At 40.2% G+C, this 144,179-nt stretch overlaps 5 protein-coding genes across 6 annotated transcripts in view; 1 reads left to right on the plus strand and 4 right to left on the minus strand.

Annotated features, from left to right (window-relative positions):
- Positions 1-972: 972 nt before the first annotated feature.
- Positions 973-19,368, minus strand: LOC124155403. Its single transcript, XM_046529190.1, has 4 exons — positions 19,094-19,368; positions 11,056-11,462; positions 9,750-9,885; positions 973-2,537 (listed from the first exon to the last, which is right to left on the minus strand). The coding sequence occupies exons 1-4, from the start codon at positions 19,098-19,100 to the stop codon at positions 2,284-2,286; spliced, it is 804 nt and encodes a 267-aa protein (XP_046385146.1). The 5' UTR covers positions 19,101-19,368; the 3' UTR covers positions 973-2,283.
- Positions 19,369-23,494: 4,126 nt separating this feature from the next.
- On the minus strand, positions 23,495-88,336 carry LOC124154909 (hemocyte protein-glutamine gamma-glutamyltransferase-like). The gene is made up of 15 exons (XM_046528682.1): positions 88,183-88,336; positions 79,659-79,871; positions 76,930-77,187; positions 56,313-56,449; positions 52,408-52,627; positions 50,219-50,448; positions 48,426-48,603; positions 45,878-46,126; positions 45,034-45,202; positions 42,122-42,219; positions 40,743-40,912; positions 37,190-37,313; positions 34,036-34,199; positions 27,078-27,217; positions 23,495-25,403 (listed from the first exon to the last, which is right to left on the minus strand). The coding sequence occupies exons 2-15, from the start codon at positions 79,855-79,857 to the stop codon at positions 25,262-25,264; spliced, it is 2,478 nt and encodes an 825-aa protein (XP_046384638.1). The 5' UTR covers positions 79,858-79,871; positions 88,183-88,336; the 3' UTR covers positions 23,495-25,261.
- Positions 59,945-73,752, plus strand: LOC124155404. Of its 2 annotated transcripts, none has more exons than XM_046529192.1 (3): positions 59,945-60,084; positions 60,368-60,474; positions 66,608-73,752. In XM_046529192.1, the coding sequence occupies exon 3, from the start codon at positions 66,618-66,620 to the stop codon at positions 72,231-72,233; it is 5,616 nt and encodes a 1,871-aa protein (XP_046385148.1). In that variant the 5' UTR covers positions 59,945-60,084; positions 60,368-60,474; positions 66,608-66,617; the 3' UTR covers positions 72,234-73,752. The 2 variants fall into 2 exon arrangements, with proteins under 2 accessions (XP_046385148.1, XP_046385147.1); XM_046529191.1 differs by having other exon boundaries at positions 60,368-60,470.
- Positions 88,337-100,645: 12,309 nt separating the features above from the next.
- LOC124155405 (cell division control protein 6 homolog) lies at positions 100,646-123,343 on the minus strand. Its single transcript, XM_046529193.1, has 9 exons — positions 122,814-123,343; positions 122,526-122,705; positions 122,202-122,431; positions 121,796-121,962; positions 117,429-117,690; positions 112,801-112,996; positions 109,424-109,656; positions 108,082-108,222; positions 100,646-101,410 (listed from the first exon to the last, which is right to left on the minus strand). Exons 1-9 carry the CDS (start codon positions 123,082-123,084, stop codon positions 101,312-101,314), a joined length of 1,779 nt encoding a protein of 592 aa, XP_046385149.1. The 5' UTR covers positions 123,085-123,343; the 3' UTR covers positions 100,646-101,311.
- A 20,355-nt stretch (positions 123,344-143,698) lies between these two features.
- The window catches only part of LOC124155406 (elongation of very long chain fatty acids protein AAEL008004-like), a 9,580-nt gene continuing 9,099 nt past the window's right edge, over positions 143,699-144,179 (minus strand). Inside the window, exon 7 of the mRNA XM_046529194.1 lies at positions 143,699-144,179. This exon is cut by the window's right edge and continues 1,305 nt beyond it. The gene's annotated coding sequence lies outside the window, so the exon portion shown is untranslated.

Here is a 144,179-nt window from a genome sequence, read left to right on the forward strand (position 1 = left end):
AAGTCGTGGAAATTGTGAAGTTGAAACATCAAACAATATTACCTTTTGAAAATTTAGAATAAGTCCTTGGTGTGCAAATTTAACTACATCTGGATAATATACGAAATGCATCATATCCCGCCCAAGAAGAGAGTCCACAAAAGTAGATTTACCTGCATTATATTCGCCCCAAAGACGTAATTGTTTATTTTTGTGACTTTTATCAACAATGTATGTATTGAACCAAACAGCGCACTCCATCGACCAACCGAAGTACGACTTGTCTATCCTTCGGAATGGCGAAGGATTTCCATGCCGATTCCTGTACTCAGTGTGGTAGCTTTGAAGGAGCTTATAAATATTTTTTGTGCTCCACAACAAACGGATCGCAAAAACTAAATTTGTCTGAATGCTCTGCCCACTTAGCAACACGGTAGTAACCGGAAAAATAAAAAAAACGGGGTGCAAAGTAAAGGGTTTTTAACTAATTTAAACACTTTTCATAATGGAAAAACTTCATTTTTCAAAGAAATATTTTTGGTAAATTCATGATTTTTCAGTATTTATTTCTCTTTTAAGGAGCAAATTAATTGTGTTTTCTATTGCGAGGGGGGGGGGGGTCCGGACCCCGGAAACTCCCTCCCCATCGCTACGCAAACATCCGAGACAGTCTTAAGGAGCAACTGCATTCAATCCATAAATAAAGGCATCAATACGATTATAATACGAAAAAGTGTTGCATTACAGTGATCGTCCCTACATATCCCCACCAATCAATAAGGAAAAAAAAGCGAAACTGGGATATCGATAATTGTACTTGACACTGAATTAAATGGGAGCTAAAAATTATAAATTAAGTAAAATTTAAGATTGAATGAAAGTGCGTAAAAACTATTAATGAAATAAAGTTAGAAATCAAACGAAAATAATTTTATTCTCTGTGACTCTAATAAATTAATATTGGCTGGTATTATTAACTAAAAAGAATGCCAATTGGCTCAACAAATTTTATTTTTAGAATCAAATTCGCACTTACATCCATCTATGTCACTAAACCACACATATAATCACTCGTGGGTATTTACAACATTGTTTGTCAATAGAGTAGCACAGGTAATTTTATTGAAAACCACACAAACATTAAGAGAATGATAACGCCTCTTGAACATTTAAAGTATGTCTTAATCCTTCAAGAAAAAGAGATCCGATGACCTAACATTTACTCTTCAGAGAAATGCACTGACTTTGACGGATCAAAAACATTCATACAGCAATTGCACACCATTCATGTATCACAGAATCAAAAGGTGGAGTAGTTCACAATGTATTTAAAGGGGAATACGCCTTGCGAACGTGACCAAATGACATTGTTTGTTTTCACTGCCAATATGCTCACACATTCAAAACATTTTAACGGAATGGGAAAGGTTTCATCCACCTTTATGTTTCCTATCGAATTGATTTTTTTTTACGACAGGTATTTTTTTCCCTCAAAATGCGCCATTCTTTTAATCGCACTTTAATCATTTTCGGAGTTAAAATAAAAGCAGGAGGTATTTGAAGGGTCCGGACGGGCCTCAGCATGGCTTCAACTGCTCCCTTGGTGCACTGCGACCAACATTCCTTTGTTTTCAGTCCAGTGGGTTGTAAAAACTTTGGAGTCGAAAAAATTACCCTCGGAAGCCAACTTGGGCGTATTTTTCTGAAATGAAATCAATCAATTGAATTAAAAACTACTGTATGCTCGTCGCAGCGCAAGGGAACAGTTGAAGCCAACTTAAGTCCTTCGGATCTTCCAAACATGGCCGACTTGTCCTTTGAATGAGAAAATGCGCAGTATTCAAGTGTGAAATGCACTTACAATTAGAAGTGGAATATCTATCTCAGGGGACCAACTAATCAATCACTTCTCATCCAAATGGAAAGATATGAGATAAAAATTTCAAAACTGCAGCACTTTCAAAATATTTTAAGACAAAGCGCAATTATAGAGGTCCTTCTCAAGATGGCCACATGCGCAATTTCTCGGCTTCACTGCGGGAAGATATATGTTCGGAGCTCAGTTCTGCAAGTGAAAACTTGACCACGCAATTCGTGGAGCTATAAAATTCGTCACAACTTCACCGAAGTATCGAATCGCAATCGACCAGCTCCTCTATCCATTGTTTTACACCTCTACAGTCACAGCTCTCCTAAAAACAACTGATGGCGCATTTGCGTACGTCCTTCCCAAGATGGTCGGATGCGCAATTTATTGTCTTCACTTGGGTGAGCGGGGGGGCTGTCGGCATCACTCCATTGTTTTTAGAGTTGGATGCGTGAATGAATGCGATCCGTCGTTCGTGCCCTCGTCGATAGCGATCTCTGCAATCCCCGAGACCCTTGCTCCACCCATCTCCAAAGCACCTCGACCAAGTAGTCCTTGATGCAGTGCCGCAGTCCACCGCGCCACGCCCAGCCCCTGACCTTCAGCCACCAGCGAGCGGCCGCGTACTGCAGACGGCGCCACCACACCGTTCCTCTCTGCACCCGAAGCACCGCACCACCACCTGCACCACCTAGGTTCCGATAAAGAGAAAGAATTCAAAAGATGGACATTTCAAGCGGTGAATTTACTCTAATTCTTCTTTTGCTCCATAAATAACCATTAGACACAGTATTAGTGTAAATGACGATCTTATTAATCTCAAATTATACAAGTCATTGTTGCATCTTTGACCGTTTATCTTATCCTGTAACTAATCAACAACTCTTGGTCCTTGACAACCCTTTTATTTATTTATTTTAATTTAAATTATCAACTGATTAATTCGTTAACTTCAACATTTTCAAGCCAAACAGTTTCCCACGTTTGAAAATTAAAAAAAATACGCAATTGTCAAAACGATCAAACGCTCCACAAAGTAACGCCCCAAACCTTTAATTTAATCGAATAATTATTAACCTTAATTTGAATTGACTCATGGAAACTGAACTTCACAAATATCGCATGTTTTATGACAGGAGAGAGTGAGGCAGGTTGCCAGGTGGGGAGGGGGTGGGGTTTTGTTTGCTTCGCACCCCCACCCCCTTTACAAAATAATTCCCCTTTTGTGGCGACTGCCCGCCACACATCCCTTTCGAAGAGTACGGCGACACCCATCGTCGAAAAGTACGGAAAATTGTGGACCAAAGCCTAATATCACGCCATCATTTTTTTACGTCCCTTCCACGAGAGATCTCTTCAGCGATCGCTCCAATGATGGCCAAAAAATGATTGCTTCACGCAATTTTCCACGTCTCCAGGGATGGGAATCCCATCCCTTTTTCCAATACTCGGCTCGTCCCTTTTGGCGTCGCTTAAACCATTGTTGGTACCGTCTTTCAGCCAATCAGAACGCACGGCAGCTAACAGCGATTGTGACGCCACGCTTGGCATTTAACGGGGAATTCCACTGAAAAATGATGATTATGCGATAAAAAAATATCCTTCGTTCTGAAAATTAGAGTGAAAGCAGTTCTTCTCTTATCTGCTTATTATTCGTAATATTCCACCATGAAATTTGTATAGTGATCTTGCGCTCTAAATGTTGGCTCCATGTTGGCTGAGCGTGACGTCAGAGTTCAGTAAACAATACGTTTACGTGATGCCAATAGAGATTAGACTAATTGTCCCAGTTCTAGAAAAACCTATGTATCTCTCTGTACAATTTAGTTTTTATATATCAATTTCATCATCAGTCATGTGAAATATTTATCCTGAATAATTGAAATGTTTAAAGAATGTATGCATACTGGAATATGCAGCACATTGTTGAAAAATAGCGCTTATTACTTTTTCATCATCCTTATCTACGGCGATTTCGACAGCATTAGAAAATTACTAAATTAATCTACCTTCAGGATGTTTCCAAAATGCGTCTTTTCGAAGTCGGAGTCAACTATTGCGCAATACAAGCACCGTAAAACTATTAAACAATTCACAACTGTCTCCAAACACCCGTTAAGTAATGAGTCAGTTTCATCGTAGATGTTTTTTATCGTCGTTACTGTTTTGTTATTGCCATGGAGCGAGTCTGCTTACTCGCATTCTGACGTCACAGGGCGTTCTCGTAGCGCGAAAGAGTTAAGTAATTTTTGCGAGCTTTAAAGCTCTCTAGCAATAAGAGTATTGAGAATTATGAAGTCATATTTCGCATACGTTAATAAATTTAATCTACTTATCTAGACATGTAAAAAAATTACCTTTTTAATTTTAGGCTGTTATATATACGTAAGTAGTAGAGTAAGTCCGTTTCAGACGGGAGTGAGGGTCCCTATATGGATACAGGGAAAGGAAATACACTAATGTGCAGGAGTGCAAGTGATACAGACGTAATAGAGACGTTAACATTAGGTGTTGAACAAATAGGGGAGTTCTACAGCGATGTAAATACGCCGAGGTGCAACACATCGGCGGGAAATGTTACCATCCCCAATACTTCACAGCACCAAGGTAAATCTTAAAAATTCTTCAGGTTAACTGCCGCAGCATAAGAAACAAAATTATTGAATTTCAGTCACTAAATGAATTGTGTAATCCTGACTGTGTAGTAGGCACTGAGTCGTGGCTTAAAGAAGATATCAACTCGAAAGAAATATTTCCAGATGAGTTCAATGTATACAGGAGGGACAGGACTGACAGGGGAGGGGAGGTATTCATTTGCGTCAAGTCAAACTTATTGAGTAGCCTAGAATGTGTAAGGGCAGATTTTGAAATGCTGAGTGTAAATATATATATACGCAGGAAAAAGGAACAACCTTAAATTTAATTGGACTTTACAGAAAACCGGATGAGGCTATGAGTATACTAGAGGCTTTGGCGGATCGTGCGCCGAAAAACCGAACAAACAAATCCTCATAGCAGGTGATCTTAATCTGCCAAATGCCAACTGGGATGGAAATGCTAAACGCAATGGCAAGGTTCAAAAACTTGTAAATAGACTAGTTTATGAAGAGGGATTCGAGCAGCTTGTTAAGGGACCAACGAGAGGAAGTAAAATATTAGATGTGTTCCATATAAAGACATTTAAGGGTGTTCAAAGCTTTGAGATAATACCGGGTTTAAGTGATCACTCGGCGGTTTCTATTGAGCTAGAATTGTCACCCTCTATGTCAAAGAAAAAAGTTGAAAAATTCATCTGGAACTTTAAGAAAGGAAATGTGACGGGTTTTAAAAACACGCTAAGAGAATATTTTCCAAAATGGGCGGGTCATGGTGCTACTTTGGATGAAATTTGGGATTCTTTTAAGAATATTTTGCTCGAGTGTATAGAAAAATTCGTTCCTAGGAGAATGCTTAAACACAACAGCGATCCAGAGTACATATTATAATGTAAAAATAAGAAGACTGAAAAGGAAGGCAAGGTGTGCGTATAAACAAAGAAATTTAAGCCCTAAAAACCTTGAAACTTATAAAAATATAATTAAAAGATTTAATATTGAAAAAAGGGAAGCCCGGGAGAGCTATCTGTTGAATATGCTAAGCCAGAAGAATACTAATAAATTTTTCAAATATATTAGAAGGAAAAAAGATATTAATAACGACATATCTATGATCGTGAGTGAAGGTGGGAAAGTTATTTTAAGTGATAAAGACAAAGCAAACGAACTAAATAAGTGGTACGCCAAGAGCTATAAGGATGGGGATGGTAATTTTGCTTTAAACTCTAACACCGAACATTGCGAACCCTCATTATTATTATCAAGCCGTGGACAAAATAAATTTGGCTATATTAGCGTGACAGATAATGAAATATTAAAACTAATACGGAAACAGCAGAGAAATAAATCAATGGGTCCTGATAATGTGTCCATGGATGCATTGAAACTAGGGGATGAACCAATAGTTCCTTACATTAGAAGACTTGTTTTAGTCACACTAAATAATGGGGACTTACCTTCCGAATGAAAAATGGCAACCGTCATACCCATCCTTAAGGGGGGTGATAAAACTAAAGTAGATAATTATAGACCTGTAAGCCTAACATCAGTAGTGTGTAAATTAATTGAAAAAGTTATCGCTAGGTACTTGCGCGAATTTTTTGCCACAAACGATTGGTTATTCAAGTATCAGCACGGGTTTAGGAAGGGCTTTTCTTGTGAGACCCAGTTACTTGGGTTATCGCAAGACATTGCTGAAGTCCTGGATCAAGGGAGTGAAATTGATGCGGTGGTCATTGACTTCAAAAAAGCTTTTGATACAGTGCCACACGTTCAAGTGATAGAGAAAATTAGTAGGCTACAGATAGATGATAGGGTTAAAGTATGGATTAAGGAATTTTTGAAAGGTAGATCTCAGAGGGTAAGAGTAGGTGAAGGATATTCTATGGAGATAGCGGTAACATCAGGGGTCCCGCAAGGAAGCGTATTAGGTCCGCTATTGTTTCTAATTTATACTAATGACATCCATGTGGGAGTTGACTCCAAAATACGACTTTTCGCAGATGATTGCATAATCTACCGAAGGATCAAAGGCAGGGAAGACCCGGGTATCCTTCAAAATGACATGAATAAAATATCTTCATGGAAAATCTTCAACAAAATGGATGTGAATACGGGAAAATGCAAGCAAATTACATTCACGAGAAGGAGAAAAACGGAGAATTGGTCATACAGCTTGCTCGGGGAAAATATTTCCAAAGTTAGTGACTTAAAATACTTGGGGGTTAATTTCACATCTAATCTTGATTGGGGAGTGCATATTGATCAGGTGGTAGGGAGATCATTTAAAACCCTGCATTGGGTCATGCGGAATATAAGAGAGAGCAAAAAAGAAACTAAAGTAATGGCCTACATGACCATGGTTCGACCTGTACTTGAATATGCAACTTCTGTGTGGGATCCCTACTATAAAAATGAATCTTCTAAGCTTGAAAGGGTTCAGCGAAAGGCAGCCAGGTACACTCTAGGGAAACATGGAAGAGGGGAAAGTGTATCAGCTATGCTAGGGAGCTTAGAATGGAAACGTCTAAAAGTGAGAAGAACCATAAATAGGCTATGCGGGGTATACAAAGCATTTACAAATGAGCGGGGTTGGAAAGAATTAGGTCTGAAGCTGGACTCACCCTGCTACATAGGAAGGAAAGACCATACATTTAAAATCAAGTTAAAAAAACAGAAAACAGACATTTTGAGAAAATCCTTCTTACATAGAGGAATAAAGGAGTGGAATGACTTACCTGAAGTGATTTTTAAGATCTTCCCTTCAAATGCCAAAAGTTTTATGAAGAAGTGTGAATCACGTACCTATTGATTAATTACATAGTGGTTTAAAAAGAGTGTGAAGTTGGGTCAATGCTCGTTTTTTAGTTGTATTATATTAGAATTAATGTGTTTAATGGATTGTTTTATTGGGAAATTGTTAAATTCTTAGTTGTATGAGATTAAAATTTGTGTATTATTTTTACCATGGATATCTATTTGTTTCTGCTTCTTTGTGTTATGTACTTCCTCATTTTATGTTACCACCCGACATTATGGTCGACTTGTAACAATTTATGCAAATATAATAATAATATACGAGAAGTGACGGAATAAGCGATAGACAGAGGGATTATAGGAATGACCGAGTGATTAAGAAAATGATGGTTCATCGAGCGATCTCTCTTTTAACCTATCGCTGGAGCTGTCACTCAATAGGGACGGAAACAATGATCGTGTGTTTGAGGTTTTAGATGAGAATGTTTTAGATCCGAAATGTATTCTAAGTAAAATGCTATTAACTACTCCCGCCAAAGCTCTAGAGTTATAAGAATCAAACTGCAAAAAAATTGAAACACGACGATTATGAGAGCGTCGAAAATAAAGTGAAACCACTGAAACTCGCTGATGGAGTAATTGGATATTACTTTTGTTCACAAACAGTCCATTTCTATTAATTTTCTATTGGAAAATTGAAAGTAAATAAACGCCAATGGTTTAACACAGTCCGCCATTACAGAAGTGGCAAACAATGCTTGGCACTGACGACTCCCCCACTAGGTAGTTACTATGAGCATGGGCTTATCCAGCGAGGGGCAGGGGGGTGGGGGGCAGCTGCCCCCCCTTAGATGCAAAAATCGGAAAAGTCTTTAAGAAATATCAGTACTGAAATGAAACGAAAATGTTCAACAAAGGGTCCAGCCGGTTCAGATCGTGAAAAGTTCCCCCCGAGGTTTTGAAAAATAAAAAATATGCACTTAAAGTGCATCAAAAATTATGTGATTCCCCAAAGTTTCTGACCTTAACAATGGATATCACTGCAATAGACAACTCTCGTCAACTTGATACCATCTTCCTTGACTTCTCCAAAGCTTTCGACACACTCCATCATCAACTCCTCCTTCATAAACTAAACCAGCAATTTGGCATAAATGGTAAGTTCCTTTGCCTTCTCACAAGCTTTCTTTCCCACAGAACCCAGCGTGTAATACTCGCTGGTGGATCTTCTTCTTGGTCTCCTGTGACGTCAGGAGTTCCTCAGGGCAGTGTCCTATGACCATATCTTTTCAATTTATATATTAATGATTTTCCTTCCCACCTTCTGTCCTCCCGAACACAAACTCTTTTATATGCGGACGATTGCAAGATCTACAAGGAGATAAAAAACACCTCTGACTGCAGAGATCTCCAAATTGCCCTAAATACAGCTTCCCTGTGGTGTGACACTTGGAAATTAAAGCTCGACCCTAAAAAATGCAGCATCATGACTATTGCGTTAAAAACACAGCCCATCACTTTCAACTACACCATAAATTCATCTCCCTTGACCAGAGTTACGACGATGAAAGATTTGGGCGTTATAACCGACCCCAAACTAAACTATGTACTCCGACCACATTCAGACTGTAAAAAAGAAAGCCATGTCTCTGTTAGGCCTTCTTTACCGCTTCACGGAAATTAAGGACCCCATTGCACTTCACTCCTATTTCTCAACGATTGTCCTTCCCATAGTTTTGTGTTGCTCTCCAATTTGGTCCATGTCAGCCCCGGCTAACCTAAAATACCTCGATTGCATCCCCCACTTCTTTGCCAAAATAGTTAGGCATAGAATCCCTCACTTACGCAATATGTCCTCTGATGCTGTATTGTCTTCTCTTTCCTTGTCTAATCTTCAGAATCTCAGACTTAAAACGGACTTCAACTTTCTACACAGCATATTGAACTCGACTTTAGACTGCACTGAACTCCTCTCTCTGTTGAATTTTAGAATACCGTCTCGTTCCACCCGCTCGCTCTCTCCCTACTCCATCTGCCTGTTATTCCCAGAATCTCCCTGACCAAGCGCTCACCTTTATATCGCCTCTCCTCCCTCCTAAATTCGCATCCCTCCTTCCATAGATCCTTTTTACCTGTCACGCAAAAAATTCACCGCACAAGCTTTGACCCATATGTCTGCTAATTGAATGTTATACTTCCCTACTGGTTAATTCTTTGTTTGTTTTTATATTGTTATTGTATTGTGCCTAATTCATGTATGTCATTGTTAAAAGTTTCACTGTAAATTGGCGTCACGGCTGTATGTGAAATTTACTTAAATAAATAAAATAAAAATAAATAATAACCCATTTGTAAAATTTTAATTTAGATTTTAAAATGTAAATACAATTTTACCAACTCACTCAACCGCAGTCGGAAATTGATTGAAACCAAGCTCATTCAAGACAATTTTTTTTTTTTTGGCCGTCGCGTCGAGATCGAAACGTTGGATTGCTCTCAAAGATGCCTTGCCTTGAATTGACTTATGAACCCTTAACTCTAAATTAACTTACCGTGGAGAGGCACCAACGTCCAGCGTCTGCTCTCTGGCGGTACTGCAGATGCTCCAGTGAATTGCCGGCGAACGCGTAGCCAATGCCAGGGGTCTTGAGGGGGGCGCGGAGACCCCGTGACGGACACTATGACGGCCTGCCGAGAGAATTGCTTGGATGAGATTACTCCTCACCTTCAATGCTGACACCAATCGGTAACATAGGAGCTCTTAGGTGGATAAGAGAAATGAATACGAGAACGGAATGGTTAAAAAATCTAGTCTTCCCGATGATGCGAGACCCTGAAAGATTTTGTCGCTCAGCGCAAAAATTGTTCCTTCCTTTGAGTGTTTATTAAATTGCTTAAAAATATATTACTTGATTTCGGTGAATTATGTACCCAATCAAAATCATGGAGAAAATATCTAGGATTCAAGAGAGTTCTGAGTGTCTCAATTTTGCGATCGAAGAGGTTTTCGTGAATCTCAATGAAAACCTCCAAAGTTAGAGAACAGATTTCAAAACGAAGGCGTTATCTAAATGCTTCCAAGAAGCTAGGGAATATCCTTCGTTCGTAATGAATGGGTTCTGGCTAGATTTTCTTAATGCTATGGAGAGGTTCTCTGCAGTTTTTGTAAAGGTTTCGATTCAGGGAGGATTTCGTTGAGGCTCCCTAAAAACCACACAAGGAATTTCTCTCGTCAATCCCATTGCTTCTCGATGTAAACATTGCTGCGTAGTTTCCGATTGTTGTGCAAATTCTTTTTTGTCTCCCTCATTATGTTGAAATTTTGATCAAATATTCTCTAATCCTCTTGAAATCCTAGCCAAAGTATCTCCGTGATTTTAGCAAGGGTAGAACTCTATGTAGCGTAGCAATGTAGTATTCTAGCATGTCCATATTCTGCGATGAATGAAGTTTACTTATTCCCCATTAAAGCAAATACATTCAACGATTTCTGCTCAAACAATGTAAATGAAAATATACCTGTCTCATAAATCTTTGTAATAAAAAGCATATTATGTGGAAGTAAAGTTACACAAATTGTAAGTTAATTAATGAGAACATACAGTAATAATCAGTGGGAAGAGAGTAATCAGACAAAAATTTCTCTTTCCTGGCAGAGTACGTAATATACGCCATAACTGTAGGTATTACGATGTTTTGAGTTTAATTTTCGAATCAAGGAGGCATAAACACATGAAAACCTCCAACTTTCGCGAGGGAAGTTTTTTTTTCTTTCACCGTAGCACGGAGGTGAGCCAGTTCGTTAAATACAGATGAATCATGTGAGGTCATCGTTACCCAAGGTGCACCTTCACCCACCTCCACGGCCGCTTGCCAAGCCTCTGCTACGCTGGGCCCGTCTTCTCTCGCCTTCCTGCGCCTCACCGGGGCCGGGAAGGTCCCGGGGAAGAGGCTGCCGAGGGCCCCGAGCAGGAACGAGGAGTCCTCGTCGGTGGCCCCGGGGGCAGAGAGGGCCTCCAGGAGGAGGAGTGGGACGGCGGGGGGGCCCTCGAGGCGGGCCTCGGCGTGGGGCCCCTCGCCGAGGTGGTTGAGCGCGCAGGTGAGCAGGTGTATCTCGGGTGCGAAGGCATGCATGGTGTGGCGGGTCCATTTCAGCGTGGACCGGATGAAGGGGACGGCGTGCTCCAGGGCCATCGCGTGCACGGGGATCGAAGCCGAGACTCCGGAGACGGCCCAGAGGAAGAGGGCGACGGCGAAAGTGGGACCTGTGGGCAGAGAGAATTCGCATATTTCAAATGGATTAATGCTCTCATTTTGTGCACCATTACGAACATTTTGAATTTGGAACAATTTCAACATTTTGAACGAATCCCTTCCATCATTGTCCCCTGTTTTACAAATATTTTGGAGTTTTAGGCGATTTTACTCATTTTAAGTGAATCTATATCCTTTAAAAATCCCATAATTTCCGCCTCCTTCCCACAAAAAATATCAAAATGGCGGAAATTCCGATTTTTTTTGTACCCACATTCCGCCTCTTGAATGACATTAGTTCAAAAAATGTTATGCTCAATTAGAATTTTATAAACTCTTTGAATACTATATAAATCTAAAGGTCATCCTATGTGCCACATATTTCTCTCTACCCGACAACCGTTCTGCGAAAAACCCTTCTCTATTAAAATGGCGAACCAAACTTTTCCGGAGATTTCAACGTGTGAATGAGTCAGCCTAGTGAACGCACCCCGCAACACAACATTTCTCAAAAAAATTGTTGACTGCTTCTAAGTGAAGTCGAGGCTTGTAATTGGATGCAATAATAGCCAATAGAAGGCCCTGTACGCTACATTCTTGAAAACCGGAATTTCCCGCCAATTTCCCCTGGAAAATATTTAAACTCTTAAAGTCGTTTTACACGATGATTGATCATTTGCATGATCACTCAAATGATCACGCAAATGAAATTCATGCGCATGATCGCTTAAAACGTCTTCTTTACTCGGCGAACGAATTAGGTGACTATTACTTGGCTCAGGAACGATACGCAGTGATGCGACATTGTACATTGATATTCATAGGCGGATCTGGGGGGGGGTCGTGGGGGGACGGGGGACTTTTAAGGTCCTGGGGGGACGACCCCCCCAGGACCTTAAAAATATGGAAGATTTTAATGAAGTCCCATTATCATTGCGTTCGTTTTGTATTAAGAGGTATCCTTGTGCCCCCCCCCCAGAACAAAAACCTGGACACGGCCGTGCTTGTGCTCTCCCCCCCCAGAAAAAAAATCCTGGATCCGCCCCTGTTGACATTTCCGATCACCATTGTTGACCACCTGACCATTGTTTTGAAAGTCGTAGACGACGGTATACTTCGTTAACATTTGAGTTTGTGTATAATTTTACATTGGTTTGACCAATTTGGTAGGACTTAATATACAAAGATATGGGAGAGATAAAAAAAATTAAGAGAGAGTAAAAGGATTCCTATTCATTTCAAGTAATCAGAAAGCAAGTAAAAACAAAATTAACTAACTCTACCCAGAGCCTCACACAGAAAAATCTTACTTCCCAGGAGGCGAAATTTTTAAGTCCCGGCCGAGGTGTCAGTCGACGACAGGGGCGCAGCGAAAAATTAAGCATAGGGGGGGGGGGGGTTTAGGCGCAACCAATACTTGGTGGTGTGGGGGTATTGCATACCCGCCAAGGTAAGCGGGAGTTGCGGGGGCCCTCCTCCAGAAACATTTTAAGAATAATGGATCAAAATGGCGAGTTTTACGGCTTTCTGAGGGATATTGGATTAATCTTAACACTATGCTAGTAAGGGTGTTTATCCCCCAAAAACCCCCCTCGCTGCGCCACTAGTCGACGAGTCAAACAGTAAAAGCGGAAAATAAAAAGCGCTGATAATAATTGAAGAGCGTTGCAAGGGCAAAGGGTGGTCGATAAGGAGTTTTTAAGTTTGGGTGCCGTCGGGTACTCAGCCTCCACAAAACAGTCGAACAACTGTCATTCCTGTGCAAGAGAAGAAAGGTACTGGGAAGGGAAGATAGGAAGGGCCCTGCTCTATTGCCGAATGAGTGGGCTGCGGCATTCTGATTCTCTTCTCCAATGCTATCTCAAAGCTTGCTGCTTCCTAATTTCCACTAGCGAAAATAAGTCCGCGGGGCTACGAATGTTCTCAATATATACTCAGACAAAAGTCAGCGAAACCGTTTCCCCCCTAATCCGCGAAATTACGTTGAACGCACGGAACGAGTGAGTGTAGGTCCACGAGGTTATTCACCGATACGACAAAATCCAATCGATTCACAGACTTTGCTATAAAACTTCGGAGTTTTGACTGAGCCCATGGGAGAGCAAGCCATGGGAACGTGAATAACACACATTGACTTGAAGAATTCCTTTCCCTAGCCCACCTCTCAATTCAAATATTTCTGCGCAGAGTTTTCAAAGGCAATCTACAAATGCATAATGGGTTAATGCATATTCGGAGGAGGCGACCGACAGCTGAGGCCATTTGCGCCATGAGGGAAGGGTAGGTGAGAAACCCGGCGTCGGCATTAGCTTGTTCTTAACGAAAGGCGCCAAGGGGACCACGGCTTAACGTCCCATCCGACGGACGGAGTGTTACGCTTGAAGTGTCCTCCACACAACACTCAAGCAGAGATCGGGCACTCTCTGAAAAATTCTCTGCCACCACCGGGATTTGAACCCGATCCCACTGGGTGGGGAGCCAACAATCTAGCCACCACACCAACCTGATCCCCAAATGCATAATCACCGATAAAACTTTGGCCCTTTGAAAATAAATTAATCTGAGAAGGAAATGAGTTAGAAATAGCTTCGCCTAATACTACTCTTTGCACGATGTACCGTGGCTCTAGATCGTATAAAATTTAAAAATGTAATGTCCTTTCATTTGAAACGTACATTTCATTTCCATCGTAATTACTATCCGTGCCTCACGCATTTGTAAGAACCGACTGACATGCACAAAGTCATCGATTTCCCATTAAGTTGGTTTCGTTGAAAAACTTCCTTCGTTTGGACCCAAAATTCGGGCTGATTTTCCTCAGATTAGTGTTGCGATATAGACAAAGGTTCACCCCGCTCTCCGCTAATGCGTTGCTTCTCATATAACGATCGACTCCCATGCGTCGTATTCATTAGGAACTTCCTCGCTCTTCTAAATTAACCAATTTGACGGTTTAAAGCAAAGCCTTTTCACTTTGGGAATCCCTTTCTTCACTTACATGCACTTAAAATCGCATTAAACGAATTTCAAATACCATTACGTGATTACTCACCAATCGCATTTTGACCGTGTTCCGGTCGAAAGATATTATCAATCGAGGAGACATTCCGTGTGCCGATTACTCGTTTGTCGCAATGGCGAAGTGAATCTCGATCGCATTAATCGCGAGAGCTAGACGACCACCGAATGCGTAGAACGGAGGGGAGGGGGAAAGAGAGGTAATGGCGGACAGAGTGGTGTAGGCAAGGAGGTTGCAAATACACTGAAAGGGGGCGTTAACTGGTTCCGAGCGTTGAGCGCAGTGTGGCAAGAATGGGGGTGCTTGGGTAGTTAAACCACGCCATCTTTGACCAAAACATTGATAATAAACGTATAAGAGTCAATGCTAACTATTCGGTGAAATATTCGGTCATGATCGTTGTTACGTTAAAATAAACAATCGCAAACGAACAAAGTAAACATTATTTTCTATCAATATGGGAAGGCTTCGTGAAAATATGCCTCGAATATTTTTCCCCAAGAAAAAATCATTGTCAATCACCACGGTTCCGCTGTTCCAACTAGCTTAGCCGAAAATAACATTATACAAGTGTAAAATTCCATTCCCCTGCACTTCTACCGGTAGTTAATAATAATGCAGCCAATGGAAATCATACGATAGCGTACTGGTCGCAATAATAGCTCGAAACGACGATATATTATCACCACGATATGACTACATGTACAGTTTAATACACACAGTAGTATGACGAACGATCGATAAACTGCGACGAAAATCAAGGAGTAATTGTTGCATTTTCATTCTATAAATCAGAGGCGATATAAAAGAATAGAATACTTGATTATGTACGTACACTGTTTGAGACTTCGTCCAAAAATTGTCAAACCAAGATGGCGGAATTCTGACCACGCTTAAAACTCGAATACCGCGACTCCATATGCAATTTAAAACCTCCTTGGATGTAGGGCGTCAATAGAAACAAAATAGAAGCGATAAGTTATATTATGCCCCGTTTACACTCCGAACGTACCGACGTTGATCGCGACTACTGCACGTTTACAGGTCTAAAAGTTACCATCGTAACTCAGTGCTGCCCTCGTTGTGGAATAGGGTGGTTTCCTATTATTTTTTTATTGCCTAAATCGAAAGATTATTACTCCTGGAGTACGTATTTCACGCTTTTAGATTTTTAAATGACGATATATATTTTTCGCGATTAAATGAAAAGTGAAAATTTTCAAGCGCGCGAAAACGCGACGCGTAAGTAGGAATGATGGGAAAAAGTCCGTGCGACGCATTTCTGGTTCCCCCTCCCACCTTGTAAGGTCACCTTGATCGAGGCTCTGAGCGCTGATAGGACGCAGGATGCTAGCGGGTAGCTGAGTACCTTGCTGGCTGGTAGCAATTGACTTACATAAGGATTATTAATACCATATCAAACGAAGGGAACTTTCCGACCTTAGCCAGTTTTAATAAGTGGTTATTAAAACATGTTTTCCTGAGTTCTGTGCCTCATTCATGCATTGGTAATCTCAGACGATGTATCACTCCTATCCTCTCGTATAGAAACTATGTCTCTGTGACGTCACGTGGAGTGGAATCGCTTGGGCGCCAATCTGGCCTTTTTCAAATGAGGATAAAATTTGACCCTTGCCATTCGTCTAAACCGGTATTTCAAAAACCAAATAATTTCTGTATTATGAATACACTAATGGTGGGTAACGAATCGCAATCAATGCCTTTCGTTTTCTGTGATGAAGGAAACTACCCTATTGTGTCAGATAACAACTGACGACGATACTGCGTGAGAAAATTGAAATCTTGAAAATTAAGAAGCAAAATAATATTCATGTTTTCGTGTGCTATAACTAAAGGTAGACCGAACTGTTGGTAAGACTTTAAAGAATGTAGGATTCATTATGTGAATATGGCAAATTTTAACAATATTCATGCGGTAAAGACAGTAGATATATCGCTTTGCTACGTTCCAAATTGAAATATATTGTTAACTGGTCACTTTATTATAATATCGACTCAATCCGGCTTGAACGTGTCCAAAATAAATTTCTCAAATTAAATAATTACGATTTAGGAATCTCACTGTGTGATTAAAACACTTCATATGTTCTTTCCCTAGTCAATTTGAAAACTCTTGCACGACAAAGGATCCTCTAACAAAGGCCTATTCCTCTACAAAATTATCAATTAATATTTAGATCTCCTTTATTAGCAAATTATAATGGATCCCGTCATAGCTATACAAATCCTCACCTGCTAGTTTTTAATTACCATATAGCAAATTATGTCTTCAACTCCCAGCTATCCAGTATGATTAGGTAAAACTAAAACTAGTCATAACAGTCCGTGAAGCCTTTAAGAATCTAGATTCTTCGAGAGAATATGTCAAAACATTCAAGAATATTCACGCATTAAAGACAGTACATATTGCTGTTATTATTTAACTAGAAAAGGCTTAGATTTCGGCTTGATTCGGCACAAGTATTGATTTCTCCATGTCCTCATCTAAATGTTACAGTTATTTCTGGCGAATTTTATCGTGAAATCCTGTATATAATGATTTAATTAGCTAACATTTTGTGCATGTTTGTTATTTTCCATCATCTGTGAAGTATAATGTAAGGATACATGGTTATGGGTTAACCTGTAAATAAAGAAATGTATAAAACTGGTATAGTATAGAATATCCGATATCATTTGGTAAATAGAACATCAGAAAAAACTTTCTTCTCACGTCCTTCCATTATATGCTCAATAATGTCTTCAATCCTTGCCATATATCTTAGATATATTAGAGTTATTTATGAAATATCGATTATTGTATCAAGATTGCAACGGCGCGAAAGAATCGTGTATACATCGATCTTCATTTCCTAACTCTTTTTTCTTGGCACACTAGCGCTAACCATCGTAAGTTCGGCAGTGTTAGGTACTAAGGCCTACGATGGTAACTCTGCGCGTTTACACGACGTTTTGAGGTTACGCGCGTACGGATCAACGTCGCGACGATCGTTGTGTAAACGGGGCATTACGCGCTACACGGAAAATTAGCTTCACGGCTCTTGGTCGCTCATAAAATAAATTAAGACGTATTGGACGCCATCTCTGATTCTTTTCCAAGAACTAACAGCAAACTGACGCTCACATTGCATTGAAATAGACTTGTAACTCACACTCGGATATTTCCTCGATAACCAACCAGCGCGAATTCGACCACACGACCGTGGTTGCCCAGTTCTGCCCTCGCGTGCCGAATTTTAGAAAGAAAGAAAGAAAAATCCACCACACTGCAAATAGCTTCACGTACCGTTCTTGAAAATCATGGTTCATGTGTCAATCCTCGCTGAAGCTTCTTGCCCATGGGCGTACCCAGCTTTGCTTCTAGGGGGGGCAGCTGCCCCCCCTTGAAGCAAAAATTGCAAAAGTCTTTAAGAAAAATTGGTACTGAATTAAAACGAAAGTATTCAACAAATTTTCTTCAAACCCACGAAAAATGATATGTATTAGAATAAGATATGTAACTAAAATGAAACTATTTTTTCAGGGAAATAATCTCATAAACTAAAAAAGCGCTGTTATATGCATATGCCGAAATTACCTAAACCGAATATAAAAATTATTATTACATGCAAGGGCATTAGATAATAGTTAAAATGCAGGTATGCATGTCAGCGTTCCCCGCTTGAGAAAATATTAGCAGTGATTGCATCTTGTACAGGAGCTAAATTAAAAGTAATTTTTATCGTAATTAAATGTTGATTACTATTCATAGAGTAATTGGTTATGGTAATTAATTAAAAATTTGGGAGTGTAATATTGATTTATCCCGATTCCATTTTTTTCAATCCTTTTCCCAACTCCCAGTCCCCAAGGAATATTTGCGGCATAGCCATGAAGAAATTAGGATTCGTCAAGCATATTATGGGAAGGTTTTCGGATGAGAAAGTAAAAGAAAGGTGCTATTTCACACTCTTCCGACCGCACCTCGAACATGCAGCGTGCGGTTGGGATCCGGTGCAGAAAGACTTCATCCGCGAACTGAATAAAATACAAAGGAAGGCTGCGCGAATCGTCAAAAACTGCTGCGGGTTTCCAAAATGCCCGCAGCGCGGCATTGATTGCAGGGCGATTCACTTTTTCCTCCAATGTTTTTAAAGAATAGTAATTTCGATGGCAAGAAATAGCACTGAAGTGTTACTGAATTCGTCAGATCAAATGGACAGGGATATAAATTTCGGTTAAAAAGCTATAACATGTCTTATTTCTCTGTGAAATTCGGTTCGTCCTGCCGTCAGCGACGCGAGTAGCGGCTCTAGTAAGCTCTTTTGAACGCGCGAGGGGGCTGGCTCGGTGACCGGGGAATCCTCTGCTGAAATATTCGTGCAGACGGCAGTGAGAGAGAAGTTGTTTGAAACTGAAGGAAGGTGTAAGGTTTTCACGCTTTCCCGGCGAACAACATGCATAAACTCTTCTCGGGATTCTTGCAGCCGTGAGAGTGGGTAGCGAGTCGGTACCCGAAACGTCGGCGCTCTTGCATAATCTCACCCGCGCGGTATCCCGAGAAGAGTTTGTGCATGAAGGAAGGTGTGTAACAAGGGACGCGGGTTGTATTGTAGCACGCACCTGCCATGCGATCCCCCAAGTCAGCTGACTGCGGGCGGTGAGTGGCTTCGTGGAGCGCCTTCGCCTCCGCCGTCCATGGCAGCCGAGTGCCAAGTGTCGCCCTTTCTCCGATTCCGCCCTCGCCCCAGGGCCTCGCAAATCGGGCAACGGTTCTTCGCTGAAATAAACGCACCCCCTGCCCCAACTCAACGCTCACTTACCGAGGACGACACCGCTCACTCCCATTTCATTCACTCAGCGCTCAAATTTTAAGTTCATTCGTGCGCTAAAGTATTGTCGAGCGCGTTGTATTTCCGTGAAATCATTGCATCTTTTGTTTGTTTTCTTTTAAATAGTGGTTTCAATAGGTCCTTGATGAAAGAAAATAAATTCCCCAAGGCCGTAATCTTGCTGGGCAAAGGTAGGTGGTGGGAAGTAACAAGGCTGACAGTGAGGTAGTGCACGAAAATTAAGCTAAACACTATGAAACAAAACAATCGCGCAGCTCACTCACTCACCTAGCAGATTTGTTCTAAGGAACAAATGTCCTCGAAGGTCTCAATCGCGCACGCATTCTGCTTTGCGAAGCTTCCGCCTACGCCAGTGACCCAGTCACCCAATTTAAATATTAGGTCCATATTAGATTTACTAGGTCAGTTTTTAGCTTCACGTTGTGATTCAACTGCAAGGTTATTTTGGAGACTGAGGGAGGGTAGAGCTCACCCCGCACTTGGTCATGGGCGTGTGAATATCAGGGTGGGGCAGCTCCTAGTCCTGGGTCGCTATCCGACCATTTTGCTTGGGACTGCCCCAAGTGTTGAACGTGGGACTAGAACCCGGGACCCCTCATGCAGCACCCTCTTGGCCGACACGCTCCTCTACACTCATTTGCATCGAAACTTTTCATTTTCATTGTTTTCGCATCGTCAAGTTCTTTCTATCGTGACGTCAAATTGGTCTGGGCATCCTCGTCATCGTCAGACATCTTTTTCTGTAAGTAGATAAAATACTGCACTTAAAGTTTCGCATGGTCTTCGTAGCAGTGGAAATGCGATGATGATGAAGATGGCATATCCCTCCAGGCGGCACTCATCCACATCTTCTCGACTGGAAGGAATTCATTGGCACGCATACGAAAGCCTTCCCGGAGCAGAAATAATCGAGAGCAGCGCTTCCCAAACTTCTTTTCCTCCCGCGCCCCTCTATATGTTCATAACTAATGTTGTACCCCTGAAAAAGTAACGTTCACATTTTATTACTTAATTTCACTATGGGTAGGTGACGCTTTTAGTTATAAATACTTGTATAAATGGTAACTTTGATTTAAATACCCCATATATTAAGTATACATATTGTTAGAACGTAGGTTTCCGCGGCGATGGTTTGATCTCTGCATTTCTTCCGGGTTTCCAGTAAACCCGGAAGAAATGCAGAGATGAGTATACATATTTCCTGTCTAAGAGATACATAGCTCTTCGCGTCCGCCATTACCGATTATTTTCTATAACTACCACTGCTTTAGAGACAAGAACCTGCGGAAACCAAAACTACTACCTCCAAGTTTCCTTGTCTATGACTTTCTTTAAAGAAATACTTTCCAACACAATAAATAATTATTCAAACTAGCTATTCCTTGACTACAAGAAGGTTTACATAGTCTTAATTAACAAATCTTTGAGAATTCCAAAGAAATCGAAATTTCTGGTAACCAAAGAACTAAAGTAAACAAAAGTTGACAATGGGCAAACTTAGAGTTACTGGTGCGAGCTGACGTCTCATCTTGGTAAAATACACGGAGGCTGTGCGTTAGGCTGCAATTGTAATTTTGTAGATTTGATATGGACCTAAGAGTTGCAATTTACTAATGAACGAAACTAAACCTAGGCCTCGTATTATCGTTTCCCTCTGGGTGGACTCGAAACATTTTCGTTTCGTTTTACTTGCCATCCATGATGGACGGTGGACGGCATTAAAGGATGTACAGCAGGGAGAAGAGGAAGATTTGTTGGTGACTGGTGGGGAGGTGGAGCGGAATAAGAAGCAGCACTTGCATCTTAGGCGGTTGCAAGGTGAGGAGGAAGAAGGGGGCAGAGCGGGGGAGAGGGGGGCGGGTGGATCGGAATATGTTGCGCAGGTTGGCTGCCTTCCTCTCCGTATGTGATATAAAAGGGAGGAGACTGGATGTCGTGTGGTTTGTGCTGATTATGGGGAAGAGTTCCATCAGGATTTTCTTCCTTATTTTTTGGGTGTGTGTTGTCCACTATTCAGTCTACTATTTTCGAACAAAATTCACTAAATCACGATTAACTTTTTGGTATTCCATTATAAGTTTTCTTGGATATATATCACTATTACTTAAACAACTTCTTTTTTACAGATCACGATCCGGATTTCGATGAATTATAACCATCTTCAGGCTCAAATTATGATTTCTTTACCTTATTATTGTTACCTAGTAACTCGATGTATTTTAAAAACGGACGCTCCAGAATAAAATCATCAAGTAACTAGGTAATAATAATACTATAAACAAATCATAATTTGCGCCTGAAGATTATGATAATTCATCGAAACCCGGGTCGTGCTCTGTAAAAAAGAAGTTGAATAAGGAATAGAGTTATATATCCAAGAAAATCTACTATTTTCGACTGACGATGGCTGGAATGGGAGAGGCGCCGAACCGTTCAGTATTTTTTCCTTTTAGTGTCCTTTTGTTAGTGTGTCATTGTTTATGCAGTCTTTTCAGCTGCTACCGTGTGTTATAAGAATACATTGCATATACTTATATTGAGTAAGAAACAAAATGAATGAACCTAAGCTAAAGGGATAGAAAAGATCATTATCGACCTTTGTATTATAGATGTGCATTGTCTTTTCAATCTTAAATAATGTTTTGCGAAACCGCTTGAATGTTGGACAATATAGCTATGCTCAGTATTTTGGTTTCCTTATTGATGAAAACAACATCTGAAAGATTCATTTGGAAAGAATATAAATTTTGCGCTGCGGAGAATGTATCACCCCAGGAAAATATCAGACTTACCTGTTCTAAAAAGTATGTGCAATGCTCTGATGAAATCCAAAGTCCAGTTTGGCAGTTGCTGTTGGCGTGGAACATTTATGTCCAATAATAATTCATTTATTGTAGCGCAGAAAAAATCATTGGATCAATAATGGGAGTAAATAGAAAGGTGACCAAGCTCCCTATATTAAAAAAAGACTGCTCCAAAACCAAATAATGAAGATTTCAAGAGATCTGAATGCTGTGCCCCAATGATCTATAGCCAATTGTTTCCCCAAATTGCATCACCCAAGTCCTGTAGGTAGTTTATTCAAGATGCTTAAATTTTGTCGTTTACAATAAGCAACATTAACGATTATTTGCATTCTGCTGTCATAAGTCAACGTAATACATGGTCTTACTGTCTTTCTGCTGCTGCAATTGCTTCTTTGTGCTATTTTCTCATCATTCCATCATCATCAATGGTCAGCAATGGTCATAGGATTGGTTTAACCAAGCTCTCCACTCAGTTCACCTATCAGCTTATCTTCTTTTCACAATTACGTTTTTCTTCTCTTTCACATCCTTCTTTACATGTTCCATATATTATGTTCGAGGTATTTCTTTTCCGTTCCTGCAATCCTCTTGTCCCTCGACGATTGTCTTCATCAAGCCATCATGTCTCGAGATGTGGCCTATAAGTTTGTTCCGTCTTCTTGTTAAGGTTTCATAATCACAAATTTCAAAATTTTTACTGCAAAAAATATTTAATTAATTGCTCCTTTACTGTGTCACAAGTGAACGTAATACGTGGTCTTACTGTATTTCAGCTGCTGCTATTGTTTCTGTGTGCTATTGTCCCATACTCCCAAATTTCAAAAATTTGATTGCACAAAAAAATGTAATTGATTTCTCCTTCACAGTATCACGAGGTATATATGCTCCGAAAATCACCATTGGATATATATTTTATGACGTTTACATTAGAAATACACTGCTCTTGTAATTCGTCAATTTTTCCTTTGGGGTTATCCGCGTTAAGATAATAATTAAATCAATCTATCATATATTAAATATATTAAAATATTATATATCTAATATATATTAAATCATCTATAAATTAATCAAGTTATAAGCCATTACAAGTGGCCAACATTGGCCGCGAAAGATTTCGTAATTTGCTCTTGTAACTGTTCGCTGTCACCAGCCAGTTAAATTTTGTAAGTTGGCAATTCTCTCCACAGGATTGTTTTATCCCTCAAGGATGCAAATATTACTATTTTGATTTATTGTTTTTATACAAATGTAACTTTGTGAAAGTGGAATTAAAACAATACTAATAATTTAAAAGCTAACGTAAGTGGCGTAGGTTCAAATGTGGATCAAATGGATACACAAATAAAAGGATTAAAAAACAGGAGTAGGAGATTTTATCATTTATTTTCCTAAATGAAAAAAATATTTGTACATCTATTAAAACAAGTTAACATACAGACTCAAATAGTTTGACAAAAAATAATTTGAAAATTAACCGATGATCGGACCTGACTGTGAAGCAGAAATATAGCATCAGATAAAAACAATAAAAGAAGCAGTTCCACTAAAAACATATATTCGCAGCGAATATTAATGCATAACAACTACACACTCTAGGAATTATGTGAAAAACATCATTTGTAGCATAAAAAATTCTCAGTGATAAAAATTTGAAAAACTCTTTTACGGTGAATGATAATCTGTTGTAGTGTAATCCTTTAAAATTGCAGTCAAACTAATTGGAAAAAATGAAAGCCAGCCATCTGTGAACAGCTAACAAATCAATTCATTGAGTTTAGTTCGAACAACATTACTTGAGTGAGCACAATATCCAGACTAATCTAATCGAGGTAAATCTAAAAATGCAGTAATGGGCTCAGACATAAACGAGGAGGGGTAACGGAGGAGCAGTGCAAAAGCTGGTGACGTCATCAACTTGTCTGCTAAAGGGTAATCTGGTAAAGTCCATCGATTTTCCGCCTAAAAATCCTCAAAAAATAAGCAAGAGATCAAAGAACGGAAAAATAAGTGTCTCTTTGTTTTTTAACACCCCATTACATTAACTAAAATAAAATAGAATCATGGAACAAGGCCATTCCTAGTCACTAACTGACATTGCCAACAATGTCCTCAGCTAGGTCAGCCGCCTAATACAAATTAGAGATGGGTACTTTACTAGAACATCGTGTTTAGTAACTCTACGGCGGGAAAATATTAACTGTTATCCCTCCTAGATAACAAAGCGAAGCGTTCCACATTCTATGCCAGAAAAAAATATTAAATCATTCCTCATTGCGATCACGTGTCACACTTAACTGCATCGGAGAAACGTCACGAATTTAATTCTTAGTGCGCGAAACAATTGCTACGGATAAATCGCAAGAGCCATAGGTTGAGTCGACATATGGTTATAGTTGCTTCTATTGATTACTCATTGGAAACCTTGGATTTAGATTTTAACTTTCGCCAAAAGAAGAGGATATTAAAATATTTATCTTTTCGCCACACTCATTTCTTTTGTTATTCAACCTCTTACATCACATAGTACATTGACACTAAAGCCCTGTTCACACGACATCGGTAACAATTAAAGTGCATTCACACTACCCGGGTAACCCAGTGATGTCATCGTGCATCGAATTATTACAACGCGTCGGAATTTAAATTACCGGTTGAAAAAAATTCCGTAATACTGCAATGACTTCACTTATGCTTCTTGAAAACAACCTCCACTTCTCTGAAGTACTTCCACCCCGAAGCATTATCGCTCTCTTCGTCCCGAAATGATCACGTCGGTCTTCTCTTCGTATTTCCGATTTCGGCCACGCCAGCAGCGCCAACCACGGAAAAGTTAGAGCTTTACGATCTACTGATATCTCGGTAACAAAAGCGCACGCAGACGATTGTTAAGAACCGACGTTGTTTGAACGGGGCATCATGGGAGACTTGTGTGTAGATACGTAATAGCAGTGAGATAATGATACAGGAGACAGCTTGGACGAGTGAATTTGGTTTTGGAGTGATTTTAATAATTATGATGTTCCTTCCGCGGTGGAGACATTTCTGAAGAAGAGGACCCTCAGCCACTCTGGTCTCCTGGCTTGGCGGCGCTCCGTCCAAAGGCCGCCGCGGCTGCCCAGTAATCCTACCCCTCAGTCGGCCACGGTGACGACTGCCGATCCGGTGATCTCAGCCAGCTCCTGGGAGTCGAACGTGGCCACGATGCGCCGCTGTCCGCTCTTGCGCGGAAAGAATCTCTCCGTCAGCGTCACCAACTCGCCCGGCTTCACATCCCTGTGCGAAAGAGACCAAACAAACGCCGATCACATTCCGGACCCCAATGAGAGACCTGAAAAAATAGCTTCGGCCACAATGGTTCGGCTGCTGAGGAGTGATTTACCCAAGAGGACTGCATTCAGAGTGCCAGATTCCATCCCACAGAATTATGTTCTCGCCAATTCCGTCGTATTTCAATCGAGCAAAACACGGAATAAAATCCCGTGAAACAATTGACTTTGATTCAACGCGTTCCAAAAATTTCGCTTAATACAAAAGGACCAAAACCCCCGCTAACTTTTGTGTAAATTTAATCAGATCAGAGCAGCTAATTTTATCTACGACCGCCAATGGCTATTGGCTATATGGCTATTGGAATCTCTCGCAAAGTACGCGCCACGATAACATAAACGCTAATTTATCTGCTAAGCTACAGAAAAGAATGCTTGGAAAGGTAGGCGACCGTTTGCGCCATGAGGGAAGGGCATGGAAGGAAGGGTGGAGAGAAACCCGGCGTCAGCATCAACCTCCTCTTAACGAAATGCGCCGAGTGGACCACGGCAGAACGTCCCTTCATGAGTGACTTGAGGTACCCTTCACACCACGATCGACGCAGGAATAGGGAAATTTCTGAAAAATATCTGTTTTTCCGGGATTTGAACCCAATCCCACGAGGTGCGAAGCCATCACTACAGCTACCAAACCAACGCAAACAGATGAAGTGAATAAGGTAAGTAAAGAAAATTCATTCTTCGATTGAATTAAAGGTAACCTGAAGTTCCCCTCACAAATGATCAACAAATAGATTTGGAATGTCGCTTTTTCCGCGATTGATAAGAGAATATAATAGTGGCGTTAGAATTTAGAAATAGGGTACATATTTGGCTAGTAGTGTAGCTTACTAACTTATATATTCCTTGAATGCAAGTTTCTGAATTTTCCTATTATTTCTGAGTCCATGTTTTATATGTTTTATCTTCATAGGCAGATTGTCTTCTAAAGTAGAATATAGATTAAGCAAGAGCTTATGCTCACTAAGTATATAGCGCATACGTTGCGTAGTGCATGTCAGTGAATGTAAATGTGAATCCTCTGGTGCATCTTGGTGATGGCTCATCCCCTGCCAAACACCTCTGTTGGCGGCTTTCAGGTTAATATGTAAATTTAGATGAAAGGAGTGACGCCACATATACTTGTGGACGATTTTTTTTATTTCCTCTACTGATTGATGATTTTGCAATTGCTTTCTGATCGAAATTCAAACACCGCAATGCCATACGTGCTAAAAAAAAGGTCACTGATGTCCAAAGCCTCGGGAAATGAAAGTAAGACAAATTCTAATGAAATATGAAAAACTGCTCTCTCAGTTCCCCATAATTTATATGAAAAGAAAAGAAACCTATCCCTGAGTAATAAGCCATAAGTGAACTGAATGAGAAGGCAGTTCGAAGGCATAAAACATGCTTCATTTTACGCCAGTTTTGGTTAGTAGATTAATTGAATTCAATAAAAATATCGTTATAAATTCATTCAAGCGCGATGCTACGTTAAAATTCCGCCGTTCACATGAGATATAGAAATGTGTGACTGGAGATGTGGGGATAAATTTTCGATGATGGCGTTGAGGTGCCATTCCACATTATGATTGAATTGTCTTCCAGAACGGAAAGCGGGTGTTGCGATGGTGCTGACCTCTGCCGGGAGATCCTTGGTCTCTGCAGTCCGGGGCCTTCGACGCTCAGCGTGCAGTTGGTTAGCGGCATTTCGGTGAGCGGGTTCTGGAACGACAGCACCACGGTGCACTCGGCACCCACGCGCGGCGTCCCCGTCACCTGCAAGACAACACGAACACACCTCACCACTCTTTGCTTGGCTGGAAATTTACTTCCACGTCTCAACTGCTTTTTACTCGAAAAACTTTACCTGCTCAACTTTCCTCATACTTTCCACATTATATACATATCCAGTTTGAACACTCTCGTGCCATTTCTAAGGAGCGTTTCTACGCGTCACTGACTGACCGTTACACCCTGTTTTTGTTCATGTATTTCCCCTTTGACTTAATACAAATCAATTTAGGAACTTTCTGGAGGATTACACCAAAAACAAGTTAGTGAAAGCATACACTGGCTATGGTACCACCCTGTGACCCCAGTAGAACCGGAGATTTTAAACCTCAAAGTCGTCGTCACTGACTGACAAAAATGAAACTCCGTTTTGTGACGTTGTCACATTTCTTCGCATTGCTCTGAAATTATGCAAGATAAAGAAAATCCACGAAATACGCAAAATAGTTCTAAGTGTTGCCCAAACGTATGCAAAATCGTGACTTTGTGTAAGTAATGGTTTCCTCTCTTTAGCCATAAAAATGGAGCGTCACTGACTGACGGGAATTGTCACTGACTGACACATGTGATTTGATGCGTGTTAACTTATCTTTTTCATGGAATGAGCATTGCAAAATATATGTATATTGAACACTGAAATTTATTTAAAAGAAACAATACAGTTGCATAGCCATGGGTATGTCCAGGGGGTCCGGACCCCCCCACCCCGAAATTATTTTCACAAAAGAAAAACACAATTATTTTCCTTCAGAAAAAAGTGTTAAAATTAGTTTAGAATCATTTGCTCTTGTGATACGAGAGCTCAATTCCGCGGCGTTTTCGTAAAAAATGGTTGGAGTATGGGGAGAAACAGGTACGGATTATTGAAATTTGGAATATTTACACCATGTCAGGACTTTGAACGGTCCATTTACCTCAAATTGAATTTTTGAACCCTAGTATGACAGTTACGTAGAAACGCTCTAAGAGGAAATACATTATCACAGATGATAAAAAATAATTCCTCTTGATAATGACACGGAAGTGATGGAACCAGTCGAGGTTGTACCATATGAAGCTGAGTGGAATAGACAAAGTTATCAATTATGTATTTTTCCGTATTGCACTACGAAGGGTCAATCTTGTGATTTCAACAATACAACTGCTTTTTCAGCAATAAAAAGCTTTCGGCTTGGCAGCCAAAATTCACAAAAGATACTTTTTTTACCGATTTTGAACATTATTTTTCTATGAAAATTGCTGATATTTACAAAGTTTTCTAAAAGGTTTGAAATGTAACGCCCATTAATGTATCTGTTTTCGAGAAAATTATTGATGACATTTTTACAAAAATGAAAAACCTGTTTGCGGCAGTCGTAAACGAGGGAGGTGCACGTGCCTCCACACTTTGCGAAATTTTACACAGGGGCTCATTTAAAAAATGATTGAGTAAAGGATCAAATAAAAAAATGGAGAATTGGTACAACAGATATATTAAACGATGCTTCAGCAGAAAGCCTTATTTAAATTATCATTAAAAGTGCGTATTAAAACCTTTCTTCCTATAAGAACATTTTGCGCAAAAGAAAATTAATAAAAAAAATATTTTCAATATCATTAAAAATGAAATTTAAAATATTACTTAGTAGCCTACACCCAACCATTGATATATTATGAACCACAGTCAAGATTATGATCGTCAAGCATTCATATGATTAATTATTACTTCGAAGGGAAGTATGATTGTAAAATAATTAAAAAAAAATTGATACAACTATCTGGATTCAAAATATTCGTTGTTTAAGATTTCACATTTTTTCAGCACAAGCATGGCAGTTAAACTTAATATTTTAAAGACCCCAGATAAATACAAGCCGTTCGCAATGGAACAGGATGTTATGAATATTAAATTACTTTGAATTATGCTTTGCTTTGAATAGAATCATAGAATAACAAAAGTTTTTGCAGAATTTTCCCTTTAAATAGATCAACAGTTGGGAGGAAGATCATGTGAGGATGACTTTTAGCCAAATATGACGGTCTGGTGGCGTAATGAGTGCCACGATGCCTTCAATTTCAATCTCCTTTCACGACGCGAGCCATTCGCATGCGATGAGCACGCTGCCGAAGACATTCGACCTCTCCTGACCGACGCGACGCTCCACCAGAGATTTGAACGTCCGGCAACTGAGACCTCAACGCCTGACGCCGTGTCCATAATTGTCGCCCGCCAAACTAATCAGAGGCATTAATGAACCACTGACGATTGTAATTAGACGAGGTCCCACTTTGAGAATAATGGTCCCTATTCGCGGCGACTGATGACGCAATCTGGCAATTAAACTGTCTAACGATTTCATCGTTGGATCCTTCTTCCTCATAGAATGGTCCTCCACGATCGTTAGAACATTAATTGCGTATGCTTGCATAATAGTAGGAACAGCCCGCCTCTGTGACGGTGCGGGAGTCCACGTCCCTTCCCTTCCTTCTCTATTACCTCCCAGGAGGTGTCGTCGGGCTCCTGACGCGGCGGCGCCTCCTTCCTTGTTCCTTCCCGTCCTTCCCCTTCTGGGTGCAGAGGAAAAAGGCTCGCGCTTAGAATCTCTGCCCCAGGAGTGTAACCGGTGAGCCCGCCCTGGAGTCTCGTTTCCACAGGCAATTAACCTGACGGGTAGCAAGTGCCGTTTCGTCATTGTCGACTGGAGCGAGGATAGATCTTAGAATGCTTAAGCACATGCGCCCATCTCTTGCAAGTCCCTTGAATACATCTTTGTCAGATCAGTGATGAAACACCTAGACACGCAAAAGTTGTTAATGGGAATTCAACGCGGATTCGGGACTTTGCGAAACTCAGTTAGCGCTTTTCGCCCGTGATATTTTAGCCTCACAATGCGCAATTTTTCTTGATTTCAAAAAAGCATTTGATTAAGCACCCACAGAAAGTTATTAATAAAACTGAAATCATACGGCATAGATGTTTAAGGCACAGAAAATTTCGACATAGATGCTAACGGCATGTTTTTTCCTGCATCAGAGAACATTTGAATGGTAAAATTTCAAAGAATAGTATTAGGCGGCACAGTTACCAAAGGGGTTAGAGTCACTTCCGGCGTTCCACAGGGTAGTGCCATAGACCTACTCCGCTTCCTTCCCTGTATCAACGATATTGATGAAATAGTCTAATAGAGTAAACTTCGATTATTTGCAGGCGACGCTCTATTTCACAGGAAAATCCGTAACAGTTAAGATAAGGATGAAAAAACTAACGACCTTAAAGCAATTCAATCATGTGCAATGCGTAGCAGCGAAAGTCAAATTTTAAAAAATGGTTAGTAACGAAATTCTGGTAACAAATAACTCCCAACGATATAGCTCTTTCATTCAGCGTACCAAATTAGTGAATGTAGAAACCATAAAATATCTAGGAGTAAGACTCAATTATGACCTATAGTAGAATAAATATATTCAGGAAATAAAAGGTCTAGCTAATCGGAAAACGGGTTTTTTAAAAAGAATATTAGAAACGTGCGAGGATAAAGTGATAAAAATTAGCTAGTTCTTCGTTTACCCCATTTGGAATATGCATACAGTATTTGGGATTCTCATGAAATAGGAATAAAAACATCGTTAGAACGCGCGCAGAGAAGAGCAGCTAGATACCTGGAAACTTGTTACGCGAATCTTTCTAGTGTAAATGACCTCATGGAACATATTGGATGGGAATATCTGTCAGACCGTAGACTTAAAAATAGACTAAACCAAATAGGTAAATTCAAGAGTATTATTTTCCGGCAAAGGTATCCATATCTTACGAACGCCATATTACGACATTGGTAGATCAGATAATATAAATTAAATAAGAGAGATATACACATAGATTCAGAATGTCATTTTTTCTACGATCAATTAGAGAATATTATTATTATTGCATAAGTTACAATTTGGCAACTGGCCAGGTGGTAACATGTATATACAAAAGAAAAAACACAACATCCCCACAAAATCACATATCAACTCGACAGTTGTACAAATTTTAAAATTTAATTAAAATTTCTAAAAAATTAAAAACTTTTTCAGCTTTTTCTTAAATATTTTTACATTACTGGGAAAGGGCTCAAATAACTCTGCAGGCAATCTGTTCCAATCTTCAATTGTTTTATTCAGGTATGAAAATTTCTTAACATTGGTCCTCTGCGCCCGGCATTTGATTTTGAACTGATGATCGTTCCTACCAATGAAATTAGGTTTTCCCACTTCATTGCTGAATTCCCTCCATGCCTTATCCCCTTTGTATATTTTATACATACCGCAGAGTCGGTTTCTTTTTCTCCTACTTTCCAAAGATTCCCACCCCAGTATTTTTAACATGCCTGATACGCTCTCTATCCTCCGATGCCTACCCAAAACGTATCGAGCCGCTTTTCTTTGAACTCTCTCCAAGGCCTTTATATGTCCCACCTCATAGGGATCCCACACCATTGAGGCACACTCTAGGATAGGCCTAACCAGTGTCTCATGCGCCATTTCCCTCGTGCGAAACCTGCTTCCCTTTAGATTTCTCATCACCCAGTGCAGTTTCTTGAAGGCTTTCTTAGCAGTATATTGAACGTTCAGCCCCCAATTCAAATCTTTAGACAGGTGGACGACTAAGTATTTACAGTTGTCACACCTAGGAATAGGGTTACCTAAGAACTGATAGTCCCTTTTGGTAGAATTTATCTTGTTGCCGAAGGATATAAGGTTACATTTACTAACGTTTATATCCATCCCGTTCTGAGTCACCCAATCTACCATTTTATTAATGTCCACTTGCAGAGTTTCATGATCGCTCTCTCCTCCTATCTGTTTATAAATAATGCAATCGTCGGCAAAAAGTCTAACATGCGAGTTAATTTTGTTCGGGAGGTCATTTATATAAATTAAAAACAAGATTGGCTCAAGAACACTACCTTGAGGCACCCCCGATGTAACCATTGTTTCATCGGAACTCATATCCCCAACTTGTACTCTTTGAGTTCGATCTTTCAGAAAGTCCTCAACCCACAGGATCGCCCGTTTGTCTATTTGCTGGGGTAATTGTCTCATCTTTAGTATGAGTCGATTGTGTTCGACTTTATTGAAGGCTTTAGACAGGTCTCACACACCCACTCAATTCCTTCGTTTATGTAGTCTTTTTTCTTGTAATGCACGTCCCTTCTACGGATAATGCCACTAATGACAATCTTAGCCCCTTTGAATTTATTTTTCGCCGTGGTGCACAAATCCCATATGAAGCCAATAATATGGTCATTAGTCATTGCACCTTTGACGTCGTTAGTCCCAACATGAATTATCACCACACTTTCATCACCTTCACTGGTCATACTGCCGATTTTCCAATCCAGTTGCTCCGTTCTTATACCCGGAAAACAGTGCACGTTCATCCAGTCACTAGGACATCTGCCCCCGATAAACCTTATCATTGAATCACCAATAACTTTAACTTTAGGTGCATCCCCTCTCCCTCCCTTCCTCTGCCCTCCGTTTTCTCACTCTCTCCTCTCTCTTGCCTCCTATTACTCAATGTCATCCTTCTATCTCCTCTCCTCATTGGCTCCCCCATTTGATAGATGCACTCTCTTGCTGTATCACCCGTATCGCCCCCATCTCTGCGCCTACAGTCCATTTCCTCCTCAGGCTCCCTGGTACAGTCTGATCTTCTTTCCCTCCGCTTGCTGTCATAGCAGGTGTCCTCCTCGCATTGACGTTCCACCAACAGCCTCATTTCCGTTAATGCCGTTTCCAGCTCACCATTATTTGCGGAAAGCTCAGATATTTTACTCCTGGCCTCCCATAGCTCCGCGCGCAATTTTATAATCATCTCCTCTTTTTCCTCCAGCTTACTCCGGCTCTTCTGATTCTCACATCCACTGCATCTCCATTCATCTCTAACGCAGTCCTCCAACTTGCTCTTAGTGCATTTAAAGTGAAACCAGGTGCAACATACACTGCACTGAACACCGTTTCTCAGCTATTTATGGCAAATAATGCACTTCACTTCCACCACTTCCGCGCCTTTCCCCATTTCGACCTTAACGACAGCGTTACAACTAACTAATAGGTTAGTTGACTTATAGCCCAGTTCACTAAATTATTAATTTCTTAATTCATGTTTGTTAATTTTCTTAGTATTTCTAACATCTTGCCTTTTTAGTTCAAGGTTTATTTGCAGATTGCCTTCATGAGCAGTTGGCAAGTACTACCTTGTATGAAATATGAAAGAATAATTTGTTCGTATGCGCACATTTTCATAACCGTGTGGTGTGAATATGGAAATCATCTAGCATACTGTATGCTGGTGATTGATCACCCCCTGCTAAACACCCTAGAGGTGGCTCTCAGGGTATAATGTAGATGCAGATGAAGATAGAGCAGAATAAATTGACGTCACACCATTTACATTTTCATCGGAAGAGCCCTTTCAGCTTTTGTACATGAGTTGCGTGAATCACATTGCGGACGACGTCAGTGCAGAGCAAACTCCTCAAATTTCAAAGTTAAGAAAAACCAAAAATCGAACGAGAATCTTAGAATGCAGCATCCTCATTTCCCAACCCAACATAAATTCGGCGATTAAATACACTGCTCTAACAGCAGGTAGAAGAGGTGACAGTGAAATGCTTTGTTTAATATTTTGATGTCTAACGTAATCAATATGAAGAGTTTCTACCTCATCGTGCCACTATTCACGTATTCTATACGGTGACTTATACCTAAGAGCCCACGACGCGTTAAATTCGGACGTCTTTGGTGCAGTAGCTACAGTTTGATGTGGACGTTGTTACCTGTACGTTGAACCTTGGCTTTCGGAGGCAGAAGTCGTCCTCTTCACTCCACGACTGTTTGGTCTGCGCCACGTGCGCGATGGCGTTCATCTTGAGGAGGCAGTGGTCGCGGTCCACGCGCTGCAGATACTCCTTGGGCGACACGCGAAGAACCATCGTCTCGTCTGGAAATAATCGCACACGAATCAACAACACATAAAAACCAACCAAGTTTCACAACTCGTTTACCTCATCGCCTTCCCTGATTTCCACTGCAATTATTTCCAAGTTCCCTGACTTAATATCAACGGCAAAGCGGTCGAGTTTCGTGATTTAACTGAGAAATGCAATTACTGCCAGTAAAAACATGCTGAACTACCGAGTACGAGGACCTTTTACGTTCAAGCGAATCCGTCCATTTCAGTGCAATAAAGCGTGCATTATACAGCATGAAACAATGTCAATCAATTTTAAAGTATACCGGGACTAGCCGCGGTGATACGGGAGTCACCCGCAATGCACAATCGTGCGAAAGATCCACAGAGAAAAAATCATTCGCATTGACCGGGATCCACAGGGAAGAATGACGCCTCGAAAGCTTAACTGGCTAAAGCACTCGACCGGAAATCGGGGGATCCCGGTCAAGGCGAATGATTTTTTCTCTGTGGATCTTTCGCACATGTCAATCAATTTTTAAATGAGCCGACAATTTTTTATTATTATTGGAACGAAAAATACGTTGATGCGGAGCACTAAAACTTGAACAACGTGATAAAAAGTGCAAAAAAGGAGTACCGCTTTGATAAAAAATAAGTACAAGAAGTACAACGGGGCAGAGCGATTTTTAAGATTACATGCGATCCAACTAAGGAAGAAAGGGTAATATTTCTAACCCTGCCGCGTGAACGGCGATGAAATATACAAGAATGGCCATGAGAAAAACTTTACCTGGACCGGAAATGGAACCACGGACCTTTGGCTTTCCGGGCCACTGCGCAGACCACCACGCTATCCAGGTATATTAGGGATAGCGTAGTAGTCAGCGCAGAGGCCCGAAAAGAAAAAAAATCCGTGGTTCGATTCCCAGTTCAGGGATATTTTCTCCTCATGGCATATTCTTGTATAGGAAAGAAAGGGTCTCTCTTTCTTATGCTTTTTCGGTCGCATTGAAGTTGGTTGATTAGTTTGGACGACAAGGATCCTCAAACTCCGTTGTCGTTGTAACAAAAATATGAAAGGGTCCCACTTTCATGTTTTTGTTACTTCTCTGGAGTTTTTCCCTTACCATTATCAAATTTATTAACATTCCCCTGATTTCCAGCCCCTAATATCATTTTCCTGACTATTCCCTGACTTTCAGTCACGAATTTTATTTCCCTGCCTTTCAGCCACAAATTTTATTTCCCTGACTTCTACTTCACTTCCCTGACCGGTAAGAAGTCAATTACTAGTCTTCCATTATACCCACTTGAGGTAAAATAAGGTGCTCAGCGGTGGACTCAGAATCAGAATTTGAATTTGATAGTTTGGAAACAAGAAAAAATACAATCATATTTCAATTATTGAATCCACTGCGAAGGTACGTGGCTGGTAATGAGGGAGAAGGCTTTTTTATAACCTACATTTTTGTTCATTGCACTTTTTTGTTACCTCTGGTAGATACCCGCGAAAAACCGTATGGTAAACTGTTTTTTTCACAAAAATTCTAAATTTTATTCGTGAAATACTAAAAAGTATTTATTTATCGGAAAGCTTTTTAAAATATTTTTTGCTTACAAATTTTATTTGCATTGAATTCCGGGGTTATTTTTGGGATAAAAATTTCCATCCCCGAGCAGGTGTTGAAAGCACCCCCAGGGGCAAAGAGCCAATCGGAGCTATGTCATTAACGATTGCTTATAAATTCTATATTTATGTGAAAACATTTCAAGTGAACTGCTTAATTTGAGTGTGGCCATGCATGGGTGTACGCAGCGAGCGACAGAGGGGTGGGTAGCTGCCCCCTCCTTAAAGCAAAATCGCAAAAGTCTTTAAGAAAAATCAGTACTGAATTGAAACGAAAGCATTCATATCTTATTTACACCCACGAAAAATGATATGTATTAGTATAAAATATGTAACTAAAATAAAACTATTTTTTCTAGGATATAATCTCATAAACTAATGTCACAACTTGGTTTGCCCCCTCCCCTACACCATGGCTTGCCCCCCCTATTTATGATCCTGGGTACGCCCTTGTAGCCATGGGATCAACTAGTGAATCCCTCTGCCTTATCAGTAATATTTGCTAAAACTCTGATCTGGAGTTGAAATCTCCGATTTAAAATGCACGGTTGCATGAGTACAAGTATACATAGTCTAACGACTAACATCTCAGACTAATAAAAACAATATAATTCAATATTAGGGTAACTGTGATTTTGTTTCACGAGAGTCTAGGTAATTTGTACCATGAGGGAAGGGTATGAAAGGAAGGGTGGAGAGAAACCCGGCGTCGACATTGGCTTGCTCTTAACGAATGGCGCCAAGATGATCACGGCTTAACGTCCCATCCGACGGACGGAGTGTTGCGCTTCAATTGTCATCCACACAAAACTCACGCAGGGTTCGGATAACCTTTGAAAATTCTCTGCCGCCGCCGGGATTAGAACCCGGTTCCACGCAGCGTGACGCCAACACTCTAGCCATCACACCAGCCCGGTCCGCTCAGTTGCAGGAATCTACGGGATTTGCAGGATCATAATTGGATGCATTGAGGAAATGGCTGGTTGATACCTTGAAATATATAATGCCGTGTGGAGTCATGTTAAGATGGGTGCAGTCAGGCACAGAAATTTGCATTTTGGAATTGCTTGGGTGGTAGCGAGCTGCTCATGCTGATAATTTGCTCTCAATTAGCACACAACGGAAAGTCATACATTTCATTGAATTAGCTCCACTAAGCCACAGTTGCTTTCAACCGAAACAGCCGGACTTTCTACGGAAGGTTTGGTGCTTGAAAAATCCTAGATTATTGAGAACCTTGCTCTGGGAAATTTCTTGAGAAAGGATTTTTTCCGGTAGTTACCGCATTCAAGCGCCTCTGAGCTTCGCTTTAAATGTATGCCATCACTACGCAACCAGTCCCGTTAATATGGGTGTGAAGGGGGCAATCGGATTGGCTGTTGATGCTCACCCGAGAGCGGTTGCATTTCGAATTCGACGCTGGAGGTCTTGATGCGGTGCGCGAGGGCGCCCGTGTAGCGGACGGAGTGGACGGACAACACGGCCGAGATGGTCCTCTTCTCCCCGGACTTGTTCTGAAAGAGAAGAAAAGAAAGCAATCACGGAACATGGAGGTCAGCTAGCAGGTATATACGGCGAAAATTATCATATATATAGCGCATATTTTGAAATTCGGGATTTTTTTCGCTTTTTAAACTCAAAAGTAAGCGGGTTATCACAATTGAAATTCGGCTCCGTATTTTATTTTTGCGAGTTCTAACTTCAGTGCAAAATCGGTCGATTAAAAACCGCCTGAACTCTTTAAACCACGAATGTTTCTCTAGAGGACTGTGCAATGTGTGAACTCACCAAGGAGATTGTAAATATCGTGGAGGAGTTGTATTCGAAGTTTAAGCGTGGTCAGAAATCCGCCATCTTGGTTTGATAATTTTCGGACTTAGTCTCAAACAGTGTGCGTGTATAATCAAGTATTCTATTCCTTATATCGCATCTTATTTATTAAATGAAAATGCAACAATAACTTCTTGATTGTCGTCGGAATTCTCCGATCGTTCGTCATACTACTGCGTATTTTAAATTATCCATATAGTCATATCTTGGTGATATAATATATCGTCGTGAACATACTTTCGAACTATTATTGCGACCGCTCCTCTATTTTAATGTTTTATATCGCTGTACTCTTATTTAATTGCCAGTAGAAGCGTAGGGGAAATGATATTTTACACTTTTAAAATGTTATTTTCGGCTAAACTCAGCGGAACCGTGGTGATTGACGATAAGTTTTCCTTGGAAGAAGATATTCGAGGCATATTTTCACGAAGACTTCCCATAATGATAGAGACAAAGGTTTACTCTGCTCGTTTGCGATTGTTTATTTTAACGTAACAACGATCATGACCGAATATTTCACCAAATATGTAGCATTGGCCCTCATAGGATTATTATCAATGTTTTGGTGTCAAAGTGGGCGTGGCTATCCTACCCCAGCACCCAGCACCATTCCTGCCACACTGCGCTCAACGCTCGGAACCAGTCAACGCCCCCTCCAGTGTATTTACAACGTCCTTTGTTCTCAACCACGGCCCATAAAAATAGGTTCGCAAAAGTTGCCGCTCGCGGCGCTGACGAGCATAGCTATCCGAATTTCATAAAGAAATAAGCTATAATTAGGGCGGCTGACCAAATTTAATTTTCGTGATGGGATGATCGATCAAATTCATAACTTAAAATTGCTATTCATATCGATTACAAATAGTCTACAACAATTATTGTGGATAAATCGATTGATTTGTACCCATCGTCGCGCTGCGAATATTTTTTGGATTCCGATTAAAATGCATCCAAAGTGATGACGTAAATCAAGATAGATGATTTGACTTGGTGGAGATAGACTGGACACTACTCTATAAACTCCTCTTGCTTTAAACAGCGAATGAGTTGCTAGACCATACAATTGGTCCCATCGTCAATGCTTTTTCGTTCACAGTTGCATTCTTTCATGTAAAAATGAAAGCCTCCGAACTAAACGTGAGGCGGGAAGTTCTTCAACAGCAGCTGTTTACAAAAACGATCAGAAGGGCGCGCATCGGAGTATTTTAAATCCTAGTCCCCCCTGTGATTTATATAAGTGTTTATTTTTTGGAGGAAAAACAAATTATATTACTTATTCGTTCAACAAAATTCTATCGTCGGATCTAGAAAAGTTGTCAGCCCTAAAGATCCCCGTGTCGCTCAGAAATATATCCGGTCATATTGTCTCCAAAAGTTCAAACGCGTTTCCTACAAAACCATTGCGGCTACCAACCAAATAGAGTGGTTACCCAATTATTTCTAGTAGCCTTTTAAATGACGATATCTATTTACTTATAACTATTTTAAACTTCTCGTTTTGAATCAAATTTAAGACATATAAAGGATAATAAACGATTTAAGTTATTCCTGGTGAATACTTCTGACAAATATTTCTCGGGTTTGCATCCAGGTTAAAGCTTTTATGCAAAAAAGCTTTAACCTGGATGCAAACCCGAGAAATATTTGTCATATATAAAGGATAATTTCATTGGTATCACCGAAAAATGAATTCCATTTATTAAATAAATCAGCGATTGAAATATGATTTAGTCTGCAGATAATAAATATTGTGACATCATAAGATTCTTTGCGCACAGCAGAAAAAAATACACGCTGTATAGTTGTTTGGGTATGCAAACTTGTAGCGTTCGAAAACTCATTACGAACTGGTAGTCTGTATGTGGTGCTGCCACGAAATTAACTTCTGTTAGACATGAAACGAACGACCGTTTCGGCTCCTCTCGACACGATGTAACCCGTCTGTTAAGGTCAGGAATGTCACGATTCCGCCGCCTCAGCAAAGAAAAGATCAAGGGCCCCCGCTCAACATTTAAGACGGAAAAGGGCATTTGTCGTCGAAGGGATTCAAACTTTTGAATGCAGCATTTATAAAGAAGGAATAACAGGAAAAAGAGGCGCTATTAAAAAATTAGGGAGGCGATGTGATGAGCTGAATTACCTCTTTTCACATCTGGTGTAGGATGAGAGGAAAATTTTCTTGTATTGTCAATCTTTCCTTAAATTGTCCCACTCATTACTCGCAAAAAGGTAATTGATGAAGGAAGACGGCTTATTCGCGCGGCAGGTTGCAAAATTACATTCGGCGCGAATGGAAGCATTTGGGTCGTTCTGCGGCCGTGACGAGCCAACCGTGCCGTGCCGGCCGTTTGTAATGGGCTTTGTGCTTTATATTGCCTTAAGCGCTGATTGAAAATTTTAATATATCCCCAAACTCGTCGGATTCTTCAAACAAATAAAAATGTGATTGTTCGGGTAATGGTACCAATATAGAGATCTCTGAAGAAGGCGTAGGTATTTGAACGTGAAGCCTGTAATAAAGAAAAGGAGATTTTGAAGAGGGACGCTGTCTCCAGCATTCAGCAACTCATTGTGACAAGATTGAATTCCAAATAACAACATCCAGACATCTCAACTCCCCCCACCTTCCTCCGACTACTTACATAGATAACGAATAAATATGGATTAAAAAATCCTCCTAAAAACCCGTATCACCTCAAAATAAAGCGACCAGCATCGATCGCGAAACGTTAGGGAAACTCAAACCGTGACATATCCTAAAAATTTTTAACTAAAATGAACAGAAGCCTTTTACATGAAGCCTGTAGAAGTTACATGAAGGTGATGAATGCTTGGGAAAAGTAATCTCTTAAAAAAGAAGTTACACCTCTTACGGGATCCCACTATTTAATGCCGAGTTCGTAAAATACTCAGTGGTCACCATTAATAGAGATCTCTCTTAGGATGAACACATTCGCGAAGTATGCGGGAAAGCCAACCGTAATCTGCGATCTGTAAAAAGAATTCTCGGTAAATTCCAAATAAATGTGAAAGAGACATACAAGCTAGAAGGCCTCGCTTGGAGTAAGCCACTAGGATGGATGTTATTGAGGCACATGAAGTTTCCTCACCTGTATCTTGACTTTGACGCTGAAGCTTTCGCCATAGGGGACACTGTCCAGTTCCTCGAGGGAGAAGCACACGTCTTCCGGGAGGGCGTCCTCCGGGAAGCCGAAGTAACCACGGGCCGAGCCAGCGGTCTTGAGCGCGCTGAAAGTCGCCAACCTCTCCCCCATGCTCCCTGCGGCACAAGTAAGTACAATACGCTAGAATACATTGTAATACGCTAGAATACACTGCATGCACTTAACAAGTGACTGTGAATGTCACGTGCGAGGAAGCGAGTATATCCCTAAGAATAAGGATTGGCCTTCGCGAAACACGTACACCCATCACACATGACGTGAGAAATTTAATCATCGATGATCCAGGTAGAAAATATCAGGTAAAATGAAATATAGTTTGCTAATTTTTTTAGAATTCACTTATGATAGTTTACTAATCTTCCCATGAAAGATTTTTCATATTAGCCAAGCGCACTGTAATGATGCACCATTTCGCTGATCGAGCGCAACTCTACTCTAAGATATTAGAAGTCAGGGCGAATTCAGCCAAGTAATAATAATAATAATAATAAATTATCATCAATTGCGTTGTCCAATCACATTAAAACAACCGAAGTGGTATGTAATTGATAACACTTTTACATAATCTACGCGATAGGTAGGTTGAAGTTGATAAAAATTTGATATCTTTTTGATAAAAAAATGGACATATGATGCTGATTAGGATGAGTAAAACGATAAATACTTAGGAAACAAATATACAAATGGATATACATTCGCAAAGGAGTGACATTTTTCGCACACAAAATATGCACATTTCGTAGATAAAGCCGGCCCCAGTGATGACCTTTTAGTCCACATTAACATATTAAGCTTGCCAGCCGTTCTGAAGGTCGTGGGTTCGTCTCCCACCTGGGAAATTCGCCCCATCCAGGGCAAGGGTACGTTTAAATGTAAACTTGTTATACAACCTCAGATCTATAGGTCAATGTTGAGCGGCTTTGTTGGCATGGGATTGAATTTTGAATTGCATTCCTATCAAGAAAATCAGGGACTAAAAATTTGTAAGTCGAAAAAGTATTGATTACGAATTTATGAATATTTATACATCAGATGATTTTATGTGTCAGAGTCACTTTGTTGTATATATTTATCCCAATGGACTATTTCTCTCGACTTGCCACTTTCGTTCAAAATAAGTACCCAAAATTATTTTATTTTCCTTTTAAAGGTAATTATGCTCAGGTGGTTTTCTGATGATATCTGACAGGCGTCAACTTTGATAGAATATATGGCTATATCACAAAACGCTACATGTAAACCGTTCTTAACCGGTAAAATACTTTAACAATAGTAAAAATGATATGTAGTTAATAAATTCTCACCCTCAGGATTCTTGTATTGATCAGTAATGTCCTCCAAGTCATTGTCGCCGAAATCGTCGTCAAATTTCGGATTCTTCGTCACGATCCTCCGCCCGACACTGTTTTGGGACGGAATTGTTTTAGTAGGATGCACATAAAGTATATTCGATCAACACTACAAAAGTAAAATGAATTAAAAATATTAAATACAGTGGAATCCTGCTGATTCTAACTCATTGGGACCTCCGATAGATCGTAAATATACGAACTCTTAGGGGTCTAGTGAAAACAGGAGTAAATAAGACCTTGTAACACGAGGTCGCGGAGATGCATCATTATTCCATCGTCTAATCAAATTATTTACTTATAATTAAATTAAACAACTCGTTTTCTAACCCATTTCTCTGAAATTTCTTGAATTAATGAATGATTACCAATACAGCATCATTGTACATGGAATAGTTCGTAATTTATCGTGGAGAACTTGCAAATGGATGTTATGTCTACAAGGAATGATAGAGGTCATTTTGACCCCTGACTGGTCTTCGACTACAGCCTCTCATTTAGGTCAGGTTTTCTCTTTATTTTCTTCTCTTGCACACCCGCGATATTTATTTACGGATAAAATAATAATAAATAAAACAAATTGAACAATATTTGAAGCCTTTTCATTCCATTTTAATGTTGTTAATTGATATGTGGGTTTGGACTGATTTGCGGGTTGCCAATATGACAATAATTATAACTTTTCTTGAGTTCAACTAAATATTTCATTCATCTTAGTAAAATAATTGTTGCCAAGTTATTTTACTTCTACCATGGACTCATTTACTCTAAGTTACGAAATTGTTCCACGGGATTGAACAAATTAATGGCGGAAGTGAGCATGAATCAAAAAAAAACTAAATGGGAATAAATGACCCATGTCTGTCACTCTTGGTAGTGCGAATCCACCGTACTTTTAGTGTTACCTCCACACTTAGATGCAGGTGCAGGAGAAAGTGGACAAGATGGAATGGAAACAACGGAGTATAGAGTGAAAGGAGAGACTAGACTATATTCTGAATAAGTAAAATTCCTCATTCCGAATTGCTGATAAGTAGCACAATGAAATTGCTTTGGATTCCCACGGAAAGATTCAAAATTGTAATGAAAACATTTTCATGGAAACCAAACGCAGCCTTTTAACCTTCTGTCGAGTGCAGTGGTTCTGACAGGCTCAGCGCAAGTGTTTTTTTTCACTTCTGCGTGCCAATAGGTGGCATAGACACTTTAAACTCATAGCAAGCTGTTTGTTTTGGCACGCTATATGCAGCCTTTTGCTTTCCGCGTTTATGCCGACAGATCTGTGGTGGATTATTCATAATTAAGCAAAGAAGTTGTAAAATAAAGCGAAGTAAAAGAATTGTAATTATTCATAATTATAATAATTTTAATATTGGATATATAAAATAGCAAAATAAAAAACCCTAATCATATAGAATTCACATGCTAAAATACATTAAATATAGTAATACTTAATAGCGTAAAGAGTAGATTAAAACGCATCTTGCTGGATCGGTCTGGGGCCCGGTTTTAGGGGTACATACATAACAAATGAGAAATCACTTGTGTTAGACTATACTAATAATGGTTCTTCAAAGTTTAATGGTGTACCACTGAGCCTTTCTTAGAGTTAAATATGCTATTTTACATCAGTGCCTGTTTGGCAGATTGTGCCTGAACTAAGCAATTCCAATATTACGCCTGACAAAAGTTTAAAACAAAACACATCCGCCTAGTCAATTAATATGGTAGATGTAATTGTGAATATACGTAATAAATAGTGGTTAAATATGACCAACACCCATCTTATAAGTGCACACCAGTATTTTGTAGTCGTAATGTATTCAAACGCTATCCCAACGACTTTTTCTTATTAAATGCGTTCTATAGTGTGGATGAATTCACTGAAGGATGCAAATATTACTCCGCTCTTTTGTCTTTCAGTTTTTCATCTTTTATAAATCTCCATTTAATAGTGTTATACTATGTTTGGTATCCCATGCATTTTAGTGTGTGTAATTTTTTTCTCTCTTTTTAAAGCGAATATCACAAAAACATTTCGCGGAGTTTCCCACTTCTTTGTATGAAATTCTCATGAAAATATTTCTCCAGCGCAATGATTCCCACCCAACTCACACCACCACAAACCAACCTCACCCATTTCAACCACCACTCATTCACTCCCTCATGCACCCACATTCATTGGATGGATTCCTTTTCATTTGAGACCTTATAAACATGCAGTCGCCGAAACAGGTCGTAGAATTATGCGATAAAGCAATGAAAAACACAAAGTTGCGCTCTTATTTTAATATGGAAAGATTCCACACAGTCAGACCTAGGTCAAACGATTTTACATACAATGAAAAATCAGTAAATTTATTTTTTTAATTAATAAATAAACGCAAAAACATATAAACCAACAAAAAATACTGTTCACAACAATAACCAGAGAAAAACACGACTAAATTTCAGGAGAATACTGGATATTAATCTGAGCAAGGTATGTGATTACTTGTAGAAAATTGGATGTTATTTTCTCTTTTTTCTTAAAGTGCAATTATTTTATTACATGCAATGTAATCATGGAAAACATTGGAAAACTATATTTTGAACTGATTCCATAAATCAAAAAAATGTAAAAGCGACCACAGTTCACATCAATGAGATAAAAATGCGACTATTGTGGTTGAGAAGAAATATAAATATTTTAACTATTTCATAAAAACATTCCGGAAACTCATATTCCATTTTCAAATCATTCTTGTATTCGTTTAGTTGCAAATGAGCATACCGTCAAAAGTCCCCATTTAAATGTAAGCAATAGGGCAAGAACAAAAGAAATAGACGGGTTAATTTGAGTGATAGGGGGAGCAAGGGGACTCAACTGGTATTGGTCCACTTTGAGTCTGGAGAATCCCCAGGGAGAGTCCGGGTCCTCTTGGAAGTGGACCACGTCTGCATTGACCTCGGCGAACACGAAGGCCGTGTCGAAGGCGAAGCCCACCTGGCCGCTGCGAACGGCCGCCAGAGGCGCTGGACCGCACTGCATCATCTCTGACGTAGGCGGAACAAAACACTAGTTCAAAATGGTGCTCTCATTAGAGCAACAATTGATGGAGGGCGGTTGGACAGCATCCATCCTCTAGCGCGGGCCAACCATGCGTATCACGTGACGTGGGGAATTTATTAAAACTTATAAAAGCTAAAATCGCACCGTTGGATAACAGAACATCTCGACCAATGAAAAATTCATGATACATTTTGATGAGAAGAAAGCTTAAAACACGTATAATTAATCGGTTATTATTGAAAAATCAATGGGCCCGGGAAAAATAATTAGGAACATATTAAAATATAAAACAGTATATTAAAATATATTTGACTTTTATCACTCATGACAGGTCAGTATGCTTTCCTTGAATGATTTTTTCACCGTCCGAGAATATTGTACCTCAAATTCTACGTCCGTTGGAGATATCGTTGCTTCATTATAAAACATTAAAATATAAGAAATTGGCTTAAAAACGACTTCCATTATTTTAAATATGTGACGTCAGCTTACAAAGGTAACAAGGAGATATGTAATTTTTTCCAAAGCCGTTATTCAGTGGACAAACCCTTAAGATAAAACAATTGAAGGCCTGATTGCAAGAACAAGACAATAATGGCCAATTTTTGCAAAAAGAGATTTTCACGAACACGTGAACTCGTGAGTTTGTAGCCACTTACTTTCGCTCTGTTCCTGCGGCGTGGCGTCGATGGCCTGCCACCCGCCGTAGCCTGGTGGCAGGTCGGGTCGCGACATCCAGGCGTCGTTCCACGTGTGGAAGTTCCAGAGCGAGTCCCCGCTGCACTCGTGGTCCAGCATCTCGCAGCCAGACTGGTCGAAGTACCGCTCCACGCACAGCGTCTGGTTGCCGTCGTGTGCGGACACGAAGTTGGTGACGGAGCGGCAGGGGATGCCCAAGGCACGGCAAACTACGCGGCGAAGAGAGAATGCACGCATCATCCAGAACACGAGGAATGTGTGCCAAGCGGCGGATATTGCGGCGGTTCGGCGAAATTTGAAAAGTTGTTCCATTTTCTAATTACATTTTTGACGCGAAAATGTTGGCCGCCGTTAAAGGATGCCTTCATAGTTGGGCGTTTCGTTGACGCCGCGGCTAGCGAGCCAATCAGAGCCAGTCTTTGAGAATCGATGACGTCACATCTCCAGCTCGCTGCGTCGTCGCAGAAAAATTGAACCTGTCGCATCTTCTCTGCATGAAGGCGGCAGTACGCCGAAGATTTCGAATTGGTGTTTGTTTATGTGAAGTTTAGGTATACGAATATGCTAGATTAGCTCTAATGAGAGAGACAAATGCTATTTATTTCATTATTTACTATTATTTTGGAGTGCTAATCATAGATATTTCGTATATTCCCTAAACACGGGATAAATGTTAACCCTAAATTAGTTAACAGTCACTGAGGTGCATAAATTAGCGTAACACATACCCGTCAATGGTATCACAAGCTAAATACAGCGTGAGAGCTCCTTGTTGGTGACTACGGTCGTTTAAATTCCAATTGACATCCAATAATTGTGCCCTAATGATCTACACAGTTGAAGCTATGTAGATAACATGACTAGGACAATCTGATTGAACAAAATTTATCATAAATACATATTCCTGATAACATTTCACGTTAGGTACTCATGTTCACTGAGTGTCTGTAATTAGCTATTTTTCGAATATTCTGAGTTAAGAAATAAAATTTAAAGATCAAAATAATGCATTGGCAAGGGCCATCATTACATGCAGGATTATCGACATTATGGTCGCCATATCAACTTAAAATGCTATTTATAGTCAGGAAGAATTATTTAAGAAATGAAATTGCGTAAGAATGCACAAAAAAAACATATGCATTGTGCGTTTGGCTCGAAATCATAAGAGGATAAGCTCCCAGGCCGATTTTTAGGAGCCAACGCTTTTTGCCTTTCATTTGTTTTCGCAACTCAGAGCTGTGAAGGGCAAAACTTGCTGGCGGAGCGGGAGCTCTCGTGGCGTCGACGGACGCAGCGCTGAGCTGTGAAGGCACCCTCAACATATGGCCCGTAACATAAGGTGACGGAGGGGGGAGAAGTGTGGATTTGAGGGGGAGGACGGTGGCGGGGGGAGGGGGAAGAAGGGAAGGGCAGTGTGGGATAGAGTCTGCGGGCGGACGGATTTAGAAGGAAGTCTGGAGAATAAAAATTGTGAAAATACAAAAGTGTTTCGTGGTGTCATCCCTAACACACTTATTAACGATATTTATTAATTTTTAAAACATCAAACAATAATATCAATAAAACTTCTTGATAGCAAACATAAGGTGTGTCATTTCAACTACCGCGTCTCAAGAAAACATCTTGTGGAGGTGTTATAATTAAGTGGTGGGGGAAGGGGAAGGGGGGGGTCAGGAAATTCGATCTTCGCCCCCCCTCCCCCCTTCAAGACAAAGCTCCTAGCTTCGGCTCTGCATTATACTCACTCACTAAGTGAATCAACCGGAAAGTTGATTTGGATAGGTGAACGCAGAGTTCGACCAGGACTAAACCACAGGTGTGTGAAACTTTATGCAAACCAGGTTTTTCATCAAAATTTGCCAATCCTGCCAGTTTGGCTAGTAATTTTTTTCAAATGGTGTTTTGTGATTGTCTTCTTGTAGGGAACCAATGATAAAGAAATCAGGATAATTAAATATGTCGAGCAAAAATTTTACTCATATTGCGCGATTTTAAATGGAATGACCCGTCAGGGATTTGCGTTGGATTTATGTTCTCCAAGGTAATTTAATGTGACCTTCCCATTTACTTTTACTCATTCACTAATTATGGATTTCAATTGGATTACAACTGTGTTATTTTTCAACCCCGTCCTTCATTAGGAAGAAATAGAATTAACCTTTTCTTAATGCAGTGTGTGGAGGGTTGCGTGAATTCATTCTCATTCGCCCGTTAAAGTCTCCGGAAAATTTCATTCAAAACTTCAAATTTGCGTGTTTTTATAGAATAGTCGTATAGCATTGAGAAATGAGAGACAGTCCGTATGATTCTCTCATCTACCTAATAACATATTATTGACAGAATTTGAAGTAACTCCATGATTTGTGGAACTATAGCAATTCACGTGCCGCAATGTATTTTTAAAAATCGGAATTTGTTCCCTTTTACAGGATAGAGGTTATGGAGATGGTTCTGAACCACATAGTTCAATAAAGTGATGGTTCCTCTTAAATAAGGGGAACTTACGCGTGACTGTTAGCGCTGAGAACACCCAGCACTGTCCGTATCTCACTGATTGGCCGCCGCTGCGAAGGTACTCCTCCAAGATGGCCACGCTTCCGGTCCACGCGGTAGGGGCGTGGCCGTCCTTGTAATCTCCATGCCAACGCCCCACCAGCAGGCCATCGTCATCCACCGAGTTGACCTGAAAATAAAAGCCATTACTCGAGAAGCCACGAGACAGCAGAAGTACTCCTCATTGCAAGAAAACGATTACGTAAGCGAATTGCTACATGTACAAAGCATCAAATAACCACTGACTTCCGAAATATTTCCCGCCATCTTGAATCTTCAGACGCAGTTTTGCGAAGGTATACTTTAAAATATTGCATAAGTAAACCCATCTTAACAGCATAGTCCAGTTTACAAGAACTTAACTTTGCGTAAGTTTGCCTAATAATATCGAGATCAATAAGTGAAATGTTTCACCAATCACAGCTGAAACAATTATTTGACAACGAAACAGAATTAAGAGAACTTTTGACAGTTAATATGCATGTCAATAAGCAATGGTGCTTGTACCTTTTTTTTTAACTCGTCCAATCCTCAAATAATGGCTTTTCCAAGTCGATTTCAGCCGCTTTTATGTTGAGTATTGGTAAACCTTCCGTGTGATTTTGAAAATTTAGTTGCGGTTTCTTTTGATGAATTGCATTTTACTGCAAAAATAAATACAGAGCGTTGTTTCATGTTAAACAAAAAGAAGAGAAATTATGAAAGGAAAGCTTCCCACAGTTTTATTTCATCAGAGTATCAGTCGATTTGGAATATGTTCCAGCTATTTACCAATCAGTTGCAGAGTTTTCAAAACCTTTTCATGGATTGTAAAAACCATCGCGTAAGAAATAATTCACGAAAAATGTTGGAAATTTGCCTCGTACTCAACAAGAAAGAAAATAAATTTAAGGAGAGTGATGCTTCCCACGTATTGTTTTCATGACATTACGTTGATTATAATCTATGGACGATCTCTGCAGGTTTTCAACTTCATAGTAACACTATTAGAGTGGTCAAATTTTTTCTGAAAGTAGAAGTGCGAGTGAATATTTCGGTGTAGTTTTAGTAAAAAGCAAACATAATCCTCTTCATGAAATAATATTTTACCTTTTTTTAAGGGTTTTTATAAATTTTGGATGTATTTTATAGAAAATTTAGCATTTCTCACGGGCGACCTGCGTGCTGATATCGTTTATGGCGGTTTTCACCAACAAAAACTACTTTAGGTGTTAATATATTACTTTTACTGTGACAATCTTAAATTTTACTGGGTGAACAACTGTTAATTAGACTTTAACCTAAACCTCACCTAAACGGAAATATTCCCTTGATACAGAAAAGTTAACCGACTGAGTCACAATTAGCCACTACTGTCATTCTCGTCCATATGTGCATATAGTGCATGAGTTATCGCAGAATAAAACCTCTAATAAGATAAATACCCTCCAAAGTGGTGAAATATTATTCTCCCTTGCGTGTTGATCCTTCATGGACCGTGCCTTTAGGCCTTTAGTGCCATTAGCCTCGGTACAATTGCCACGGGAATTCAGGGACTAGCGTGGTGGTCTGCGCAGTTTCCCGGAAACGCAAAAATCCGTGGTTCGGCTCTCGATCCAGGAGAATTCTTTCCCGTGGCAATTCGTGCCGATGTTATTGAGCGTGATGATATGATTGGACTTGCAGGCTTTGTGGGACAACCCCTCAGGATGCGATAGCATAATGATCGGCTGGCGCCCGCAGCGGAGTTCGAGAAGTGCACTTACGACAGCGGAGACGGCCCTGGATACCCTGACCGGGTCCCCTCGCTCCTCGTGTCTGAGTCGGGACAGCTCCAGCAGGCACATAGTGGCCGGGAGGACGACGTCCTCGAACTGTCCGAAGACCCATCGCCTGCCCACCGGCTGACGGAAGGATCCGCCCACCCACACCTTCCCACTGTCGCTCTCCACGTACTCCTTCCTCTGCCACTCCTCCTCCATGTACACGCCATCCTCTGCAAGCAAACAAAGTATAAACACGCACGGTTTAAACCCTCAATGGTTATTCAAAGAAGAGTTCATATGAAATAGTCTCAGAGAGCATAGTTACCTAATTATTGCGGAAGAAACGATCGTATGGACAAGATTATATAAATAGAGAGCGGAACCAATATATATTTAAAATGTCATTATTGCGGAATGGTTTCCGCGGTGATTGGATTGATGATTATTTTTCGGCTAATTCCGCGTCGACCAATTTTTTTCACTCGAAAGTTTCGGGCGCGTTCCAGCTCCCTTTTAAGGTCTTCGCCCTTCGTCTTTTCATATTCTTTCCCTCTTCTTTATTTGGACCCGAAAACGTGAGCTGGAACGCGCACGAAACCGTCGTCCGCAAAAAAATGAGTCGTCGCGGAATTAACCGGAAAAATAATCATCTATTTTATACCAAGCCTTTTTTTATTGCGTACGGTAAGTAATATAAGCTATCATAGTTACAATTTTTCGAATGGGCATTGAAGCAACGAAAAGGTTCTCTGACGTCACTCTGCTTGGTTTCCAGAGGTTATTTTCATGTTCGACTCTGCAAATTGACACTGCGCGAAGTACAAGAAAAATATTCCGTCGCCACGGCTAAGTTTTCCTCGTTGCTACATGGCGTAATGTCAATTTGCATTACCCGTTTCAGGCCTCGTCTTAATTTGATATACTAGTCACTCTAGGCTTTCAATAATGTACTACATAACACGATTTAAAACTTGCTGTTCAATTCATCATTTATCGTTGCTAAAATACAAAGCAAATGTTAAAAAAAAAGCTTGCAGTTGCCTTAGACTGCAATTCTGAATGGAATCTGGACCGCGCTCTTCGCCAAGATTACGGGAAATGTCGTCCATTTCATTACTATTATGACTTAGTCGGTATTCTATATTTAAACGGAGTAATCAAGGATGCAATTCCGCAGGAAGTCGTAATTCTCAAGTTTATTTTTAAAGCAATTGCCATTCGATATTTTGGATTGTCGTCGGACAATAACTTGGGACGCAATTAATTGCCCTTTCTCTAAACCGGGCAACCTGTATTGCAACCCGTAGTATCGTGCGCATAGCGACGGTCAAATGTCTTTCAAGGCTTTAATTAACCAAATCACATGCATGACAAAGAAAAAATTCGCGTTTGGGGGAAACCCCCCCCGCAGAGCTCAGAGAAATTTTTAAGTTTAATCCATTTTACTTAATTGGATTGATATTACAAATAGAATAGTGTAAGGATTAATAAAATATCCCTCAGAAAGCCGTAAAAACTCGCCATTTTGAACCATTTATTTTGAAAATTCTGTAATTTATTAATCTCGCACCTACCGCTTATCCTGGTGGGTATTCCATACCCCCACACATTGATATTAGTTGCACCTAAACCCATCCCGCAGCCTTAATTCCTAGCAGCGATGTCACTACTCTGCGAATGGATTGTCTCAGATTGGTCCATTTCTCACCAATCCGGTTCGAGTTCGATATCGAGATCGGTCTCCACGTTCGCCGAAGTGGAATCCGGTGTCTTTCGACGACTCTTTGGGTGCTTTACAGTCATCATTTTTATTTTAACGACACACTGATGATTGACCATAAGATCGTCAACGATTAAAACCGAAAATATTGGCGTCGTCTTCGTTTCCAAGGCTAACCATCACTTCAAAACAAACGTAAACAAATCTTTCACCATACTCCACACGCAATTTTTCAATTTCGACTTTCGTCTGTTTCACTTTTCGCGATCAATTGTTGGTATGAGAATTACAGTAGCTGTGATTTCCTCTCGGCAAAGTTCCCATCAGCCAACCGGCGGTAGGATTAGCTTTATAAAACTCCAACTCTCGTTAAACCCCAGACATTATAAAACCGTCCCTCATTCGTCGTAGAAGTCAACTCAACAGACCCGGGGAGTCGCCAAGGCGATGCACGTGACAATGGACTGACCTTTGCACCACGGGTTGAAGAGGATGTAGATGTCCACGTCGCACCTGTGCTCCCGCCTGGCCAGCTGCGGGGGCGGTCCCTGGTTCGACTCCCCCTCGTCCCCCTCGGCCCCCCTCCGCCTCCCAGCCCCCCTCCCCCCGCCCACGAAGCGAGACATCCCACGCTCGCACTCCACGCTGCACCGCCAAATGCCCACGGGCGCCGTGCTCGGGATGCGAACCTAGGACCAACACATTGACAGGAGGGAGAGAGAGAGAGCAGCATTCAATCATTCGACACTCATTCAATAGCTACCATTCTTATTCTTATTTACATCGTCATGGTTACCACCATTATTATCATTTATATTGTCTAAATGCACTTATTGTTGGTAAATTTTGTTACATTTATTATTATTGGAAATTGTTAATTAATACACATCAATGTAATTATAAGTGGTATTGTTGGAAGCTTTATACTGGAAATATTGTGTATTTCGGGTTTGCTGATGTAATTATTGTTACAATTGTTGTTAATGATAGTTATGGTAAATTTTGTTTTTTCACTTTTCTAATATTTCCCACTGATATTCTTAAAAATCATTTTTCCGCAGAGAGCAACAATGTTAACCTTGTACAGGTAAACATAAGCGACGAGATCTTTTCTCTCGATAATAAATCCTTTTCGTACTTGCAAAATAATCAAGAGGCAAAACCCTCCCAAACCATCGTACAGATGCTGCTTTCTACTCGTAGGGGCCTTTCCTTACAAGATATTGAGCATCAGTGAAGCCGTGAACGGGCCCAGTCGTAAAATTGGTCCGTTAGACTTAAAAATATTTTTTATCGTTTTAATAACACAAGTAGCGAACAACTGAATGCATATAATATTTACTTTATTAACTGCTTCATAAAACCACAATGTCCAACAATTCTTAAGTGCAAACGTCTAAAAATTAGAAAATTCATTTTTAAAAAATATCAGCGTTAAACGTGCCTATGTATAGATATTTCAAAAGAAAATGACTTTCTTAAAAGCAATTTTCATACTTATTTCTATAGCTTTATTGAATTTATTTCCTTATTTTATGATAATAAGTCAAATATGATTAAAAACTGTACAGACGCTATTGATTTTTAAATGGTGTAACTTAACTGTTCATTGATTGTTGGGCGTTACAAAGTTCGCCGTGTCAACTAGTATATTAAATAATACATACGTTATAACATATACAATAGTACATTACATAATACATACATGTAAGCATTCTCAGACACTCTATTTAGCATTACGTACACATTTATTCACGATCTTTAAGTTGTACTTAGTTAGTTGTTTATTTATCAATGTCTAAAGTACAGATGAGACCATCATAAAAATGTTTATTGACATTATTATATTTTAAAATAAAGCAACGGCTATATCACGTTTCCATGGAACACCACACGGTCCGTACACCTCATGAGTGATGCAATCTTTCTACATCTACATAATACCTCGCAAGCCGCCTAAAAGGCGTGTGGCAGGGGGTTTTAGGACACCAGCCGTTTACAGCTAAAAAATGAAGTGGTCTGGCGAAGTTGGGACTAGCGTTTATTAAAGTCCTTTGTGGTTCGGGGGAAAAACTAATCCACATATCTATCCGTTCGGCAAAAAATCTCTCTTAATGTATCGCTTCTTTCGGACCTGGAAATATAGTGTGGCTCTAATATTATGTTCTCCGTGTTGCTCTTAAAGATATCCATTCTCAATTGTTCAAGCAATCTAAGCCTAGCGCTCAGCCTCCGAGTCTCAAGCGGCTCCCAGCCTAATTAGCTTAACATCTGAGTAACGTTTTCTGTACACGGGTAGCGGTTTTTGACGAAACACGCAGCCTTCCTTTGCATTTTGTTCAGTTCGCGGATTAAGTCTTTCTGCACCGGATCCCATATGCTCGCAGCAATTTCAAAGTGCGGTCGGACGAGTGTGAAACAGCACATTTCTTTTACTTTCGCGGACCATTGATAAAGGAATCACATCTTTTTTTGGTTGGATTGATTACTCCTTTTGTCATCACTTAAATTAACCCTTAATTACTTCGAGAAATAAAGACTTTAATATAAGGAACAGACTATTGACATAAAACGCAATGAGGATATCTAGAATATTACTACATTCTCACTCAACACCTCAAATTACATTTACTGAGTGAGTTACTCGGAGACATATTATATGTTCTAAAAGTATTTTTCAGCGCTTTCTAGTCTCCAGACCGTAAAATCGTATCTTCGCGCAAAGGGTTAGTTATTAACACGAGGCATCCATGAAGACTCTATCCTGAACATAGCATGGCTCTCTCTCTCTCTCGCCATTAGTTTGGGCTGTGCGTGGATAAGTGAGTCAGTCTGTAAGTCAGTCACGACACCTTGTGTAAACTATTATCGGCATACCGCGTGGGTAAGATTATATGAGAGCGCCGACGTTTCGGGAACAGACTGGTTACCCATTCTCACGGCTACTGACAGAATATTTGAAGTGACCGTTGAAGGTCAGCATTTGGAGGGTTGGGATTGGTCGAGTTCCGATTGTTGTCGCGTGGACCAGCGTAGACTTAATCATATGCAATCATAATTCTTTTAAGAGTTCCATTCCAAGAGCTGCTGATCGAATATCCGGAGTCTCTGTTGACGTTTTTATTCTTAAGTCTTATTTCAATTGCCTCTTTCGTTAAACGATCCCAAAATTGATTTGAAAGCCATAAAACTCTGGTGTCATCCCACCTTATTTTATGGTCCTCATCTAAGCTATAGGATCGTTATGTAAGAGTTTAAAGAAAAGGTGAGTGAAGAGTTTGATCTGGCGTGTAGCTCTCTACGGTGCGGAAACGTGGACACTGAGGAAAGACGACGAGAGAAGATTGGAGGCATTCGAGATGTGGGTATGGAGAAGAATGGAGAGGGTGAAATGGACGGAGAGGAAAAGGAACGACGAAGTGCTGGACATGGTGGGTGAGGAGAGGCAGCTTTTAGATGAGATACGGATGAGACGGAAGGTATGGATGGATCGAGTTCTTAGCGGGCAGGGGATTTTGAAAATGGTGTTAGAGGGTAGAATGTTAGGGAAACGAGGGAGGGGAAGGAAAAGAATAGGATTTTGAGATAGATTGAAAAGGATTAGGCATTACAGTGAATTGAAGAAGGCAGTGCTGGAAGGAAAGGGAGGCTCCCGGATCACTTCTTTAGGGCTCCATGGAAACCTACCTTAATCGGTAGAATACTATTATTATAATCCAGATTATGCTCGAATATGGCTGATTTTTATGGTTGACCAAGTCGGAAATGCCTTTAATGCTCTTTGAGACGAGTAGATATTGTTCGCCCAGTCTCCCCACGTAGACATCATCACATTCACAAGGGATTTTATAAACTCCAGCAGTCATAAGGCCAATCGGATCTTTTACACAAGCGAGGCGGTCTCTTAAACTTGGCATAGGTCGATGGATGGTTACGATGTTATACTTCCTCAAAACCCTAGAAATTTTGCCCGATATCGTAGAAATATAGGACCGTGGGCAAATGACGGAACGAAAGCAAAGGTACTCACTTAGGACTTAGGACAGAACCTTGCGCCACCCCTCTCTCTATATTCTACCAATTTGATTGTTTCCAGTCCAATAAACGAGTTGCTAGTGTTCGCACACTGAAGTACACTGAACGAACATTTGATAAAGCTTTCCTATGGTACGTAACTTTTTCGATTCTTCAATATACGTGCAAAATTAAAAGCTTTTGAGAAGTCAAAAAGGAGGAGAATAGTAAGTTGCACGCGATCTATTTCTTGACGTACATCTTCCGTCATTGTACCGATTCATAATCACTTAGTTACGAAAATTTTCTTTCGTTGAGGACCACTATCCAAGCGGATTACCACAAATGATAATCTCCTACCTCGAGTATCAGTGTCTTTCCTTCCTTGCGCTGTACGCTCGCCTCCCAGGAGTCCTTCTTCGATCCCCCGTTGGCCCGCGGCTCCAACGGAACGGGCAATACGGCACGGGTCCCCTTGGTGGACTGTGGATTAGGACCTGCACACGAAAGCAAAAGAAAAAGAAAAGAATCAAGAATGGAATCATTCGAAATGTGGTGTATACAGAAGAATGATGAAGATGAAAACGGATCGCCCGAAGAAGCAATGAGGACACACAATGAATAGTGGGATAAAGGAGGTACTTCGAAAGGCCTTATGATGAAGACGGGACGACTTATTTAGCCACATTATTAGGCATGATGCCCTGATTAAAACAATCGTAGAAGGACAGGTGGAAGGGAAGAAGGGCAAGGGAAGGCCCCGAATGAGTTACATAGGACAATGAGGTATAAAGGATGTAAAAGAGAAGAATGTACATAAATACGATGAGGTAAGTAGACTGTAGATATGTTTGGAGAGCTGCAACAAACCAATCTAAGGACAGTGGGCAAATGATGGAACGAAAGCAAAGATACTCACTCAGTTGAGAGCTAATTATCATCCGCAATTCAATTTTTAATGGCGTATTTCACCACTTTCATTTCAATCCTTTGTGTCGCGATTACCAAACACTCGGATTAAGTCTTACAGTAGTTTCAAGTCTGGTTGGCAGAGAAATAATTGCCATGGATATAAATTAGAATAAACAAAAAAATAGCTCCACAGCTTCATAGAAAAATATTTGCATGTACTATACATCACCTATAACCTACATCTACATAATAGCGGTGCAAAGAATAGCTGCCAGGTACGTGAAAGGTTGTTACGATAGTCTTGTTAATGTAACTGACCTCTTACATAAACTCGGGTGGGAATCTCTGTGAGACCGTAGATTGAAAAATAGACTAAATCTTTTAGATAAATTCAAAAGCAGTGTCTTTTCTGACGAAGTTAACCATATCATACGGACGCCATAATACTACGGAATATCAGATCATATAAATATAAAATAAGAGAGATAGATTGTAGAACAGACAGAATCAGAATGTCATTTTTTCCATTACCGACAAAGGACTATAACGACGGCGTTAGAACTTACTAATGGCTTGGTTAACTCGTAGTTTAGCCTACTAACTTATTCATTCCTCAATGCATGTTTCGTAATTTTATTATTATTTCTAGCAGCATATGGTAGTACAATTTGTTATTACGCGTGACTTTTTTTGACCGTGTGGTGTGCATGTGGGAGTCCAATTGCATGCTGCATTCTGGTGATTGATCACCCCCTGCCAAACACCTTAGTGGTTGCTCGCAGGGTATATTGTAGATGTAGATTAATACCCTGCAAACCACCTCTAGGGTTTTTGGCAGGGACAAAAATTTCATTCTTCCCCAGACCTTTTAGCTTTCGACCTTAAAATCATCAGTAATTTTGTTCCTACTGCCATCAGCTATCAGGGTTAAAATTTTGTGGCACATTTTTCTCCTTGCTGTACAGAGCGGTTACCGCGTGACCTCACTCTCGATCAAAGGCCTGAAATATCGGCTCATCCGGCTCAGTTGCGCATAGCGATTTTTCTTTGTCATCTGCTGAGCACGCTGGCAGTGTCTTGAGCTTGACATGATGTTTTTCTCTAACATAGAGCTTAGATGATGAAGGAGGCTTAGATTATAAATCCAATCATTTTCAATGTCGTGTTAAGCAACATGAGATCCCACCAATGGCCACTGCCTTGAATTTGTCGAGCGTTTCTATCCTACTCTGCAACATCGAAAACGATTACAATTCTTCTATTTAGAGATTAAGATAGAGGTTGACCCCCCCCCCCCCAAAAAAAAGCCAAATGATCTCTGCCAGAGCTCCCTATACATTATATCGTAATGTAAGTGTATACATAATATGTACTTACTAATATACTTGCTCTATGATTCGATTTACTATAAGCCGATATCGTTTAAAAATTTGCCTCTAACAGTGTTAGACGATGATGATAAAACATTTATGCTATCGTGTCTATAATCCTCTCTAATATTCAGATACTTGATCAGCTATATTTGTTAAAGAGAGGAACTTCGAATCGTAAGCACATTTTGAAGCAAGGCAATCACTAGGACGGCAAAGTAAATCCATCCAAGGTTAGAAAAATGGGAAAATCAATACATGCATTGACTTGCAATAGGAAAGAATGACATTTTAAATTTGAAATGACATTTCCCTGTTTTGTAATCTATTTGCTCTTTGTTTTTCTCGAGCTATGAGTCGTCCTAGCAACTGACGCCATTTATTTTATTTACCTGGAGACCGTTGATTTCCCCAAAGTAAGTAGAGGTATGTTTTGGGGGGGATTAGGCCGGTTAGTGGGGGCTTCCCCCCCCCCAGGAAACGGGGGGAGTTCAGGAAAAGTTTTTTTAAAATAACATAACTAAAAATGCATTTAACATCATTTTGGCACCAAAAAAATTTACTTTAAGCATAGGCAGTTATTATGTATCAAGTCAAGACAAGATTTTAAAATATTTTTTTGATTTCTCTGAGACTTTGTGGGGGGGGACATCACCTCATCCCCCCAAGATTTCCGCCACTGATACGATCTTAATATTTGGTCAAAAGCCTTAAGATTGGTTTGACGCAGCTCTCCAATCAACTCTCCTGTCAGCTAATCTTATCACGCCCTCTTATCTCTTTTTCTATTTCACAACCTCCTTTACCTGTTCCATACCTTTTATTCAAGATCTTCTCATGTGAATTCACGCCAGAGGCGGCTGGTAGTTACATATCCAGGGTGCGTTATAAAACATATACGATGTTGAGAAAGGGCATAAAGTTCTAATGAATGCTGATTAATGGCACTGAATGCATTGACGGATTAGGATACTGAGCGCAGGTAGTGTAGGTGCCAGTTACACCGCTACACTACCCGCGCGTTGCTCACCAAATATGCGCGTGCGCACTCGCGTCGTGTTGAGTCTGCACCCATCACCCATTTGAACATAACACACTTACCTTTTTCCGCCCGAACACTCTCAAGCGATCGCATAGACCGCGAATATGCGATGCCACGGGATCGCACACTTGTAGAGCGGCGAATTCGCCAAGGAGATAGCTGTAGCGTTCGGAGCTCCATATCCCATCTTTTTGTGGACAGGATATTCATCCTTCTCTTTGCAAAGGTATATATAGTTTCCTTTTATAAATCATTCATCTTGGGGTGTGCAGTTGCTAACGTGCGCATATGCACGCGCCACCAATGATTCACACTATCTACTAGTCCTCCCACGGTTGTCCTTCAGAGGTCATCAAATCTCTAGATTTCTGACGATTAGATTGGAAAGTCCGATGCCTCTTAGATGTTATCAATTTCTTATCTCACGCAAATAATTTAAGTGCCCCGAAAATTTCCACAGATTAGAATATACAGCGACATTTAGCGATTAAATCGGGCGGCTTACGCTACGTGGGCCTACGTACATCTCGAAGCAAATTTCCAAGGTCGCAGCCGAACTTATCTCATGATGTGCACTGATTAGTAATTCCCCACACCCACTGGGCAGGATAAAAAGAAGAGCGCCGTGCGTCCTCCTTCATTGACTATACAGAAGCGAATTCCGCACGGACCGAGTGAACTTAAACACGGACCAGCGCTTACTAACATAAGCACAATTACCTCGGTCGACGGACTTCCCAGCAGTGTCTAGCAAGAGAGACGAAGAATTTCTCCGGGATAGAGGGGAGTTATTTCTACCCGCTCTGAGGTAACAATGACAAATGTGGACAGTACCCCCCCCCCCCCCCCCCCCAAAAAAGTATCTCACCATATCACTGTTCGTATGTACTAAATGATGATTTTAGATTATGTAAACCACTTTTCACAAAAACAATATGTACCTATTTTTTTTTTGTCACCTTTCTTATATCAAATGTGAACATGGTCCAGTCTTTGATTTATTAAGGAGAGTATTTGATTAATCCAGCAAACAATATGTTTACGATTTACGTTATCCTGAATACATGGATGGCATTGCTACTCCTCAACAGGTTGACTGTGACCTTCGTGGCCCTGCGATGGCCTTTGACCCTGTTTCAGCGTCCTTGGCGACCTGCTGCTGCTACTGACCACACTCAAAACGTGCTGCCAAGCGTAAGTAGGTACAGCCTCCGTAATCCGGGTTTTCGGCAATCTAACAATGACTAACGATACTCTGCCGTTTTAAACGCATCACTTTCCAATTTGAAGTAAGACCTTTCTTTGCTAGATGTACTCTGATCTATCCTTCGCTCTGTTTTGTTATCTTGACCCACCCTAGCGGGAGATGAGATAGGGTAAATCGGGAAGAGACGCCGCATACGGGATAGAGTACTCACTCCCCTTAGTTTCGGGTTTTTCCGGACAGATTGTGGGCAGATGCGCAATGGAGATGCGCAGTAGATGCCAGGGAATGAGTGAGGATGTCCCGTTTGTCACTCATTAGTGTTACTGATATCAAAGCGCAAATACTGAAATAATTCTGGTATTATGCCTTCAAAATTAGAATCGGACGTTGAACAATACCCTTTTCCCCAACTGATGGCGCGTGACCTTGAACGCCCTCGAGACCCACCCTCTATTCTAGCCAATCAGAAAAGAGTGGCAGCGTATGTGAACCACAAAAAATCACAAACGGTTGATTGAGCGAACAAATTTGACGGCCTAGAATGAAAACGTGGATGACTCAAACTAGGTAAATCAGGATCTTATAGTTGGTACTCTGCATGAATTCAGTTCTTTTATCTGTGTGACAAACGAAGACGAAGTCACCAACTATTTATCCGAATATTTAAAGTCCTTGGACATACCTGGCTTAGCACTGCACGATTTACAGTAAAGTTAGGCCCTGTGTTCATGACCTTTCGAAATCGAAACCAAGCGAAACTATCCTACGGAACGCGTTTGGTGATAAAAAAAACTAATAATGAATGTGATTCAAGCGACTGTACTCAAAGGAAAATTCAAAGATGAGGAAGTTCTCATTCCGAAGATTCCATGATCCCAAAGTTTATGCCCTTTTGAGCCTAAACGAATTCCAGTTCGTGTTGCATTTGTGATGATGATTAACAAATCACAAGGTCAATCCGGCAGTTTTTGTGCTCATATGCTCATGAAAAACCCAAGATTTCATATGTAGTATTTTCACGAGTAGGTAAACCATCCGCTTAATCTTTTTCTTCGCTTCGCTATATTTATTTCGATTAATCCGCTTTATCTTGCGCCTGATAAAAAAATAAAAACCGTCATATATCAGAAAGTGCTTGACTCATGAGATTAAACCCGAAATATATTTTCTTTGTTCAAACTAAAAGAAAATATATTTCTATCAAGTCATTGTTATACTTATATTTTTTTAATTTTGTTATTGTTTTATTTCCGTAATCTAAATATTATTAAAATCACTACAGTTCTCTCTTGATTAATGAATGGTGTGACTAAACTGTTCAGTGATAATAAGAGGTACGAAGTTCGCCGCGTAAGCTAGTAATGACATAAACATAGCTGTAGTTTTAAAACCTGCATTACAGTTGCATTAATACCGCAGACATGCACTATTAATTCTAAAAATGTTAGAAAAATATATCGAAAGTAATTTCATTTACTATTTTCCTCAAAACTACAATTGCGCGACAATTTTTCTCATGTAATAGAGCTGCAGAGTACAGAAATCAGTTTTAGTCGGTTTAAATGATATGCGGCGTGTCACCTGCAACATACAGGATAGATGCCGCGAGGTAATGTTTTACAAAAATAACTCTTACGGCTAGGAGAAGAATGATATAAGTATATGTTTTTGTGTGTATGGCATAAATATGATTAGTCACCACATTTACCACTTGTTAGTTTAATTCAAAAAGCAAAATAGGACGATATACAGTTATTTTACAGTTTTTTACATTTTTCAGTTAGTTACAAAATGTGAGGCATGTCTCCCAGAACTACCCCGAATCATCACATCAGATGCTTTTGTATATTCTTGGGTAACCGGACTTCACTATATTTTATTTAATACTCTGGATATTATAAGGGCATTAAATGATTAATGTTGGACGAAAATGAGTAATTATGGCTATCCGAATTGATTAATCTCAAAATCGGAGAGAAAGGGCAATTGTTGATACTTACTAAAGAAATCTATCGTTTAATTAAGCTCAAAGATGGTTTAAATCTATGACAACGCAAACAAAATATTTGCGTTGTTAACCTTGTTTGGTATATTTTTGGTATGGTATAAGTAGGAGCGTCCGACAGCTGAGGTGATCGCCACCTTTAAGGCAATTTAAGAAGTTAAGTTATGTGGAGAGAAACCCGGCGTCGCACAGTGGGCGGGTCTCGAAGAAAAGCAGGACAAACCCAATTTTTTAACACTTTGTATTGATCCAGAAATTGCATTAAATGTTGTTCTGGAAGTCCTAGATACCCAAAAATGTTAACTCATTTTTATTTATTTATATTCATTACGTGTATTTATACTTATATAATCCTTTTTAAAGTGGCAAAAAATCATGAAAGTCAAAAACTATATTTTTTGCAAAATATCTCGATGCATGTTGCCCTGGTGAGCGGAAAAAAACGAAAATATTGCTCTTTTGCCAAATAGAAGACGCTAGTATGTATTAATTGAATATTTTATGCTAATATTGTTGGAAAATATCACTTTCCAATTGACCACTATAAATAAACAAATATTTACTGTTTTTCGCTTAAATTTTAACTAAATCAGAGATAAACTTATTTATCTCCGCGGAGATATTTTCATCAACAGTTTGAATGATGTATATTCTATGCAACAGAACAATAAAATCCTGCGCAAATTTGCCACTCTCCGATGTTTTCGTGATAAAGCAATCTGATGTGGGGCGGTTCTCGCGCCCAGTGACCCGCAGTACAAGGGGCAGGCACTCGGGAACCTTGGTTTATATGCGTAGCAGTCCGTTTGAGAGACTGGATTCTCCCTAAATCTTGAGTGCATTACACTCACCTAATTATCATTTGAGGCGTCTTTATGGTATACACCCCATATTGACGCTTTTACCATTTATAGTCTTTGCGCGAAAGCAATGGTCGGACGGCAATAAACTTAACGGTTCGCGCCCTCCTCGCGGGCGGGGTCAATGAATCAGAGAAAATCATCCGTGTTAGAGTATTTGCACAAAAAACTATTTTTGTAAGGAGACGATAAATTAAAAACTTTGCTTGTACCCTCATTAAAAATGTTTTTCATCAATGTATTCGAAACTGAGATGAGTTCTCCAGAGTGTATAGTAGATTTCTTAATTTGAATAAAATTCGGTTAAAAAGTCGTTAATGCTTCCTGTTAAAATATCTTCGTGTTGTTAAAATTATTAATCGAAAATCCTAAAATAGTGCAATGTTAACTCCTTATCTAGGAATTTCGGACGACCTAAATATTTACTTCTCAGTAATTTTGAGAATTGTATCGGCTGGACTTCTAGTAAATGGTACGATCTTCTCAGCTTACTATCTTAAAACAGCTAAACTGTACGAAAAACTTTATCCATGGCATCACTCGCCACCGGATATTCACAAAATTTTAATACATTGAGCGGGAATAGTGTATGCATTATGACATTCTTTCTCTAGAGAACATGCATTGGAAGCCCGACTCAAAGATATTAGAAGATATAGTGAAAATCGTGCCATAAGAGTGTCCAGAATTTCTACAAACAATGACCTTTTCCAAACAATGACCTTTTGCATCTGATTCTAATATTTCCTGTTCTGTGGAGGTCCGCCGCAGAGTAAATATTAACAGAGGACTTGAAAAATCTTCTGGTGACAGAAGATAATACTCTGAAAGAATAGGAGTCTTCATCCATTGACTCAGAATAAGAGTTTAAGCCATAAAATTAAGCCATTACATACCCTTTTCGCAGCTATTTGATAGCTTTTCTTATCATTATGTTTCCCGTATCACTTATAATTTTTTTTCATCGACCTCCTAAACAATATTGTGGAATCAATCATCCTAAATAAGTTTTTTTGCATTTATTAATTACACGATATGCAATTTCTCATTAATCTAGCATTAATTAAGGCTGCAGCTATGTTTTCCGCATCACTAAACCTTTTTTTTTTTCATCGACCTCCTAAACAATATTGAGGAAAAAATCATTCTAAATAAGTTTCTTTGCATCAAAAATTACACGACATGCAAATTCTCATTGATCTAGCTATAATTAGGGCTACAGCTGTGTTTCCCGCATCACTTAATTTTATTATTTTTTTTCATCGACCTCCTAAACAATAACGGTTTAACGTCCCATCCTACGGGCCATGTCCTTTATATCCAGTTTCTTCTCCACAAAACACCATAGCATGGATCGCGCAGTTTACGATAAATTTCTGCCGGGATTTGAACTCTGGCCCCCGTAGTGGGAAAACAACACTTTAGCCATCTAAAAAATTCCATCTCCTATTTCATGTGCAATCGAATTCATAAGTATGGTAACAAATGAAGCGGCGCCAATTTCACTGCAGTTCGGAAATGGATTTACGATATTTTCAGTAGTACTATTAGGAGAGAAATCATAATAACTACGGGAGGGTAATTACATTCCCTTCTCGCTCAGTATTTTTATTACTGCATCATTAATTTTAAGGGAAGTTTATCTGGCGTATGTTAAATGCTCAATGTTGCATGAATTGGGCAGCTCGTGCAAGATAATAAATCCACCACCAGAACCTCAGTTTCCTTCATCTCGTAAGTTGGCCGATCCTTCGAGGTATATTTTCTTACTATTAACGAAGTTGTCTTAAATGCTGAGCCAAAGAGAACGTAAAATATACCCGGTAACTACCGCAATATCACTTCAAATCATTCCACCGTATGTAAAAATTCAGTTTGATTTTGTGACGATAGATGGCTCGATGGTTCGTTCCCGTGTAATGACGCAAGGGCGTACTCAGAATCAAAACTAGGGTTGGGGGGCAAGCCAATGGTTGTTCAAGTTGTACGTAAGATTTAAGCATGGAAAGGTGAATGAAATCAACATTTTAAGGAAATTGTAACAGCTCTTATTTATGTTTGTAAATTATTTGCTTGAAAAAAATATTATTTTCCTCAAAAAAATTTGCGATTTTTGCGTCTAGGGGGGGGGGGGGAAGAAGCTGCCCCCTGCTGCCCCTCGCTGGGCACGCCCATGCTTTAGCGTAAGAAAATTCTTAATGAGGCTCTAGAGAGGGTGAGTTGGCGTCTTGGTAATGCAGCGTGATATCCACCGTGAATATGCGGAAGTGGATTTTCGAACGTTTTTTCGATGAGAAACATATTTTTAGAGTCTCATAAAGGGCAACAAATAATACTTGTCTTATCCATTTCAATCTATACTCCACTGCTTTCGTTACAAAATTTTTTTGGCGTAAATTTATTTTGCTTACCGCAAAAATCGTTATTTATTGGTCTGGGGTTCTCGTTGGGTGACATTTGTATATGTAATTAAATAAATGACAATTTGTGCGATGTCATAATCCTATCGGAAAATCTTAATTCCGATTAAAGGGGCACTGAACGTATATTTTCTTAAAGTACCTATTCCCATGCTTAATTACGTAATTAAACACATGGCTAACGCAAAAAATCCAAATTAAAAGAACCCGTGCTGCCATAAGGACATCCATGGATAGATACTTACAGCACAGGCTCTCCTAATTGGCTCCCTAAAGCTACTCATATTGGAAAGATAAATGATTATTGTATTCTGAGATGTATTACATGTTAACATAATCTTGTTACATGACATTTCATCGCTACATCACATATCATCGCTAATATCACCTCATTTTCTGTGCTTAAAAATAGTCTAAAATTCTTCTGACCAGTAACTGTTATTACAAAGTTTTAGAATATACAGAGGATATTAATTATTATCACTACCAATCCACATTGCAGTGGACAACGCGTACGTGTAAATTCTGCAGCCTATTTAATTTAGAATACCTTTAATTTATCGTATTGTAAGTGCGGAAAATTGAGAGCTCTGATGTTCCTCTCCTCATATTATTTGGTAGAGGGTTGAAAATATTTTATGTACCTTGTTTTTATCCATGCAAGTGAATGTATTGCCTAAGTTGAAATAAATTCATCGTATTTAATACCCCGTGGAAATAATTTTTTACGTTACAACTCCCTAAGTGCCGGGGCAATAATTCCGCTCTTTAACTAAGGCAAAAACATCAGTCATTTTCGCGGTGATGAGTTAAAATTATATTTCCTTCCGAACTTTCAGCGACCCGGGAATGGATTTGGCGCGGTTGGAGGAGCACCTTGGGGTGAAGTTCTCGTCCTGCAGCGAGGGGCTGCCATCAAACAGTAGGCAGTGGCTGGAGGAGCAAACGGATTCTGAAGGGACCACGTTGCTGATGAGGGCGGCGCAAGAGGGCGCCGCTGACTGTGTCGAGCACCTCCTCAGGTGTGGCGTCGATGTAAACGAAAGTCGAAGTATCGACGGTGAAGAGCAGCGGGCGCTGGACTTCGCCATTAAGAGAGATCACCCAAGGGTGGTAGAAATTCTTCTCAAATGGGACTCAATTTTTTCAGACTCCTCTTCAAAAGAGCTTAGAGCCAAATTGAGATCAATGCGTGAAAAATATGCAGGCATTAAGGAATTCTTCGAGGAAAGAGACCAGTTTCATGAGCTAGTTCGAAAAGGAGATATCACTAAGGTCGAGGAAAAACTGAACATCATGGACGGTGGGAACACTTCAGGCCCCAAGTACTGGGTCGATAGTGACGGGCAGTCATCTTTGTACACGGCGGCAAAGGGAGGCAAACACGATGTGTGGGTCTTTCTGCTTTCCAGGAAGTTTGAGTCCTTAGGGACGGAGGAATTTGAAATTGAATTCCTAAAGGATGAGAATTTCGACCGAGCGATGGGGAAATATCTCGCTGAATTTGAAGATGTTCATTTGTTCAAGTTGCTTTCGAGAAGCAAAGTTCGCGGGGGCAGTGGCGAGACACGATTGAGAATCGAGGATATTTACCTTGAAGCAAACAAGGTAGCGGAAGCCAAACTGCTTATGCAATGCCTTGAAAACGATTCTCATTTGGAAATTGTATTTGAATTAGATCGGCCAGATATTAAAAATGTATATTCAAAGTCAACTGATAAGGTCCTAGGTGTCATGGATCCACGTTTACATCGCGTTTACGTGTCTGCGGGCCAAGAGTCTCATTCACGAGTTGTCAGCACTTTAATTCACGAATTTTGTCATCGCGTGATGTGCATTGTCTTCACGAACAATGGGTTGCCCTACAGAGCAAATGATCTTGAAATGATGAATGCTTACAATAAGATTTTCTCCAAAATTATGTCACCGGAAAACATTAAAAAATGCGATCCAATAATCCAACTGGTTGGTGGATATGAGAAAAATGTACAACAACATGAATTAATTGTTCGAATTCCAGAAATAATAACGAAGCGAACAATAGATAATGAAGGTGGAGGAATGTGGGAGAACGAATTTGAACAAGAACTCAATGATTTCTACCACAACCATGTGGAAAAGAGAATCTATGAATTTGTCGCTTCAAATAAGGAAAAGGCTTGTATTCCAGCTGTAGACCTTTCATTACATCCCGCGTTGCTTTCAAATCACAAGAAAGATCACGCAGAGGTTGGCGTAATGGAGCAACCGAAGATGTCTTTGCACCATGGAGTAAAGTATGTAACGGTAACCGATTTGTCCCTCGGGGTTAGCCACATGGAGAAATCACTAAAGGGCGCCGTGACTGTAGACTTGAGTTTTTTTGAGAGATCCAGAACACACTTTGACACCCACCTAAGAAGAGGATACTTGCGAAACTTGGTTGTCGTTTGGAACAAGGAAACTGACTTTTGTCATAAAACTCGTTCGTGTTCCTGCCCGGCAAGTTTTTTTCGACACCACAAAGAATGCGTCACTTTAATTATTCCGAAGGATTTGAAGTCATCCGACGAGGAAGAATGTGTTGAATACACGTGGAAAAACTTGTCAGAGGGAACGAAGGATTGGATACTAAACCAGAATGTCAGATTTCAGAGCAACGACGTGAGACTGAAAGATCTAATGGAGGGTTTAATGTCCAACAACGATGCAGAATCTACACTCAGCACCATCATTATCCCCAAGGTTATATCAATGATTATCCAGAAAGGGACGTATTTCCTTGGTAATGATGTGAAATCTGATTTGGCAAAGAAGACAGGGGAGCTGCTGGGCGGCCTTATCCAATCCTTCGTTCCCCGCCGAACAAGAATCAGACATGTCGATTTTAACGAGCAATTAATGACACAGCGCACAATGGACGCCGTATTCTTTCTCAATACCACCAAGTACGCACTTAACCAAGCGAAAGTCAGCAAATCGCGTCCGTGGGAAGGAGAAATGACGCAAGTTGATAATGTAAGACACTTTTTCTTGGAGGGAAATATTGAGGCGGATAAACGACTCGATTGCATCCACAAGATATGCGCGGAACTTCGAGGTTGGCCCAAATCAGGTGCTTGGATATATGCGCACTTCTTTCAACAAGAACAGAAAGATTTCATCCACATTCATTCTGAGCTCATCAACGCCCAACGCTGTCAATTGCTGGCCGATGAGCCTGGCACAGGTAAATCTGTGTTTGTTCATTCAGAAGCCAGGGAAGAGAAACTAAGACATAGGGATAAGTGGATAGAAGTTGTCCAGCTAACAGAGTGTGAGGAAGTCATTAAAAAATGGAACGACATGAGCAGAAGAACGGATGGAGAGAACAGCACTGTGCTAAATGGAACGGTTGAAGATTTCCTATACCAGCTTATGAACAAGGGAAAAGTCAAAGATGTAGATCTCTCTCTCGATAAGGCAATTTTCTCACTATTTTGCCGAGCCAAGGAGAGGGTGAAGGTGTTCTTCGATGGTTTCGATGAAATATGCCCTAAGTATAAGAATATTCTCTCTTCCTTCCTGGGGGACATGTTGGAAAATACGAGGGTGTCATTTGTCGTGACCACAAGAACAAATGAGAGGGTGGACCTAGAGAAACGCCTCTCCACCTTCGCTCTCTCCTTTGTCCCGTTCGATAAGGAGGAACAAGTGCATTTCTTAAACCACCAGTGGAATTGCATGCTCAATTTAATGCCGAAGGAGTCACGTGAGGAGAAAATTAGATTCATCACTGCAAAGTACAAAGCCCAAGGTTATCACGAAAATGAAATAATTACATTGAAAAATGTAGGCGAGGGCTCAAATCAGAATGCTGATGCTCTATATCACTATAATTTTGAGAGGGCGGCGCAAGATCTGATAGAGAAAGGAAAGCCCCTTTTAAAGGACGAAGGCTATTTTTCTGAAATACCTCTACACGCACACATGATGGCCACCGTGTCCTTTGCGAATGATTTCTTTACAGATGATTCATTGAATCTTTTTTGTCTGTACAAGAACTTTGTCGATACAAAAATCGAATTATACTTTAAGGATAGAGTAAAAATTCCTAGATCTGAGGCAACTAGGCGTATACGGAAAAGATTTGCAGCGTCCACGATAGAGAGTTTGAAGAAATTCTCAGTCAAGTTTTTCCTCGAGGAATCCACCTACAAGCTAACCGACGAAGATATAGAAGACATGCTAGAAATAGGAATTTTAGTGAAGAAAGAACCATCGATCGAGTTTATCCATCGAACGTTTGGAGAGTACTTCTTTGGCTGTCTACTCCTCGAGGAAGAAGGCGCAAACCTAAGGGATGTGCTTTTTCAGCGGGTGTTACTGGAGGACGGATTCTACAAGGTGAGGGACTTTTGTGATGCAATAATGTTATCGGAGAGAAGCAACGAGAATACAGAATGTAGGGAAGGAACAAGAGCAATTGCTATACGTCAATCCTTGCTGCATGAGGGAAAGGAGTGTGAGATGACTTTGATTCGTAATCTGTTTCACAGAGCAATTTCAGAGTGCCGTGAGGGAATACTTCAATATCTTACGGAAATGTTCAAAGAAGATCTTCCTACTGTTATGTTTATGGATTCAAATGTCAATTCAAGCACATTAAAGAATGAAAGAGGTATCGAATGCATGAGTGCCTTCGACTTGTGCCTTGCGCTATACAGAGATTCAAGAAACCTCAAACATATGCGAATCCTCCGGACTCTTCTATTACAAGCAGAAGCAAATAATCTCATCGGAGACCTGGGGAAATATATTTCGGCAAGAGGACTCTGGTGGACTGGTGCGTATGTGGTTGATGTTTGGAGGAATAAAGACTGTTTGGAAGAGCTGCGTACGATAATTAAATTCTTCTTAAAGCACAAGGAAGGACTCAAAATACCATTGAAACAATGTTTGATGAAAATTGGAAGCAGCGATTTCTTTCGTTACGCCTCACTCTATGATTTCGATTTAATGAAGTCCCTATTGGAGGAGATATTCGAGGAGAAGGATTTTCAGCAATGCCTTGTTTTAAATTGTGAAATGTGCCAAAATATTATCATCGCATGGGCTAGTGTTGTGATTGGAGGATGTGTTGAAGACGTAGAACGTGTTTGGAAGTATTTGGAAAGCAAGCTGACAGCGGGGGAGGCGAGAGAGAAATTTCTTCGGATGAGAGATGGGAGGGGTTGGAATATTCTTTTTGCGGCATGTACCAACTCAAAGGACACGGAAATCATCCATTATGTGTGGGACATTTTGACGAGGGAGTTGAGGGAAGAAGTCTTGAATGATTACTTATTCGAGAGCTTCACATTTGTAACTGCACCCCCTAAGTTTGCTAATGGCTATTTCATGGATTGGCTTGAGAGTTCCGTCGAAAATAAATGTCTGCGGATTGATGATGCATTGCGCCTACTGCTAAATAGAGATAAAGACGGTAGACGGTACATGTTGGATTTCTCCTACATCTCCTCCCACCACCCCTGGCTCAAATTGCAGACGATATTATCCCACGCTGGAGAGACTACAAATCCACAGGTTAAAAAAAGCATTAAAAGAATCCTAAAGAATGTAGTATTCCGTAATAATGATGATGGTATTAAAGGAATAATGGATTGGGGCCGATTTATTCATGCCGAAACGCATATGCCCCTGGAGTACAGATTTTACTATGATATGTTTAAGACACCAGAGCCACTCATGAGAGAATTTTATCAAATTTGGCGTCAATTGATACCCTTTGGTTTAGTACGTGATATTACACTGGACCAGCAATTTCACATATGCGGCTTGAAGTTACCTCTTATTAATCGAGGTATCTCTGCTCGTCTTCTGGTGGAACGTTTAGTAATTCTAAGGAGACAACTGGAGCTAGAACATAAACATTTCTCGAAAAGTGAGTTGAAAGAGAGAATAAAATATTGTTGGTTTTTACCACGTTTATTTTACATTAGGGTTACACTCGATTCAGGAGTCCAGATAAAGACATTGGCATTGCCTTTCCTCATTCCCTTTTTCTTCTCTGCACTTTTGCACTTCCTCCCTCTTGATGATGTGTTGGACGTTCTAATTTACCTCCTCCACTCTATGGCAGTCTATATGAGAGGGGCTCAGGTCTATTTCGACTACTTGCTCTTCATGGAGTTTTATAACGTAGTCAACCGCACGCCCCTGGGAGCATACACGCAGAATTCATTCAAGAGGTTGCGATCGTATCCAATAGGTCTGCCGCGCGCAATAATTATAAGATTGAAGCGTGGGTATACGCTTAGTGATGCCTTCAATAGTCAATACGAGGAAATTAAGAAACGGGCGGCATCTGAATGCCCAGATTTGATCAATAGTGAAGGACAATTGATGTCCATTTGTGATATCCTCGACTTGAGCGCCGTTGAGACCATCGGTCTGCTTCCGTTTCACTCGCTGGAATCTTATTTAAATATTATTTGCACGGAATAGGGACCTCGAAAATCAGGTGTGAACTCCTTTCGCTCCATTCTTTCCGAGAATCTTGCCGTTACTAGAAGGAAGACTCAAGAGAGATAGAAGCCATGGTCCACTAATGCCGATTCATCTGTGGGACGAATTTAGGGTTTAAAAAAAGGCATTAAAGCAAACGAAACACGTCACGGACCATCTCCTTGACCCTAAGATTCATTTCTGATAGACGCACCATACGCTAACGGGTGTACTAGGCCCTATGCGGATGTAAACGATAACGCCTGGAGTAACCATGTCTTCGAAATCGTTGCAATGATGTAATGGAAAATAAATTCAGGATGGAAACACAACTCTGAGCCACGCCTGGGAGCTGTAAGGATCTTCGCACTCATACGAGCTCTCCGAAGTCACTTAAATCAGGCCCAACTGTGCATTTTCCTTTGTAAGGCAGCAGTCGTTCAGCCGCTGTGGAGGCTGCGTCAGTCGAGCACAAAAGCTGTTTTTTCAATCAGGTAAACATGGACTAAGGTAAACAAAGACCCCTAGAAAAATGATAAATCCGTACGCATGCATAAAATAGTATGTTTAAATGTTAAATCCTTCGCTCAATCACGCACGCACCTATTTCCTAATTCATGAAAAAGTGGGGAATGTTACCTGATTCATCCCAATACCGCAGGTCTTTTGATAATTTTTTTCTGAAGGACACCACATTATCAATCAGCAAGACGATTGGACTACATCCTAAAGACCTAAATATTAGATAACTAGTTTCCCCAAGATTCTTGATATTCTTAATCAGAACAGAACCTAGGCATATACTCGAGGGTAGTTTTTCCGTATCACAACGTCCTATAACTGGTTGGATTTGATGTTTTCTGGGATTCAAACATCCGCAAACGTTCGCAGATTGGGATGTTTTATGCTACAGAAATGCCTATCAGTAATTTAAAATTTAAATCGTGTATTTACACCCAGAACCTGGCAATATTAAAAAATACTTTCCTGTATTACCTTGGAGCTGGGCAATACTTATCAGAAAGTGAAAAGTTAGCCAGCCACGACTGATAACTAATAAAAACGCCATGAGATGAGAAAATGAGATACCTTCCCCAAGGAAGGAGACTTTAGGAGCTAAGACAAACCGTTTTCTTCCATTGATCGCATCCTATCAGTCGTCTGCTTTGGCGGATATAGTTCCTCCTTTACTCTTCAGGTGGAATCTTGGACACAACAGATTACGTGCTATTTTCCGCAAGTGACCATTCTGATTCCGTAGGTGCCTATTCTGTGCCATGTGCTAGTGACTGCAAGAACTAGAAGAAAATGAGAGTGTTGGATGAACATATTTCCAGTGAACACTTTGCTCTTTCCCATGTTGTTCTTGTCCTCGTCAACGCCCTTAACCGTATTTCATGATATGTCTCTTATTTTTTTGTATTGCTTGCCGCTCAGAGTGTAATTATATTTAATGTATTGTTACTTATATGTCAACAAAATGTAATACTATTTATATAAAGAACTGTTGTTATTTTTATGTCACTGTGTTTTTCTCTATAAAATTATGCAATTTAAATTTACTCTCCACCGATACATTCTAGTTCTATGAGTACTACAGACTTCAAGTAAGTTTAACTTTTATTTTTTCGCGTTTCACATTTCCTGTGTCAAGTTAAAGATTCACTCGCGCTCGTTCGTTGGGGGGGGGGGGACTATGATCCCTCAGAAACTCTCGCAAAAGGACTGCAGAGTTTTATTTACGATTATTGCACACCGCTTGTTCCTTCAGGACAGTTTTATTCAAATGGCGAAATTATAAATAAGCAATAGCTCCACCTTCACTGGTAAAAAGAATGAAGAGTACCTAGATGTTAGTATAAATTTTCATAAAAAAACAAGGTTTTTCTAAATAACTAAAATAATTATATTAGCCTGACAGAGACTAATTTATTTGCTTCTTATACATCGAAAAACATTGGGCCGATTATGTTCCACTATAGCACTCAACATTATAATACTAAATTAATACCAAACATAAAAAATGGAACAGCCGGCTGTGGCGCTGTGCGCACGATTTGGACTGCTTGTGGCATCATATGCTCTGCAGTCCAGCAACATCTTGTCCGGCATTGTCCAAAAATATCCACATGGAAGAATGACGCCTCGGTAGCTTAACTGGATAAAGCACTCGACCGGAAATCGAGGGATCCGGGTTCGAATCCCGGTCAAGGCGAATGATTTTTTCTCTGTGGATCTTTCGCACGATTTTGCATTGCGGGTGACTCCCGTAAAAGTTATCACCGCGGCTAGTCCCGGTATACTTTAAACTATATAATAGTTTTCATAAATGAATTAGAGACTCTGTCAGGCTCATGGAAAAATTACTTGATCATTTACTGAGGATATTTTAACAGACGAATGGAGGCGAGGGCAGGCGAGTATTCGGGAGAAGATCTGTTTGGTTTCAGAAAAGGGAAGTCAACTCGTGATGCAATAGCAATAATGAGGTCCCTGGTGGAGAAGAACTTAGAATATAACCAGGACGCGTATGCCTGCTTCGTGGATTTTGTATAAGCATTTGATATAGTGAACTGGTAAGTAAATGAATATTCTCAAAAGAATAGGTGTAGATTGGAGGGATAGATGACTGATTCGTAATCTCTATATGGCCCAGACTGCACAAGTGAGGGTAGCGGACGGAGAATCTGGGTGGGCAAGCATTGGCCGAGGTGTGAGGCAAGGCTGTCCTCTATCGCCGCTGCTTTTTAACGTATACGCTGAGGAGATGGTAAGAGAAGCATGGGACGAGTTGGAAGCTGGAGTGAAAGTGGGAGGAATGATGTTGAAATCGGTAAGTTTCGCGGATGATCAGGCGCTGATTAGCCAGTCAGCGAGGGGGCTTCAGGCTCTAGTGGATGCGTTATACGACCGTTGCAAGGAATATGGGATGAGAATTAATCACATGAAAACTAAGGTTATGCGGTTTTGTAAAGCATCACGATCGAGGAATGTGAGACTTAAGATAAAAGTGGGCGGTGAAAAACTTGAGCATTTCAACTATTTAGGCAGTACGTTAGAGGAAAACGGATATAGTAGTAAGGACATCAGGAAGAGAATTGCATTAGCAAAGGAGGCGTCCATGAACAGGAAAGAGCTTCTGATAAGTTCGCTATGTAAGTGTTTCAAGAAATGGTTAGCGAAGAGTTTGATCTGGAGTGTAGCTCTCGACGGTGCGGAAACGTGGACACTGAGGAAAGAAGACGAGAGAAGATTGGAGGCATTCGAGATGTGGTTATGGAGAAGAATGGGGAAGGTGAAGTGGACGGAGAGGAGGAGGAACGACGAAGTGCTGGACATGGTGGGTGAGGAGAGGCAGCTTTTAGATGATATAATAATAATAATAAGCGTCTTTATTGGGCGAGATCCATCTAACCCCTCGTCAAACATGAAATATATGCAGATGTAATCGATCGACTATTGGGAGTTCGTCGGAGACGCATCAAGGGAACGGGATGATGAATTAAGGAGTCAGTAGTACATTCTAAGACATGCTTTATTCCGCTCTACAAACCGACTGACGCCTCCTCCACGCGCCTACCCGATCGTTCAACCATCGTCGCCTCGTGCATGCCGACACATGACCCCCACAGGTGAGCGGTCGCTCATATCGTGGGATTTCGAGCGAGCGACGAACGGAAGTCGGCGAGAGGTGGGGAAAATGCAGAGCAGTCATTACAGCAGTTAAATACAATATATAGCAGGGAGGGAATATTTGTCCTGTGGGGATGGGTGGGGGGATATTTTTTGCTTTGATCGAATTCACTAATCGTTTAGCGAAATCTATCATACGGACTGTCGTTCCTGTTTCATTGTCAATACATAATTGCAGTTGACGAAAGTGGTAATTTGTATACAACTCACCGTATTAGTATCATTAAAGAAATGTTGTTTCTATTGATATGTTGGAGGAATGAATTTGGTAGCGGGATGAAATGCGTCCACAAAGAGCTTAAATTTTGATGAAATATATTACATTGGATACATTATTAATGTATTAGAAAACGAAAAAACTTAAATACATCAGGCTCAATTGTTTCCGGCCCAACTTTGTGGAAGTTGAATTTCACAAATGACAAAACGACTTCATTTTCATTTTTAAATAACTTGCAAAATTATCCGTTGGGCGCGAACCTTTATAGATGCACGAAATTCAACTGGAAACATCAGATGACCCGTCCATAATTTTGGAAGCCCACGTACACACCTTCCAGGTAAGCATAAGAGTCGAAAAGAAGGAGATGAGTTCATTATATGAGGCTTTTAAACAGAAGTTCATTATTTTTAAGGAACCATTTTAACCTGATAGCGTAACTTAATATTTTATGGACAAGTAATACGGTCACAACAAAAATAAGCCTATGATTCTACTGTTACGGCCCTATAAACATGAGGTCTACTCAAATAATCACTTCGTCTATAGATAACTGCTTTCGAGGGTACTAATTCGGTGTCCGCATGGTGGACGATACAATTTATGGACGAGGGCCTTCAAATTTCGTGTAGTAGTGGTAAACAAGAAAGTACTGTGCTGAAAATGATTTTCAACACGAAGGTGCAGCTTAAGATAATAGATTAACATTTTGAAGTCGTAATAATGTTATGATTCGCTTGGCGCGTATTCGCCGTAGCTGTATGCCGGGTGTAATTGGCTCACCGAAGGAGAAGATGAGTCGGATGGCGTCCGTCTTGTATTCTGGCGCTCTGTCGAACCTCACGGCGAAGAAAAAGTCCTGCCCCCTGCGGAGGACGGGCGAGCCCCTGAGGGACCCGCCCTGCTGCCCCTGGCCGCTCGTCTCCCCCCCTGCCGGACACATGGACGTCAACTCGTAAGCCTCCGTGTGGTGGGAGGCAGCGTTCTGGCGAACGTAGAATTCCGTCACCTCCACCGACAGCGGCTGCAGATCCTGAGGCACTGCAAGGAAAAAGACGCAATTACAAACATCGCATCTCTCGCGGCCAGGGGCGCAGCGCAGGGAATGAAGGCTTGGGGGGGTGCAACTCATACTGCTGTGAGTATGGAATACACACCAGGATAAGCGGTAGGTGCGAGATTAATAAATTGCGGAATTTTAAAGATAAATGGTTCAAAATGGTGAGTTTTTACGGCTTTCTGAGGGATATTTTATTTATCCTTACCCTATTCTATTAGTAATATCAATTAAGTGAAATGGATTAAACTTAAAAATTTCGCTGAGCTCTGGGGAAGAGGGGTGTTTATCCCCCAAAATCTCCACCCCCCCCTCCCTGCGCCATTTCTCGCGGCTACGCTTACAATTAGTAAAAGCCATCCAAGGCGTCCGTCGAGTGTGTGACTGTCAAGAGAGTAGCGGATACAGAAAACACTCAAGGGGGGGGGGCAAAAGATATTACGAGCCACCTACACTTTCGTCGTAATGTAAAATAATCAAGTTGCATGCAAAGTTTAAGAAAGTCTTATTTAAACTGATTACACACGCATGCTAGGCATTGCCATCTTATGACATTAAAGAGTTACAATTGTGTTTCTTGATTGAAGCTTTCGCGGCTCGTGTTGATTAAAAATAAGTCACTTACGGGTGTATGCCGCGTGTCGTACTGGAGATTGCCCGACGCGACGTTTCGCGACCGACTGCTGGTCACTTTCATTTCCCTTGAAAAAGTTAAATTATTCCGGAGGTAAACTAGTCCCCCCCCTCGGTCACTAAAGTAAATAAAATTGAACAATCACAAAAAGTAAACGTAACATACCTTCATATCGAAATGGCCCAATGAGAAGTTACCAAAGTTTCTTTCGAGTTTATTAAAGCGTAAATGGATGAAGCTGAATTAATTTATTAAGCTCAGAAAAAGACTATTTTAAAGCTTAATATTATTATTTGTGTATACCGTAGGCATAAGGTTCTTGTATTAATTCATAAACATTACAATTGCTTAATTAATATTTATTACTGCCACGTATTTAATTAGAATTTAGTAATGAACGTGGCGTTGTGTACAATAAGAGGATTGTTTTCAGCTTATGTTTTGCTTTACCGCCCTTTGTATTTTGGCGATCAGTCATTTTTTTTACATCATGGAGCTAATCCATTGAAAAGAAAAATATTAATATTACTAAACCCCTAAAACATATCCTTGGTCGTATCTACGATAATAACTACTTATGTTTACTCGGATCCAGATCTTCTGTCTTCAAATCAACTATTCATCCAGACACGTCAATGCGGAGGTATCCTATTATTTTTTATTGCTCAAATTGGAAGATTATTACTCCTGGATCACGCTTTTATATTTTTTAATGACGATATCTATTTTTCGCGATTAAATGAAAAGTGAAAATTTCAAGCGCGAGAAACCGCAACGCCTAAGTATGAATGCTGGGAAAACACCGTGTGACGTCATTCTAGTTCCCGCAGTCGCCGTGTGAGGTGACCCTGGGGCGAGGCTTTGACCGCTGATACGATGCAGGCTGCTAGCAGGTAGCAGAGTACCCTTCCAGCAGGTAGCGCTTTGCTTAAATTAAGTTTATTACTCCCCTATCAAACGAAGAAAACTTTCCGACCTTAGGCATTCTTAATAGGTGATTATTAAGGCATATTTCCCTGAGCTCTGTGCTTCGTGCATGCATTGGTAATCTCAGACGATGTAAAACTAATCTACTCGTATAGAAACTAGGTCCCTGTGACTTCAAGTGGAGCGGCATCGCATGGGTGCTGCATGCATGGGTGCTAATCTGGCCTTTTTCAAAAGAGGTTAAAAAGTGACCTTTAAAATTCCTCTAAACTGATATTTCTAAAACCAAACAATTTTTATATTTTGAATACACTAATGGTGGGTAACGAATCGCAATCAACGCCTTCCGTTTTCTTTGATGAAGGAAACTACCCTACTGGTAAAATAGGCTCTTTTTCAGAAGAGTCATATGATCAACTACAGAACCCTGATACTCGAATCTCGACATGTGGACACTCCGGGGAAAATCGACAAGCCTAACACATTTTTTCCTCACACCCACAACGAATTTTTGAGGGGGCTCGGTCCCCCTCAGGCTCCATGGAGTGGGCGCCACTGTAACTTATTATATATGTGAATACTGATTATCTGCATTAATTTATGGCATGGTATAACTCATGCATGAATCTCTTAACACGTCAACTTTTCGTTTTTCCATTACTCAATATTAGTTTTATTTGCATGGCAGAATGTTCGTGGACTTAACACTCTCCTAGTTTTTGGTCTGATAGGGTGTCGTTATCCTGAGTTATAGGGTTGTGTCCAGCGAACGTTTCTGATTTATAGGCTGGGATGAGTGCAGAATATGCTTGGTGTAGAATCAGACCATTTGGCAGCGTGGTCACGGAACGTCGCCCCAAGTTGCGTGACACTTCTCCACGCAAAAGTTCTCACCAGGATTCCTGTCGGGGTTGGCCTCCGATTCGAGCAGTCTCCTCAGCTTAAGCTCCCTCGAGAATCGGCTCATCATGTCCCGCACGTAGTTGTAGTACCGCGGGCTCGTCCAGATAGGGTCGCGGTCGGTTCTCGGCGCGTCGCGACGGAAGCCGCTCGGCAGCCCCATGGACGCTGAGTGCGGATGTGACGTCATCATTCAATCGACGAGTCCTGAAATTGGAAAAAATAGAGAAACGAAAATAAAGATGAAGTGAAGTGAAAAAAATGGAGATGACGATAATTCGGGGTACCCAATTAGAGACTGTTGAATCCGTGAAATATCTAGGGGTTAGAGTCAATTATGATCTATCACGGAATAAACATATTGGAGAAATCACCGGTCAAGCTAATCGTAAAATGGATTTTGTTAAAAGAATATTAGGAAAGTGCGACGATATAGTGAGAGAAATTAGCTACTTTTCCCTCGTTAGACCACATTTGGAATACGCGGCCAGTGTTTGGGACCCTGATGAAAAAGGCTTAATAACAGTGCTAGAACGCGTGCAAAGAAGAGCTTCCAGGTATGTGAAGGGTCGTTACGATAGTCTTGTTAGGGTAACTGACCTCTTACATAAACTCGGGTGGGAATCTCTGTCAGACCGTAGATTGAAAAATAGACTAAACCTTTTAGATAAATTCAAAAGCACTGTCTTTTCTGACGAAGGTAACCATATCATACGGACGCCAACATATTACGGACGATCAGATCATATAAATATAAAATAAGAGAGATAGATTGTAGAACAGACAGAATCAGAATGTCATTTTTTCCATCACCGACAAGGGACTATAACGACGGCGTTAGAACTTACTAATGGCTTGGTTAACTCGTAGTTTAGCCTACTAACTTATTCATTCCTTAATGCATGTTTCTTAATTTTATTATTATTTCTAACAGCATATGGTAGTACAATTTGTTATTATGCGTGACTTTTTTTGACCGTGTGGTGTGCATGTGGGAGTCCAATTGCATGCTGCATGCTGGTGATTGATCACCCCCTACCAAACACCCTAGAGGTCGCTCGCAGGGAATTATGTAGATGTAGACGCACCGATTAATTTAAATCCGGGAGGGTGGAATAAGCGTTGCGCATTTAATGAACTTGGGCACAAATTCGGGTGACGTCACAGACTCAGCCGAAAGGGTGCCTTCACAGCTCTGCGCCGCGTCGACGCCACGAGAATTCCCGCCGCGCCAGCAAAGTTGGTCATTCACAGATCTGCGTCGCGAAAACAAATGAAAGGCGAAAAGTGTCGGCTCATAAAATCGGCCCGAGAGCATAATATCTTATGATTTCGAGCCAAACGCTCTATACATATGTTGTTTGAGCATTTTCACTCAATTTCATTTCTTAAAATATTCTTCTTAACTAGTAACTTTTTAACTAAACTAAAACTAAATTTTTCTAACTACCTTTAACTAAAATATTCTGCTTAACTAGTTCTTAGTAACATTGGAAGTTAATATGACAACCGTAGACCGTATATGTCATTTGCCAATGCATTATTATGACTTTTAAGTTTTATTTCCTGACTCGGAATATACGAAAAATAACAAATTACATACACTCAGAGAACATGAGTAACGTGAAAAGTTATCTGGAACATTTATTTATGATAACTGTTTTTCAAACAGATTTCCCCAGCGATGTTACCCAAATGGCTTCAACTGAGCAGATTATGAGGGCACAATTTTAAAATATAAATTGGAATTTAAACGACTGTAGTCACCACCAAGAAGCTCTCACGCTGTGATACCATTGACGTGTAGGTATATGTTATGATTGTCTATGCTTCTCAGTGATTGTAATCTAGTCTAGGGTTAATATTTGTCTTGTTTGTAGGAAAGATACGCAATATCTAGATATGTTGAAGTTTTAAGCATAGCTATGCTTAAAACATCAACATAATGGTGAACAATAAAATTAAAGCATTCGTCACTCCCATTGGGGTCCCTCCTGCATGTTTGTATTCCTAAGCTTCCCATAAACAAACACAAATTCGAAATCGGTGGAGTACTGCCGCCTTCACGCAGAGAAAATCCGACACGATCTGATTTTTCTGCGACGACGCAGCGAGCTGGAGATATGACGTCATCAATTCTCAAAGACGGGCACTGATTGGCTCGCGTCAACGCAACGCCGAACTGCGAAGGCACTCTGAGGGCGTTGTTTGGAAGTTCATTGAGTGACAGGCGCGCGAGCAATTGAACTTATCTCTCTGGAAAGTCTCAATTCCACAAAAACTAAATTACTTCCGTCGAGTTGACGTTGTTGACATTGAATGCCTCGTTGAACCAATAGCTCTTCGAATGTGGTAATTTTTATCAATGAAAAAAAAACAAAATAATTCCCCTCAGAGTTAGAGGGTGGTCGCGTAAGTTTTGAGTGAGAAATATGAAAACTAAAAAATACGAAATACTACCAGGGGTGTGGGACAGTGGCGCAGCGAGGGCGGGTTTTGGGGGATTAACCACCACCCCACCCCAAGAGCTCAGAGAATTTTTTATGAAAATATTTTAATGTGACAAATTTTGTAACTAATGTTAGGGGCACGGACAACTCACAAACAAAACATCAAAGTATTCACACAGCCGAAACACTCACCATTTTGAACTATCTTTCTGAAAAGTTTTCTGGGGGAGGGCCCCCGCCTATCTACCGCCGACCCTAGCGGGTATTCCATAGTTGCACCTAAATCCCTCCCCCCTTTCCTAGCCTTAATTCCCCTGGGGTGGGAGGTATTGGCCGCCGGCCTCTTATAGAAGATCGTTCAATGTCCGCCGCCACAGCACTTGGGTAATCGCAGGCAAAGAAGCTGCGTGCTTCTGCTTCAAGTGGAGGGCCGAAATAGACCCTGCCGATGGAAGTGCACGCGTGCACGCACGTCGGCACGCGCCCTGAGTCACGCTCCAGCCCATCGGAAAGAGGCGAGAGCGAGCAGAAAAGAAAAGGAAATGGCCGACGGGAAGTAGTGTGATTAGAGGAATGCATGTAAGGGATATAATGGGGGAGCGGTGGAGGGTTTGCTTGCGTTACGAGGCGAATCCCATTCCATTATAGACGTTATTCGCCGGAAGAAAACCTCTCCCCTACGATACAACAATTGAAGACCTGAGCGCAAGAACCACATAATAATGACCTATTGATTATTTTAATTATTAATTTAGACTTACACAAACATAAGAAGCATTAAGTCTCTCTCAATGAGAATGGAGGGTCATAGCACTGAAACGTTTGGCAAAACATTCTGTGAGTAGTGAGAGGTAGTGGTAGTAGATGATGATGCCGAGCCAGTAAAATTTTTAATGGCAAAGAAACGGGATCGATTTTCTTCGCGGATAATTTAAGGTGGAAATATGGAAGAAAAGAGACCGTTTTTACCATTGATAGTTTGGGGTATTAGGGTTTTTAGACTTCAAAAAGGCATTCGATAAGGTTCCGCGTTTAAAGGTGATTCATAAGTTGGAAGCATATGGTATAGATACACACATAATTGGTTGGATCAAAGATATCCTAAACGATCGCGAACAGGGGGGTGTTTTGGATGGAGTTAGCTCGCATACAATTCAAGTTGCGTCGGGTATACCCCAAGGAAGTATTCTAGGTCCTCTTTTGTTACTTCTTTGCATTAATGAGACCACCGTGGTCACGAGAAGAATCCGCCTCTTCTCAGATGATGTAATTGTATACAGAGAAATTTATTGCCATTACAATAGATTAGCGTTAGAAAAGGACCTCGCTGTCATAAATAAATGGTGCAGTACTTGGGAGTAAGAATTAAATCTTGAATAGTATATGGTGATGAATTTGTGGAAAAAGGATACATCTTCAAGAAGGAGCTACACCGCCAGCGGGATTCCATCATCAAAACGCGAATTCGTAAAACGGGTCTTACTTAGGGGTCACCATTACCCGGGATCTTTCGTGGGATAAACACGTACGCGAAGTATGCGGGAAAGCTAACCATAAACTGGAATTTGCAAAAAGAATTCTCGGTAAATGCCCAAAAAATGTTAAAGAGATAAGCTACCTAACTCAAGTGAGGCTTCACTTAGAATATACTGCTGGCTTATGGGACCCTTATGAAGTAGAAATGATGGATGAAATCAATCGAGTACAGCGGAGGGCGGCCAGATATGCGATGAGTTGTTACAACAAAAAGTGCAGCGTGTTTCCTTCGTATTACCATTAGTGTTGTTCTTTATTTCTTTTGTTTTTGGCCATGATGGAGGCGAATACATTTATTGAAGCGTTGGCATAGTTCCGAAGTAAAGAATTATTATTAGAAGTGACCAGCAATCCAGAGAGGTAGGCACACAACCGACCACAAATAAGAACGCGCGTTCGCTCGGAAGCCCCGCACATACACAGAGTAATTCGCGACTGCGACGAATCCGGAAAGCTGCCAAAAGACTGCTAGTTACATTTTAATTTAATTAATCTCTCATCAAACCTAAAAGCAGTCTCGAAGATCTTTTACATCGGATTTACAAGCATAGGGTTAATAGGGTTGGGGTTAGAGATAAAGTGCAATAAATGAAACAACATCACTCATTGAATTAACGCAGATATCAGGTATTATTTATCAAATGTAACCGCCTCATCGACTCTTTTTGAAATTCAGGGAGGGGGCTGAAGAAGACGAAGAGGGATTTGGAAAGGAACTGTCTTCTGATGGCGGTCGAATAATATTATGGAATGAATGATGTTACATATCAATAGAGGGAGTTGGATGGAATTGTAGGTAATGGGATAGCCAGTCGGTGAGGGTCGGATCTCTGAGTCACGGAGGGAAACTGTGGCGAGGGGGATGGAAGATGGACGAGTTCCGTGTTTTACGTGAAGGGAGGGTTTTACGATAATTGGGAAAATGTCATGTTAGACCTAAAGTGGACATTTGTTATTTGGTGGAAAAATCCCGCACAATAGAGAGCGTAGCAAAAGAGGAAAGGGGTGACAAATGTGAGGATCACCGAACCATGGGTGTAGTAGTATATGGAACCATATAGTAGTATCACATGCCACCAAAATCCAAACTCGGATAGTAGGAATACGGATCGAAGAAAACTAATCGAGTCAGGAAGAATGGAGGGAGGCAATATTTTAGGAAGGGAGAAGAGAGGGAGAAAGTACAAATAGTATTCCAGACACTTCTCACTGACAAAATGATCCACGCAGGCAAGAGGCTTTAGATGGCCATTTTGGACTAGGAAAAGGCTTTCGATAATGCAGAATGGAATAAGATGTTCAATGCGATGGAGAAACTAGACTACAACGAAAAAGAGTCATCCACCAGTTCCACCAGGGACTAAGTGGCCAACACAAGCACGTGAGTAGAAAGAATAGTTGGGGTTAAAATCGACAAAGGTGCCCGGCAAGGATGCAACCTATCACTAACGCTTTTTGATTTGCTCACGGATTAAGCGATGAAAGACAAAGAAGAACAAGAAATCAACGGGATCAAGGTGAACGGAGAAGAAACAAACGCGCCACGAATCGCAGACGATATCGAAATAATCGCACAACATGGAAATATGAAATAATTAAAAAAATCATTGAGGAGACAGATAGCGTGCCATGCTAAAATGAAAAGATTCAGCACTGATTTATCCGCTAATGAACGCGATTCAATATAATAATATAAGAAAATAAGTTGTTTAAGGTCGCCACGAAGGAAGCGTTCAGGAGTGAATTCACGAATTTTAAAAGAAAAACACTTGCAGATCAGTTACGGGATAACCCAAAAGCATTTTGGTCTTATGTTAGGGAAGTTCAAGGTAAAAGATCTATTATATGTTCGCTGAGAGATGATAATGGCGGTGTGTTAACAAACAGATCCGATAAAGCTAATTTATTAAATTTCTACAACGAGAGCGTGTTCACCGAGCATTCTGAGAACTCTTTCGAGACAATTGACTATCTCTGCATACGAAATATGCCGCCTCTTGACATTACTCCACACGGAATATAAAATTGATGGAAATGGCTCAGTCTAAATAAACCACCTGATCCAGACGAAATCCCTTCTCGCGTATATGGAGAACTAGCCTCAGAAATTGCCCCCTTCTTGCGGTTAATATGCGCTAAATCCATCAAATGACACGAAGTACCTAATGACTGGAATATTGCCAATGTAACGCCAATATTCAAAATGGGAGGTAAGTAACATCCATCTAATTACAGACCTATATCCACAACGTCCATCTCATGCAAATTCCACTCCTATTCCTTCTTTATATAAACGACATTGGCGAAGTAGTACACAGTAAGTTACGATTATTTGCAGACGACGATGTAGTTTTCAGAGAAATCCGTTCCAACAAAGATAGGGATGAACTATCAAAAGACCTTGCTGCTATCTAAGCGTGGTGTGATGCATGGCACTTAGAATTAAATTTGACAAAAAATGCGTTGTAATGAATTTCTGGAAGAAGAATAACTCACCACAGCATAGCTGTATCATTCAGGGCACCCAATTAAAGGCAGTTGAATCCGTGAAATATCTAGGAGTTAGACTCAATAATGATCTATCGTGGAATAAACATATTCGAGAAATAACCGGTCAAGCTAATCGTAATATGGGTTATGTTAATAGAATATTAGGAAAGTGAATGAATAACGTGGATAATAATTACAAATTAAATGGCAGGATTCTGAATAAGGCTGAGAGTGCAAACTTTGAAGTTAGGAAGAAAGTTATTAGGACTTAGATTGGGAGTATTCTTCTTTATGGTAGGGACAACGACGAAAGGGATTCGAGGTGTTTCCGAAATGCGGTGTTACAGAAGAACGACGGAAATCAAATGGATAGATAGTATGAGCAATGCGGGATTTCCAAGAAGAGTAGGAGAGAAGTCTTTTGAAAACCTTAGAGGTCGGGTCAATTTGATCGGTTACATCTTGACGCATGATGGAATAATGGACATCATGGATGCTGTCAGGATTCATAACGGGGAATTCCACTGAAAATTGAAACTGATTGTGCGATAAAAAAACATCCTTCGTTCTGAAAATTACAGTGAAAGCAGTTCTTCTCTAACCTCCGCATTATTCGTAAAATTCCAATTTGAAAATTGTATATTCATCTTGCGCTCTAAACGACCCATCGCCATGTTGGTTGAGAGTGACGTCAGAGTCCAGTTTAAAAAAAACGTTTACGTGGTGCCAGCCCCTATGAAAAAATTGTGTAAACCTGTATAAAATTTGTATGCATTCTAATACATATGTATAAGAAGTCTTAAGTATATATATGTATACATATGTATAAGAAGTTAATACAATTTTTTCATAGGGGAGTAGACTATTTGTCCCAGTTTTAGAAAAACCTATGGATCTCTGTGTACAATTGATTTTTTTTCGTAGCATTATATGTTTATTTCATTATCATTCATGTGAAATAATTATCCTGAATAATTGATAGGTTTAAAGAATGTATGCGTACGTACTGGAAGATGCAGCACAGCCTCGGCAAATAGCACTTATATTTTTTTCATCCTTCTCATCTACGGCTATTTCCACAGTATAAGATTATTGTTCGAACTTAATGTTCTGGTGTCACCTTAGCCCCAGCAGTGCAAACGCTCAAAATTATAAACAATTGAACCTAACAAACTGCTGAAACACCGTATGTCTCTCTTCCAGACCTTAGGAATGCTAGGTAAATCGGCGTAAAATATGATCCGTTGTGTTTCTGCAAAACGTTAACTTCACATATTCCAATATTGCACCAAGTACACATTAAAAGCAATGAGCAAATGACAGTAGTTTAATGAGAGACAAACCAAGCTTTAGATTTACTAGCGAACGAGATTGTTGATTTAATTTATGTTAAATTTCAATTTCGCGGTTTCTCAACTCCGCGCCAAGAAATCTTCATAACTGGAGAAAAAATAAGCGACCATGAATTAATCTACCTTCAGAATGTTCCCAGAATGCATCTTAACGAAGTTGCAGTCAACCAACAGCGCAACACTCACCGTAAAAACTTTTGAACTATTCACAACTGTTTTTGACATACCCTTCAACTAATGAATCAGTACCGTCGCAGACGTTTGTTATCGTCGTTAGTGTTTTGTTATTGCCTTTGGAGCGAATCTGCTTACTCGCATTCTGACGTCACAGGGCGTTCTTGTAGCGCGAAAGAATTTAGTAATTTTTGCGAACTTTGAAGGTCTGTAGCAACAAGAATATTGAGAATTATGGAGTCATATTTTGCATACGTTGCCTAATAACTTTAACTTACTTATTTAGGCATGTAAAAAACTACCTTTTTAATTTTATGAGATCACACCAGTGGGTTAATGATGATGATTGAAGATGAATTATGAACTCGTAGCAAGAAGCGAAGATTAAAAAAAAAACGGAAAAATCTTCTCATGCGAAAACGTGGGCGTGTAAACAAACCTTGACCATATTTGGCTAGACGCATGTCTTTATATGTATAACAACAACTAGGTAGGTGTTATGGAATTAGAACTCACGTTCAACTGCGACGAGGAAATCTGTTGGCCAAAGTGTCGTATTCTTCGAAAGGATGTGATTCCTCGCGTTGGCTCTCTTCGTGAGGCTCGATAGACGCCGGCGCTCGAGGGAGAGATAGAGGCGCCAGAGCACTGAGATGATGGGTCCACGCTGAGCCCTTATATACGAGGCGGGGAACGCGAGAGAGGAGTGTGCGCGACTCGCGATGCTTTTGTTTTTTTTCTTTGCGCTCCCCTCCTTCCCCTCTCGCGTCCACACACGCAATTGCGAATCTTCCCCACACCCCTCCACCAAAAAAAAACCAACTGTTCAACAACACTCGCTTCCGTCACGGAGAAGAGGGCGCTGAGAAGAGTACAACCCCCACCAGAGAAAAGTTACCTGCGCTCTCACCACCATCAAACCCTGAACAGCAATCGTCAACGCAGACAGTCCAGACAGCCAGAACGTAAGTAGCGTCAGTAGTCAACTACCCTATCGGATGCGATGAAATCAAAGGGAAGGGTTAAGCTAGTTAAGATGGTGAAGAGAGCCCCCAGATATTTAAAAAAAAATGAAAAATATACACTTAAAGTGCATCCAAAATTATGTTTCCCTAAAATTTCAGGCCTTAACAATGGAAGATAACCCCCAAAAAATTGAAACACGGTTACCAGATCTCCTTTTTTTATTTTTGTAAAATCGTTTTCTTTATTTTAAAGTGCATATACTTTTACGTTCTACCATCATGATTTTTTTTTTCAAAATTTTTTTGACCGAAAATTAAACTTTTACATAAGTTTGAAATTTTCAAAATTAAATTATAAATTTTAGGAAACAATAGACACCCCGAGAAAATATGTTGTTACCCCTACCTTAAAGTAAGTATAATCTTATTTTCTTTTTTATTTTTCAAATTGGTGGGACACGGTCAAAAACACGAATAACTGCTTTGCGCCATTTGCATATATGTATTCCAGGAGGATTTTTTATTTGATTGTTGAGAGCAACGATTGTTGATCAGTTTCTGATATTATTGATTAAGAATAAACATTAACATAAAAAATACCTATCACAGTTAATCGTAATTATTGTTTAAAACCATAATGTTAAGCTTTAATTTCCTAATTACAGCACGGATATGACAGAAGCGGTGATAATTGGTATATCGTCTTTTCGAATTGGTATATCGACCTTTCATCACGATGCGGGGGTGGAGATTATTTCAGGAAATTTAAACCCTCTGATGCAAGTAGCAAAGAAAACTTCTAATGGTCGAAAACACACTATTTTGTAACGTTTTTCTAAACTCGCTTTTTTGTTCATCATCTGGTCCGGGTCATATCTTGCAACTCAATTTTAACCCACTTCCCGATTAGCTATTAAGCTGAAATTTTCAGGATAACTCAAAGTCAGGTGAAAATACAGTATTCAAACACTTTTAGTGTGATTTTCACGGTATCTCGATTGTTGTTTAGAATTTAAAATTAAATATCGGGATTATTTTTACAAATGGCCACCGAAATCCGATGGTGGCGCTGCGATCATTTAAAGGAACGAGGATAATAGAGTCATAACAATAAAATGGTTTACATCAAAGTTCATTGAAAATTGATGGTTAAAAAAATTAATACCGGAGAAGGAAGAAGGGGATAATACAAAAATAATTCACAATTCTTCATATTTCGCGTTAAAAACTTTGCTTACTATGAAATAATTTTATTTTGCATTAATATTTAAACCACAGTAACTTTGAGCCAAGCCCTCCAATTGACCGCGATTCTTCACCGTTAACGGTTGCTCAGTACATGACAAATGCAGAGAAATTACTCGAAGTCGTGCGTTGTGCAGCGTACCCTTCAATAGGGCAAACTCGCGGCCAATCGGAGCGCTCGGCTCAAAGTTACGGTATTTTTAAAAATCCCGCGCTTTAAACCGAAATGTCGTCAGTGATTTTCGTTCCCACTGGCAACAGTAATTCAAGGTTTAAATTTCTTGAAATACTTTTTCTCCACGATGCAGGAAGCGGATTGCACTAGCAAAGGAGGCGTTCATGAACAGGAAGGAGCTTCTGAGTGGATCGTTATGTAAGAGTTTAAAGAAAAGGTTAGTGAAGAGTTTGATTTGGAGTGTAGCTCTCTACGGTGCGGAAACGTGGACACTGAGGAAAGAAGACGAGAGAAGATTGGAGGCATTCGAGATGTGGGTATAGAGAAGAATGGAGAGGGTGAAATGGACGGAGAGGAAAAGGAACGACGAAGTGCTGGATATGGTGGGTGAGGAGAGGCAACTTATAAATGAGATACGGAGGAGACAGAAGGTATGGATGGAGTTAGTGCTTAGCGGGGAGGGGATGTTGAAAACGGTGTTAGAGGATAGAATGTTAATTAAACGAGGGAGGGGAAGGACTCTTAGATAGAATGAAAGGGAGTAGGCCTTATTGAGACTTCAAGAGGGAAATGCATAGCACACTCCAGCGGGTAGCAATCGCACCGCCCAGAATAGTGCGGATGGATCTCGTGAGCGTATTAAGTGTGGAGGGAATCATCATAGCGGAAGCCGCTTCATCGCTCACCGTTATTCCGCACTTCCGAATTTAGACTCGGATTCGGATGACGTCACAGATTTGGCCAAACACGGACATTGTTTAGGAGTTAAACCAGTGACCGCCGGACGGCGCTGGAGTAACGGCTCATTTAAACGACTCAGTTCCGCGGGAACGGCTCACTTCAAACCAAGGAGGATTTAAATATCTGGAGTCGCTGTATTCGAGTTTTAATCGTGGTCAGAATTCCGCCATCTTGGTTTGACAATTTTCGGACTTAGTCTCAAACAGCGTACGTATACAATCAAGTATTATATTCCTTATATTGCATCTGATTTAAAAAAAATGAGATTGCTATAATTACTTCTTGATCGTCGTCGGAGTTCTCCGATCGTTCGTCATACTACTGCGTATATTAAACTGTCCATATAGTCACATCGCAAAAAAACACTTTAGTTGCCTCCCACTTTTCTTGAGTTGGTGACGTCACTATGGATGATACAGGTTAATCAACGGGTTCAAGAAGGTCCCCTCGTTTAAGGAAGGAATCGCTCACAAGGTTTGGAAACAGTAACGAAATACTGAGCTGCAAAGAGAGAACCCGCTCGGTTAGAGTGCGTGACGTTATCTAAATTTCCTGCAAACTATTTAAGAATGTCGATTCTTCGATGCTGCGAATAGGTCGATAATCAGGCGACGAATCGAGAATCGGGAAAATACGGATCCCTTCATTTCTTCAAACTCTTTCGCGGTCGAAAATAAAGAAAAAAGCGGGAGAGAAATCCATTTTAACGCGTACCCCCTCGTACTTATTGGCAGACACCCAATTCGCGCAAATGCTTACGACACTGCACGGTAAGGAGTAAGCGAGAGCAGCCAGCACTGACACTTGAAGGTCCAAATAGCCCGAGTGAACGGCCTTTTCGCCATCAACATACCTCTCATTAAAGGGATTGAGTTGAGTTTTCCCGGACATTACTGGATAGCCGAAGGGCATGCGCGCCGGCCATTTGTCAACGTAACCATGGAGTTTTGACTGCACGGTCGTGAAAATCCATCGTGCGCATCTATATACAACAAATCACCCTTAAAATAGCATTTGTGACCGAGGAAGCGGAACGCACAAAATGGCTAAATCAGTCAATTACGAACGGTCAGCGACGGATGGCCAACCAGGGATTAACCGGGACGATAAGTCACACTTTGTCGATTAACGTGATCTTAGCGATTTCCAGGATCGATTTTCTTCGACTTTTAACAATAGTCCTCCATCTTTAATCCCTCCACAGACAATCGCCTCCTTAGGAATTTTATTTCGTTGTTGATTTATTCATTTAAGTATTCTACCGTTTATGGTAGGTTTCCATAGAGTAGTAAAGAAGTATTCTGGGAGCCTCCCATCATGCATTTCCCTCTTCAATTCACAATGTGGCCTACTACATTTCATTCTTTTTAAAAATCCTATTCTTTTCCTTCCCCTCCCTCGTTTACCTGAAATTCTACCCTTTAAAACCGTTTTCAACATCCCATCCCCGCTAAGTACTCGCTTCATCCATACCTTCTGTCTCCTCCGTATCTCATCTAAAAGCTACCTCTCCTCACCCACCATGTCCAGCACTTCGTCTTTCCTCCTCCTCTCTGTCCACTTCAACTTCTTATCCATTCCCACATCTCGAGCGCCTTCAGACTTCCTAAGTGTTCATGTTTCCGCACCCTAAAGCACTACACTCTAGATCAGACTCTTCACAAACCTTTTCTTTAAACTCCTTGATAGCGATTCCCTCATCAGATCTTACGTATTCATGAACATCGTCTCCTTTGCTCCCGAAATTCTCTTCTTGGTGTCCTTCCTGCTGTATCGGTTTCGCTCCCTAAAAAGAAAAAAAGTCCCCTATTTTTCTAATATCTATCCGTCACCTTTAACCCTCTCCCAGGTAAGTTGATGACGTCAAAAATTCAAACCAAGTGGATCACGACCTTCAAAAACTCCTCGACCTGTTCCTTATAATGTGTGGTTCGCTGTTGTTTACCCTTTTGTTAGCGGTTCCTTCTACCGATGAACGATTCTCCCAGAATGAATAAATGAACCGGATCTTTAATGACGTCACCAAATCTTGAAAAGTGGGATACTACATTCAATATTTTTTAATTTTTTTTAAAGTTGTTACATGTAAGGGATATGTCCTCTGCGACCTTGAATACGAAATAGAATGTGGGAATGGCTCAAAAGCCGTGACGTAGCTATTAAAAAAAATCGGTCTCCATTTTGCACCAACCCGGGTTGACTGATTGCGGCGTTGGACCAATTTAAGGGTGCGGAGGCGTAAAGTCCTTCCAGCCACGCAAGAGATCGTGGGTTCGGATCCAATCCCTAACTCGCTCTATATGGCATGGACTTCCAGTTAATTCAAATATTTACAATTCCACATAACGTAAATTTGTTAGCCATAATTGTTAATTTTTTCACTCTACTTCTAAAGGAATACAATTCTCTATTCAATCAGAAATTGACGAATTCTTTTTTTCTACTTTTTAAACAGGAAAAAAATAAAAATACGAGAGAATGTTTTTGACCAAGAACTACCTGAAGTTTAATATTATCCATTGATAAGTGCATCATTTGGCATTTTTTCATTACGCACGAGGGAACACGGTAGTACGTGCGACACCATGCATGACGTGACGAATAGTCCCGCCTCTTTGAGCGTAAGCACGTTCACTCGGCGTGTAGTAAGTTCAGCAAGTCCTTTCCGCCATGATCCATGATGATCCGCCATGATGACGAGAGTCGTCGCTTTCGCAACATGGCAACCGAGTCGTGCTTGGCGACACAAAGTAAACAACTTTCTGGTGGTACTCGTGGAAGGGTGATTGCTGATTACGATTCAATTTTTCATTGAGTCCCGTCAAATGTTTCATAAATGAATAGTACCCGATATATAAGTAAGAGTTATTTTTAATATTATTAAAAAATATCGGTACACGTGATGTAGAATTTTAGTTTTTAGCTTTAGTTTAATTCCCATGGGTAGATTCCATGGGAGTAACACAAAATGGAGGCTAGTGGCGTAACTATGGCGGGATAGGGGGACAGTTCCCCCCCCCCCCCAAAGCCTCGGAGAAATTAAAATTACATTAAACTATTACCTAGTTTTGACAAATAATAACTACATCTGCTTAAAGTTAAATTTTAGCGCCAAAATCATGTAAAATCTAGGCATGCCATTTTTCAAAAAATTTTCGGGACCCCCGTTGTCTTTGGGGGGAGGAGGGTCGCCAACACAAGCCGTGCCATATGGCCGTGATATCACTCCCCCCAAAACATATTCCTAGTTACGCCGCTAATGGAGGCATTACATTTCTTTCTTTCTTGACCTCTTGTTCATATTAAAATATTAACTCTTGAAGTTTACGTCGTCAATAAAAAATATCCCTGAGAGCACACGAAAAATTGTATACGCATAAAAATGGTCTATTTCAAGTCTACAGGTAACTTTAGCGATGGAAGGTCGATGTAGACCATGAATATGCGCCATGTGTACTACGATTGCAAAATTGTATACGTTGCAGGATACCGTTCACATGGAAACCTTGTTTGGTTGTTAGGGATTGCTATTATTTACAATGTTTTTGTGATAGCAGTTGCACGATATAAGTCATGTGCTTCTAAAAAAAGGCATTGACCTCATTTGGTAACTCTTATAAAAACTGGCATTCCTAAAATCACGTTGCCTTAAACAGAGAGTTTCGTGGAATTTTAAACTTTTCATCATTTATATAGATAGATTTTCAGATTTTGGCATATTCAATATAAGTGCAAGTTTTAACGAATACAGTGTTTCAATGAACGAAGTGGGCCATTTAGTAGTCTCTGAAGAGAATGAAAATGAATTTTTATGTCTGAAGCTGAAAAAACTGTAGTTATTATTTCAAGGAAAATACATCCACTACCATTCTATATCAGCGTTTTTATGATTCCTATTAAGTTCCCTAAATTTTTCTCTAATTGTTAGTCACATTCAACACAACCTTTCTCAAATGGCTTCAAATTCCATTTTAATTTGTGTATTTCGTTAGCTAAGCCTGCATGTACATATCATACCCTCTGGTATCGTAAATAAATATTGCACATATGTATTTGATTTATTGATTCTTCCTTTTCCCTGCCATCTAATTCCTTGAAGTGTTCCAAGTCAAAACTGAATTTTATTTCGTTTGCTTCTTCAATTTTCCAGGTTTAAACATTCAATACTGCAATTCCTTTATCTTTCATCATGTAGTGATTGCCAAAGTTATCATTCCATCATCCTAGGCTTTTGTTGGTTTCATTGCGTTTTAGTTTCTTTTAGCATGTGGGGAGGTTAGCCGTGAGCCGAACCCATGACCTGAAGGACTTCCATGGTATCTTGTCTGACCAGTCAGATGAACTTTACTCAGTTTGAATGTCCTAGGCTTCAGCTTGGAAATTTTCCTAACGTAATGCTGCTGAAAATGCCATCCTACGTTAATATTAGATATAATTGATACGTACTTCTTCGAAGGCAGTCATCAAAATTGCCATAAATTCATTTTAGGTCGAAAGGCTACATATTACTACAATATTAGCAGGGTAATAAGGATGTTTTTGTAAAAAATATTTTGTCTTCATTTGGTATAACCGTAGACATAAATTATACGTTACCAGTGGACCAAAAATGCGCGACATTTGCCCCTAATGTAGACCAAATGTAGACGTCTACATTTGGTATTTGGAAAACCATTAGGTTTTCTGAATACCAGATATACACTTCTGCATATGATTTAAATTAAGTATAACGCTAACTTTGAGCTCTTAGGGACATTTGTCGACATTTCTGAAATTTAGTTTCAATTTTCAAGACTAATGGAAATGTACAGAAATATGAGAGGCACAATAAATCACGCAAAAGCGATCAAAGCAAAAATGAATTGAACTATTATAAAATAATTAATTAACATTTTAACAAACAGATTAATATACAAAAGAAATTATGAAAATTGATGTGATATGATTTTTACGTCGTTGTTTCGCTTGTTAAAACATTTAAGAAAACGACACTCGATCCTCGCCTTCATTCAAACTTTTTGAGAAGGATTGGAAGAAGATTTTGCTTGGGATAAACCCCCCCCCCCCCACCCCCAGAGCTCAGAGAAATGTTTAAGCTAAATCAATTTACTTAATTGGATTAATATTGCTTATAGAATAGTGTGAGGATTAACAAAATTCCTTAAGAAGGCCGTAAAACTTAACATTTTGAACCATTTATCTTAAATTTTTTTCTGACGAAGGGCCCCCGCACCTCCCGCTTATCCTGACGGGTATACCACACCCCAGTATTAGTTGCGCCTGAAACCCCGCCTAACTTTAATAGGGTAGTTTCCTTCATCAATGAAAACGAAAGTAATTGATTGCGATTCGTTACCCACCATTACTGTATTCATAATATACAAATTATTTCGTTTTAGAAATACCGGTTTAGACGAATGGCAATGGTCAATTTTTTGCCTCATTTGAAAAGGGCCAGATTGGCGCCCATGCGATGCCACTCCACGTGACGTCACAGAGACCTAGTTTCTATACGAGAAGATAGGAGTTATACGTCGTCTGAGGTTACCAATGCATGCATGAGGCGCAGAGCTTAGGGAAACATGTCTTAATAATCACTTATTAAAACTGGCTAAGGTCGGAAAGTTTTCTTCACTTGATAAGGTATTAATAATCCTTATTTAAGCCAAGCGCTACCAGCCAGCAGGGCACTCAGCTACCCGCTAGCAGCCTGCGTCGTATCAGCGCTCAACTCGCCTCAAGGTCACCTCACAAGGCGGCAGCGAGAACCAGAAATACGTCACACGGGAGATTAACCGACATTCATACTTACGCGTCGCGTTTTCGCGCGCTAGAAAATTTTCACTTTTCATTTAATCGCGAAAAATAGATATCGTAATTTAAAAATCTAAAAGCGTGAAATACGTACTCCAGGAGTAATAATCTTTCGATTTAGGCATTTAAAAAATAATAGGAAACCACCCTATTCCTAGCTGCGCCCCTGTTACTTCGTATTTTATTCAGTTCGCGGATTAAGTCTTTCTGCACCGGATCCCAAACGCTCGCTGCATATTCAACTGGAGTAGATCGTATGGATGATTTATTAGCCGATTCTTTCCATGAACCTGTCTTTAGGGTTGCCTACTCTCCGGGAACAATCACGGGGACATGCTACACGTAGTATTTACGCGCTACAGGTACTCTCACGATCCCGCTACGAACACAGAGATGTGTTTGAGCGGGTGGTGCAGTTAGAGCAGTCGAGGTGTCCGCTTACCCGTCGCCGTACTCCCTCGTGCGGCAAGCGCTCCTCTTTTGTCGTGCTGCCCTGCGATTCGCTCCTCGCGTCCTCTTCACGCCTTTGTGACCCCGCTGCGTGTCACCCCCCACATTTTCCTGTTTTGCAGCTTTTTCCCCGCCTTAGTACGTGTAGTACCCTCTACACCATTCGGCAAGGAGGGACGGATCACGTTACAAGTGCTCTTGAATGGCAAGAGAACGCCAAAATACACGTCCTTGACAATTTTGACGGGAAAGAAAACATCGGAGAATTAGGCCCGGCACACTTTCGTACTATAAAATGTAACAATGATTGTCAGCGCAGCGGCGGATACATAGGGGGGCGCGCGCCCCCCACCTTGGGGGGGCCGCACGCATTGGCGAACAATGCAGAACCACAATTGTAACTTTTCTATATCAAAAGATGGCATTGTCTTGCAAATAGCCCAGTCAAAATAGACATTGACCATTGCATAAACTCCCAACAAGCTAAAAATTTGCATGAACGCTAAGGATACCACTCTGATGAAATCCTGAAAATTCCCCATCGATCCCGTGTGTGCAAAAAATTTTATTCAAGGTCAAAGATCACATAAATGGGTTTTTAATATTTTTTGGCCAAACGGTTAGTTTTATGATAAAAATTACTCATACCAAAATTGTAGATCAGAAAATTATCTACAAAAATGTCAATACACTTTTTTCTCTAAGATTTACCGTTTCTGAGAAAAAGCCATTCGAAAGTTAGCTGGAGCTGTATTCTCCGTAATATGCACGACTATATTGTTGTGCTCTCCGAACATTATTGGACACATAACACGCATATTGGTTACTAGCTCTCACCTGTCCATCCGCCAACAAGCGGGACAAAGGGTTCAGTATTCCCCATAATATGCACACATTTCCTCGCCACCTATGTGGTAGTGCACGAGGCGCATTTTTTTAGAGCGTAGTTTCCCCAGTAATCTCCGGAGCATAATGTTACGGAAGTGTTATAAGAGCTGATTCAAAAGTACATATTTTACAAATGCATTTTTTATATTATAATGGTAATAGACCAAAAATCTGCATTTGAAACATCAAGTACAAATGTATTTCGAATAAGTATTTTAAAATAATCACTTCGAAATGTTCCTCGACGAGGTAAATAACATAAAAAAAACCACAGGTTGGGCAGAATCACAGTTCACAAAAAGATTTTAAAAAACACTCGCAGTAAGTACTAAATTTTCGGTGGCGTATTACCACCTTCCTCAGAGTTAGGGAGGAGACTCAATTCTGCCCAACCTGTGGTTTTTTTATGTTATTTTAAAATAATTGTACTTCAAATACTGCCTGGCCCTGGGTAGTGGTATACCAGAGTTGATAGCTTGGCATGCAGTCAGTCAATCTCTCTTGGATAAAGCCAACATTCACATTTTCGCATGGGATAATCCTCGTCAGATACGGCCAACACTCGTTGGATTCCGTAGGAACACCTGTGTGGAGTATAGGTGTGAAATAAAATTTCTCCTCAGTTCAGCCAACTTCACCATAGATTCAAATTTGTCCAGGAGATTCTAAAAACAGGGAGTCCTACTTGTTATATGGAGTAGCTTGCATAGCACTGCGAGAGAAACATGACAAAGTTGAGAGCGCAGCAGAGGAATTTTCCCTTCAGAATTTGTTGGAGGCTAAGAAAAGGCAATTAGCAACCGTTGATTAAGTATAAACAATGCCATGTAATGAAATGTTATAAGCATACCAATTTCTCCCAAAAAGAAACCTTTGAACTCGTTTTATGCAGAATAACAGGGTGTCCAAATTGTAGCCCATAAAAGATACCTAGATATTTAAATTTATACTATCCAATTCTAAACAGGAATTATTGGCTAAATATTACTCATGGACATCATCAGTGCCGTGAGAAACATCTTGAGGTGATAAAAATTTATTTACACATGCACGTTTCTCCAATTAGATCAAGTTAAATTAATCATCCACATATTGCATGAAACTGCAGCTCACATTCATGCACATTGGCATAAAGTAACGGCTTATACATTATCATACAAATCCTTAGCCTTAATCATTTGATTTCATATTCATAACTTTCAAGTAAATATCAAGAGAATATTTCATACAGTAATTGTTGTACGTTGCCCTTATTCCTAAATATGAGAAGACCTTTTGCCTGTCAGGCCCTTGTGTACCCTCAGAAAAAATTCTGGATTTGGCCTCGGCTGTATGCATGAGAATACAGGAACAATACCACGAATGGGAGGATATTCTGGTAAAAGACAGTTCTTAGAAGAGAATCTTCACTTCATTGGTCACATATCAAATTTTCCAGGACACCAAAAAATTCTCAAAGTTTTTTCAGGCAAATGAAATTTCCTGATGATTCCAGGAATTCCCAGTTACAGGACACCATAAATATATGGAAAAATTTGGCCAATTCACTGCTGACCTTTCTAACCACTAACAACCCTGCAAAATGATTGCTCCAGGACATCCACTATGTAAAAACAAAAACTTCCCCAGGTTACCATGGTGCTATCACGATTTAGCAATAAGCAGTTTTGGCATCACCCCACCCACTTAGAGGAGCGAGAATTGCCAAGGGTATTTCAATCAAATGCAACACCTTCCAGAAAAGAACACACTCCTGTTGTTTCCTAGTAAACAAGCACCCTTATTTCTCTCATTATACTAATTTTTCAACTATATAATTAATCTTCATATTTTATTGAAGATTTTAATTTCTGCATAATTATCAATTTGAACAATTTAATTGCTTCAAAGCTGATATTTATGCTTGTGGCACTTTCTGGCGGAGATGCAAAACCTGATACAGCGGCCAGAAGCACTCTTGACGGTTAGTATAGCTCATGGTGGTGGAAGTTACTGACCACATGACAATTGTTGGGTGACGCTCTAATGCTATATGCAACATCTTGAGGTCATAGGAGCTTATCTACACATGCAAGTGACCCCAATCAAATGAAGTTCCGTAAAGTATCAACTTATTCTATAAAATTCCAGCTAACACACAAGCATAAGGGGACAAAAAAGTGCATATATGTACATGCATTCACATAATCCTGATCTTTAAGATAATATGTACAATGACAAACACTCATTCCAATTATCTCCATCAGATATCTACCTTATATGATCTCAACATGACAGCTAAATACCAAAACAATTTGAAATCCCCCAGAGAAAAACTGCAGTGGTCTTGAACAGTGTCCACTTACCAAAAAGTTCGGTTAATTATTTTTCAAACATGTGCTGTAAGGGAGGCATGCCAAGAAAGCCAAAATCCTAGCAGATATGTATTTCTTTCAATGAAAGGTTATCAAAAGAGGAGTTTCCACTAATTGTATTTAGATTTCAGGGCAATAAAGATAAAAAAATTTAATGAATAAGATTCTTCTTTTTTCTGTTTTGCCTTCGGTGGTGCAATGGGCTAGCCCTTGCCAAATGCTGTATGCAACAAATGCAGATTTTAGCGGGACGTTCCAAACGATTCCCTAGCTGGGTTATCCAGGTGCATACATATTCCCCAATTTCCATTGTAGTGGAGAGACAGACGATTATCACAGTACCAAAATTGAAATTCAACAAAAACATTTTTATTGCCATGCAAATCAATATCAAATATCATAATTAATGTAATTAACTAATGTATCAACTGAATTATAGATGAATTAATCTAGTTGATGACTAAAATATACACAATTTCATGGACAAGAAGCTGGCAGTCAGCCGTGAAACACCTGCTCGCAGAATATCAAGGATAATCAACACAATATTCGACCAGATGCTCACAAGTCAACAAACTCAAACATACCATTGTCATAGAATTGCAACATAAATAAATTACAATCATCATTTGCATAAAAATGATTGGATACACCTTTCAGGTATAATAAACAGTCTTTCACAAGTAATTAATACTACAATGCAATAAATATGTCGAATATAAAAATTTCCACAAGGCTGTACAAAGATTAGGTATGCCAGTCTTCCATTGAAATTCCAAGGTTTACTGCCAAAACAGGAAAAATTTCACCATACAAAAAAATGCATACATCAGGTAAATATCAGACCATAATACTTTCAAAATGGAGTGTAAAAAAAACAGACATTTTGAAGACTGACAGCCAAACAAAAACTTGACCAGAATCCAGATATGTTTGTGGAGTGTCAAATAGTCAAAATAATTTGTCTGCATTTGCAGAAAATCAGTTCGAGGGTTAAAAAGAGAAAGTCTTCCTTATCGTGACAGAAGCGACGTGTCATTCAAAATTGAAGCAAGCATGTGTTGGTCCATCAAAGCAGCACCTACTTCTTCCTCGTCCCACTGCAGGGAGACCTGAAAAGAAAAATTTCAGTTACTTAACTTTCCTTCCTCATGTTACGAGGGCTATTCACTAAGTAAGGAACGTTTTCATGTGCCCACCCTAGGTGCCTGACACTCGCTTATGTATTGGTGTCCGTGAGCTTGGCACATATGTCTCCGCACTGCCTACAATGTTAATACACAAATTGAAAATGTGCTCTGCTATAGAAAATCCAACCAGTCACGAGGTGCGGTCACTCACATGGTTTTTGTTTGCCAAAAACTTCAAACCGATAGAAAATTATCGTCAAGTGCGTGAAATGTAAGGAGAAAATATAATGAATGAAATTTCTGTCTGGAAATGATACATTCTATTTAAATATGGCCGAACTAACGTTCACAACGAAGAGAAGAGTGGAATTCTGAGCATTGTGACTGACAAACTGATCACTTAAGTTCACGAAAACAGCCGTTTCACGATAACGTAGATTTCGCTATGTTTCCAACAAGGTTAATGGATTTTGTTGGTAAAATTGTCATGCAAAGACATGGCGACCACAAATTTCGGGTAAGATGGGTAGTGAGTGGAAAATTATTACAGACCGCAATAAAGGTTAACGAATGGGGGCAGCTGCACCTCACCCAAGAACTCCTTGATGCCTTCAAATGGGAGGTTTACCCACATCCGTGCTATAGTATCGATCTTACGCCAAGCGAATATCACTTGTTTCCACGAATGAAGACCTGGATAGCAGCACACCACTTTGACAACGACGACGACATCTGGATGCGCTTCACTGTGTGGCTGAGATCGCAGGTGCCAAAATTCTATGACGAAGGAATTTCGAAGCTTGTCCACCGATATGATAAGTGTCTCAATTTGTTAAGAAAAGTAATATTTTCGTCCCTCTTTCAGATGTATATAATAAAATCTTCATACCATATTTACTATTTTATTCCAAAACTTACTTTATGAATTACAAAATTTACTACATGAATAACCCTCGTATTTTACATGGACACAGCCCAAATATAAGGATTACCACGGTTCCTTACAAATTTCTCTAGTTTTTCCCTCACAATTAATCTTAACTTCCACTCACCACGTATCCATCTGATCATTACATAATTTTTAGAGGCAATCAACAAATTCATTACCCACTCCAACTCATCTGACACAATGCACTGAGCATCTTTGCCCTGAAAAATACACACCAACTACAACCGGCAGCCATGTACACATTAATGCCATAGTAAGGCGAAAAGTACTTTGTGCCAAAGCATACGAGGGGCTAGAGAGAAAGGCAAAATGGTGGTTGGCATATATTTTACACAATGTTCATAATTATACAGAGGAATACAGAATACTATGAGAAATAATTTGGGTGTTTTCAAGAGACATTCCTTGCTTCTCACCAATGAGCACACACACAACCTGGTTAGCCAATTTATTATTATTTTCTACACTCAGCCAAACACATTTAAAGACACGGCATCATAGATTGCAGACGAGAATCCCAAACTTGGAATTCCATTATGAAGGAAAATGCATCATTCAGTCAGTATTTCCATGCCTTGCTTCACGCAAAAAACTAATTTTCCTGAATAACTGAATTGGTCTTCACCTGCACAAACTGTTTCTCTCTCTCCTAACAAAAAATACTCCTCACTGCATCCATTGAGCATATGACATAAGTCACTCTTGCAATTCTTAATTGCCCACTCAGAAACTGCGCTGCCAATGCAATGCAGAGATGACTTGATTCGCTGCAGACCATACCAAAGACTTTCTAAACACACACCGTCTATTACTCATTGTAAAAAACGATCGTAGGACAGAAAAAAACTACTGCAAAACAAAGGTCTCTTCTAAAGTGATTGGAGACGCAGCTATGCATAGCACATTGCATCCGTACCTCGCTGCCGTGACGCAAGATGGACAGTCGTGTCACGTCGCCGAGATGGACAGTAGAAATGGGAGGAGAGTGTTTGTTTTGTTGAGGAGAAAGTGTGGAGAAACCTTTTTTGCAATCGCAAGAATTATCCTTAACCACCCCCCCCCTGATGTACCCATGGATATTTACACAGATGGACACAGCACATGTGGGTGTAGACCAAATTGGCAACATAAATAGCACACACTAAATTGAACTAATTAAATACAGCATACATGGATTCCACAGAACTTTACAGATTTGAAAATGTTTTATTTGCCTTATTTTCTGACAAACAACAATCAATATTCAGCAATACACAGTAAAACTTCTTCACATCGTGATGGAGGGCACCAAAATTTGGGCAATTTGATGCATGGATGTTTACTAGAGAGACGCTTTAGTGAAAGGCACCATTTTTTTCATATCCTTCCGAAATGAAAGGCACCACTGTCTTTTAAACCATAGTGTTTATGTGTTTAAGCAAAATAAATATATGTTCACTCATGCATGCATTAGTGAACATGTATTTATTATTAAATAACAACAGAAAGCGAGCGCTACTGCATGATTTTCACCATGATTCGAGAGCTATCTTAATTCAACAGTCACTTAAAATTATTAGGATAGTTGGATACCTTTTTTTTTCTTATTTACTGTTAGGTATGCTCTCATATGGAACAAAATGGCCTTAACTAAATTATAGGTGTATAAGAAAAAAATAAGCGTGAAACATTTATTGCTGAAAATGTCATTCCATGGAAATAATCGCGGCTGCATTAATGGTCTATAGTTGTCTCGGTACGATTTGCGGAGGTGGTTAAGCCGTCTAGGGGCAGTCTCCTTGGTATGATAAGCGGAGGTTTTATGAGATAAAGAGGTTCACTATATAGAAGTTTGCCCATAAATTCACATGTAAATCTGACGGGATCGTAGGGGTGGTGTGAAGTATGGAGGTTTACGATGTAAAGAGGTTCACTACAGAGAGATTTTACTGTATATTAATGCACACATTCTACATGTGCTCCTTTCACATGGCCACTTTGCAATACAACCGCAAGGTTGAATTTGACTGCTGGTAAATTTGGAAACAATTACTTCTTCATAAACCATACATAAAAAAGGTATTTTATTTAAATTTCATCTCTTATGTTTTAACTAGTGATGGGTTGGTTCGATTCCTCGATTCTCGGCCCAGAACCGGAATCGAAAACGAGTACTTGCCAAGGCGAAAAATCGATTCCGATTCCAGTAGTACTTCAAACAACAAATTTACGACCGCGTTTCCAACAGTCATTTGAATTTTTTTTCAAAACACATATCTTCTTGGGATGTGCGAGTACTCAAAAATTCAAGTTGATCGAGTAGTTGGTACTCGACTCGAGCGTTTCGAGTAGCATTACGAATGTAGAGTCGAGTAGTTAAGGTTACAGAGCTTTCGAGGCTAGTAGGTCCAGCAATTTGCCGACAGGAAGCGCTATCATGAACTCATGTAATAATGCAGTTTTTAAAGCCGATAAGTCATTCTAATGCCATGGCCTGGTAGTTTCAGCTTGCCTAATACACTATAGTTGTCGACGTGGGCGCCGAATACCTTTACGCCTGCCGCGGAGGCCGATCGTCTTCCTACCCGGCGCACACTGGTCCGAAATCGGAAAAAGCTGGAATAAAGTCCAAAATGACCTTTTTGGGGATAGAGACTTGAAACTCAGCGTAAATACTAATAAATCATTACCAAATATCGATTTATATGCCATTTTACATAAATACGAACCTTTAGTGAGATACAGAGGCCCAAACATGACCAATTTTTCAATGCCACGCGAGATATTGTTTTTCCTAAAAAAATCTTTGAATTTATCCAAGTGATTTTGCTTTGGTATAAGTTTTGTGGAATAAAAAACGCAATATTCCTTTGATCTGGTGCTTTGCCGGTACTTTCAATGACTTTTGAAGATTTTGGGTCTCATCTGTCTGGTTTTACAACGCAAAATGGCCGACCCGTTTTTCACGTGAAATTTGACCTAAAGTAGACATTATCTTTCGTTTACGAAAAATATAACTCGGAAAATTTGAACCACAACATAAAGTAGAGATTTCTAAAGAGTACTAAGTAGAAATCTTGAAAAAAAGTTTGTGACGAAGGAAATAAGAGCGATTTTTCAATCGCGCGTCAAGGCTGAGCTACACGCTGCAGAACTCTGAGGCTCGGTAACTGAGGCCGATTTTTCAAGTTTTTTAAAACATTAGTCTTGAAAATCGTCATTTAAAGCATGGATAATCGTCTTCATTGACTTAAAACACTAAACTGAGGATGTTAAAAAGGATTACGTATAGATCGACTGGACCATTTAGCGCATTACTCGAGTGAAAATACTAAGGATTGGATATTTTTCGGAACCATCCCACGCGTAAGAAATATGCCTAGGGTATTGAAGTAAAGTGAAGAGATTAAGTCAGCATGCTTAAGAGAGAGAAAAATGAACTGTTTCCATGAAAGGCAACAACCGATACCCTTTTTGCCTTTCCACCTTCGCCGAGGTGAGTCGCGCGGTAGGGGGAGTTTTCACACCACAAGGCTCTTTTAGCCTTTTTTTATTACTGCGTCCGTCCGATGTGATATTCATTTGTAGCGTTTAGTTTCTTTCTTGAACTTAAAAAAAGCAAGAGATTTTAAGGTTGATTTAATGACGTGAGAAGTATAGCATTTTTTTTGGCTCTACAAAACTTAAGTTGAGTTCAATAGTTGTTCGCTTCGTCCACTTGAATTCCATGAAGATTCAAGATCCAAAAAAATCTTTGATATAATTTTTAATAAAAATTCCAAAGTCTCTGAAATCTTGCAATTTTGGTGGGAAAGTACTGGCCCAATAACACATATGTGTAGCAAAAGGCAATTTTCTGCAAGCAGTAATACTGTAAGATGGAGACGTCAAAACCTGCTGGCTGAGCATGTAGAATAATTGGTTTTTCTGCTTGAGAATTTGAAAGGGCCAAATATTACATGATTCATATATATAGTAGGTAATCTTTACCTAACTCCCCCTCCCCATACACCTCTCCCCTTACCCCTCTTTTCCCTTTTCCAACCCTCTCCTTTCCTCACCATTCATTCTTCAGCTGACGAAGAAGCCTGAAGTGCTTCGATAGCTTCACAAGTTTATTTATTCAATGTGAGTGTTTCTTTTTTGTGTCTCTGTGTGTAACGACATTAACTTGAACTATTTATATATATATTTTTTTCTTGGAGCCTATGGCATCAGAATCGATGGAATCGGTATCGGTAGAATCGGAATCGAAATGTCAGAATCGGAATCGGGATCGGAATCGATAAAATTTTGGAATCGACCCATCACTAGTTTTAACTTATCAATTTTACTTGCAAAAAACATCGCAGGCTTCTTTACTATACCGGTTACAATCATACCACCCAAAGTCTGGCAAAAATGAAAAGCACGTCAACGCTCGAATCCCAACAGCCGGATTCAGCGTGCTCAACTGCATCCGAGACGTCAATCACGATGGTTCATCAAGTGCATTGGCACAACTGCCCGCACAAGGAAATTCGAATCTCTTTCGCCTCACCCGCTCTATTCATACTGGAGATAATGTTTTTATTAGCACGAATTGAGACTCACATGCCTGTGACCAAAATTATGAACACTGTTTGGTATAAAGATCAACTACTTGGACAGCACAATTGAGGAAAGCAGACAAAGCGGATAAGACATCAGGCAAATCAGGACATTGCGTCAGCAAAGGAGGTCCAAACCATGAAGCGCTGGACATGGTGGGTGAGGAGAGGCAGCTTATAGAGGAGATGGGTTAGTAGGGAGCAGTGCTGAAGGAGGAGGGGATGTTGAAATGGGTTTCAGAGGGGAGAAGGTTGGGTAAACAAGGGAGAGGAAGGAATGGAATGGGATTTATAGCTGTAAAATATAAGGCAGTGAGTCTTATTGTGAACTGAAGAGGGAAGTCCCATTTAGGAGGGACAACAGGCCAGGCTAATGCACAAAATCTCCACATGAACCATTTTTTTAACCAGAAGAACATTTAATCCCTTAGCTGTGGGAGCATCAAAATTTCGCTGCCACTGTGTGCGGGACATGATCCGGGAAAATAATTTTTCCGTCCACCCCGAGCGTGTGTCTGGCAGGTAATGGACCCTCATAATCCGAGACTGCCCACCCTACCCCTTGAAGACAGACCATGAATGTAATATGTCCTTGGCAATTACGCAGGGACGGAAGACCCACCACCTAAAGTGCATACGTGAAAGAGAGACCAATGCTATCAAATAAGTTTCCTCGGCTAATGGACAATGGGAAGAGTAAAATAAAATAATATGCAGAATAAAATATTAGGAAATGCAAGGATTCATTGGAATTGTTTTCATCGTGTATGCACTGCAGAGAGCTCTCTCTCGGAGAAGGGATAATCTGGGAAGCACTCCCCGTGGTGAGGGTGCATGCCCAGTCCTCGAAAGACTCCTTTGTGCTCTCTGCCATAAAGTTGTGCCGAGTTCAAGCAACCACGGATGGGATGTCAATAAAATCTTAAGGAAAAGCAGCCAGTGGTAAGAAATCTGGTCAAACGTTGAAAAACGCTCCCACAGCCTAAGGGTTAAATATTATTCAATAGGCTAAGAAGTGTCTATTTGAGTTAAGGTGTTGTGCATCACTTATAGTCCAACACGTTTCATTCCTATTCCAGTCCCAATAACCACGCATGTATCCCATACGTATAACGTTTACAAAATGGCATTGTTACCTTGCTGAGCCTCGCCTCTTTATTGGACTGCAAACGAATGATTCCCCTCGTCTCCACCAGGGTGCAAAGGCTGTGGAACTCAGACTGATCCAAAGGTGTAATATTTCTCCTTTTGCAGGCTCTGCTGTACACCTCATGCAACTGCAACAGTTAAAATCACCGATATGTAGCATTAAAAACAAATTTACATTCATTAGCTAATCATGACCAACTTATAAGAAAGAGAACAACACACAAAAGAATGAAATAGCCCAAGGTATAAACATAGGAACCCACCGACTACCACACGAATGTGATTCAAACTATTTCTGCTACAATTTCCCATAATTCAGATATAATATGAAAAACAGAAGATCAGGTGAAACTTTTAAATAGCAGATTTCATGGTAAGGACTATTTTTAACACAACGTCAAGATTGTAGTCAGCTACAATCCTGACGATAATAACTGCAGTGAAAGCACTGTTTAAGAGTGCTCATTATGCTCAGTAATCACATGCACTATTGGGCACTCGTTAAATCTAAAGGTGAAGTCTCTAATTAATTAAAGATTATTCTTCACATTAGTGCCATTTGCGTCACACATTATAAGTTTTATAACATCTTGAAATTTTTTGCATAAGAATTTAATCAGGGTTCCCACTGTAAATGAATAATAAAATTCATGTTTTTTTGCAGGTTTTCGCGGTTTATATTTCGTCAAATTCATGGTCTGTTTTTTTTATTCTAGGGATAAATATTGACCACTTAAAAATCACCAGCCACGTGTTTACTAAAAATTTAACAAACGCCATAAACGCCAGAAATGCAAATGCAGCAATGAAAGTGCTCTTTCTACATCGCCTATCGATAGCAAAATTTAGGGCCGCCTAAAGGTTGTGGGTGGGAAAATGGAGGGTGAGAGGGAAGTGAAGAGGTGTCTGATTTCTCGCCAGGGTTAATGATCACTTTGGTTACTGGTCTTCCAATCACAGGCTTAAGATCAATGTGTCGTCATGGCACACGGACCAATAATTGCGCCTTGGATATACGCATGTGCAGACAGATGCGTGGGCAGTGTCTGCGAGTGACTGACCTTGAAATATGATCGACAAATTGATTTTTCTTTTGATCCGTCAATCGTAGATCTACAATCGAGTTTGAGAGGTTTTTAAGGTTTTACGACGAATTTCACGGTGGCCATTTCCAGGTTTTTTCAGGATACATAAAATTCACGGCTTATTCACGGTTTTAAGGTTTTCACGGTTGAGTGGGAACACTGTTAATCTAAGAATTTTGTGGTTAGTAGCGATAATTGCAGCTATTACATATACTACGTAGATGCGTGCATGTCGATGTCCTACCCTTCCAATGGTGATAGGCTTCCCCTTGAGTCCCTTCTTGACCAGAAGGATGAGACAGCAGAGGAGCACTTTCTGCTGCACGGGCAATCCGTTCTCCTTGGCCGCAGAGTCCTTTGACGAGGACGACACGAGCGATTGGGAAGTGCTGTACACGCCATTCAACACAGACAACACCTCGTGCAGCTCCACCACAGACCCTCCACTCCTCTTCCTTGGACTTCTAGAATTTGTCCCTGGAACGGAATTTCCACAATGATGTAAACAATAAATTAACCATTTAATGTTTGATATTCCAAATCATTCGCAACAATGACATGATAAAACTCAATATATGATAAGAGGGAAACAACTTTAATGCTTTCATTGTTTCCAATACACAAGGGAATGGCTGTGAGGAGAAGATTTTTAAGGTTTTTGTCGTAACTTATCTTTCTAAGTTGTAACTGACATTCAAATACATACCTGTTTCTTGTAATGAATTAATAGTACAAAAAAAACGATGTGACAAAATTGTTTCTTTTGCATTAATTTAAGGATAAAATTTTGAAAATTAAGCTGACTTTTACGTCAAAATTATTTGCTCTTCATTGGCTTGCCCGACCACACTTCCTTAAAATACCTTATAGTTCTCCCAGAATACTAAGTAATACGCACAAAATTTCAGATCGCACTAGAATAGATCACACAGTCATCTAAACACCAAAGTACAAAAAACTACTTCTAAATGTGTACAGAAAATCTTTCATTTAAAACTGATGAAAATGATTTGACATGGGATACCAGAGTGCTTTGAAGAGCTTGATCACCACAAACCCCATTGCAGAAATTTTAGTGTATGAGGATTTGCGTTATGTACAAGCGCAAATAAAGCAAGAACAAACAGCAGTCCTCACACAATAATTTAAGAATTTCTCCCTAGCATGATTTTAATCAATTCAATTATAAGTACAAGTATTAAAATAGTGAACAATCTATTATTCATGCAAAAGAATGTAGGGGAATGCTCCGAAAAACCATACAGTAGACTCTGGTTAATACGAACAACGTTGTTACGAAGTCCTCGTTATTACAAAGCAAATCGTTGGTCCCGTCGAAAAGGCATATGTTAGCTATAGTAAAAGAAACGTTATTACAAAATTTTCGTTTTTACGAAATTACGAACCTAAGTCCCGGTCCCGGCGGTTACAATATGAACTTGTGGCGCATCGTCCGCCACAATGTAGAGTTGGACCAGTGGATAAGTGTCCGCCTACTAATCGGACGGCGCGCGTTACTACTCCCCCCCTTGGAACTTGGACATTTATCCACTGGTCCAACTCTACATTGTGGCGGACGATGCACCACAAACTTTATTACAAAGTTCCAAGCACAAGTCACGGAATTTAGGTGGATATTCACTACACTTAAGTTTTAATAATCGCGCCACGTTTAAGTTCTTCCCATGTACTGTACCTAAGAGCGTCAATTATGGTTTATTCAGTTTACACGCTACATCATATAACAAGCTTCATTCCTGTGAAATCATAGTGACCCACTCATAACCGTTAGTAAATTGGATATACAGTCATTCCTCTTCCTATGCACATTCGATTTACGAATTTTCAGAGATACAATCATTCAAAATTTTCAAATTTCGAAGTTGGCATAAGTTTTAATGAAGGAGGTAAATGATATTGGTGGACGTTCAGGTGGTGGAGGGAAATAACGGGAGGCATTGAAGTTTGGGGAGGAAAGAGGCAGGGGGTGGAGAGAATATCTTGCAGGTTTTACACCTGGGACGGTTGCACGGTGAGGGTGAGGTGGTGGTGACTAGAACTGGGATTTTTGAAGAGGGCGGGTGGCTTTGAAGATGGCACTTAGATTTGCTGGTCTTCAATAGATGATCCGTGGAGTAGAAGGAAATATCCGGGAGGTGGATTTGTGGTCAGAAAGAATGGGGTGCAAGTCCTTCAGGATATCCTTCATGACATGGGCGCCAGGAAAGTAGGCAGTGAGCAGAGATGGGGAGCAATTTTATCAGTGAGGGGTTTATTAGGAATGTACATTTTTTTTCTTATTTTAATAAATTCATAGGTAAGGAAAGAAAAGGATAGGAACATATAATAGAAAAAGGACGAGGACAATGGTGCTGTGGTAGATGGAAAAAGCCAGAAATCAGAGGGTAAAAATGCTACCTGACTGGGAATGTTTAGAAGTTTTTGGGAGTACCCGCGGTGAAGAGGAGGTGTGGAGTTTTGAGAAGAACTTCTGACGATCGTCTGGGTCATTGCAAATCCTGTGTCTACGGATGGAGAGAGAAAAAGGGATGGCACACTTGGCGTGTAGTGAATGGCAGCTATTGTAGCGGAGGTATTGCTGCTTGTAAGTAGCTTTGATGTGAACCGATGTTTGAATTTATTATAAATAAAACGATTTATGTCCACATCCAAGAAAGTGATAATAGTGTTGGAGATAGAAGAAGTGAAAGAAACAGAGGCAGATAAATTGAGTGAAGAGACAAAAGGTGTTAAGAGAGAGTTGATGCCATGAAACCAGAGATGGACGACATCGTTTATGTATCTAACCCAAAGAAAAGGTCTTAAAGGATAATTTTTAGTAAGTTTTCTTCAAAAAATCCAAAGAAATGATTGGCATAAGAAGGGCTAAACCTACTTCCCATTGCACAGCTGGACACTCACAGATAGTAGTTATTATTAAAAGAGAAGGCATTGTGGATGAGAATAAAATGGGAAAGATCAAGAAGAAAGTCAATGTTGGGGTTTTGAGGTGTGGGTCGTAATGAAAGATAGTGGCGGAGAGAAGCCAGTCCCTCAGAATGAGAGATACAGGTATACAGTGAGTTACATCAATGGTGGCCATGATAATGGGCTGATTGGGGGGGGGGAAATAGAATTGAGTTTAGAAAGGAAGTCATGAGAATCTCTGATGTATGATGTAAGGGACTGAACAAAGGGTTGGAGATAGAAGTCAACGAAAGCAGAGGAGGAAAGCTTTGAGAGGAAACTATTGGGTGGCCTGGGTTATTTGCTTTATAAATTTTACGAGGGATATGGCAAGATGGTGAAGTGGTGTGAGATGATGAAACAAAAATATACAATTTTAATGAAGACAACTTATCACTTCTGAGAAAAATGTCAATCACAGGAGAAGCAGAACACCAATGCTTCAACCCTTACACACTCTTATGGCAATTTTCGCTCTAACTCTCAGCTAGCGAAAACCTGATTCTAGCGCATGCCAGGCACTTGCAAGAAGAGACAAATTCTCTCTTTATATAGAACACCATCACAGAACATAAATGTGCTATTGGCCTAATGATAAAATAGGAATACATAGTATCTAATAAACACAAAATAAATTTCATTATTTCCTCATACCATCGTCCGATGTTGGCTTGAGTATGCTTGCTTTGACTGATGGAATGGATTTCCTCGCAGAGCTGTCACGATCACCAACCAGCTGAACAACCCTTCTGCCAACGTCCAGCGCTCTTCTCACATCCCCGGAGACGGAAGCCACTTTACTTGCCAGCATAGTCAGAGCGGGCGCAGAGAAAACCTCTCCGACACCAGCCTAGAAAAGTGTTTTGAAGCAGACATTCAAAAATTGAAGCAATTAATTAACACACACATTTAATTAAATTATTACCCATCATGGCTCAATACTCTCGTTTGCCAATTTAATTTTACAGAGATCGAGTTTGCAAGAGACTCCCGATAAAAATCCTTGCCTTAATCCCATCGCAGAGAAATTGATGATATGATGTACGGAAAATATAGCACACATGGTTTTTATGAATAAAAACCCTTAAAGAGCCAAAATGTTTGATTTTCACGATTCACCTGGAAATAGTATGATCGTACAAAAATGCCAAAAGTGTTCACAAAGCAGAGTGCCCACTCAATCTAAATCATAAAATTCACGGTTTTTTCCAGGTTTTCACGGTCTAAATGTCTCCGAATTCACGGTTTGTATATAAAACATTTTAGGCAGAAATATTGACCTCTTAACAATCATCGGCCGCACGTTAACCAAAAATTTAACAAACGCGACAGACACCGTGAATGCAAACAATAAAGCAACAATCAAAGTGCTCTCTCTCCTGACGTCACATATCGTTTGCAACATTCAGCTCCGGCTAAAGGGCGTGAGTGGGAAAATAGAGGGTGAGCAGGGTGCCAGGGAAGTTAAGAACTGTCTGAATTTTCGCAAGTGTTAATGAACACTTTGGTCACCAGTCTTCGGCTTTGGTAGAAGCTTAAGGTCAATGTGTCATCATGGCACATGGACCAATAATTGTGTTTCGAATACACGTTTGCAGATAAATTTGTGGCCATTTCTGCACGTGACTGACCTTGAAATATGATCAAAATATCCATTTTTCTTTTAATTAGTGATGGGTCGGTTCGATTCCACGATTCTCAGCCAAGAACCGGAATCGAAAATGAGTACTTGCCAGGGTGAAAAATCGATTCCGATTCCAGTAGTACTTCAAACAACAAATTTATATACGACCGCGTTTCCAACAGTCATTTGAATTTTCGCGCCGCGTAATCGTAATAACAAAACACATTATCTTCTAGGGATGCGCGAATACTTGAAATTTCGAGTCGAGTCGGTGGTACTCGACTCCAGCGTTTCGAGTAGCTTTACAAATGTCGAGTAAGTTACAGTTACAGAGCTTTCGAGGCTAGTAGGTCCAGCAATCTGCCGACAGGAAGCGCTATCATGAAACTCCTGTAGTTATACAGTTTTTAAAGCCAATAAGTCATCCTAATGCCTTGGCCTGGTAGTTTCCGCTTGCTGTTTACTCTATAGTTGTCGAAGTGGGCGCCGAATACCTTTACGCCAACCGCGGCGACCGATCGTCTTCTGACCCGGCGCACACCGGTCCGAAATCGGAAAAAGCTGGAATTAGTCCAAAATCACCTTTTGGGGATAGAAACTTGAAATTTAGCGTAAATACTCATAAATCATTGCCAGATATAGATTTATATGCCATTTTACATAAATACGACCCTTTAGTGATGATACAGTGGCCCAAACATGACCAACTTTTCAAAACCACGCGGGATCTCGTTAATCCTCGGAATTTTTTAAATTTATCCAGGTGGTGTTGCGTTGGTATGATTTTTATGGAATAAAAAACGCAATGTTCCTTTCACCTGGTGCTTTGCATATACTTCCAATGACTTTTGAAGATTTTGGTTTTCATATCTCTGGTTTTACAACGCAAAATGGTCGACCCATTTTTCACTTGAAATTTGACATAAAGTAGACATTATCTTTCGTTTACGAAAAATATAACTCGGAAAATTTGATCCACAATATAAAGTAGAGATTTCTTAAGAGTACTAAGAAGAAATCTTGGAAAAAAAACGTTTGCGACGAAGGAAATAAGAGCGATTTTTCAATCGCGCGTCAAGGCTGAGCTACTCACCGCGGAACTCTGGGGCTCGGTAACTGAGGCCGATTTTTCTAGTTTTTTAAAACTTTAGTCTTGAAAATCGTCATTTAAAGCACGGATAATCGTCTTCATTGACTAAAAACACTAAAATGAGGGTGTTAAAAAGGGTTATGTGTAGATCGAGTTGACCATTGAACGCATTACTCGAGTGAAAATACTAAGGATTGGATATTTTTCGGAACCACCCCACGCATAAGAAATATGGCTCGGGTATTGAAGTAAAGTGAAGAGATTTAGTCGGCATGAGAGAGGAAAATGAACTGTTTCCTCGAAAGGCAACAACCAATACCCTTTTTCCCTTTCCACCTTCGCCGAGGTGAGTCGCGCGGAAAGGGGGTTTCCACATCACAAGGCATCTTTTAGTCTTTTGTATTACTGCATCCGTCCGACGTGATATTCATTTGTAGCGTTTAGTTTCTTTCTTGAACTTAAAAGAAAACAAGAGTTTTTAAGGTTGATTAAATGACGTGAGAAGTATAGATTTTTTTGGCTCTACAAATTTGTTTAAACTAAAGCTAAGTTCTTTAGTCCATTCACTTAGTCACTTAGAGTTCCATGAGGACTCAAGATCCATAAAGATTGGTGATAAAGTTTTTTTTATAAAAATTCCAGTTTCCGAAATCTTGCAATTTTGGTAGGAAAGTACTTGCTCAGTCACACAAGTGTGTATCAAAAGGCAATTTTCTGCAGGCAGTAATACTGTAACATGGAGACATCAAAACCTGCTGGCTGAGCATGAGCATGTTGGTTTTTCTGCTTGAGAATTTGAAAAGGCCAAATATTACATGATTCATAAACATAGTATTTAATCTTTATTATAACTGTGTATTCGACTATACTCAGGGCTCTCCCTTGTAGTTATAAGTGATATTTTTCTTGGAGCCAATGGCGTCAGAATCGATGGAATCGGTATCGGTAGAATCGGAATCGAAATGTCAGAATCGGAATCGGGATCGGAATCGATAAAATTTTGGAATCGACCCATCACTACTTTTAATACAGTGGAACTTGGTTAGTACGTTCCTCCTTAGTACGTTTTCCTCCTTAGTACGGCGATTTCCCTCGGTCCCGGTACCATCCGAACAAAATACAGGTAAAAGAATTTGGTTAGTACGTTTGAAAAAATTGCGCTTTCCTGGTTAGTACGCTCAATTTCTTGCCGTGACGCAACCCGCAATTCGTTCTCTAGTGTCTTCTTAAGGGTTGCAAACGTCTGAATTCATGATTTAATGTATTATTATTAGCCATTAACATTCTTCCATTCATTCCACATCTCTTTCTTCTACCGTAATTTATCCAAATGCATTTCTGAATTCTTGTGACGTAATGAAAAATAAAATGCGGCCATTTTTCGGGAATGTCTGACTATGAAAAACTACAGCCAATAAGAAGCCCCAATTTTCCCCACCCCGAGCTCCTCACCTTCTGTTGCCTTTGGAGCACTTGGGAGTGCCCACTGCTGCGCACAAAGTTCGTGAGTGGGCATTTGTTGCTATTGCACGAGTTATCATGATGAAGAAATGAGTCTTAACGGTATTAGACAATTCCCACATTATCTAAAGCAGTACTGCTCCATAAACTCGACGTCGTGCGTATTTACTTGACTACTGTTGCGGGAGCAGACGATCCTCTGGATCTCCACGCGAAGCTTAGCTTAAAAATACTTGATCTCGGAACGAAAGCAGACGACATTAGACAAATTTTGAAAGTAAATTACAACTGTCTAATATAAAATTTTCTTGTAATTACGTCGTAATCTAATAATCTTGCGCGTCATTAGTCGATATATATATCGATTTTACAATCGAAATGGTATCATTCCAGAAGCGAATGTCTACGGCTGTTGCCGTAATTTGAAAGTCAATATAATTTTGCCCAATTTTTATGATGTTTAAAAAACCAGTTGACTTACTCCGGGTTGTTGTTATATTCTCCGAGTACGCTGTGAGAAAGAAAAATGACTTGTCTTCGCTTGTCTGAGCTTCACTCGTCCTCGTTCTGTAAATATATATAGGATAAATCACGGGAGATAGACGCCGTAATCATGAAATCGTCTCCGGGATGTCCATGAAAAATTGCGATTTTTATTCACATGGTATTGTTTTTCATGGTAGCGCTCATTTTCTTGATTTTAAATGTGAAAAGAGTTCAGGAAGGCGATCCTATGGGAACTACCGATAGTAATTGTAATTATGACGACTTTTTCACTGATTGCAATAACCCCGACTGCTATTATTTACTTTCCTCGTTAGTACGTTTTCCTGGTTAGTACGTTCATTTTTCGTGGTCCCTTCAGAAACGTACTAACCAAGTTCCACTGTATATCAATCACAGTTCTACGATCTTAAAATCAAGATTAAGAGATTTTTAAGGCCTTTTAGGATGAAATTCACAGCTTATCCATGGTTTTTCGCGATATACAAAATTCACAACTTTTTCCGGGGTTTTTCGCAGTATACGAAATTCACGGCTTATTCACGGCTTATTCACGGTTTTCACGGTTTGCAGTGGGAGGGGAGGGCGTTGAAAGTGACTTACTTTGGTGAGCCTGTGCAGGAGTATTTCGTGAATCTCTTCCCTCGTGTACGGCGGGAAGTGGATGAGGGTGGGGGGGTGAGTTGCGTGCAGCCAAGGGAGCGCTCGAGACGTCAAATCCAACGCGTTGGCCACGCCCACCAGGGAAATGCGCGAGTCTGGCAGGTGGGGCCAACTGAACACGGAATACAAGACGTCCTGATGGCTGCCCTTGCGTGCCCCTCCACCAACCAGCAGCTGATCCATCTCGTCCAGAACTATCAATCTGCCAGAGAGGAAGATGAAGAAGAAAATGATGAAATGACAGCCACAGGTTCATCAAAAGGAAGACGGGTGGCAAACAAAGGAATGGTGCAAGAAGGTCAAGCAGGCCATGTAGTTTGTTGCAGCATAAATCATTATATCCCTTGTGTAGAAATAAAAATAATTCCCAAGTTTTTACGAGGAACTTTTTGTTTTCCATGGTGCTTCGCAGTCCTTAACAAGCGTTTTTGGGTAAATATCACACACACGAAGAAAATTACTGACAAAAGGAAAAGTTCTTCAGTCATCTTATGTGGTGTGAGACGATAGAAATTATCTGCATCAGTGCATTTCCCCAAATAGCCAAGGTTAAACAAACTGTCCACATGATCTGTAAAACTTGAGCTCATACACAGACACATGAGGAAAAAACAGTGCAAGAATCACTTTATCCTGATCATAAAAAATAATACCAAGATGGGCAGTCTATCACCCTTCAATACCAACAACCCAAAAGGTGACCATGTAACATGAAAGACATTCAAATACAATACTATGAGATAACCCAAGTAGATATTGCAGTGGCCTACAATGGAAGACCAGCAACCGAACAGTTTGGGGGTGTTCATTCAATTACCTGAGGCAGAGGCGGATCCTGTATAAGGATAAGGGGGGGACTAAGTGGGGGTCAACATCCCAGCAGTAGTGAATGTCGGAGCAAAATTGCCATTCTATCTAGTGTAAATTGGATAACCAAGGGGATGCTAAAGGGGAGGCCCCTTTATTCCCCTCCCCCCATAGATCCACCACTGACTTGAGGTAATTTTGGAGCCCCACCCCCATCCCCCCCCCCTCGTGAGATTTGGCTCAACCCTTTTCCACTAATCTCACGGAAGATTGTTAAAAACGCAAATTCTCAGTGAGAATGCCTTAATCTATGCTTCATTACTTTGGATTTGTTATTGATAATTCAATTACATATATTGATTAAACATTTTCCAAGACTACTATTTAAGATTACTACGATCATAATTCTACTCCGTTTCTTTAGGAAAGAAATTACAAGATACTTGCCAGGAACCCACCCCCCATTCTAACATGAGATTGCGTGAGAATCAGCTCAACCGCCTCTCTTCCTAAACCCGTAAACACCACAGATAACTATTGGATGCCCTTTTGCAAACTATGTAGCTACCAAATATGACCTTTGTGTGACAATTTATAATTGCTAAATAAAGGAAATATTGATTTATGCTACAACAAATTAGTTTTTTGTCCCCATGCATTATTACCCTGATCACTCACATTTAGTATGTGATCAGAGAAGAATAAACACGTAAGAAATTATTTCTAAAACAGAAAGTTACTCTTAAGAAATCTTCCATGCAAGGGATAAATAGTTTTGGGTAAGTTACAATAAAAATCTAATGCACAAATATTTACATTCTATATGAATGTTGCACACAAAAATGGTGACTTATGATGACTTCTAAAGGTAAGTTAAATATGTAGAATGAGTCGTACTTTAATTGAATAAAGCATTGAAAAGGCCATTTTACACAGGGCACGGAATTGCACAGGTTAGAGCTGCATTAATTTCTAAAATGGCGTAGAATTGTGCAAATGCATGAATGATATTAGAACAGGGGCTATTTTGCCATGTCACATCCACGCATTCTCGCATGTGTTCTAGCAATTCAACACTTAACACAATGCAATTTTGACTGCACCTTTGAACACATGTCAGATTGTGCAAGGACGTGCACCATGTAAAATGGCCTTAAGAGATTGCAAGGCTACCACATCTGCAAGAAGTAAGGTTGCATTCTTCAACCGTCTGGGGGCATCTCAGAACATGAAATCATCTGATCATTGCGTGCGACAAATCATTGAATCTGGAGGCCGGCCACGGGATAAGAACCCACCGCTATGCTCCCAACTAGATGTATATGACCTGACACAGGCCTGCAACCATACACCGCCACGAATGGCATAGTCCCTTTGCAGGATGGACAACCCAAAGCAAAAGCCACATTTGAAGAATGCAAAGCAGAAAATGGCTAGAATAAGCTGAACTCAAATCTACAACCCTCAGTTTGGCAAGAAAAGACCCTAACATTTAATAATTAAATTCTGAATAGACCACTGGTGTGAAGGGTAAAATTAATTCAGACTGCAAATGATTGAGGAGCTCAGGGCACTGGTATTTAAGTAAAAAGTCCGGATATTGATTGTTTTGTTTACAACAAAATATTATAGTATTCTATCTAGGGATGTGCGAGTACTCGAAAATTTTATTCAAGCAGCTGGTACTCGACTCTAGTTTATCGAGTAGCATTATGGATTTCGAGTCGAGTCGTTTCAGTTACAGAGCTGAAAGGCCATTGAGTTCAAAAATCTGCCAACAGGAGGTGCTATCGGAAAACTCATGTAATGATACTGTTTTTATGGTCGAAAAGTCGTTCTAATCCCATAGTCTAAGAGATTCTGCTTGTTGTACACGTACCAATCAGCCACCATAGCAGTCGACATCGGTGCCAAATACTTTTTTGTTAAATGCGGAGGCCGACCATCTTCTGACTTGGCGGCATAATGGGAGTGGACCACTGTACTGCTCATACTTTCTTATGCAATACTTTTGTTTCTTACTATTCTTTCTTTGATTTGCTGATTTTGACACGATTTACATCAAGCTTCCTCACTATCTTTTCATTTTCTTTCACATCAAGCTAAGCATTCAGAATCCACACGCCTTTTATGCGGCTTGCGGGGTATTACGTATATGTATAGAAAATTGGGGATAGGAAAATTAGAATTTGTTGGAGCATTCATTGCTGAATTGCCTGGTTCACAAATGCCACACTCAACATGATTCGATACCCACGAGCAGTTTTCAACTTGTCTTGATACTCGACTCAAGATCAAAAAGTACCACTTGAACATCCCTAATTCTATCCAACTACAACATCATCAGAACCATAGAAACAACCACAGTCCTGAAAGCCCCACATTGATAAAAATGGATTGAAAATGATAATTTTCCACTAAACCATCAACTCCTTTAAATAGAGAGAATTCTATCAGTGTGTAAATGAAGACTGGCTTATTTACTGACTCATAAATTTTATCAAGACAGGCTACACTTCACTTTCCTTGATATCTTTGGCTTTTTTACAGGAAAAATTTTTAACAGACCCAGTTTGCAGTAAATCAGAACAACTGGTGTCATTCGCTAACATATAAAGCTAGCCACATTGATTTGAAGAATTGAACACACGACTCATGACAATTAGTCTTCAATTATCATGCCGATAAAAAAGTTTGTACATGGACCAAATTAAGGGTTGCAACCATTCACATACAAAGAGTTGACAAGAGAGAATTCCATTGCAAAAACCAATATTATTCTGGGAAGAATAATCCCCAGCTCACCAAGAAGAACAACATCATGGCAACACATTAACAAGCAAAGTACATATAGATTCATAATGCTTGACTTTTTTCATTAATATAATTCTTCATGCAATTGAAGGTTAGTCAACATTTTTTCAAGTACATTGGTATCATAAACTTGCGAACACACAATACCATAGAGTTCTTATTTGCTTGAGTTGCTCATAGTGTTACCCAGATCTCAATCACTAAAAGTTCAACTTTGATGGAAAGTTTCAGTCAACAGTTCATAAATTTTTTTTACATATAATATTTACTTCATATCATATCAACTTTTTCATGCTCCTTTAATAATTACACTCAGGGACGGATCCAGGATTTTGTTCTGGAGGGGGTTCTGTTTAGTTCTGGAGATCTCGTAATACAAAAAGAACGCAATGGGCACCGTGTTATAAATCTTGCATGTCTTTTAAGGGTCTGGGGGGGGGGTCACGTGCCCCCGTGCCTCCCCCCTAGATCCGCCCATGATTACGCTGCATTCCATTGGCAAAACAAAAAAATAGAAAAAAAGAGGATGCAACAATAAACCTTACATACGCAATAGTTGACTTTGGAGCAATGTTAATATGCACCATTATCGATGACATCAAGGGGTATTAAAACAAGAAATATGGCACACAAAGCCAAAATGTTGAGGTGAAACCACGAGCATTCAAGTGCACAAGAGGACTTACATTCTCCTCCTGGACCGGGAGACCATGCTCTCAACCTTCGCCATCCACTCCTTCTCATTCCTGGCCGACGCTTTTGGATCTAGAGCTCTAGCGACATGAGAGTAAATGCTTGACGCTGTTTTCATTGATGTGCAGTTGACGTAAATACATTTAAAACTATCTCGAACCTGAAAAAGATAACATAAATTTGACAAAATTCGCCAATTTATTCTCCAATTTCGTTTCCGATGAAGTTAACAAAAACTAAGTGGACTCACAATGTGCACCAACACTACCCAAAAACAAACCAGGAACTTAACATTCCTGAATAACCCGTACAGAGCAAACATGTGCAATATTAGCTCAACGTTTTGGGGCAAATAAGGGAATTATGAGCCAGCAGATTTTCCTCCACCATTAAACTTACCTTAACATCCTCCATGATTTGACAAAGAGATGCAGTTTTCCCGGTGCCAGGGGGTCCTGAAACGTACACTGATGTGGTGCTACCATCGTCAATACAAGAGTGCAAAATGGAAAGCAACCGACAAAACTGTTCTTTCCTTCCAATAAGAGCACCACACCCGTTCAAAGAATCACCGGCTTCACACGACGACGATGCCCCAAGAGCTATTCTGGCAGCTCGATATTTGGACACTACAAGAAAAGTTACAATTAAATTCAAAACCAAACACTTCCAAGGCAATAAATAATTGATGTCTTCTCTTCGCAAATTTTTAACAATAAACACCTTGATCGTCAACGAACAACTTTTTTGGCTTCAAGTTTGAGTCTTTGATGCATGTCTTTATTCCCTTACTTTCACCGTCTCTCTGTTCTTCAAGGGTCAACCTTGACCCCAAGTGAACATCCACTGAACTCACTTTGTCGCCGGTTGCGACCTTCCGATTCCTTTTTGGTGAGCAGACTCCTTCAACGAATATGAAAATTTTGTTACGACCGAAACACATCCACCATTTACGTTTACAACATACGAACCTCCTAACTCACCCACTTCATTACCAACAAAATAACTTACCTTCAGAAATTTCGCTAGGGTAAAGCGAAGATTTGCGCTTTATTTTTCGTCCAGATGACGAATACGTTATGGTTTCTGCCACATTTTCCACGTCACTGTCACTCGTAGAGTCTGTATCAACACTATTTATTGTTGGCAAGTCCTTCACCTTACGTGAAATCTCGTCGGCTTTCCTTGAGAAATTTTCTGACTTTTCATGACTATCAACTGTCTTCAGACAATTCCTTTTCTTGCGAACATTAAACTTGATCTTGGACTGTGAAAGAGACATTCTTCGGAGTACGTGATCGAGTTGGCGTAGCAATACTCAATGGAGGCACCAAGCCGAAATCACTAAGTCTGCACAATATTTCACACGTAAATTCAGTTCCTTTCGAGTCACAGTCCCAGATAAGTCCACTAATAGCAATTCAGCATTTCTCCCAACTCGATCACGACAGATATTTGCCAGTGCCTCCCTCGAGAACGTAAATTTGCGACCTATCCAAACTAACGCGCTGACACGACAGCTGCCCGAACATTCGCGCGGGAAAAAGCGAGAGTGATGCAGTGCTGCCACCTGCGTGTACGACTACGCGGTAAACATTTGAATCATGAGATGGTCATTTGAATTGTATCGGAATGATAGGATGATAGTTTCACTTTCGGCATGTACTATGATGCTCAGAAAAGGGAAAAATAATACTCAAATTTCTTGGAAACTAATGATTTCTTAATAACTATCGCACGGAGTCGACTTTTAAAATGTAATTTTCTAACACCATAACTATTCTCGAGGAGTTTTTTAAAAATCACAAGCCGCCTGAGTTATGTCGCGTAAAAAAATCAACCTTAATGATTCCGAGATGAAACGGATGCTTTTTCTTTGAGAATCACCTAAATGCATGGGCTATTGCAGTAGGAGCAGTACTCATAGCCATTCAGTCTCAGGTGTCCACCATGCCAAAATAGCATCAATGACTTCGCTTCCGTATCACCCCCTGCTGGGACAGCGGCGTTAACTAGGGTCGGGAATCAACGGCCTCGGGCAGTGGGGGAATGAGGGGGGAGGGGATTGGATAAGGGTTCGGTGGGATTCAGGGTTGGCGGGGAAAGAGCCCCCTTCGGAACTGAGAGGGATATATGTATTGTTCAGTAGTTCTAAAACGGGAGGAAGGGGGGGGTTATATAGCGAACCCTTAAGGGCCGATGCCGTTACCGAAATCGTTTTTAACGTTTTTTTTTGCTGATCGCAACTACTCTGACAAATCCAACGGAAATCAAATGAAAACATTCACAAGTTGGAGAAAAATTTCCAGACTATCGTAATGCATAGTTCTTCTACACTTGTTGGAGAAGGAAAAATAATTCCACTGCCCATAATGTTCACATCAGCGCGAGATAAAATTAAATTTAAGGCAAATATTTAGTCTCCGAAACATAGAAAATAAAACTGAACTGTGACCCAGAGGATTCAACAGTCCAAAGAACAGCTGACTGGTCCCCATGGTCTGAGCTTGTAATGCAAAAAGCAGCTTCAAAGATGAAAGATCTAGATTAACATATGTTAATCTAGACATATGTCACTTCGTAAGCCGCCTAAAAAGGTGTGAGGCCATCAGGAAATTACGACTAATATTTATTGAATTCCTTTATGGTTCGACGGAAAAACGAATTCCAATGCCTATCCAAAATATCTCTCTTAGTTTATTGTTTCTATCGGACCAGGAAATATAGTGGGGTTCTAATATTAAGTTTACCGTATCGATCTAAAAGCTATCCATTCTCTATTGTTCAAACAATCTAAGTCTAGCTCCCAGCCTAATTCGCTAAACATCTGTCCAACGCTTTTTATACGCACGTAGCAGTTTTTGACGATTCGCGCCGCTTTCTTCGCATTTTATTCAGTTCGCGGATTAACTCTTTCTGCGCCAGATCCCATGTGCTCGCTGAATATTCTAGTTGTGGCCGGACGAATGCGAGATTTCTAGATTCGCAGTGCATAGTTCAGACGGATTTCTGTGCGCCCGTTATAGCTGTGTTCGACGAATTGCGAAAGCGAGTCTCTTCTTCCGCTGTTCAACATATTTTTGTGGGAATAATATTATCAATTAAACAACTTTAGCCACAAATGAATAAAGCTATTGATGTACTGGTGTACTTTCATTGTTGGTCGGACATAATGGCCAATTCTTTACCATTGTCTTCGATCCGTCCATAGTGCTTTCACGACCAAAAGTATTGGTCCCTCCTACCAGAGGCGGTCTGGGGTGATTAGGGGCCCTCGGCTAGGATTCAAGATGGGGCCCTCCTTACCGGGGTATTCGGGGCCCTCCCCGGAAATGGATTTTTACGCTATTCTTGCTCTTAAAAACAGAATAAAATTTGATTAAAAAACACTAATTTCGTAGGAAAAATACTATGAAAAGAGATCATTCCACAGCCTTTTACATTAAATAATTTACTGTGGTTCTATTATCTATTTAGTGAATAATTTCCTTGAAATTTGCGCTAAAATATTTTTTAAACTCTAAAATAACCCTTTAAAAAAAACATTAGGTTCTCTTTCATCTTCTGACACCTGTATTTTATTTAATTTTTAAGTAATTTTTTTACCTGAATATGTTTTAAATAAAGCAAATAATGAAAACATAGAATTTTATGCAAGTAAAAATAACTTTTGTTCAAGTAATGTGAGTCTTTTTTTATTACCCCTATCATATACCTACGATTCACGATACACGCGAGCGTTGTGGGCCCCCCCCTGAGCTAGGGGCCCTCGGCATTCGCCGACCAGCTCACCTGGCTAGACCGCCCCTGCCCCCTACCACATTATCTCGGTCTTTTAAAACAATTTCATTTTTGTGTCAGGTTATCATCATTTGTCCGTTCTCACTGATTTTTTTATTTTTTACATTTTTATTGCTATCTTATTACTTCATGTTAATAAGAATTTATAATGTGTACGTCCAGTAGCGGGTACAGAAAAAAACTCAAGGGGAGGGGCGGAAAAAGAATCTTGAGCTTCTTTTAATTTTGTCGTAATTGCAAATAATTAAGTCACAAGCGAAGTTTAAAAAAGTTTTATTGAAACTTATAATACGCGTATACAAGACAAAGATATCAGGACTCCAAGGTGGGTCCTCTGAAGGATACAACACACCGGAGCCGGAAACCAAGTCAGAGACTTATAAGCCCTATCATCCGGGGAGGGGGCGGAGAGGAAGGAAAAAGGATAGAGGCGCCGCGCCGCCGCGATGGGAGCCCGACGACGCCTCTGAATTAGGATAGGGAAGGAAGGGACGGGACGGGGAAAAACACCTTAACGCTATAGAAGCGAAAAGGGCCCAACTAAATAGCAAAACCAGGCAAAGCGCTTTTGGAGGGTTATCCTATGAGGAAGAATACTCCAAAGATCAAATCGCTAGGTACCATATGATGACAATGATATGTATAAAAAAGTTATTATTGTGGTTCTACAATGTTAGTGGACGTGGACGGGCAAGCAAGAGGTGGGGCGCGCTCCCTGCGCCCCCCCATATGTATCCACCGCTGTGTACGTCAATACTATACTTTCACCACTCTCTGCCACTGCTACTGTGTAAATATATCACAGAGGTAAGAATAGTTAAAGTTATAGCCATTATTTACTAATAATTCCAATCAGACATGTTACTAGAAGCTAGTTCCGGGGAGGTCGTCGGTGGCGTGCAAGTTACATTCTCCAACTGGATATTATTTTCTAAATCCTTAACAATGGAAAATCATATTTCTCGCTCAATGAGCTAAATATTTCGTCTGAATAATGCCTATGTTTATATCCACCGCTATTTTTTTTTACCAGAACGGTGTTAGTTGTTATATGGTCTTAGTCTTCTTTTCGTTTGTTGAGAAATCCGCTTAGTTTACACCAACCATTTTCAGCTTTAGGACACCTGCGGTATAAGGTGTTGAAATATTCTGATTTTGATAAAATTTTGAATCTGACACATCTCATCCAAGTCTGCAACTTTTAATAGTCTAGAGAGGGTCAGAGGGCAAGTTCCTCCGGGATAGGTCTCCTGTCGCCATACCGCGCAGAAAGACTTAATCCGCGAACTGAATAAAATGCAAAGGAATGTTGAGCGGTTCGTCAAAAACTGCTACGGGCGTGCGGACAGCGTTACGCAGATGATAAGCGAAGTAGGCTGGGAGCAGCTGGAAACTCGGAGGCTGCGCGCTTAACTTTTATGCTTGAACAATTGAGAATGGATATCTTTAAGAGCGACATGATGAACGTCATATTAGAACCCTACTACATTAATTCCAGGTGCAATGGAAATGATAAATTAAGAGAGATATTTTGCCGAACGGATATATGTAGATACGGGAATTCGTTTTCCCCATCCACGGTAAAGGACTTCCATAAATAATAGGCGAAACTTCTTTACAGCTTTTTTTATTCAATTGTTGGTGTCCTAACACTCCCCGACACACGCCCATTCATCTACATTTACATAATACCATGCGACCCATTTCAAGGGTGTTTGGCAAGGGGTGATCAATCAGCAGCATGCAAGAGGATTCCTACATGCACACCACACGGACATTAAAATGTTACTCATGCTAACATATTATACTGTCACATTCATGCAAAGGTAATAATTGCCGACTACTCATTAAGGTAATCTACCAATAGACAAAGTACATACGAAAAATGCTGTTAGAAATAATAACAAAATTCAGGAACGTGCATTAAGGTATACATAATTTAGTAAGCTAAACTGCAGGACAACTAACCTATTTGTAAGCGCTATCGCTGCTGTTATAGTCTCTTACTGATCGTGGAAAAAACGATAGTTTGAATGTATCTATTCTAAAATCTATCTCTCTTATCTATATATCATAAAATCCCCTAACGACCACTCATTCATTCATTCACTCACTCATACAAATGTTTGGGGTGATTGAGACGAGATACGACAAAAGTCTTATGAAGACCCCTCTAAAATTGTCTGAAACCGCAGGAAAAATTATGAAAACAATAAATTTACAATTATTTATCTGTCTATTAATATAAAATTGAGTATGGGGATTAGTTCAAAAAATGGCCACCAAATTCCAATGGCGGCGCGGCAGTCATACAAACGAACAATCATAGCAACATATTTGTTTATGCAAACAAGAGGAGCTAAATTGGGAAAGAAGATAAAGGAATTCAAACGAAATCCTTATAAATATAAGGAAGGAAATTAAGAAAGTAACATTTGAAGAGTCTATTTCTTTGCGTCTTCTTTCCGCAAGAACAAACATCTGTTTAAATCAAAGCGCATTCAAATGAAAAGCGGTTAGTTGTTGTTTTTGATATATAACATCGAAAGTGTGGTGGTTATTAATTTCAAAGTTAACAAGTGCACTAAATGCCAATTTAGAAATATGATTCGTGCTGTTGACTATAGTTCGTAACTTCTTGGCGATTCACGATTGTGGTAGAAAGACTTTTAAACAAGTCTTACATAATATAGGTAGGTAAAAATGATTTTATTTTCATTTTTTGTGATGGTGATAGCTTTTTATTTTTGTTTACGTTCTTTTTTCCGTTAATGTCCTCTTTAATGTACAATGTTATCCGTGAGCTGCAGGAGTGAATAGGCAGTGAATAATACAATATGGAAGATAAGTGCAAATAAAGGTATTTCTTATTCAATTATTTGTCTTGCGAAAATCACGTTTCCTTGAGTGACTAAGTTATTCAACTGTGAAAATTATCGAAATCTTGACATTCACAATGTCTTGTACACCAAAGGCTGTGATCCGTTACTCACCAGATTTATTGCGCATTGTGTTGGATATTAAAGCTGAGATATTTGTGTATCCCGATTCATTAAAACTTTAAATTGAGGTATTTCTGAAGTGAAATCATTCGCGATCACGATAAATAATATTTCGATAAAATTCGTCATACTAGCCCCAATTCATGCTAAGGCGCATTTGTTCTAGACATTGATATTCAGACCCTACGTAATTCGCTTACGAAGGGGAACAGCTGTTACATCTTATTTGTATATCAAGAATTTGGTTGAGTTTTGTGGAAAATAATTAATAAACGTGCTTTTCATTGTAATACGTAAAGTCGTTATGTTATGGTATTACGTATGCATTGGGTGTTACAGTGGAACGTGGTCTCAACGTTTTTTGTATTTGAATTGAATAAGTTAGAGAAACTCGTAGAAATTTATTTTACTTTTTTAGCCCCTCAGCAAAAACGTTTCTCTTTATAAATATTTACATTCATATTGTAGCCTACGTAGGTACCATGCGCTCGTTTTACGTGAAAGTGGAAATATTGCATATACCTAAGGTAGCCATCTTAAGCCGATGTCCCACGGTCATATTTGCGTCAAAATATTTGCATCAAAATTTGATGCAACTGACGCGCACCCTGTCCCACGGTCAAAATTTTGTCCAACTGGCTTTTGGTCCTATCGTTTGTACAAATCACCGATTTGTACAAATGGATAGGACAGGTTCTAAATTTTCATCCAATTGGATGAAACCGACCAATCACAGAGCCTTTGACAAAAAAGCATCGCCAAGCGCTGACACACAGGCCAAATAGGTTAAACTTATTTATCGTCTGCATGAGTATTTTAATTAATAATTATGTATATTATGGACACAAAAATAAAATTTGTTGTATTCCACACAGTATGCATTAAAAACCCAACCGGTTTCCACCTTTTCAGGTCGTTATCTTAATCGTTAACCTCTAGATAAGGACCTGAAAAGATCGAAACCGGTTGAGTTTTTTCATTAGTATTGTATGGGATACTAAAAGGCTTAGTTTTAAATTTATAATATCAACATACCACGAAGTGAATTCACAAAACATTATTTCAAATATATATATACGTTCGTGATCGTCTATTTCATCGCCTGGTGTGGCCCTAAAGGTAAATATGAGCAAAAATTTGTCTTAGTGATAGGCGATGGAAGCTCTCAACTAGGAAATCCGTAATAATTAGTTGATCTTTAATAGAAAGGAAGCGATATTTAGCATCGCAATACCAGGAGGGATGTTTTGGAAATAATAAAAGATTTACTTTAGGTATCGAGGCCGAATTTTATGCTTTGTGGAAGGCATACAATGCGAGCGAGCAGCTGGAGAAATGACTAATATGAACTGACGATTGTATCTATGGAACACTACAGCTGCCCGTTTCTATTACTATGATTATCGGATAAGGACCTTATTTTAGAAACTGCTAGATTAGGAGAGAAAAATGTGATTTAAATGCACGCTTACAGCACTATTCATAACATCTCATCAACCACAATGTCCATCAAACATTTTCCTCGCGGGAATAAACTGCCTCACGTTTGTATCCTGGCGTTTTATTCTGCACTCAACCTTGCTGATAAGGGGCATGAAAATATCCTCACTTGTCAATTATTATCGATAATAAACGGGAACATCGGCGATCAACTCCTTCTCCAACATGTTTAGCATGCTTATTCCAACGCTTTCATACCCCCTTTCCAGCCAAGGCCAAGTTCAGCATTCCTTCTGTTTTCTTTTTTTCGCATCTTTAATGTTCAAGAGGCCTGTTCAGACAATTTCGCCTGCTAAAAAAGAAAGAATCCTCCACCTCCACAAGTTTCCTAATTGTATACATAAATATCGTCTTTCGTTTGTTTTTGATCAAAATGAGATGCATCGTGGGACACCCCCAGTCCAGTTGTATCAAAATATTTGCATCAAAATATTTGGACAAACATTTTGATGCAAATATTTTGACGCAAATTTGACCGTGGGACATCGGCTTTAAAAGTAAACGATCCTTAAGTAACAAGTAGCAAACAAAAAGTGTAAGACCTCTCAAAGTGAGCATAACAGGCCGCAGGCCTTTTTCGGGGGGGCCTACGGGGGGCAGAGCCCCCCCAGCGAGCAAAGCGAGTTTTATTTATATGATATGATCTGCCGTTGTATGTTGACGTTCGTAAGATATGGCTAACTTCGTTAGAAAAGGCACTGCTCCTGAATTTATCCAAAAGGTATAGTCTATTTTTCAGTCTACGGTCTGATAGAGATTCCCATTCGAGTTTATCCAATGTAAGAGGTCAAGAACATTAACAAGGCTATCGCAACGACATTTCACGTACCTGGCAGCTCTTCTCTGCACGCGTTCTGACTCTGTTATTAAGCCTATTTCAATAGGATCCCAAACACTTGCAGCGTATTCTAATTGGGGTCTAGCGAGGTAGAAGTAACTAATTTCTCTCACTTTGTCGTCGTATCTGCTTTCATTGAATCCATGAGGTGCTAATGCAAGGACGCAGCTAGGAATTAAGCCTGGGGGGGTTTAGGTGCAACTAATACCGGGGTGTGTGGAATACCCACCAGGATAAGCGGTGGGTGCGAGATTAATAAATTGCGGAATTTTTAGATAGATGGTTCAAAATTGTGAGTTTTTACGGCTTTCTGAGGGATATTTTATTAATCCTTACACAATTCTATTAGTAATATCGATCCAATTAAGTGAAATGGATTTAACTTCAAAATTTCTCCGATCTCTGGGGGGGGGGGGGTTTATCCCCCAAAAAAGCCCCCATCGCTGCGCCACTGTGCTCATGTAGAAGGGTAAAAATTTTGGAGGGAGGGGGGAAAGGCCGAAGCCCTCAGAGCCCCCCTGATACGTGCCGAAATTCAACGAGCTTCCGACACAAAAGTGACCTCGTGAATTTATTTATTTTTAATCTCGAGAAACACAGCATTCCCTGGGAATATTTTCTCCTCCAACCATCTCCTGATTGCATATTTGTGACGCCCCGCATTTCGTGACGGCTTGCAGAGTAGTATGCGGACGAAGTTGTTCTCCGCTCTGGGGCAGAAAAAATGTTTAGAACTAACGTTAAATAGTAGTCCCATCCAGTGGCGCAGCGAGGGGGTGTTTTTTAGGGGATAAACCCCCCACCCCCCCCCCCCCAGAGCCGAGAGAAACTTTCAAGTTTGATCCATTTTACTTAATTTGGTTAATGTAGAAAGAAACACTCCAATGGCCGTAACAAGGGACCTCGTCACAGGTATAAACAAAACACTGTGTTGTATGCTGGAACGGGAAAATTCGCAGCAGTGACCAACCCCAGCCTCTCAACCGGAAACCCTTCACTAACACACGATCAACAGTGTAGAAACCTTCGCGAGGGTTGTGGGACCTCGCTAAGGCTGCTCACGTTGAAACCAATCACTCGCTTAACTATGAAGGAACCTTCGCGAGGGTTTTGGGGGGCCTCGCTAAGGTTGCTCAAGTTAAGAAACACACACACACAATCACACAAACAACACTTACTCCGTGGGTTATACTCTGGGAGAATATGCTCAAAACTGAGCGATGGAACTGCCACCTGGACGGGAAAAGCGTACTGGTTTCGGAATCCAAGATTCCCTTCTCAACGCAACTGAGGTTAAAGCTTCACTTCAACAAGGTTGAGTGACGAAAAAACAATAGACACCGCTGAAATATATGTAGAAGAGAGTGTTACGGCCATTGGAGTGTTTCTTTCCCCATTTGACCTTGAGGCCGTAGAGCTCAACTTTTTATCTATTGGTTAATGTACTTATAGAAGAGTGTAATGATTAATAAAATATCCCTCAGAAAGCCATAAAACTCACAATTTGAACCATTTATCTTAAAAAAATTTCGGGGGAAGGGCCCCCACACCCCACGCTTATCCTGGAGGGTATACCACACACCTCAGTTCCTGTTGCGCCTAAACCCTCCCTTAGCCTTAATTCCTAGCTGCTCCCCTGGTCCCATCAAGGTCAAGCATTAGCGAATGCGGCCCTCATCCCCTTAAATGACGATCTATTGCATCAGCCATTGGACGTAATAGTATTTCATTCAAAATTTTTATTATGTCTGCAGCACCTTGTTCCCATGCTAAGTTAAATAATTAAACCTTTCATTAAATATTTTTCAATTTAACCGGCAAATCGGAAAAAAACCGATTATGTATGAAATGATTGCTAAATATTTTTATCCTTTCTCAAATAACTTCCGGTTTGTGAAGAGTAATACGTCTTACGCCGAAACAGAGAAAGTATTTCATTTTCGGACTTGGGACGTACCGAGGAACTCATTTTTCGGTGAAATTTTCGCCGTGAAAATCCCGTCCAAAACTCTTCAAATCTCGTAAGTGAGCCTTTGTTTCAGCGTGTTTTTAATTTTTCAACCATGATTGTTGTTATCAAGTAGCCATTTTGGATGCAAAATGTATTGTTCCGGTATTGCGATGCTAAAAAGTAGGTATCCTTCCTATGATACGGATTATTTATTCGCAGGAAGACATTTCATTGAAGTGAGAAATAAGTAAAAAGATAACATCTGTCTGTGGATTTTTTCGGATTGATAATAAATGAAGGGAAAGAGGCCCTCACCTTGCCACGTGGAAAGCAGCGAATAATGGCTGCTCCACGCAACGGGTATCATGGCTTAGTAAGCGAATGCCGCCAGCGTTACAGGCACATCCAGAGACCACACAGTTGATCACAATGAAATGTAATGATGCGAGGTATGATCTGCAATTTTAATTGGGCGAAAATGATCGTGAAGGTGAGCGACACCAAGATATCAGCGAATATGGACGAGGTGGATTGCTTCATTGGGCGACTCGACGGAAAACATTGTGCTACTAACGGCGTAACAAGGTCGGTCGTGCAGTTAGAGAAAAGCAGAGAACAGGCAAAAATTTGTGTCAAAGGCATTCTATGCTAGGCGTACAGAGTAGGAGACGGAGAGCTTTGTGCCACATGGAAGAGAATAAAAAGATAGGGCAGAGAGAAACACGGCGTCGGAATTTCCTCTGTATAAATGGCCTAAACAAAGAAAGGCGGAAAAGTCAAAGCAACACTCGGCATTTCTTGGAGGCGACCGACGTCTTAGGTCAGCTGCACCATGAGGCTGGGGCAGAAAAGGAAGGGTAGAGAGTAACCAGAGTACCTAAGAGACGAATTTCAAACACTTAGTAGAGTACACGACTCAAATACGAGGGGAAATGAAAACTCTTAATATACCTCACCACCGGACAATGAAATTAGGGGCCCAGGGGAGCCCTGCGAAGGTACAACGTACCGGGACACAGCAATCGTGCTGATTCTCCCGATCACCTGGGGAGGGGGTTGGAAGGGAAGGAAAAAGGAAAGAGGCGCCGCCGCGGTAGGAGCCCGACGACGCCTCTGGGAGAGGAAAGGTGCGGAAGGAGCGGGAGAGGGAAAAACAACCCAACGCTATAAAAGCGAAGAGAGCCCTACTAATTAGCGAAACCAGGCAAAGCCATTAATGTGCCAGCGATTTTAGTGGGCTTTCCTATGAGGATAAAAAATCCATCGATCAAATCGCTAGACCTCACCGCCGGACAGTGGATTCGGGGGTCTCAGGGCGGGCCCCGCAAAGGATACGCTCCCGAGGACCGGGAACCAAGTCTGAGACTTAAACGCCCGTGCCTCTCGAGAGGGGGAAGACAGAGTAAGGTAAAAGGAATGGAGGCATCGCCGCGATGGGAGCCCGACGACACCTCCAGGGGAAGGAAAGGAAGGGAGGGGACGAGGAATCCCGCACCGTCACAAAGGCGGGCGGGCCCTACTGGCTAGCGAAACCAAGCGAACGCAATTAGTATTCTACCAATCCTAGTAGATTTTCCTATGAGGAAGAAAAATCTATCGATCGAATCGGTAGATTCACCACCGGACAGTCAGATTCAAAGAATCCTTCATTGCTACTGCATACCGCGCGTGGAACAACATTGACTACTACGCCACGAAAATCATCATCACTCGCCTCCTTTAAAAGGGCACTACACGAGAAACTTCTCCGAGAACACCAACGAAACACGTAAAACATCATGGGAACAGCAGGAAAGATTCAACACATATCTCCTCCTGCTTTATCTAATTTTTTTTCTCTTTCCACGTACTGGGTGACATTTTTTGTATTTTTATGCATCCATGTTTATACTAGCCTTTTCTCAGTAGGTTTCCGCAGATTTTTCACGCCCCGTTTCTTGCGTGGTCGTTTTCCGGGAGTCGTTTTTTTCTAATAAGGACGAAAGTCAATACCCTCAGGTTTTTCCTGCGCTTGCTCACATCTTTTTACACTTGGTAAATGGTAACTTTGTTAACTTATAATTTTGTATTTTCAACTTGACAACGTATTTAACTGCAAAAATTTAATGTTTGACGAGGCGTTATATGGAAGATGGGACTCTCTAGTCCCAATCTCGCCAAATAAAGACGTTCTCTACCTCTACATAATATCATAGAGTAAGTGAGTAAGAGCTATTATCATAGAGCGATATACTTAATCTATGATAATACCCTGCGAGCCACCTCTAGGGTGTTTGGCAGGGGGTGACAAATCACCAACATTCAGCATGCAAGAGTACCTCCACATGCACACCGTCCTGCCATAGAAATATTACGCATACTAACAAAATATACATGCACATTCATAAGATATTAGATATAGATATTATTATATTATTATTGTTAATATTATCTTCCGTAAATTTTTTTCAGTTTTCCCTAAGCTGTTTTATTGCAAAGAGCACGGGTTCTCACCAAGGTAACTCTTTACTGTTGAATTGCGTTGAGAAATTTTCTCATGATATGACAGGTTGAAATTATTACAGCCTTTTGCAGTTTGATGTATGTATTTGGATGAAGGTTGAGAATTTTGAAACTGTTCAGTAAATGTTTTGGGATGATACCGGTAGCTGAGATAATAATTGGAGCTATATAAACCTGTTCCATATTCTTTTTATTTCTATTGCCAATTCTTGGTACTTTTCCAGCTATCGACTTTTCGATGCTATGCGACAGTGGCACAGCAATATCGACTATTTAACCGGTTCTATATTTCTTGTCAATCAACATTATATCTGGTCTATTATTGACTATAGTTTTATCTGTTTGGATTGGCAAATCGTAGTAAAGTTTAAATGAGCCGTTTTCAAGCACTGTTGAATAATACCAACATATTATTATAGGTGGTATTCATAACAAGTGGTGTTATTAAGGTACCTATTACCTTGTGTTGGTAGGCCAGTTTTTGGTGGATAATTTTTGCAACTTGATTATGTCCACTTAAATATTCTGTATTAACTAACATCTAACAGCCAGATATAATGTGTTGGATTGTTTCTGGCACTTGAAAGCATCTTCTATATTTGTCATATGTTATGCTTTTATCGACCAGGATTTGCTTAGCATAATTTTTAGTGCGGACAACCTGGTCTTGTATTGCAATAATGAACCCTTCGGTTTCTCCATATAGTTCACCCAATGACAATCATTTGTTTGATGAGATTTTATAAATCATATTTTATGTTTGATGAGGTCATTGATGTGTCCATGTAATTCCTTCAGGGCCAATAGTTCTACCTTTCTATTTAATAGAACGATTCTTATGTTGTTTGTTCCATAGGTCGTGCCATTTTTTAAGTTTAACTGTCGGCATATACTATTGATTAATGCAGAAACGAACTGTTTGATTTACTGTAAAAGAAATGTTTTAGTCCATGAATCAAAACAAAATATTACATTCAAAAACCAAATAACGAAATATTTAGAAGATCATTTATTTATTTAGGCCTAAATTATTTACTTCCTTGCCTCATCATATATCTTGTGTAACAAAGGAGAGAAGTTTCCTAAAATGTGTTAAAAAATGGTTATTCAAAAACAAGGAGGTGGAGTACTTGATTAAAAAGTTTGAGTAAAGGTTATTCTCTGATATATTGTTGTTGTATCAAGTTTTTTGTGTTCCAGCAAATCTGCTTTTTTTCCTGATTTACTAATGTTTAGATTTTACATTTACTTTCTTGCCTCATCACACATCTTGTTGAACAAAGAGAGATGCTTCCTTAAAATGTAATAGATTGGTCATTTGAAATCAAGGAAATTATGTTTTTGTGTTGATTTTGTGATTCAGCAAAAGGGCAGTGTGTTATGTACTTTGTGTTATGTAGCTAATATCTCAAAAGAGTAACTTTTGAAGAGTCGGTTATCCCCAAACAGGAATTATACTAAGGGGCACCTAATGTTCCTTGTTTCATGCAAACATTTTGTATTACTCAAGCTCTGTATATTATACAAGGAATAAATTTCAATTTCAATTTGGTTTTTGAAGAGCTGCTGTATTAACCCCCTACCTCCCATATAGCGAGGTAGCGTTAGTCTCTCTATTGCAGCCTTTGGGTGATGTAAATTAAATTTTGTGTATGATGTACGTATTGATCTCTCTATCTCGGATCTGGTCCTATCCTGGAGCTATCTCGGATTTGGTCCAGTTAATCACTCCAAATGTATGCGTCAACACAGGTACCGCAAAAGTATTAATGGCTTTGATTGTATTTCGTGCATTTAATTTTGTTTTAAGAATGGATATTAGTCTTTTATTGAATTCTGTCGTCAATTCCTTCTTGATCTGTTTATTTTGCATTGATTTTGCTTGCAGGAATCCAAGGTATTTGTAGTTCTCATCATTTGTGCTTCCATAGATATTATTGACTCATCGTCCGTAATTTTGAAGTTTCTATGATTGATTTTTCCTTTTTCTATGTGATGCAATCTGCAATTATCCAATCCGAATCGCATTTTTATATCAGCGGAGAACCTACTTGTGGCATCCAGAATGTACTTGAGCTGTATTTAATTTGAGGCATAGATTTTAATATCGTCCATTTATAGAAGGTGAGACAGAGTGCTATTTTTTATTTTGTATCCAATTTTAGTGCTGTTGAGGGCATTTGATAATGGGTTCAGTGCCGGGGAAAACCATAGTGGACTCAATGAGTCCCCTTGGAAAAGGCCCCGTTTTATGTCAATGGTTGGTGTTGTAAAGCCTTTACCCGATATATTGACCATTGGTGCTATTTTCCACTTTGTTATTGTTGCTCCTAAAAATTTAATGGTGGTGCCGTGGATTTTTTAAGCAGTCAAAACTTTTATCAACCAACTACGTGGGACACTGTCAAACGCATTACGGTAGTCAATATAAGCAACATGAAGGTTTGATTCGTCGTCATAGGCGGATCCAGGGGGGGGGGGACACGGGGGCACGTGCCCCCCCAGACCCTTAAAAATATGCATTATTTTTTATACGGTCCCATTATCATTGCTTTCGTTTTGTATTACGAGATACTATCTTTGTCCCCCCCCAGAACAAAATCCTGGATACGGCCTTGCTTGTGTCCCCCCCAGAAAGAAATCCTGGATCCGCCCATGTTCGTCGGTGCTGAAAATCCCTTGGACCCGGCTGGAAAGCCGAGAACTCTTCCTCCAAAAAACGATCGTGTGAGGTTCAGGCTTTGGAGGCGGTCCCCGTCGCGTCGCGGCGCTTATACCCCCACTCCTCCCTCCGTTGAGGGGCGCTGGCGTGGACGTCCCTCGAAATGACAACGCTTTCTTTCCCCGTCCTCAGTTTCCGAAACGAACGTGGCAGCACCAACTAGTATGCAAGTGCACCCCATGCCACACGCCATGAAGGTGGCTCACTGGAAATCGTGCAGACATAGAAGCAGTGGCGCCGACTCCATGGGGCTTGAGGGGGCTCGAGCCTCCTCGAAAGTTCGTTATGTGTGTGAGGAAAAAATGTGTCAGGCTTGTCGATTTTCCCCGGAGTGTCCAGATATCGAGATTCGAGTTATCCGGGTTCTAATGTTGATCATATGACTCTTCTAAAATGATGAAAAAACTTAAAACTCACTACTTGTAAAATTTCCCCGGGCAAGATCCCCGGTTTGGGCCACCCCAACATTTTTTGTAAGTCGGCATCCCTGCATAGAAGAGGTGAACGTATGTAACTAACATTTGGTACATGTTGCCCAAAACTTTAAATTAGTTTATTTACCTTTTCATAAAGGAATCCTCATGAATTCTTTGCGGTTCAATACATCGCCATGGTGATATTGTCAGAGAGAAAGTCGTGGGTTTCATGGGCGTACACAGCGAGGGGCAGGGGGGGGGGCAGCTGCCCCCCCTCCGCCTAGAAACAAAAATCGCAAAAGTCCTGAATTGAAACGAAAGCATTCAACAAATTTTCCTTGAACTCTCGAAAAATGATATGTATTAGTATAAGATATGTAACGAAAATAAATCTATTTTTTTCAAGGAAATAATGTCATAAACTAATGTCACAACTTTGTTTGCTCCCCCTACACCGTGGCTTGCCCCCCCTAATTATGATCCTGGGTACGCCCTTGGTGGGTTTGGGTTGAGGGGTTAGATCCCCCCCTAGAGCCTAGGAGAAATAAAAAAAAATATGTTTTAAACTATTTTCTAGTTTTGACATTTAATAACAGCATCTGCTTAAAGTTGCATTTATAATATCAAAATATATCAAAAGGCATTTCCAGGCATGTCATTTTTCAAAACTTTTCCCGGACCCCGAGGTTAATTTTAAAATTGAAATATTAAATATTCCCGAGGTTAATTTTAAAATTTAAATATTAAATATTCCCGAGGTTAATTTTAAAATTTAAATATTAAATGTCATGGAGTATCTTTATTTAATGCTACTTTTATATATCCCATAATTATCGCAAAAATGAGTCAAGTACCCATGATGCTCCAAGGCAAACCGGGAAGCCTAAAATATCGAAATCAATTGAGTGATGTGAAATGCTGATTGAAAGAATATCTTAAATACATGTAATCATTCGTACATACTGAAAACTGTTTTTTGTTGCGAAAATATATGTTATGTATTATTTGATTTATCATTTAACATATATCTATGTACATTACACGTATGTATTTGTTAATATAATTGTGCCATAGCTGTAGATGTTTACTAATGTTTTGAACCTGCTATTATTTTTAGGCAGATTTGACGTAATTTGGCTATGAACCAATGTGGTTTGGTAGGATCGAATTCTTACGAAGCAGTTTAATTCTTTTCATTTTTTCAGAAAACTTGTTTTTTTTTCAATTATATTATTTTTCAGCAGAGTTTATTTTATTGCTACTTCGTACTTCGAATTCAAAGTGAATATTTTGAAATCAAATGTCAATCAACACCTCTTGATTATTAAAAAAAATAAAACAAACTTACGTTGACCTTGCCTCCCGTCCCCCCCTCCCCCCTTAGTGATCATATAGTCTACACTCTCCGCTGGGCTTTGGTGATGATCCTGCAAATGCAAGCGCTCAATTTAAACTTCCCTTCGGAATCAGAATGTTCGCGGAATGCCCACAACGCGGAAATGTATAATTGGCTGCACCGAGGCCAACGAACTCCCCGTTCTAAATATTCCATCAAAGCCGTGAGGGCGGTGACGCGCAGCGCATTGTTGACGTGCCACTGCTGATGACGAAAGCATTGCTGCGCACGCGCCGAACTGCAGCGCCGATTGCTTTCGATGCCTGCGTAGCGGCGGAATGGGGAATTACTATGTATTTACTCGGTGCGACAAACGTCACGCACGTACCATATGCCCCATATCGCCATACTCAGCAACAGCAACATGAAAGTGATATAAAAGGTGTTTCAGAAGGAATGGTTGAGGAGGTGGCAGTGGAAACGATTTTAAACATTTTATGTCCATAACAATGGGGTCGCAACTCCTTGGTTACAGAGCCATGGCAACGCAAACATTTTTTGGATGCTTTTTAATTGACAAGGCAAAAAAAATGAGTCTTAATATGACCGTCTGATAAGACATTTCGGCTTTGCGGCAAATGAAAGAACACGATAGTATAATGAAATATTTGCATTAAAACGCTTCTATAAAACAGAATTTCTTGTATGCATAGGCACACTAGCATAGTATCATAATTGCAGACATTAAATAAAGACATAGTTATTACAATTAATGTGGGTTCTGGTGGGAGATGTGAATGTAGGTAGAGGTCGTGAACATTCTATCAAAACTTTAAACCATGAAATCCTAGTGTAGGCTTTCGAGGTTTGCTTCAGATTTAGCTCAGAGTTTTACGGGATACGAACCGATAGCATCCGTCTTTGTAGACAACAACAGTTTCGCCGGCACTGCAGATGACTTCTTCAGGTGGATAAAGTGCAGAGAGAAGTGGTATCGATTGTCTTTTACGCACATCCTCCGGAGTCAGGCAAAATGAAATGAAACGGGAACTTCGGAGTATTCCAATAGGGTAGTTTCCTTCATCAAAGAAAACGAAAGGCATTGATTGCGATTCGTTACCCACCATTATTTTATTCATAATATGCAATTTATTTGGCTTTAGAAATACCGGTTTAGACGAATGGCAAGGGTCAATTTTATCCTCATTTGAAAAAGGCCAGATTGGCGCCCATGCGATGCCACTCCACGTGACGTCACGGGGACCTAGATTCTATACGAGTGGAAAGGAGTTTTATTTCATCTTCTGAGATTACCAATGCATGCATGAGGCACAGAGCTCAGGGAAACATCTCTTAATAATCACCTATTAAAACTGCCTATGGTCGGAAAGATTCCTTCGTTTGATATGGTAATAATAATCCTTATTTAAGCCAAGCACAACCTGTTAGCAGGGTACTCTGCTACCTGCTAGCAACCTGCATCGTATCGGCGCTCATAGTCTCGCACTAAGGTGGCCTCACACGGCGGCACCTGGAACCAGAATGAGGTCACACGGACTTTTCCCAGCAATCATACTTAGCCGTCGCGTTTTCGCGCGCTTGAAAATTTTGACTTTTCATTCAATCGCGAATAATAGATATCGTCATAAAAAAATATAACAGCGTGAAATACGTACTCCAGGAGTAATAATATTTCGATTTAGGCAATAAAAAAATAATAGGAAACCACCCTATTTGATCCATCTTCCCAGGCTTCTTTCCTTTTCTCTCCAGTTGGTTTGAGCACCCTTTTCCACGATTCGGATATCTGGTATCCGTCTTCCCTGGCGGACATATAAAAGACAATCGATACCACCTCTCTTTGCGCTTCGTCGGCCTGAAGAAGTCAGCCGCAGGGCCGGCGAAACTGTCGTCGCCTGAAGATGGCCCTACGTTGTGCAAACTTCCCCGATTAATCTTGAATCCATTGTGCTGCTCATACTCTGTCCCTGTTCACATTTCATTATTCTCATCTGTATCCCGCAAACCCGGAAGTGGGGCGGGGCAGGGGGGGCACGTGCCCCGGGCGGCAAAATTTAAATAGCTTAATTTTTAAAGATATTTAAGTTTTATTATTAAATTATTTAGCAAGAATTGTTAATTTAAAGATCGTTAAAAATGATATTAATAAAACTACTCAATGGCAAACACACGAAGTGTACTTTCAACAATAGTATCTCAAAAGAATAGTTTACAGATGTATTACATATTAGTGGTGGGGGAGGTGGGAGCTACGAGGGATGTGGCTAGATAATCTTCGCCCACTCCCACTTAAGTTTTACCCCCCCCCCCCCCTGTCTTTCCGGCCCTCGTGTCGCCTCTTTGATCACGCGGCTTCTATGCAGTCCACATCTCGATGTGAGCTATGGAGGGCCGAAGATATATGTTACAGGGGATCGGGTTGGTGTGGTTGCTATTGTGTTGGCTCCCCACCCGGCGGGCTCGGGTTCAAATCCCGGCGGTGGCAGAGAATTTTCAGACTGCCCGATCCCTGCTTGAATGTTGTGAGGAGGACATTTCAAGCGCAACACTCCGTTCGTCGGATGGGACGTTAAGCCATGGTCCCCTCGGCGCCTTTCGTTAAGAGCAGCCTTATGCCTACGCCGGGTTACTCTCCACCCTTCCTTACCTACCAGTTCCTCGTGGCGCAAGCAGGAGCGTTGCCAGGAATTTCGATAGGGGGGGTCCAAAACCAGGGGGGAAATTAAAAAAAACGGGGTAGGTACTAAGCAATGGGTTTTTAATTAATTTTAACACTTTTCATGATCGAAAAATCTTCATTTGGTTAAGAAATATTTGGTAAATTCATGATTTTTCGATATTTTGTTTTCTTTTATGAAGAAAAAATATTGATTTTTTATATTTTGGGGGGGGGGGGGGTCCGGACCCCCTGGACCCTCCCTGGCTACGCCACTGGGTGCAAGTGACCTCAGCTGTCGGTCGCCTCCGCCAAATACCATGCGATATACGTTATACGCCCATCCACGGTTAGTTCTGCGAAGGCGAACACTGCTGACAATTTTAAGTCTAACTGCTGAATGATGCTCGTTAATTTTAGTTTTTACGGTACGGCCTCAATGTACTCTTCATTTCATGTTTTGCGTTTATTGTCACAAACCCATTCCATACCTCTCCAATTCCCTTTCTTCCGTCCTTTTGCGGCGTGTACTATTTACACTTTAGGCCTTGTAGCTATAATATTTTTTACGCCACATTTTTCCAAGATCAAAGCTATCCTGAGACTTTCATCGCATATACTTAAAGCAGGAAGTCCCTTTCGTTTACTTCGGTTTTGTTTACTCCTTCGCAGTGTAGCCATGACAGCAGGACTAACGCAGAGTTGACGAAGACATCCCTAGCAGGAATGGAAAAAATTTGGCACCCGTGACGGCATGGGCTGTGTTCCATATAATTGTACCTTTTCATGGGCGTACCCAGCGAGAGGCAGGGGGGGCAGCTGCCCCCCCCCTAGAAGCAAAAATCTCAAAAGTCTTTAAGCAAAATCGGTACTGAATTCAAACGAAAGTATTCAACAAATTTTCTTAAAACCCACGAAAATGATATGTATTAGTATAAGACATGTAACTAAAATAAAACTATTTTTTCAAGGAAATAATCTCATAAATCCCATGGCTTTCCCTCCCCCCTAGACCATGGCTTGTCCCCCCCCCCTTGTTATGATCCTGGGCACACCCTTGTACCTTTTTACGACGGATCAGCTGTAATAACAAAAACCTCTGAAAAGAGGCATTTTTCAATGTAGGAGAGGTAAAATAAACAATATTATTATTCTTGATACAATGTATTTATTGTTCGCAGAACGTCTTACAGTTATGAGATACTTTTTCCATTGGATGCCAGAGGTTGTCATAGCATCGGTTGATATGCAATCATGGTAATTACTACAGTAAATTTAAAATATAGGGTGTGTTATCAGAAAGAAAAAGGGATTTCGTCTTTGATGAAATTTTGTGAGCCGTTAAGTAAAGAACAACATAGCTCTCAAGAGGAAAATTAATGCAGCTTGTTTCTATTTTATTTTACTCGAATGATTGGTAGGAAATTTAAAAAGAATGGAAAAAAGTTTCTCTTTCACTTTGGTACGATATATACATATTTATTTACATTTCCTTATTTTTTCTTTTAACCTTTCGTCACAAAGGAAGTCGTAGGAAATGGGTCGAGGCAAAGGAGCAGCACGAACCGAGTGAGGGTATTGGACTTCGGGCTGCAAATGTATAACAAGGGCCAGAAAGAAAAGGGCATTATT

This window comes from Ischnura elegans, chromosome 3 (assembly GCF_921293095.1).
Source record: "Ischnura elegans chromosome 3, ioIscEleg1.1, whole genome shotgun sequence".
Taxonomy (NCBI): Eukaryota; Metazoa; Arthropoda; class Insecta; order Odonata; family Coenagrionidae; genus Ischnura; species Ischnura elegans.

Bases quoted from the DNA above. Each gene is read 5' to 3' on its own strand.
- LOC124155403 (XM_046529190.1), bottom strand. The intron at 9,886-11,055 runs GTGGGTGAAGGT...TTCTCTCGGCAG, and splicing joins CTTGGCAAGCGGCCGTGGAG to GCCGTCATAGTGTCCGTCAC. The intron at 2,538-9,749 runs GTAAGTTAATTT...ATCGGAACCTAG, and splicing joins GACGTTGGTGCCTCTCCACG to GTGGTGCAGGTGGTGGTGCG.
- LOC124155404 (XM_046529192.1), top strand. From the start codon at position 66,618: ATGGATTTGGCGCGGTTGGAGGAGCACCTTGGGGTGAAGTTCTCGTCC.
- LOC124154909 (XM_046528682.1), bottom strand. From the start codon at position 79,857: ATGATGACGTCACATCCGCACTCAGCGTCCATGGGGCTGCCGAGCGGC. The intron at 27,218-34,035 runs GTAACAACGTCC...GTTGTCTTGCAG, and splicing joins AGCCAAGGTTCAACGTACAG to GTGACGGGGACGCCGCGCGT. The intron at 25,404-27,077 runs GTCAGCACCATC...TCTTTCGCACAG, and splicing joins CCAAGGATCTCCCGGCAGAG to GGATGTGAAGCCGGGCGAGT.
- LOC124155405 (XM_046529193.1), bottom strand. From the start codon at position 123,084: ATGTCTCTTTCACAGTCCAAGATCAAGTTTAATGTTCGCAAGAAAAGG. The intron at 117,691-121,795 runs GTAAGTCCTCTT...CCTCTCTGGCAG, and splicing joins TCCCGGTCCAGGAGGAGAAT to ATTGATAGTTCTGGACGAGA. The intron at 108,223-109,423 runs GTAGGACATCGA...TAACTGTTGCAG, and splicing joins AGCCTATCACCATTGGAAGG to TTGCATGAGGTGTACAGCAG.